This window comes from Sarcophilus harrisii, chromosome 3 (assembly GCF_902635505.1).
Source record: "Sarcophilus harrisii chromosome 3, mSarHar1.11, whole genome shotgun sequence".
In the NCBI taxonomy this organism is placed as follows: domain Eukaryota; kingdom Metazoa; phylum Chordata; class Mammalia; order Dasyuromorphia; family Dasyuridae; genus Sarcophilus; species Sarcophilus harrisii.
In genome coordinates this window covers 210,750,268-210,894,446 of record NC_045428.1, presented here as the reverse complement: position 1 = coordinate 210,894,446, position 144,179 = coordinate 210,750,268, and positions in this window count along the sequence as shown.

Here is a 144,179-nt window from a genome sequence, read left to right as displayed (position 1 = left end):
CTTAAGCTATGCCATTATTATCAGATTTTCCTTCTTCTGAAATATATACCATCACAGCCTTAGGGTGCCAGAAACCAAAATTAAAATATAGTTTTAGTGGGGTTTTTTTGTTTGTTTGTTTTCATAGCCCTTGGGCCAGGGTCTATGAACAGATATTTTTATATGCCCATAAAGTTCAGGATTGCAAAAAAGATCCTTCAAATGGGTTCTTTTTATGTGGACTTATTTCTTTTATCACTCATATGGGTACTCTGAAAAGACTCAGACTTTAAAATGTAAGGTTAATGAGGAACAAGAGAACTTTAAGACATTTAAAAAATATATTTTTGGTGAATTTAAGATTTTTTTTCTTTATGCCCACATTACTATACATTCATACATACATATATAGATGTATTTACATATGCATATATGTGTATATGTGTGTGTATATATCTATATCTATATCTATCTAATCTATATATTAATGTAAAAAGCTATCAATTCCAATCTTGCTTTAGAAACTTCATGACAATTAAATAACAAATGTTTACTTGCTAACAAGAATCTCTAATTCTTATCTAGAGGATCAATCTTTGGCCTTTCAAATAACTTTGTGATTACTCAGTTTTGATTGTTTTAGAAAGAGATAACTGAGAATATGTGAATGAGACTTGAAAAGCCTCTTCACCAGTTTGTCTGAAACAGGAAGAATAGTATGGCCTGTCAATGTAATATATGAATGGAATATTAAATATGAATTTAATATATGAACTTGGTTAGCTTCCTGAAATGATGAAGTATGGAAGGATTTAGTAAGCCCCTACAGTGTGCCAGGAACTGTGCTAAGCACTTGGCAAATATTAGCTCATTTGATAAAAGGGAAAACTGAAACTTTAATATTCAAAAAAGAGGGGAGATGGAAATATTTTCAACAGAGATTTCCTATAGGGAACCTCGAGGATTCTAAGATGGGTCAAATGACCATTTCATGGGGCTGCAGAATACATATCCCTTCCAGTTGTTCAATTTATGTAACTTATTAAAAAGAACAGGATTTTACCTCTACCTACCAAACACTTACATCCTATATGTCCATATAACTGGCAAGGTCTTTAGCCACCGAGCAGTTAAGAGATAATCATTGTCAGGAAACCAAAGAGGTAAAATTTTTCTCTCAAAATTGCTGTATAGAAAGTCCACAGAGAATACATATTTTAAAGCTATAGGAATGAAACTTTCTCTTCTGAAGATTTTAACAACTTCCAGATGCCAATCTGAAGATACCTGGTATGTAATAGGTATTCAATGAACACTTGGTAAATTTCTTTGCATTGAAAATCATCATCACCATTATTTTCAAGCAATGAGCAAAAAAATAGAATAAAAGGAGAAGCACAAGTTTGGCAGGGTAGGAGAATACTGGTATAAAAAATACATCAGTAACATTCAGTAGAGCTTCCTTAGGAGTCCTGAATCTTTTCAGGTTCAATATTATTGCCAAAGCAGATGCTTTTCCTGCTATCTCTCTGCAACCTTCATTAACTGCACATTTTCTGTGTAAGTTTGTAGAGAACTTGTAATATGCTTCAGAAGATTACATGTGAGCCCTAATTATTATCAGGTTTTGTAATGTTCTCTCTAAAATGTAATGTTCTCCAGCTACACTCAAAGAAAGAACACTGGGAAATGAATGTAAACTATTTGCATTTTTGTTTTTCTTCCCGGGTTATTTTTACCTTCTGAATCCAATTCTTCCTGTGTAACAAGAGAACTGTTTGGTTCTACACACATATATTGTATCTAGGATATACTTTGACATATTTAACATGTATAGGACTGCTTGCCATCTGGGGGAGGGGGTGGAGGGAGGGAGGGGAAAAGTTGGAACAGAAGTGACTGCAAGGGATAATGTTGTAAAAAATTACCCAGGCATGGGTTCTGTCAATAAAAAGTTATAATTATTTAAAAAATAAATAAATAAAATAAAATGTAATGTTCTTTTGGTTCAGTTTTCTTGGGGGCTCTGGGAGCAGCTTTCATTTCAGTTCAGGAATCACCAAAAGTGTAGTCAGGTGGTAAAGTCCAAATCCTTTATTATCTCTTTAAAAGTCTTGTGTCCTTTCTTGGGGCCTGGTTAGCTTTCTTAGAGGCCTATCTCTCTCCCTGGTTCCAAGAGCTTGAGCTCCTGCCCCCAGTCCTTTGTGTTTTCTGCCTCTGCCAGGTTTTTGAGGTCCTCCTGAATGAGTCTTGGTTTCTGTGGGGGAGGCAGGAGGACCACCACCATGGTCTCTGTCTTCCAGTTCTGATTCTGGCTGAGTTTATCCCAGCTTATATGCTCTCTTATCATAGGTGTGAATCTTGTGGAACTCTATTAAGTGCTAGGTATATGTACTGAACTAGAGAACTTATTAAGCACTACGCTAAACAATGATTGTGTTTGTCAAGTCCACTTAGTACCTTGTCTCGAGTTCTGGCCCATAACAAGGTTTCCATAGCAATATACAAAGTAAATATAATGTTTCAGTTTCTTTATTCAGTTCAGGCCAATAATTTATAATTCCTTCAAGACAAAATTTTAAATCAATGTGCAAATTTTTATTGAGTGCTTACTCTGTTCAAGACATAGTTAATTCTTTATAATTAAAATCTCAAAAAATGTTCTTAGATTAAAAAAACAAAAACAAACTATAAAGAACTAAGGTTACGCATATATTTCCTGTCTCTCCTGAAATCTAATTTTTCACTGGGGGATATGAAAGAATGGGAGTACTCTTCCATTTGAAAATGTTTACATAGATATATAGGTTTGTAGAGATATCAAGTGAAATCATTTTCTTTTTTTCTTTTTTAAATTTTATTTTTTATTATAGCTTTTTATATACAAAACATATGCAATTGATCATCTTGTAGTATTATTGTTGAAGTGTATAATGATCTAGTTCTGCTCATTTCATTTAGCATTAGTTCATGTATGTCTCTCAAGCCTCTCTGTATTCATCCTGCTGGTCATTTCTTATAGAAAAATAATATTCCATAACATTAATATACCACAATTTATTCAGCCATTCTCCAATTGGTGGACATCCATTCACTTTCCAGTTTCTAGCTACTACAAAAGGAGCTGCCACAAACACTTTTGCACATTTGGGTCCCTTTCCCTTTTTTAATATTTCTTTGGGATATAAGCCCAGTAGTAACACTGCTGGATCAAAGGGTATACACAGTTTGATAACTTTTTGAGTATAGTTCCAAATTGCCCTCCTGAATGGTGGATCCATTCACAACTCCATCAAAATGCATCAGTGTCCCAGTTTTCCCACTTCCCCTCCAAAATTCATCATTATCTTTTCCTATCATCTTAGCCAATCTGACAGATGTGTACTGGTATCTCAAGAGTTGTCTTAATTTTCATTGCTCTGATCAACAATGATTTGGAAAACCATTTCATATGACCAGAAATAGTTTTACTTTCTTCATCTGAAAATTGTCTGTTCATATCCTTTGACCATTTATCAATTGGAGAATGGCCTGATTTCTTATAAATTAGAGTCAATTCTGTATATATTTTAGAGATGAATTCTTTATCAGAAGCTTTAGCTATACAAATTTATTGCTTCCCTTCTAATCCTGTTCACATTAGTTTTATTTGTACAAAAGCTTTTTAACTTAATATAATCAAATTTTTCTGTTTTGTGATCAATAATGACCTCTAGTTAGTTTTTGGTCCTAAATTCTTTCCTCCTCCACAGGTCTAAGAAGTAAACAATCCTATGTTCTTCTAATTTATTTATAATCTCATTCTTTTTTTTTAATAGCCTTTTATTTACAGGATATATACATGGGTAACTTTACAGCATTAACAATTGCCAAACCTCTTGTTCCAATTTTTCACCTCTTACCCCCCCACCCCCTCCCCTAGATGGCAGGATGACCAGTAGATGTTAAATATATTAAAATATAACTTAGATACACAATAAGTATACATGACCAAAACATTATTTTGCTGTACAAAAAGAATCAGACTCTGAATTATTGTACAATTAGCTTGTGAAGGAAATCAAAAATGCAGGTGTGCATAAATATAGGGATTGGGAATTCAATGTAATGGTTTTTAGTCATCTCCCAGAGTTCTTTTTCTGGGCATAGCTAGTTCAGTTCATTACTGCTCCATTAGAAATGATTTGGTTGATCTCGTTGCTGAGGATGGCCTGATCCATCAGAACTGGTCATCATCTAGTATTGTTGTTGAAGTATATAATGATCTCCTGGTCCTGCTCATTTCACTCAGCATCAGTTCGTGTAAGTCTCTCCAGGCCTTTCTGAAATCATCCTGTTGGTCATTTCTTACAGAACAGTAATATTCCATAATATTCATATACCACAATTTATTCAGCCATTCTCCAACTGATGGACATCCATTCAGTTTCCAGTTTCTAGCCACTACAAAAAGGGCTGCCACAAACATTCGTGCACATACAGGTCCCTTTCCCTTCTTTATAATCTCTTTGGGATATAATCCCAGTAGTAACACTGCTGGATCAAAGGGTATGCACAGTTTGATAACTTTTTGAGCATAGTTCCAAACTACTCTCCAAAATGGTTGGATTCGTTCACAACTCCACCAACAATGCATCAATGTCCCAGTTTTCCCGCATCCCCTCCAACAATCATCATTATTTTTTCCTGTCATCTTAGCCAATCTGACAGGTGTGTAGTGGTATCTTAGAGTTGTCTTAATTTGCATTTCTCTGATTAATAATGACTTGGAGCATCTTTTCATATGACTAGAAATAGTTTCAATTTCTTCATCTGAGAATTGTCTGTTCATATCCTTTGACCATTTTTCAATTGGAGAATGGCTTGATTTTTTATAAATTAGAGTTAATTCTCTATATATTTTGGAAATGAGGCCTTTATCAGAACCTTTGACTGTAAAAATATTTTCCCAGTTTATTGCTTCCCTTCTAATCTTGTCTGCATTAGTTTTGTTTGTACAAAAACTTTTCAGTTTGGTATAATCGAAATTTTCTATTTTGTGATCAGTAATGATCTCTAGTTCTGCTTTGGTCATAAAGACCTTCCCCTTCCACAGGTCTGAGAGGTAAACTATCCTATGTTCCTCTAATTTATTAATAATTTCATTCTTTATGCCTAGGTCATGAACCCATTTTGACCTTATCTTGGTGTACGGCGTTAAGTATGGATCAATGCCTAGTTTCTGCCATATTAGTTTCCAATTTTCCCAGCAATTTTTATCAAACAGTAAGTTCTTATCCCAAAAGCTGGGATCTTTGGGTTTGTCAAAGACTAGGTTGCTATATTTGTTGACTGTTTTATCCCTTGAACCTAATCTATTCCACTGATCAACTAATCTATTCCTTAGCCAATACCAAATAGTTTTGGTAACTGCTGCTCTATAATATAATTTTAGATCTGGTACAGCTAAGCCACCATCATTTGATTTTTTTTTCATTAATTCCCTTGAAATTCTTGACCTTTTGTTTTTCCATATGAACTTTGTTGTTATTTTTTCTAGGTCATTAAAATAGTTTTTTGGGAGTCTGATTGGTATAGCGCTAAATAAATAGATTAGTTTAGGTAATATTGTCATCTTTATTATATTTGCTCGCCCTATCCAAGAGCATTTAATATTTTTCCAATTGGTTAGATCAGACTTAATTTGTGTGAAAAGTGGTCTGTAATTTTGCTCATAAAGTTTCTGATTTTCCCTTGGCAGATAGATTCCTAAATATTTTATATTATCAGTAGTTACTTTAAATGGAATTTCTCTTTGTAACTCTGACTGTTGGATTTTGTTAGTGATATATAAGAATCCTGATGAATTATGTGGGTTTATTTTATAACCAGCAACTTTGCTAAAGTTGTGGATTATTTCTAATAACTTTTTAGTAGAATCTCTGGGGTTCTCTAAGTGTACCATCATGTCATCAGCAAAGAGTGATAATTTGGTTTCCTCATTTAATCTCATTCTTTATGCCTAGATCATGAACCCATGTTGATCTTATCTTGGTGTATGGTGTTAAGTATGGGTCAATGCCTAGCTTCAGCCATATTAATTTCCAATTTTCCCAACAATTTTTGTCGAGTAATGAATTCTCATTCCAAAGGCTGGGGTCTTTGAGTTTGTATTGCTATAGTTATTGACTGTTTTGTCCTGTGAACCTATCCTATTCCAATGATCAACTAGTTTATTTCTTAGCCAATACCAAATGGTTTTGGTGACCGCTGCTTTATAATATAGTTTTAGATCAGGTACAGCTAGTCCACCTTCATTTGATTTTTTTTTTCATTAGTTCCCTTGAAATTCTTGAGCTTTTGTTCTTCCAGATGAATTTTGTTATTATTTTTTCTAGGTCATTAAAATAGATTCTTGGGAGTCTGATTGGTATAGCACTAAATAAATAGATTAGTTTGGATAGTATTGCCATCTTTATTATATTCCCTCAACCTATCCAGGAGCTTTTAATATTTTTCCAGTTGTTTAGATCTGAAATTTTTGTGTGGAAAGTGTTTGGTATTTTTGCTCATATAGTTCCTGAATTTCCTTTGGCAGATAGATTCCCAAATATTTTATACTTTTGACAGTTATTTTAAATGGATTCTCTTTGTATCTCTTGCCATTGGATTTTGTTAATGGTGTGTAAAAATGCTGATGATTTATGTGGATTTATTTTGTATCCTGCAACTTTGCTAAAATTGTGGATTATTTCTAATAGCTTTTTAGTAGAATCTCTCGGATTCTCTAAGTATACCATCATATTATCTGCAAAAAGTGATAATTTGGTTTCCTCATTACCTACTCTAATTCCTTTAATTTCTTTTTCATCTCTTATTGCTGAAGCTAGCATTTATAATACAATAATAAATAGTAATGGTGAAAGTGGTCAACCTTGTTTCACTGCTGATTTTACTAGGAATGGTTCCAGTTTATCACCATTACATATGATGCTTACTGATGGTCTTATAGATGCTATTGACTAGTTTAAGGAAAAGTCCATTTATTCCTATACTCTCAAGTGTTTTCTAATAGGAATGGGTGTTGGATTTTATCAAATTTTTTTTTGCATCTATTGAGATGTTCATATGGTTTTTGTTAATTTGATTATTGATATAGTCAATTATGCTAATAGTTTTCCTAACATTAAACCACCCTTCATTCCTAGTATATATCCTACTTGGTCATGGTGTATTACCCTAGAGATGATTTTCTATATTCTTTTTGCTAATATTTTATTTAAAATTTATTCATTGATGTTCATTAGGGAGATTGGTTTATATATATTTTCTTTCTCTGTTTTTGCCTACCTGGTTTAGGTAACAGTACCATATCTGTGTCATAAAAGGAACTTGGTAGGACTCCTTCATTCCCTATTTAAAAAAAATAGTTTATATAAGAATTGGAGTTAATTGTTCTTTAACTGTTTGGTAGAATTCACATGTAAATCTGTCTGGTCCTGGGGATTTTTTTTTTTAGGGAGTTGATTAATAGCTTGTTCTATTTCTTTTTTTCTACAATGGGACTATTTAATGAATTTACTTCTTCCTCTGATAATCTGGACAACCTATATTTTTGAAGGTATTCGTCCATTTTATTTAAGTATCAACTTAATTGGCATAAAGTTGGGCAAAGTAACTCCTAATTATTACTCTAATTTCTTCTTCATTAGTAGAACATTTTCACTTTTAATTCTTAATACTAACAATTTGATTTTCCTCTTTCCTTTTTCTAATTAAATTTACCAAGGGTTTATCTATTTTGTTGTTTTTTTCATAAAAACAACTCAGTTTTATTTATTAATTGTGAAATAATTTTCAGTTTAATTTTATGAACATTTTTATTGGGAGGGAGTGTGGAGTAGTACTGTGTCATCAAACTCAAATTAGACTCAGTCAAGTGTGTTGCACATGTAATGCAATGACCTACAGTGTTTGACACTTGTGATATAGTGTTTAGCAAGCAGAAATCCAAAGTAGAAAAAACAATATTCAGGTCCTGGTTTCAACATACACTAACTCTGAGACCTTAGGTAAATAATTAATTTCTCAGCACTCAAATATCCTTCTAAGACTATAAATTGTGGACAGCATGTTTAGCTACATTAGTAGAGGAAGGATCCCTATCTAGAAATTCCCAATATCAATGGAATCTCAGGTCAAATTCTTTTATTTTGATATAAGAAAGACAGAATCCTTAATTGTAAAGTTTTTCTTCTTTAAATATAATAATGGTTCTCTCTGAGAGCAGGTTTCTTGGGAGGTTTTCTGGAGGCAGCCTTAGTTTCAGTTACAAGTAAATAACCACCCAAATGCAGCCAGGTGCTAAAAGTTCAGATCTTTTATTGTCTCCAATATAGCCTGGTTAGTTGTCTTAGAGGCCCCTCTCTCTCCTTGGTTCTAAGAGCTCTTGCAGCTTTGTCCCTTGCTTCTGCCTCTGCTTTCTTCAGCCTCTAGCCAGAACCTCCTTGCCTGGGACTGGGCAGCTTTCTGGAGAGCCTTTCAGACCAGCATTGGTCTCAGTGGGGGAAGTGCAGGAGCCCAGCCACTACAGCTGTGTGAGATGAAGTGAATCTGGTTGCACCTCTGAGAGCAGGCTTCTCCTGAACTGACTTGACACTCCCCTCTCAATGTTTTCAGCTCAACTTTCTGAGAGAACCTCCGTCTGCTTCTTATATATGATCTCCTCTGAGAGAGTGGGATTATGGGTTTCTCCCAGAGTGCTCTCTGGCCCTAAGAGCTTCAAGGGAGGTGTGAATTCGGATATCTCATACTAAACCCTGAAATCTCCCAAACATGTGAACTCCAATGAGTATAGGTGTGAACACAAGCATTGTTTCTCAGTTCCGCTTAGTACCTTGTTTCAAGTTGAGTTAACACTAGGATTCCAACACTCAATGATTCAGTTTTCTTCATTGGTAAAATGTAAATTGGTAAAATTGATAAAATGTATATAAAAATATACTCACTGAGGTTTGAAACTTGGGAGGGACCTATGATATGATATTGCCCAAATCTATCATTAAAAAAAAAAAAATAGGAGTAACAGAGCCATGGATCTGAGAGTAGGATCAAAGTCTTTTAAGTCTTAGTCAAGAACTATTATCCTCTCCTATTGGAGGGAGTGGTGAAATCATGTTATAATAGCATGGAATTTTCTAACCCTTTAGATGCCGTACATCAGGACTTCTTAAAGTTATTTTTCTACTTGTGACCTCTTTCCACCTGAGAAATGTTTACATAACCCCAGGTATATAAATATATAAAATAGGTCTACAAATAAAACATTTGCTGATAACAAATCATAATTTCATGACCTACATTCAGTTATGAGATACCACATAGAATTGCAAACTACATTTAAAAAAGCTGAACTCTACAGCAAATTCAAATGCTGAAAATATAAAATCTGTACTTTACCTACATTCTAACCTTCTGATTTCTGCATTCCACTGAAACAGCTTCCTGCAAAGTTACTAATGATGTCTCAATTATTGAATCCAGTGCTCTTTTCTAAATCCTAATTCTTATTAATGTCTTTGTATGCCATTAATCACCTCAACTGCTAGATATTCTCTTCTCTCCAGATTTCTGGGACACCACTCTCACTGGGCTTTCCTCCTATCTACCTAACTCCTCCTTCTCAGTCTAGCAGATAATGCCTTTAAATCATAAGCTTATTACAGCATTCTGTCCTGGCTTCTCTTTTATTCTTCTTCTATACCATGTTTAATGATTTCATTGACTCCCATGAATTTAATTATAATCTCTATGCTTTTCGCTTCTCTGAATTCAAGTCTAGAAAAAAAAAAACATCTTCTATATGAAGCTTTTCACAATCTCTCTTAATGCTAATGGTTATTTTTCTTAATTATTTTCACTGTATATAGTTGATTTTTAAAAACATTTTTGTTTGATTATTCTTCCTCATTAGATTGTAGTTCTTTCAAGGCAGGAACAGTTTTAGTCTCTTTTTTGTACCTTCAGCACTTAGCATAATATCTGGTATATAGCAGATGCTTAATAATTGTTTATTGACTGATTAGAGGAAATTTGTATACTAAAAGTTCCCTATATGATAAAATTACAAATCTGAACCCTTGCTTTCCCTACCCAAGAAAGGTGTTAATAATCTTTTAGTGAAAATAACCAATCTCTTCTTTATACTTGTCATGTGTGTAATATATTCAATGTAAAATATTCTTTAAGCATTCAATGGAACCCAGCTAAAGCTAAGTAAAAACCTCAACAACAACAATTGAGAAATTTTCTCAATGCCATACTACTACTATATACTGTCTAATTATTCCTTCTACTGCATGATGTAGATTGACAGTAAAGTTTCTTTAACCACTAGAATGAAAATCATGTTCATATCATCAATTTAAAAGAAAATGTTGGCTTCTCACATTGCGTACTGCAGACTCTTTTACTTTCCCATAAAATTTGACAGCTTGATAAAACAACAATAAAGACAGTTCATTTTAATAAGCTAATAAACCAAACTTTACTCATGTCTTCCAAATGAAATACCATTCAGCAGAAAACAAATCTTAACATCCTTCTAGAAAAAAGGGGAAAAAAGAACTTGGGAAAGAATTCTTACACTCCTAATTTCCCTTTTGTTGATAGCTTTTACTTCCTCTGCTACTGTGTAATCTCTGGACATATTTACACTGACCACTCAGGATATACTTAATTTGTAACTCAGGATGAAACTTATTCCCCAGCTGCCTATACACACAAATCTAATTTGTTATAGCTTTTATTCCAGCTATTTCTGAATTTTAATAGAAAATTGACTTAAAGACATAGAGAATAACATTTTTTTGCCCTACAAATACAAATCTTGTTGAAAGTCACATAACTTTGTTTGCTAAATTAGTATTTATTCAGGATTAATAAAATAACATTCTCCTCTTGTAGCTTCTTGAAGCATCATAATACAATATCTAGATTAATCAGACATTGAAATTAAGTGATTTGAAATGTGATTGAAAAGTGAACTGAAGCTGGAGAGCTCAATGGATCAATTAAGAAAGGAAATATATTCTCTGTATTCATATTTTTTTTCTTGTATAATAAGGCAAGTGAAGTGCTACTGTATTTGTTTCTAGCTGAACTCATGCACTGTGACAACTAGATAGAAGAATTGTCAGAGTTCCAGGCCTGGAATCAGGAAGAATCATCTTCCCTGAATTCAAAGCTGGCCTCAGATACTCACTAGTAGAATGAACTGGAGCAAGCTTTTTAATTTGTTAGCCTCAGATTCCTCACCTGCAAATTTGAGTTGAAGAAGAAGAACTCTAGCATTTTTGCCAGGAAAACTCTAAATAGGGTCACAAAAGTAAGATACAATAGAAAAATGACTTAAGTGAACTATAATTTATGCACTATCTCAACTTTGACTCCTAGGATCCAATAAAGTCTCTGATGGTTTCCAGCTAAACCATGTATGATTCATCTCTGGAGAATCTCAGTACTCTGAGGATCAGGAAACAATCCAATTATTGATCAAGAAGAACCAAAGACTTAAGGGACCTTTAAAAAGGAAGTGTCTCTATATCAGCTATGCTTACCTTTGATTTCCTTTGAGGCAATTAGCTCTCTTTTGCAAATATTTTGCCCTAGTGAGAAAGTTGGCAGCTAGTCCCACAAGACAATTAGAGCAGGAGAACTTAAGTGGATAAGTTTGAGTTTGGGCCTCTGGTTTCATTTCATGGATCACTGAACATTAGTCTCAATATTGATATTTTCACACTTGGAAGCAATCTTGTGACTTCAAGAGGTCTGAAGATCCTGAGTTCATTTGCAGAAGTAAGAGGAAGCAGGGAGAATTCCTACTTAAGATAAGACACCACCAACAAGGGGAAAAAAAAGGTTAATCCCTGGCTTAGCTTAATAGAAGATGGGACCTGGAATAAATTGTTTGTATAATACAGAACAAACATAATTTATTTAAAAAAAATGTTTATTCACCAATCCCCAGAATTCTTTCCTGTCTTGATGTTTTTAGTAACAAACTCTTTTGGAAGAGTTATGGGTAGTTATTTTATTGTTATTTTTTTTTTTACTTTTCTATTAATGTGTATTTTGGAGTCTTATGAATATTAGTAATCACTTCTCGGGGTAAAAAACAAATGACTATTCCATAACTAATTCATATTATCTATTGTCTATTTACTTTACCCTCAAGGGAGTCAAATATAATATTTAAGTAATGTTTCTTCAAGACATCAAGATGGGAACATGAGATAAAGAGTATAGAACAAAAAGGTGCCTAATTCCCTTTTTGGAGATTAGATTTTACCCTAGACTGAATCCACATGATTATAACCCCTGAACTCACCCAGCCTTAGAAATTTTCTCAATGCCATACTACTACTATATACTACCAGCATTCCTTTAGTATAATTGACATGCTTATACATCTATCTTCTTTTTCCACATTTCCTCAGAAGAAAAAGTACTTCATTCTTTTCTAATTGGTTGGATTCCCAAAAAACTGAACCCAATCTGACCATAAATATTATTCTAGGGGATAGGAGTGACTAAATATTAATAAGGGTGCACTATTTCAGCTCCTTGACTAATAACAGCTAAAATTATTTGATTAATTACCAAAATAATTTTGAATCTCCTAATTAGAGTTGGTTTCATGTTTGGAAATATGAAAACAAATCATTTTAAATAGCTTGATCTCCATGTAAGAAGGAGTTATAGATATGGTGTCAGAGGATGTACACTAGTCAAGTGAAAAAAAAAAAAAGAATAGGTCATTCATATACACATAAATGTAAAGCCAGAACTTGCCCAGCTTGAGAATTAGCTTCCTTAATCCCATAACTTTACTCTATACTTACTAATGTTACTTAATATTTTCCTTTGAATCTGAGACATGCTTGCAGCTCCATGTTCTTTTTTCATCTTTCCTCATACCACAGTTTTTTTTTCATTGCATTCCAGATAGCATGAAAACTGATATTCTTGAAGGCACATAGCCAGTCCTGTTTATTTGTAAGAATACCTAAGAGAAGTAAGTTTTGTCCTCTAGGCAGTTGAAATTTTAATAATCAATCATTAGGTACCATCATTAAAAATTGAATTTTATGAATATATTCTAAATCTCTTAATCATTTTGGAAAATGTGAAAGAAAAATTAAGTCCCTTCCTTTAAGAAACTTAAATTTAAATTGAGAAGAGGAGCCAGGCAAATACCGAAAACTATTCAATTATATAAGGCAATTTATTAATAAGTATTAATTTATTTTTAAAAGACTGAATATTGTTGGATTTCATTGATCTAAAAAAAAAGGGAAAAAAACTTATGAGACTCTGAAGAACTTAACTCAGAAGAATAGAGAAGGAAGAACAGTTTTTTTTAAGATAAACAAAATGGACAAAGAAAGAGAGACAGATATGCACAGGATATTTTAATTGGATGGTGACAATATTGGTCAGAATAAAATTACAGCATTTATAAATCATTTTATGAACATTAAATCTCTATATCAATCTAGCTATTATTGATTAAATATATATAATTTCATTTTACATATTTATATATATATATATATATTATTACATAAAAGTAACTAAGGGACTTTGGAATAATTAAAAATTAAAATTGAAACAAATGATTTTTTTTTTGCACTTAAAATAATGTGATACTTAGGTAGTGTTTTAGATATATTAGCATGTTTGAATCTCATAACAATCCCATGAGGAAGGTATTTCAACTTCATTTTATCTATTTTGCAAATAATATAATAAATGAATTTTCCAAGCACATAAAAAAGCAAGCTTTGATATCTGAATTTGAACCCAGGTCATCCTGATTCCAGATGCTATTAATTCTCTGCTAAGCTAAACTTTCTCCCTATACTATAACATTAAAGAGAAACAAATTTATACGTCTGCTATTAGCAAGCCAAAAAGTTAGTTTTAAATGTAATATAAAACTAAATAACTTAATGCAACAGAAAAAAAAAATCCCAGATTTTCCAGGTAGAGACATTGTTGATAAATCCTGATGTTGTCAGTTGAGCTCATTGGCTCACTTAGATCACCATGTAACATATCTTGTGATTTTTTTATATCTGTATCTTTATTGTAAGTAAAGAAATAATTCTCTGTAGACATGTTGTAGATATCTTTGAATTATCAAAGAAGCTGAGATTTCAACTGCAAAAGTGAGAATTTTTAAGGAAGTGACTCTAAGTGAATTTAAAGGAGAAATCGTTTTCCTTCCAGTGCACCAAATGATGATTGTTGCTTCTCATTTTCACCAATATCAAAAGTCCCTAAATTTTTTCTACTCTCCTGCCCATAAATGTGTGATTACTGTTTTTTGGGGGGATTTTTGTCTTTTTTCCACTTTTAATTTCATCAGTTACAACTCTTGTCATTATAGTGATTTTGTATCTATGAATAGCACTAGGGTACTAATAAATTTATGTTATTGTTGAGATAAATATTAAATTTTCAAACAATTTCTTAGCTTGAACCCTTCTTTAATAAATAATACCTTTTCCATATCCTTCTTTGGGTTAAAGAATTAGTCTGAACTTCTTTAATTATAAGGACTCAGACAGCAGAACAGAAATGATATCTGCTTGGCATTAGTTTATTTTTCTTTCTTTGTCTGAGAATGAACCTAATATAGTATGGCATGTGTTTATATTGAAACTCATATGGAAATTTTCATAAAATATAACCTGGAAAACAAATCATTTAACATATAACATTTTTATAATGCTTTTTTGATTAAGATATCATCAAATTTTTTCATTTGATTTATTTTCCATTCTGACATGCTATTTCCCTATATTTTTAATTGTAGTTACATTTGTTTTTTCAAATTATAAAATCCTGATTTCTCTGTGTAATGAGACCTTATCAGTCCTTTATTCTAAATCATATCTGAAAAGAAATTCCCCAACATATCTTGTATTTTTTGTTCCATGTTACATTTGATAAAGTAAAAAAACAAAGTACCTATCACTACCCTTCCTCTCCTGACTCCCAGGTATCCCCTTCCTCTTTTGGAAAGCTGCACTTGTTATCAAGTTGTTCTTGACATCATCTGAATTTCTGTTTAAGTTTATCCATATCTCTTATTTTTATTCTCTGAGACCAAAAGATATGACTTTATTTCCTCTTCTACAAGATAGTCCTGCAAACACTTGAAATTATTTATAAACTTTTTTTTTGTAGAGAGAGAGTAACAATCTCATCAAGAAACAATATTAATCAATTTCTTTTATAGAATATGAGTTTTTTCCTAATTAATTGAGGACATGTTTAAGTTTACCCTTGTCAGTGATGATATTCTTTTCTTACTGAAAATACTCAAGAGGCTCTCATGTTAACTTATTAATGTGAAGTAATAATTTAATGGTTGCTTTCAAATTTCTTGGTTGTTTTGCTCTTCAAATTTGAAATCTATAATTCATAAAGATGTGTTTATTGAATCATTTGGATTGATTGTGTACAATTGCTCATATATGAAATTAAGTGAAGTTTATAAAAACACTACTTAAAAGAAAACTTGTAAATATCATAAAGTGTCAAGAATATAGTAATATAAAAACAAATATTCTTTGCTTCATTGAAAAGACAAAACAATCAATTGATTAAATACATTGGAATAAGAGTGATATATAAAGGTGCCTCTCTTAAATGTAAGAAGGGAAATTAAAACTTGTTATTGGCCAGAACTCTGAACTTGAAACAAGGAGCTAAGTCAGTGGAATTGATGAGACAATGGAAGTCTCATCAAGGGTCCCATGTTGGACATCAAAATGTAGTGTTCTCTGTTCTGGTTTTCTTGGGGTCTCTGAGAGCAGCCTTCGTTTCAGTTCAGTAATCACCAGAATAGTAGCCAGGGGTTAAAGTCCAAATCCTTTATTACCTCTTTGCCTGATGGTGGCCAGCTTTCTGGAGAGCCTTTCAGTCTGGCCTTGGTTTTGTGGTGGAAGTGCAGGAGGCCAGGCCAGTCACCAGGAAGATCGAAGATCGAATTGAATTTCTCCCCTTGGTTTTGAGAGCTTAAGCTCCTGCTTCCAGTTCTTTGTCTTCTCTGCCTCTCCCTCTCTGTCAACTTGGTTGAGGATCCATGCTTATATGCTCTACACTGAGTGTAAACTAATCATTATATCACTAGGAAACCATTATTTGTTGTAGGATTAAATCAATCATAGTGAACCATGCTAAAGTAGATATCCATTGTTTCATCACTTCCACTTAGTACCTTGTTTCAAGTTCTGGCTCATAACATCAAAGTTACATGGCTTTCATGCCGTTATAAAGACACTGACAATACTAGGAAAAGAATTATATTTTATATTGTTTCCTCATTGATGGTTCTCCCACTACACTATGAGTGTTTATTAGTGTTCTTTTTCTGAATATCTGCCAGTCTGTAATTCTAAATTCAAAAAATCTTTTTAGTTATAAATTATTTATTTTACAAAAAGATAATTGAAAGAGTATCAGTTGCTATGCAGCAGAATGAAGTTTGCTGTCCTATCCCCAAAACAAAAACCACTGCCTCAAATGTGTGAATGTCTTATTGTAATTAATTAATACAACTGCTCACAAACTTCCAGTAGTACAAGAGGAATGAGGACTCATCTAATAAAGCATTAGGCCCAAGAGATCTATTTCTGGGTACCATTCATATACAATTTACTTGGAAATACCTGACATTTTCTAATTTCATTAAATGGCATCATGTAAATGTCAAAGAGGAAAAGAATATTACTAAGCCTTGAGCAACCCCATATTAAAAATCATTTAGGCAGGAAGGATTTGTTAACAGACATTCATAGGGAAATAGCTTTTGTGAACAAAATTAACTCCAAACGTGACCCCATTACTGTGTTAGTGTAGAAGGCAAGGGCATGAATGAATGGTGTGCAGTGTGCCCAAACACAATCTAATTTTTTTAAAGTAACTTTGTATGTAGAATGCCAGTTTTAGTTTTAAAGAGTAGATTGTTTCATATAGGAAGCAATGAATTTCAAAATATGGAAGAAAAAAGGATCCACATGTGCAAAAATACTTGTAGCAGCCCTTTTTGTAGTGGTAAGGAACTGGAAATTGAGTGGATGCCCATCACTTGGAGAATGTGTGAAGAAGTTATGGTATATAAATGTAATGGAATATTATTGTTCTAAAAGAAACAATCAGCAGGATGAGTTCAGAGAAGCCTCGAGAGACTTATATGACATGTTAGTGAAATGAGCAGAACCGAGAGAACATTGTACACAGCAACAAGATTATACAATGATCAATTCTGATGGATGTGTCTTTTTTCAACAGCTAGGTGAGTCAGGTCAGTTCCAGTGATGTCATGGTAGAGAGAGTCATCTGCACCCAGAGAGGGGTTTGTGAGGACTGAATGTGGATCACAACGTAGTATTTTCACTTTTTTGTTGTTGTTTGCTTGCATTTGATTCTCTCTCCCATTTTTTACCCTTTTGATCTGATTTTTCTTGTGCAACATGACAATTATAGAAATATGTATAGAAGAATTGCACATGTTTAACATGTATTGGATTATTTGCTGTGAAGGGAAGGGGATTGGGAGAGGGAGAAAAAATTGGAACACAAGGTTTTGCAAGAGTGAATGTTGAAAACTATCTATGTATATGTTTTGAAAATAAAAAGTTTTATTTAAAATATGGATGATGTAGAGATGGATATAAGGGAATGAGACAGATTCTTTTTTCAGGCTTTTGGGGTTTTATTAGCCTATGATAAATTCTTCTGAAATTTGTAAAACTTGGAGTCAACGTAGTTGCATATGAAATGATCCAGAAACCAGCTTGAGATCTTGACAGGAATAATGAAATATCAACTCTAGATAAATTACCTTAGTGTCTTTTCTTTGCCTATTCATATACATAGGCAAATAAAGGTGACTGAGCACTTGGGAGGAGTGTGTGTGTGTGTGTGTGTGTGTGTGTACATATATACACACGAATCCATATATACACATACTCAGTCATTTGCTTTGTTAACTTCAGTTCTTTTAGAATTTTTTTAAACAAAAAATAATCTTTTTTATCAAGTATACAATAAATATGCTTCCTTTAAAATATTATATTCCATGTTTGCATAATGTAATGACACATATATATAATATATATCTGTATGTACAAGTATACATAAAAGCATAGAGATCCTAGATCATTTTGATTTTTGTTGAAAGGAATAAAACTAAGAGAGGATGCTAAGAAATTTCAAAGAATTACCACCATTAAACATACTTTTTTTTTTCAAGTTAAACTTGAATATACATTTTAAACTACACTACACACTCAGAAGACATAGGAAAAAGGAAAATGAACAAAGTTACACAATAGAGAATGCATTACCAAAAATCCTCTGATTAAAAGTAATACCTTTCCTTTGCATAAAAAAGCCCTGGTGACAGAATGCTTGAGAGGAAAATGCCTAAGATGCATGTGAACTGAATCAAATGCAACATATGAACTGGAATTCAAAGTATTTGCTTTATTGTGCATACTTTCACCAGAAGCCCAGGGGATAATTTTTTAAAGTTTACAGCACTTTGTCTTTTAATGAGGAGTCCCATTTTTTCCCCCAACAAGGTGGAATTGTTCTTGATTAAGGATGAGTGAGCCTAAAAAGGCTTGAACATAAATAAATAAAATGTTCGTCCAGAATCTTACAATGTATTCAAAAGTTATTTAAACTTCAAAGTAAGAGGGAGAGAAAAATGCCAATATCTGTCAACAAAGCTAGAAACTATTATCAATAGCTAAAATGTAGATAGAAAAATAATAATAAAGATGTTGAAGAAAAACTAAGAAAGGGAATAATGAAAGAAACAAATACACTAAGAAAGGGTAATAAGCAAGGTTAAGTAGAGATCCTGAGAAAAATAGGCAATTTGGTCTTTCTTCACAGCAGTCTTAAGAATTAATGATCATGCGCTCCATGACTAGATTATAAACCTTAAAGTATATTCTTATTCAAAATGAATGGGATAGTTGGAAGGAATAGACACAATGTTGTTTACAAGGATCATATGGAGAAATACAGAAATGATGAAATATGTTGGAGAACACTTGGTGAAAACCAATATTGATAAAAAATAGAAGGAATATTGCCAGTGACCAAAGCAAAATAAACATCTAAGTGGAACAATGGATAGGGTGATAGATCTGAGGTCACAAAGGTATGAAATCAAATATAGCCTTAAGCATTTACAAGCTTTGTGACCTTGGATACATTTAATCTCAGTCTCTCAGACAGATGCTCAGTGGACACAAACCTAAGAGGAACTTAACTAACTTCCTGGATGACAAAGTAGGATGCAAAAGGTCTTTGAAGATTAAAATTTTGAACCAATGTAATAATATGAAATATCCAAAGAGAAAAAATTTGCACTTTACATTTATGTTCAAAAAGTAACTCCTCAAATAAAAATATGGAAATCATGGCTAGAATGAAATCCCTTTAAAGCATTTATGTATTTTTAGTAGACTAAAAATTCAGCTCAATAAGCAGTGCAAAACATCAGCTAAAACAGTTTATGACTCCATTGAAATAAACTTGATTTCTAGGACTAGGCTATAGCCATATGTCATTCTGCCCCACATTTTGACTATTATAATCAGTTATAAGTGCCACATTTAAGGAAGGATATCGATAAATAAAAGAGAGCTCAGGAGAAGATAACTAGGTGGCAATATATATATAATATATACATATATATATACATATTTTATATATATATATATATATACAATGAAAATATGAAGTTAAAGGAACTATGGATATTTTAAAGGGCTTTGATTAAAAAAAAAAGCCCTGATAGAAATTGATAAAAAGCAATGAAAAATTCACTAACAGTTAGAGCTGAAATGGACTGCCTTGAAAGGCAGAAGAATCTTGCTTCCTGGAGTTCAAATCAATAAAGATTTTATCTTTAACTTTAAAAAGTTCATATCTTATCATGTATATGTATTTATTCCATAATTTATTTCCTTATATAATTGTTTTTAAGTGAATAAGATATGTGTATGCATGCATACAAATTTAATTATTTCATAAAGTGTGTGTTGCGGAAGGTGGAATCAGATAATATAGCAAGATTATGGATTAGGCTTAGAACTTGTTTTTCATTTACATTATAGAACATATTCTTCTTCTGTAGGTATCGACCTAGATCACCTCTCAAGTCCCTTTTAACTTTGAGGCTTTATGATCCAGTGAATTTACAAGTCCTGCATAAAGGAAATCTTCCTGAACAAGTCCCTTAAATATATTAGTTGTCTAGGAAGCAGGATGAAATTAACAATAAATTTAGATTAAATCACCAAATCACCAAAAACAAACAAACAAACATATAAAACAATAATTTTCTACATATAATTTTGATTTTGCCTTTTTTCAACTATCAATCCCCATATTCATATTCCTTTTTCAGAGATATAGTAAGATATCCGTTAAAATAACCAGACAGAAAAATTAAAATAATAGTATAAAACTTTAATTGGATTCAACTATATTCATATCTATAAAATGTCTCAGCATCTAATAGTGTCTCTAAGAAGAAAATTCATTTTATGAGATCTATACATACATAAAGATGGATGTCTCTAGATATAAACATATATTTATAGAACTTGTCCATAAATCTGTATATAAATATACAATATGTATATTTATATTATACATGTGAGTATACACATATGTATTATGCACACATATGCATATATACACATATATCACAAATACTTTTTTCTTCCATTTCAAATAATGGTTTGGTTTAGGCATAATGATCCTATATTTTATCTTTAACTTTAAAAAGTTCATATCTTATCAAGTATATGTATTTGTTCCATATTTTATTTCCTTATGTAATTGTTTTAAGTGTAAGAGATGTGTATGCATGAATATAAATTTAATTATTTCATAAAGTGTGTGTTGGGGAAGGTGGGGGCAGATAATATAGAAGGATTATGGATTAGGCTTAGAACAGACAGAAAATGGCCAGGATTTTCTTTGGAAAATTTCAAAATTCCTGTAATAACCTAAAGATTCCAATGAAAAAAATTCCATTTAAAAATCATTTGTAGCAATATTGTTGTGTGACAACAAAATGTAGAATATAACAATCTGAGAAAATTAAAATGAATATTACACAGAGCACAAAGGATAGTGACTATAAGCAGTTTGTTGTGATGGGGAGAGCCATCTGCATCCACAGAGAAGACTGTGGGAACTGTCACAACATAATATTTTTTTTCACGATTTTTATTGTTGTTTGCTTGATTTTTGCTTTCTTTCTCATGTTTCCTTTTTTATCTGATTTTTCTTGTGCAGCATGATAATTGTGGAAATATGTATAGAAGAATTGAATATGCTTACCATATATAGTATTACTTAATGTCTATAGGAGGGAGTGACGGAAGGGAGGGAGAAAAATTTGAAACACAAGGTTTTGCAAGGTGAAAGCTGAAAACTATCTTTGCATCTATTTTGAAAAGAAAAAGCTATTATTCATTTTTTAAAAAGTGTATAGGGACTGGTTTTGCCTTTTTAAAAATCCCTTTAAATGAGCACAGTGTCTGGCATATATATAGTGAACAGTAATATATTTTTGTGGACCTGACCTATCTTTCTATGATTCCTTTTTCATTCTTTAAATGTATGATAAGAAGCAAATAGGCACAAGAAGCCAAAGATAAAAGAGTATCCTTGTACCTTTTACATTTGAAATATCCCAATTCTAGTCTAAATAAAATATCTACACAGAGTGTAAAAATCAAATATCCATTAGGCAAAAATATTTGGAAACCTGAAAAATTCTCTGGAGTAAATACAACACTGTTTTAAAAATCTGTCTATAAATTATTTGATTCTACTTCAATACAATATAATCCAATATATATATATAGCAAATATTTAAGCACCTGTGTCCTATATGTAGTCTATGAGCAGCTCGGCCATAGAAAGCCTTCTTTTCCTGAGTTGAAATCTAGCCTCAGATACTTACTAACTGTACAGTAAGTGTAGACATTTACTACCTAGTAGTGTAGGTATTAGCTATATCTTGACTCCAAAGGTACCATAGAATTCTCAAAACATATATGAATCCATAAGCTTTGTGCCTAATTTTGTTCTTGCATACACAGTAATCAGTGTAATATAATGCAACTGTATAAATATAGTTAAGAATAAGACTTGAATTGTATTTTCAATTTATAGTGAAACATTTTCTTCTCCCCAATCTGATTTATTTTGAATGCTAGCCTAATTTTATTTGGGTTCATTCAAATTTGCATAACTCAAAAAATCACCCATAGCTTCCCAATGTGGTCTATCTTTTCCTCATCTGAAACCTGAAAGCATTTTATTAATATCTTTCTTCCAATTACACTTAAATCATAACTTATTGTATTTTTGAGCTCCAGCATTCTATGTTTCAAGTATGAATCCAATTAAATTGAAATAAAAGTGTAATATATTAAAATTGAAATATAATTGTTTAATTTTGAAAATGCTCAAAATACAGTGCTCTTAAATGTAATCAGTTTTTCTTAACATAGTATAGTCATAGAAGTTATCTACCTTGAAATAATCATAATATAAAGCCCAACTCTCACATATTCAGAAAAAAAGTTCTTTAAATTGTATCTTTTTACTTCAAATTATCACACATATCCTGATCAAATACATGGTAAAGTGATTTAACCAAGGCTAACACAACTAAGTGGCAGAGAATTTTCAACCTAGAATTTTTTAGCTCATCATTTCTCCTGCCACATCATATTGTCTTCCTAAGAATGAACACATTAATCTAGGGTCATTTATTCTATTTTACCAAAATTTTGATTTAATTATTGTGTAGAGCAATGCTGAAGAGAGAAAACTCACTTCATATTTATAACCAAGTATATATTTGTTCAAATTGGAATCAAAGATAATCTGTGTGTTTTATCTATAGACTAGATAGACAAAATGTTATTTTGAGAAAAAAATCCATAGCGTCACCAAAATTGCATAAAGGTCCATAGCCAAAATTAAAAGAAAAAAAAATTTAAAATCTCTATTCCATTTGCTCCTTTTTAAGATCATTTCTCTGTACTTTCATGTAGTATAATTTTAAAATATTGTTTTAGTAATTTAATTTAGTTTCCTAATATTTTACTAGACTCCTCATCTCCACATTCTCTACTAGGTATTACTTTTTTTTGTATTACAATTGTGGAAAAATAAAATATCTATAAATTTAAGCAAGTGTTGAAGTAAAACCACATGCTAGAATAGCCTAACCATCTGGCAAGCACTAACTTTCCATTATCCTATTATCTAAAGGCAGTTTTTGAATTAATCTTATTGATTGCTTCTTCTTCTGCCTTCTGGTGCACATTTCTGATCATTTCATGGATCGTTAATTTTTCCCAAGGTGTGCGGGTGAGATCTCTGGTAAAGAGAGAGAATTTCAAACCATCTGGATATTTGTCATTAGTTAAACATAATGTATAGTTACACACTATATTAGTGTATAACTGTCAGTAGTCACACATACACATCTGTGTGTGTGTGTGTGTGTGTGTGTGTGTGTAAATTAGAGCTATGATAAAAGCAATTATCGAAACCAATGTTTATATCTTAGCATTTGACATTATCTGGGAATTGAATATTTCCAATTTGATTGTATTTTTTAAGGAAATTAATTCTAAAAAAATGATATGATGGTTACAAAGAAAACAGAGAATCAATAATAAGGAATGGGATTAAGATTAAGAGAAATAGAGGCAGTTCGGTGGCACAGTGGATAGATCACCAGCCCTGAAGTCAGGAGGACCTGAGTTCAAATCTGGCCTCAGACACTTAACACTTCCTACCTGTGTGATCTTGGGCAAGTCACTTGACCCCAATTGCTTCAGTAAAAAAAAAAAAAAAAAAAAAAGATTAAGAGAAATAAATTATAAGAAATAAAACAGGTGAGGTAACAAGCTTATTGAAAAATAAGAATAGAAAATAAATATCTGAGTTAGATGGAAATTTCACATACATATGTAATAAAATATGTGTGATTGTATGTATGTGTGCATGTGTGTGTACATACAATTTCACTCTTTGCTCACCTTCTGTCTCAGATTCTGTGATAATACTTCCTCCTGCATCTCCTTCTACCTTAATGAACATTCCTTTTCCATCTTTTGCTAGTTCCTCTTCTTCCTCCTGTTCTAAAACTGTCAAAAATTTCCAGTATTCTATTTTTTATCCATTTCTCTCACTAGAAACACTTCTATCTACTACCATGATTTCAATTTAGATATTTGGCAAAATGAATTTCAGGTCTAAAAATCCAGCTTCAATCTTTCCCTTGTGAATTCCACAATTCCATCTTCACAAATCTATTTCCATCTGCAAATATATGTCTCAAACCCAATACATCCAAAAATGAACTCCTCATGCCCTGAGCTTCTTCTTGTATTTCCTGCTTTTTGTTTGATGAAATAGCATCTTCTTATTCACCTGGTTTTGAAGCCTAATCTTTGACCTTTATCTGCCATATGAATTCAGTTACAAGATTATCTAAATTCATCCTCCAAAATGTAGCATTTCTAGTTCTGCAGCTAGTGCCTATTTCAACTTCTCATTATCTCCCATCTAAACTGTTAAAATAGTTACCTGATATCTGTGATTAAACACATTTTCAATATATCCTTTGTAGAGCAGCCAAAATAATTTTCCTAAGACACAGATCTGATCACATGATTCTTAAACTTTAAATTTTTCGCTGACTCATAACATTATAGACAAATGTCATAACAATACTCATAAAACCTTCAACCCATTTTTCTACCTATACTTCATTAAACTCTTTTTCACATACCTGACAATGAAAGTGAATTAGAATGCTAGTGCTTCTTTTATCTTGTACCTTGGCATGTGATCCTGATCATATTTGACAATTCATCATTTTTACTTCTTGCATCTCCTTTAGCATATGAGTCCCTTGGAACAATGACTTCATTGTTTTCCATTCCAATTTCCAACCCAATATTTAGCTTAGTGCCATATTCACAGTAGATCTTTATATAAGAGGTTTGTTGAATTATGTAACAATGATTCAAATTGAATTAAAACATAGGATTATTAGATTTAGAGTTTAAAGAGAGATTGAAGGATATCTAGTCTGATTTCTTCATCTTTCATATAATACAAAGAGATCCAGAGAAGTTGTGACTTGTTTAAAGTTGCATATGAACTAAGTACCAAAGGAAAGCTTCAAGTACTTTGCATCTAAGTTCAGCAACCTTTTCAAGGACTGTAAATTCTTTATTCTCCTAGGTTCAGAGGAATCAAAGAATCTAAACTCCAGTCAAACACAGCTGTCAATAGAAATCTTCCCTGCAGCATCCCCAGTGATTGGTATTTAGGCAAAGATCTTCAAATAAAGGAAATCAATTTGCTCCAATTATTAAAAAAAAAAAAACCTGCTTTTAAGCAATGTTAATTATTCAGAAGTCTTTTTTTTTCCTTATAAAGAGCCTAAAGCCATTGCATCAAAACTTCCACCCATTGATCAGTTTTGTTAATTTTGTCAAGCAGAACAGTTTAAACTCTATTTATGTAGAAGGCCATTGTCATGTCTCCTATAATACTTTTCTTATCTTGATAAATATTGACCATTCTGACAATCATTCTTACATGGATTGGTTTCCAAACTTTCCCCAACCTTTTCTGAATCTGTCTTAATCCATCACATCCGAAAGTTAACCCAATGCAGATTTAGTCTGATCAATAAAAAGTGCTTCTAGTCTCTTCCCTCTCCTGTCCACCATCTATACTCTTGCCGACATAATTTTATGGATTTAGGAAGATATAATTTTATTACTACCATATCTAGTATCAGATAATTTTATCTAAGTATTTTTCATATATAGACATGAACAATGTATGCAGGACATGAGTTTTTGCCTCCGCAAGTCACCCCATCTGGAGTTAGCCAACAAATAGTCTGCTGTTCTCAAGAATACAACCTAAGACCATATGAGGCAATATAATCTTAGTATTTCAAGAACTGCAGCAATGCATAAATCTCTGAATATGCTCAGAATCTGATTCAAAATTGTTTTCTTATTTATTATTCATTACAGCTCCACCTTTTTAATATCTTCAATCTTTCATATTCTTCCATGGTGAACTCTAAAACTACTTTTTTATTGTTAATAAACTGTCATTCTTATATCTGTGTTCCAATCCCCTAAATGAATACCTTAGTGAATTTCCTTGTATTAAATATGTCATTGCCTCCAATATAAGCTTCTTGAAGTTAGAGATTGTTTTGTTTTGGCTTTTTATTCCCAGAATTTAAAATAGCAACACAATCCAATAAATAATTCAATGTTTATTGAATTTCATTGAATTGATGGAACTAGCTAGCTCTAAATTCTGATCCTCTTAATCTTTTTTAAAAGGCATGGGACTAGGGCACAAGCAGCAGTTATGTTTAGTGTGAAATGAAAAGTTGGCCTTTAGAGGAGTACCACTCCCAGAATTTTTCATTTTAGAACAGACAGGAGAAACATAGACAAGACATAGGATGAGCAGAGAACTTTAAAACATAAGTTGACTGGTTCAACAACAACTGAATGATAAGGATGCCCACCCCAGAAATGCCACATATCCTCAACCAATACACAAACTTACTAAACATCCCTAACACAGGGAGAGCTCTGTATTGAATTTATTAAGAAAAAAAAATTACTGGCTTCTTAAGCTTCATTTGAATTCTCTTTAATAGGTTACTGTTTTAAGTAATTATCCTGCCCCATTGTTATTAGTTTCAGTAAAGATTGTGCTACCCAGTCTGGAAAAACAGTTTTTTTTGTTGTTGTTTTTTTAAAGATAATTACAAGCATAGTTAGCACATTTTCTTGAACTGGCAGAAGTTGTGTTAAACATTTTAGACTTTATTTTAAAGAATTTTCTAAGAGTAAAAGCTATCTAAATCAGAATATAAAAAAAGAAAAAAATGCCCTCATAATTTTTTTTCTCTAATATGGAACTCCTCTTAAACTAATTGTTCCAATCTAGCTGATTTTCTCATTTTCATTCTATTAACTACACTTATACTTCTGCTTCCAATGCAACCAGAACTCTTATATATGATAGTCCAAGTTTTCCACTAATTTCTTTGTAATGTGTAAAGAATATAAGAAAGGTACCGCAATGTATTCAGTGGCAACCTGACAGAAAGCTATTGAGATGAGTCAAATAGGATGAATATAGATGGATGGAATTGAATCTACAGAAAATATTCCCAAAAATGAAAACACAAATCCACTTCAGTTTGGAAATAGTAAAGATTAATATATTCATGTTTTCCTAAGTAATTTAATTGGGTTTCTGTAATGGGCTGAAGTTTGAGTTGATGCACTGAGGTCTCAAGTAGGTGAGGCTAAATAGTAATTGGGCTATACTCTATTAATATACATGATTGGATAAAGAATGGTCCCTGCCCACTCTCCGGGCAAGTCCTGATGTGTTGTACAGGAAATGACGATTTTGGTGGGTGGAGGCAGAGAGAGGAACAGGAAAAGAAGCTGGGAGAGATTGGGCCTGGGTTCCTTTCTCCTAGCTGCTGGTCGTGTGGCTGCGAGTCTAGCTACCTTCTTGACTCAGCTGCACACATTGCTATCGCCGATTCTCTTCCACCTCTGATCCTTCTTCACTGAGAATAAAGACTGATGATTTTCCCCTAACCTGAACTCCCGACTCCTGCTGATTTAAAAATACACGGTCTTCACAGGTTTCTGTGAGTCTGGGTGTGATTATAAGGTGATGACCTTATTTATGGTCCTCAATTTCTTGGGATAGAATTTTTTTTTTGAAATGTAGTCTTATGGACTAATATGAAGTGATGCTGAGTGAAATAAACAGAACCAGGAGAACATTATACATAGTAAAAGCAAGATTTTGCAATGATCAATTGTGATGGACTTGGCTCTTTTCAGCAAAGCAGTGATTCAAGATGTATCCATAGACTTGGGATGCAAAGTAACTATGGAGACTTAATTGTATAGAAACATAGTATTTTCACCTTTTTGTTTTTTTTGCCTTTTTTTTTTTTTTCATGGTTTTTTCCCTTTTGGTCTGATTTTTGCTGCACAGTATGACAAATATAGAAATATGTTTAAAAGGATTGAACACATTTAACCTAAATCAGATTGCTTGCTGTCTTTGGGATGGGAGTGGTAAGGAAGAGAGAGACAAAAATTGAAAACACAGAATCTTACGAAAATGAATATTAAAAATTATTTTAGTTCTACGTGAAAAAATGAAATAGTATTGAGAAAGAATAAAACAAATATGGGGCAAAAAAGGGAAATACACTCTTGTGCTGGGTCACTGAATTATAATTATTCATTTAAATCTTAGAACTTTAAAAACATTTTACTGACAAATCAAACATGATTTTGAGATCATTATTACAGTAGGAAATAGAAGATATATAATAAATAAATAAAGCATCTAATATAAACCAGGCAATGTGCAAAATATTTGGAATACAAATGTTATAATGTGACAATGTTTTACTATTAAAACACTTATAATGCTGGAAAACAAAACATCCAAAAATAAATCATAGAAAAGTGTTTTCTTCTTGAGAGTCATAAGGCTGTTGAATAAAAATATAGTGAAATTGATTGTCAAGTCTCTATCTATCTTTCTCTCTCATATATAGACACATATATACACACATGTGCATGTGTGGTGTGTATATATGTATGTATGATGTACATGTATATGTATATTTTTAATCAGGGCAGTTCATACCAAGAGAAAGATTTCATCAAGTCTGATGTATATAGTACAAGAAGAAAAACAAAGAATACATGCTTGGAACATCAGGGATGATGTCTGAATGATACATAGTCCCACAGTATATATGTATTACCTATTAGTCCATGTAATCTTCCACTTTAAACATCAAAGAAACACCTTACAAGACAAATAAAATAAACAGTGAACATAGTTTAATCTATTTCTGGTGAATATAGTTTAATCTAGAAAAATTCTGCTGCCTAAATTTTAAGATTTGGATGTGCTATGGAGGAACAGTGTGAATAAGCCAGTCTAATGGTCCCTACATGTGTACAGGTTAAGGTCCTTTTTTGCTATTTAAAAAAATAAAGATACATATATATTTATAAAATAAATCACATACATATGTAATATATATGCATTTATACTTAAAATAAATATGTAATACAATATATAAACATACATTTATAAATTTTAACATGTAAACATATTTTTAAAAAGTCATATGTAATATATAAAGATATTTATATTATATATCATGAACATATTATATATATATATATATATATATAACCAATAAAAATTCATCTTTTCTATCTTTAAATCACCTTCACCATTGAAAGTTAAAGGATGAAAGAAAACTTATTTTAAAAAACAAGTATAATCTGACAAAACACATTTCTTTATTAGTCATGTCCAAAAAGAGACTGTGTTTATACATACATATATACATTTATTATACCTAATAGCCACATATCTGTATATGTACACTACATAAATGCACACACACACACATATATATAAATATATATGCACACAAATATATATATATATATATATATCCAGTCATTCTGTCATGTCTGATTCTTCTTGACCACAAGTACAATATAGTGTCCATGGGGTTTTCTTGACAATGATACTGAAGTGGTTTTCCATATCTTTTTCTACTGAAGTAAAACAATTTTTTTGAAAGATGAGGAAACTGAGGCAAAAAAGATTGAGTGAAATGCTTAGGGCCGCATAGTGAATAAGTGTTTGAGATTGGATTTGTATATAACCCTGCACCCAGCTGCCTCCTGTATGTATATATGTACATGTGTAAATCATTCTCCTGCTTTTGTTCACTTTCTTCTGATCAGTTCATACAGGTCTTCCCAGGTTTCTATGCCTCTTGCAGCCTACCATTATGGCTTTAGATGTTATATTAAACAATGATTCTTGTATATTTCTGGAGGGAAGACCTAGACTTCTTCTGATTCAGCTTTCTTGAGTTATTTACTTTTTAATGCATATTCCATATGGATTCCATAATCCATATACCTTATCTTGGTGTAGTATGTCTGCTTTATTTGTTTCTGTTGGTTTCAGAATGAGCTAAAAGTTGGAGTTGATTCCAAATTCTAATTGTGACATCTGAGCTATACTTGTTTCTCAATCTGATCCTTTCCCCATAAACTACTTAGATTTTACACATACTGCCTAATCTGGAATGCTGTCCCTAGACACTGGTCTTCTCAGTGTGCCCTGGATCTGTGAACAGGAACTGGGTATGGATAAAAAAATTGTCAGGTGCTGGTCTCACACTTCCTTAACCAGGTGAACAGCCTCTGCCTGAGTTTGAGTGCTCCTTCCTGGGCAGATTGTTTAAAAGGTCCACTGTACTCTATCTGTCCCTCTGGCAAAATGGAATAGAAAAATGACTGACTTTTTTGCCATAGATTTCCCCATCAGAATTTGTTCTGATGTATTTTCCATTTTGTTTGGAGTTTTTTGTTTTTCTTTTTGGAGGGGTGGGGCTAAGGAAGCTCACTGTACTTCTTGTTACTTCACCAGCTTCCCTGTTTGCTACTGACATAAAAAGAATTAAATATGTGAACTTATTAACATTTTTTTAAAATTTGCCCCAATATTTTGTTTTCATGGAAAACATGAGGTCACTAAACCATTTAATAATTTTCTGAAATTAATCTGCCTAGTTTTATCTTCTATTCAAATTTGTTCACTTACATGGTCTGGCCCAGATATACAAACTGATGGTCAAGATGTCCAATAAAATGCCTATTTAAATATGGAAAAAAAATGGATATTCTTCTTCTTCTACCTGCCTTTTTTGTGAATTCACAGACCAAATCCCCTTTAATGGGGATAGATCTCTTATAGGAAGTTCTGCAAAAGTCTAGAGCCTAATGCTGTCAATCCAATGCCATCTACAAATAAGGAAATTAAAAGGCACAGAAATATTTTTTCTTTTTTCCTTACTCTATGCCATTGTATCCCCTCTAATACAATGAAAAAAATACCTTGACTGAGCATGAATCTCTTATTTTTTTTGTATCTTTCCTGATGTTTATTATTACAGGGTCACTAAACTGAGTTTTTTCTTTTATAGTTTTTGGAGAAAAATTAAATGAATTTTATTTAACAATGGAAGACAACATGTTGGAAAAGCAAATTGGTACACAATTTGCACATGTATAGTATTTTATTTATTCCTAATTACATGTTAATATAATTTAAAGTCTTGTATTTTAAATAATCTCTTACAGTTACATAAAATATTTACATACTAGTTATTTGTGAGATGTCAAAATGACATCTGCATTTAGAAAAAGAACTAAGGAGACTGAATGTAAATCAACAAATGCAATGTTCACTTCTTTGCTTTGTTTTGTTTTTTCTTTTTTTTTTCTTTTTTTTTTATTTAATAGCCTTTTATTTACAGGATATATACATGGGTAACGTTACAGCATTAACAATTGCCAAACCTCTTGTTCCAATTTTTCACCTCTTACCCCCCCACCCCCTCCCCTAGATGGCAGGATGACCAGTAGATGTTAAATATATTAAAATATAAATTAGATACACCATAAGTATACATGACCAAAACGTTATTTTGCTGTACAAAAAGAATCAGACTCTGAAATATTGTACAATTAACTGTGAAGGAAATCAAAAATGCGGTGAGGCATAAATATAGGGATTGGGAATTCAATGCAATGGTTTTTAGTCATCTCCCAGAGTTCTTTTTCTGGGCATAGGTAGTTCAGTTCATTACTGCTCCATTAGAAATGATTTGGTTGATCTCGTTGCTGAGGATGGCCTGGTCCATCAGAACTGGTCATCATATAGTATTGTTATTGAAGTGTATAATGATCTCCTGGTCGTGCTCATTTCACTCAGCATCAGTTCGTGTAAGTCTCTCCAGGCCTTTCTGAAATTATCCTGTTGGTCATTTCTTTTTTTTTTTTTATTTAATAGCCTTTTATTTAGAGGATATATACATGGGTAACTTTACAGCATTAACAATTGCCAAACCTCTTTTTCCAATTTTTCACCTCTTACCCCCCACCCCTCCCCAACATGGCAGGATGACCAGTAGATGTTAAATATATTAAAATATAAATTAGATACACAATAAGTATACATGACCAAAATGTTATTTTGCTGTACAAAAAGAATCAGACTCTGAAATATTGTACAATTAAGCTTGTGAAGGAAATCAAAAATGTAGGTGGGCATAAATATAGGGATTGGGAATTCAATGTAATGGTTTTTAGTCATCTCCCAGGGTTCTTTTTCTGGACATAGCTGGTTCAGTTCATTACTACTCCATTGGAAATGATTTGGTTGATCTCGTTGCTCAGGATGGCCGGGTCCATCAGAACTGGTCTTCATATAGTATTGTTGTTAAAGTATATAATGATCTCCTGGTCCTGCTCATTTCACTCAGCATCAGTTCGTGTAAGTCTCTCCAGGCCTTTCTGAAATCATCCTGCTGATCATTTCTTACAGAACAGTAATATTCCATAATATTCATATACCACAATTTATTCAGCCATTCTCAACTAATGGACATCCATTCAGTTTCAGTTTTTAATCCAATACAAAAGGGCTGCACAAACATTTGTGCACATACAGGTCCTTTCCCTTCTTTATAATCTCTTTGGGATATAATCCCAGTAGTAACACTGCTGGATCAAAGGGTATGCACAGTTTGATAACTTTTTGAGCATAGTTCCAAACTACTCTCCAAAATGGTTGGATTCGTTCACAACTCCACCAACAATGCATCAATGTCCCAGTTTTCCACATCCTCAACAATCATCATTATTTTTCTATCATCTTAGCCACTCTGACAGGTGTGTAGTGGTATCTCAGAGTTGTCTTAATTTGCATTTCTCTAATTAAAAATGACTTGGAGCATCTTTCCATATGACTAGAAATAGGTTCAATTTCTTCATCTGAGAATTGTCTGTTCATATCCTTTGACCATTTTCAATTGGAGAATGAAGCGATTTTATAAATTAGAGTTAATTCTCTTTATATTTTGGAAATGAGGCCTTTATCAGAACCTTTGACTGTAAAATATTTTCCAGTTTATTTGCTTCCCTTCTAATCTTGTCTGCATTAGTTTTGTTTGTACAAAAACTTTTCAGTTCGGTATAATCGAAATTTTCTATTTTGTGATCAGTAATGACCTCTAGTTCTGCTTTGGTCATAAAGACCTTCCCCTTCCACAAGTCTGAGAGGTAAACTATCCTGTGTTCCTCTAATTTATTAATAATTTCATTCTTTATGCCTAGGTCATGAACCCATTTTGACCTTATCTTGGTGTCACGGCGTTAAGTATGGATCAATGCCTAGTTTCTGCCATATTAGTTTCAATTTTCCCAGCAATTTTATCAAACAGTGAAGTTCTTATCCCAAAAGCTGGGATCTTTGGGTTTATCAAAGACTAGGTTGCTATTTGTTGACTGTTTTATCCCTTGAACCTAATCTATTCCACTGATCAACTAATCTATTCCTTAGCCAATACCAAATAGTTTTGGTAACTGCTGCTCTATAATATAATTTTAGATCTGGTACAGCTAAGCCACCTTCATTTGATTTTTTTTCATTAATTCCCTTGAAATTCATGACCTTTTGTTTTTCCATATGAAATTTGTTGTTATTTTTCCTAGGTCATTAAAATAGTTTTTTGGGAGTCTGATTGGTATAGCGCTAAATAAATAGATTAGTTTAGGTAATATTGTCACTTTATTATATTTGCTCGCCCTATCCAAGAGCATTTAATATTTTTCCAATTGGTTAGATCAGACTTAATTTGTTTGAAAAGTGGTCTGTAATTTTGCTCATAAAGTTTCTGATTTTCCCTTGGCAGATAGATTCCTAAATAATTTATATTATCAGTAGTTACTTTAAATGGAATTTCTCTTTGTAACTCTGACTGTTGGACTGTTGGATTTTGTTAGTGATATATAAGAATGCTGATGACTTATGTGGGTTTATTTTATAACCAGCAGCTTTGCTAAAGTTGTGGATTAATTCTAATAACTTTTTAGCAGAATCTCTGGGGTTCTCTAAGTATACCATCATGTCATCGGCAAAGAGTGATAATTTGGTTTCCTCATTGCCTATTCTTATTCCTTTAATCTCTTTCTCAGCTCCTATTGCTATAGTTAGCGTTTCTAATACAATATTAAATAGTAACTTGTGATGTAGCAACCTTGTTTCCTCCAGATATTATGGGAATGGTTGCAGTTTGTCTCCATTACATATGATGCTTACTGATGGTTTTAAATAGATGCTGCTGATTATTTTAAGGAAAAGTCCATTAATTCCTACACTCTCAAGTGTTTTTAATAGGAATGGATTTTGGATTTTATCAAATGCTTTTTCTGCATCTATTGAGATGATCATATGGTTTTTGTTAATTTGGTTATTAACATGGCCAATTATATGGATAATTTTCCTAATATGGAACCACCCCTGCATTCCTGGTATAAATCCTACTTGATCATAGTGTATTATCCTGGAGATGATTTTCTGTAGTCTTTTGCTAATATCTTATTTAAGATTTTAGCATCGATATTCATTAGGGAGATTGGTCTATAATTTTCTTTCTCTGTTTTCAGCCTACCTGGTTTAGGTATCAGTACCATGTCTGTGTCATAGAAGGAATTTGGTGGGACTCCTTTATTCCCTATTTTATCAAATAATTTATATAGCATTGGGGCCAATTGTTCTTTAAATGTTTGGTAAAATTCACATGTAAATCCATCTGGTCCTGGGGATTTTTTCTTAGGGAGTTGTTTAATTGCCTGTTCTATTTCTTTTTCTGAAATGGGACTATTAAACAATTACTTCCTCCTCTTTAGTCTGGGAAGTCTATATTTTGGGTAGTCATCCATTTCACTTAGGTTATCAATTTATTGGCATAAAGTTGAGCAAAATAACTCCTTATTATTTCTCTAATTTCCTCTTCATTGGTGGAAAGTTCTCCTTTTCATTTTTAAGACTACTAATTTCATTTTCCTCCCTCCTTTTCTAATCAGATTTACCAAGGCTTATCTATTTTATTGGTTTTCATAGAACCAACTCTTAGTTTTATTAATTAGTTCAATGTTTTTACTTTCAATATTTTTAATTTCTCCTTTTAATTTTAAATTTCAATTTAAGTATTTGATTGGGGGTTTTTAATTTGGTCTTTTAGTTTTTTAGTTGCAAGCCAATTCATTAATCTTTTCTTTCTCTGTTTTATTCAAGTAAGCCTCTAGGATATAAATTCCTCTTATTACTGCTTGGCTGCATCCCACAAATTTTGGTATGACGTCTCATCATTGTCATTATCTTGAGTGAAATTATTAATTGTATCTCTAATTTGCTAGCTTCACCATCATTCTTTAAGATGAGATTGTTTAGTTTCAATTACTTTTGGTCTATTTCCCCTAACTTTTTGTTGAATGTAGTTTTTATTGCATCATGATCTGAAAAGAAAGCATTTACTATTTCTGCTTTCTTGCATTTAATTTTGAGGTCTTTATGTCCTAATATATGGTCAGTTTTTGAATAGCTTCCATGAACTGCTGAGAAGAAAGTATATTCCTTTCTATCTCCATTCAATTTTCTCAAAGATCCAACATACCTAATTTTCTAATATTCTATTTACTTCTTTAATTTCTTTCTTATTTGTTTTGTGGTTTGATTTGTCTAATTCTGAGAGTGCAAGGTTGAGATCTCCTACTATTACTGTTTTGTTTTCTATTTCTTCTTGCAATTCTTTTAACTTCTCCTTTAGGGTGTTGGATGCCATACCACTTGGTGCATATGTGTTTCATATTGATATTGCTTCATTGTTTATGCTACCCTTTAGCAGGATATAGTTTCCTTCCTTATCTCTTTTAATTAGATCAATTTTTACTTTTGCTTGATCTGAGATAAGGATGGCAACCCCTGCTTTTTTAACTTCACCTGAAGCATAATAGATTTTGCTCAGCCTTTTACCTTTACTCTATATGTATCCCCCTGCTTTAAATGTGTTTCTTGCAAACAACATATTGTAGGGTTCTGACTTTTGATCCTGTCTGCTATCTGCCTCCTCTTTATGGGGGAGTTCATCCCATTCATATTTACGGTTAGAATTACTAAATCTGTATTTCCTACCATCCTGATAACCCCAGATTGTGCTTTACTTATTCTTGCCTCCCCAACCCTCTTTCCCCTTTTAAACTTATGTCCCCTCTTGTATCCACGATGCTTACCCTCTTTATAATGCCTCCCTCCCCCTTTGAGTCTTTTCCCCTTCCTTCCCTTATTACTCTTTTCTTTCCTTTTCCTCTCCCCATTTTAATGAGGCAAGAGAATTTTCTCTAAAACAAATGTCAATTATTTTTCTTTGAGCCAACTCTGATGAGGTAAGATTCACACAATGTTCCTCCCCCTCTCTAAATTCCCTCAGATATGATAAGTTTCCTTTGCCTCTTTGTGGGATGTGGTTTCCCTCTTTTTATCCCTCCTTCCCAACTTATACTGCCTTCATCCCTTTTCCATATCTACTTCCCTTTTTTATGTTATATCAGTACAATCAAATTATACATGTATTCTTTTTTGTATATCTACAACAGAAATACAATTCTCAAGAGTTATTTTTACCTTTTCTGCATCTCTTGAGTTCTATGGTTTGGAATCACATTTTTGTTTAGTTCTGGTTTTTCTTCAGAAACAAATGGAATTCATTTGTTTCATTAAATGTCCATCTTCTTCCCTGAAGAAAAATGCTCAGCTTAGCTGGGTAGTTTATTCTTGGCGCATCCCAACTTCTTGTGCCTTTCGGAATATCATATTCAGGCCCTTCTTTCCTTTAATGTAGGGGCAGCCAGATCTTGGGTGATCCTTATTGTGGCACCTCGGTATTTAAATTGTTGTTTTTTTTGGCTGCTTGTAAAATTTTTTCCTTAAGCTGATAGTTCTGAAATTTGGGCACAATATTCCTTGGGGTTTTTATTTTAGGGTTTCTTTCAGAAGGTGTTCGATGAATTCTTTCAATGCCTATTTTACCTTCTGATTCTATTATATCTGGGCAGTTCTCTTTGATGATTTCTTGTAACATAGTATCTAGGCTCTTTTTTCATCATAGTTTTGGAAGGTCCAATAATCCTCAGATTATCTCTCCTAGAGCTATTTTCAAGTCTGTCGTTTTGCAAGTAGATAATTCATGGTTTTCAGTTTGTCATTTTTTTGTTTTTGCTTGACTGATTCTTGCTGCCTCAATGAATCATTAGTTTCTATTTGTTCAGTTCTGATTTTTAAAGAATTATTTTCTTCATTAGTTTTTTTTTTGCTTCTTTCTGTATATGTCCAATTGAGTTTTTAAATGTATTGTTTTGGTCTGTGGAATTTTTTTCCATTTCACTAATTTTTTTTAGTGAATTATTTTCTTTTCAATTCACAGATCCTACTTTCTTGTAAGTTCTTTATTTTTCCAATTCACAATTCTTACTTTCCTGAGATTTTTTTTACTTTTTCCAATTTGTATTTCAGGAAGTTGTTGCTCTCTTGTAAGGCTTCTCTTTCCTTTCCCCATTTATCTTCTAACTCTCTTTTGAGATTTTTAATGGTCTCTTCTATGAGAGCATCATGTAAAGGAGGACAGTCTGATGCATGTTTGCTGTTTGAGTTCTCTTCAGGTTTGCTGACCTGCTCTTTTTCTGCATACAAGCTGTCAATCGTTCTTTTCGTCTTTTTATTCATGTTTTAAATCCTTCAGGGTAGGTCTCCTAGGCAAGGGGGTTACCAGCTTCCTCTGCAGAGTAGGGAAAGATGTAAACCGATTTCTGGCTCCTAGGTATGGGAGTGCTCTGGGTGAGAGTTTTCCCTTCCCCCAACAGGAAGTGGATTCAGCATTGGCAGAGCTATCAAAGTGCCCTGTTGGGCTGAGTGGGTTAGAGATTGTCCTTGGCTAGAGACTAAGGGTTGAAAGTGTCACTGCCCCAGGCCAGAGCCTCTTGTGGGACTGTGAGTATTAGCAGCTGACCGCAGACAGCAGACTGCTGCAAACTCTGCCCAGCGTCTCTGCCTGATGCAAATCGGCCCTGGAAAAGCTCTATGGTCCCAAGCCGGGCTCCCCACTGTGCAGATTGGAGGCTAACCAGGGCTGTGTCCTCCTGCCGTGCAGGATCACAACTGCCCCAAGAAAATGCCCCGTACTGAGGGTTGGGGCTGCCCGCTTGTCCTGAGATCTATGCTTTCACTTTCGGTTTGAGGCTCTCCTCAGAACCTAATTCCTCTCCCAGTCTGCGCTGATCTCCCCCCGGCCCCAGAAGCAACCTTTTTTTGGTGAGACTGCAGATTTTCTTCGGCCGGTGAATTGTTCTACTTCTTATCTTTACGAATTGTAGCAGTCAAGACTATTTTTGAGGCTCGATATAATATTGATAAAGAGGGTAAGAGAAGAGCTTAGAAAGTCACGTGTGTCTTCTCTGCCAGCTTGGCTCCCCTCTGTTTTGTTTTTTCAAACCCTCTTGGTTTTTCCATTGTGCTCTGATTTTTCTCTTGCAGCCTGATTCATAAAGAAATGTGTATTAAAAGGTTTTTTTTTTTGTTTGTTTGTTTTTTTAAGGGCAGCTACTTGGTGCAGTGGATAGAGCAGCAGCTCTGATGTCAGGAGAAGCTGAGTTCAGATCTGGTCTCAGACACTTACCACTTCGTAGCTGTGTGACCTTGGGCAAGTCACTTAACCCCAATTGCTTCACCCAAAAAAATTTAAATTAAAAAAATGAATTGTGTGTAAAATAAATAATCTTTCCAACCTGAATTTTTTTTCATAATAAATGTTTTTATATCTTGCAACATATGAATGTTAATATTCAAACTGTTTTTAAATAGGCTACTTATGAAAAACTGAACATTGAATAATAGTTATTTAATTTGTTTGGTAACTATGTTTAAATTGTTTCAACACATAAAATGTAACTTTTCAATTTTCCATTATGTTTCTATGTTTTGTCTTCCCCCCCCCTATTTTCATTTGTATTTGTATTCTATTATTTTGTTTCTATTTATTTCTGGGTTTGATTATTTAGTTAAGGTCATTCCAGATTATCTCTATGCTTCTCATATTTCTTATTTAGAGACAGCTGGTTGTGCACTTGATAGAATTGCTAGACTGAGGGAAAAGCAAAAAGCAAATTCTGTTAATGACTTAGCTATTTTCAGCAATACAATGATCCAAGACAATCCCAAAGTACTTGTGATGAAAAGTGCTATCCATATCTAGAGAAAGAACTAATGGCATATGAATACAGACTGACACATACTGTTCTTCACTTTCTTTTTTTCTTTCACTTTTTTGTTTGAATTTCTTCCACAAAATGACTAACATAAAAATATTTTATATGATTACTCTTACATAACCTATATTAGATTTACCATCCAAGGAGGAAGAAAAAAAGGAGGAAAATATAGAATTGAAATTTAAAGTAAAAAAAAAAAAAACTTTTATAAGTAATTGGGGAGAAATAAAATATTATGAATAAAAAAAGGAAAATCTTGAGATCACATCTAGTCCCAAACAATAACTAGTCATGTAGGTCTAAGCAACTTATTATCTTCTTTTTACCTAATTTTTCTCAACTGCACTATGGAGATAGTATTAACACTGACCTCACATATTTGTTGTGAAGACAAAATGAGATAACATTTGTAATAAAAAAAAATAAAAAGAAATATTCTGCTCAGTGCCTGACAAATAGTTGGTGCTATATAAATGTTTGTTCCCCTCCTTTCCCCTTACTTTATTATGGTTCATTTATATCAGTGCATAATTTATTTGAACTGTCCCCACTGTTCAAGATTCCGTTTCAATCACACACACACCAAAAAAAATGTTGCTATGAACATCATTTTAGTGATAGTTGTCATTAATTTATTTCTTCAAATACTTTTAAAGTGTATTTTCAAGGGTAGAATTATTAGGAAGAAGATAAAATTTCAAAATAAAAAAAATCTAAGTTTCCATTATTAAAGATCCATTTTGTCTGACATAATACCTTATTAAATATGAAGGACTTCATCTCTTTTAATTCATGAAGTCTTAGCCTTAAATGGTCATAGACACACTAGGAGAAAATCCTATTTATGCCTCTAAAAATTTTATCTTTAAATAATGAAGACTGAATTAATGTATCATGGAATCATTTTATTTTTGGTTCTTTTTTTGTTTGTTTGTTTGTTTTCCTGCTCAGTCAATTGGGATAAACTGACTTGCCCAGAGTCACACAGCCAAGAGGTTTTGTGCCCGAGGTAAGATTTGAACTCAGGACCTCCTGACTTCAGGGCTGGCTCTCTATTTACTGAGCCACCTGGCTGCCCCTGTATCATGGAATCATATGTTAACAAGGTTACCCCTCCTCAGAACCATATAAGATTTATAAGATACCTAGCTGCAAAATTTGTGTGGGTGTTTCATTTCAAAACTGAAAATTCAAAGCAATTTTTCTTTTGTTAGTTGAGTATCATATTATTTTTAAGGAAACTTTGCTTATTAGAATTCATTAATATTCTACAAAGTAACAGAAACCACTTTGTGAGAATTAAGTGTATCTTACCCCACAAAGCAGAAATTATTATGTGTTGATCTGCTTATATCCATAATGAAAAAAAAAAATCAACAGCCTTCCAATTTGCACACTATCTGAGAAGTGAGGATTGGCAACTCCAAGTCTGATATAAACAATTTGATTTTGTACTCTGCCATGCACCTAATAGGCACTAAGGTTTAAGTGAACATGCAAAAATCAACTTTTAGGGTGAATAAAAAAAAGGTTTATGATAATTTAAGACAAGTTTTATTAAATTGTATCTTTCAAACAAAACTATTTATTGGTTTAAAATGGACAGTGAAAAGGATATCTGACATTCATATAATTATTTCAATTTTCTTCTTTGCTTTGAAAATATCAATACAAGAAAAACAAAGAGGAAAGAATGGAAAATTAAAAACGTAATATATCATTGTCAGAATCAAAGGGAAGAGAGATATTACAAAACTACAGACTTTGAGAGAAAGAAATAAAATCATTATTAAATATTTATTTTATTTCAAACACATTTGAGCTGAATTTTCCAACCATCTAATCTACTTTTTTTTCTTTTACTTTTTTTTTTTTGGCATTTTGTTTGATATAAAATGTTCTTTGAGTATCTAGGGACAATCACAAAATGACATAAAAGGAAATGAAAATGATTGTCTTAAGAAATAAGAAAAAAAAAAGAACTAAACAATCCCAGAGCATTTAATTTTGTCTGCTGGTAAAGCCCCCTCTATTCCAAGGCTCTTTCTTAGAGTGTGAATTTTTGATGGGCTAAAAAACAGACATAAAAAATGACAATGAGCTAAAGATAGCCAAGTCAACAATATCGTTATGTAAAATAGCCTGTTGAAGAGTTAAGCCAGTATCTCATGCCCAAAAGTTAATGCTAAGGGGGGGAAAGTATTCCTAATAGAAGGATAACATATAATGTTTATTAATTTTTTTTCTGTTTGTGGTTTTTCTAATTATCATGGTCGTAGACATAGTAATAGTAACAAAAAAAATTATAGTCAAAATTAGAGGAAAGGACACTTGGAGAGTAATTAAACATCAATTTGAACCTTTTATAAATCTGTTAAATTTAAGAATTTAAACATGTTCAGTGTTTTCTTTTGAAATCTTAATGTTACTTGCTTATCTTCTATATCTAATAGAAAAGAAAAATAGTCTTTTCCCAAGAGCATTTTTAAATTTTTATTTTCAGGGATTTCTAAAAAGAAAAACTAAATGGTTTTATATGATAAGTTTCTCTTGTCTTAAGTTGTCTTAAGTATCTAGATACTGAGGAAAACATTAAAATACTTTATATTGTCTACTTTTTAACTTTGTATATATAAATAAATATGCATGTATTTATGTATGTAAGTAGGTAGGTAAATAATCTCATGGACAAACAGGTGGTATATACTTATGCATAAAACTGACAAATAAGGTTATACCATAACAACAGTATTAAATATTTATTGTACTTAATTAAATTGTTTCTGTTATCGATACAGATGACTTAAGAACAATGCTGAAAGTGACTAGGTAAAAAATTCTTACAGTAGATGACCTTGCTTTCTAATTGTTAAACCTGAAAAGAACAAAGAATAAAAGAAAAGAATATATATGTATATATTCTATGTGTGTGAGTGTGTGTGTGTGTGTGTGTGTGTGTGAAACAATTGGGGTTTTGACTAGCCCAAGGTCACATATCTAGGAAGAGGTAAATTTCTGAGGTCAAATTTGAACTCGGGATAGTGCTCTATCCATTGTACCATCTAGCTACCCCAAAAAGATATGGTCTTGATATTTAAAATGTGTGGTGTGTGTCCTGATTTATTAGATTATATGTGAGTTGGGGCGGAGCCAAGATGGCGGAGAAGACACACGGGACTTTCTAAGCTCTTCTCTTACCCTCTTTATCAATATTATATCGAGCCTCAAAAATAGTCTTGACTGCTACAATTCGTAAAGATAAGAAGTAGAACAACTCACCAGCCGAAGAAAATCTGCAGTCTCGTCAAAAAAGGTTGGTTCCGGGGCCAGGGGGAAGTCGGCACAGACGGGGAGAGAAATTAGGTTCTGAGGAGGGTCTCAAACCGAAAGTGAAAGCACAGATCTCAGCACAAGCTTACAGCCCCAACCCACAGTACAGGCTTTTCCTTGGGGCAGTTGTGATCCTGCACAGCAGGAGGACACAGCCCGGGTTAGCCTCTAATCTGGAATGGGGCTTGGCTTGGAGCCATAGAGCTTTTCCAGGGCCGATTTGCATTGGGCAGAGACACTGGGGCAGAGTCGGGGCTGCGGTCTGCGGTCCTGCAGTCCGCAGTCTGGGTCAGCTGCCACTCAGTCCCCAAGAGGCTCCGCCTGGGGCAGTGACACTTCACCCTTAGTCTCTAGCCCAGGACAACCTCAACCCACTCCAGCCCTACCAAGAAGTTTGACAGCCTCGCAAGTGCAATCCACTTCCTGTTGGGGAAGGAAAACTCTCACTCAGAGCACTCCCATACCTCGGAGCCGGAAATCCGTTTACATCTCCCCTGCTCTGCAGAGGAAGCTGGTAACCCTTGCCTAGGGACCACCCTAAATGCTTTTAAAACATGAATAAAAAGATGAAAAGAACGATCGACAGCTTCTATGCAGAAAAAGAGCAGGTCAGAAAACCTGAAGAGACCTCCAAACAGCAAAAATGCATCAGACTGTCCTCCTACATGATGCTCTCATAGAAGAGACCATTAAAAGTCTCAAAAGAGAGTTAGAAAAAATGGGAAAGGAAAGAGAAGCCTTACAAGAGAGCAAAACTTCCTGAAATACAATTGGAAAAGAAAAAATCTCAGGAAAGAAGAATTTGAATTGGAAAAAATAAAAGAATTCACTAGAAAGTAGGATTTGTGGAATTGGAAAAGACAAAAGAACTCGCAAGAAAGTAGGATCCTTGAATTGGAAAAGACAAAGAACACGAAGAAAGTAGGATCTGTGAATTAGAAAAGAAAATAATTCACTAAAAAAAAAATAGTAAATGGAAAAAATTCCACAGACCAAAACAATACATTCAAAACTCAATTGGACAATACAGAAAGAAGTAAAAAGCTAATGAAGAAAATAATTCTTTAAAAATTAGAACTGAACAAATAGGAACTAATGATTCATTGAGACAGCAAAACTGAATCAAAAACAAAATGACAAACTGGAAAAACCATGAATTATCTACTTGCAAAACAACAGACTTGGAAAATAGCTCTAGGGAGAAATAATCTGAGGATTATTGACTTCCAAAAACTATGATGAAAAAAAGAGCCTAGATACTATTTTACAAGAAATCATCAAAGAGAACTGCCCAGATGTAATAGAATCAGAAGGTAAAATAGGCATTGAAAGAATTCATCGAACACCTTCTGAAAGAAACCCTAAAGTAAAAACCCCAAGGAATATTGTGGCAAAATTTCAGAAGTATCAGCTTAAGGAAAAAATTTTACAAGCAACCAAAAAAAAACAATTTAAATACCAAGGTGCCACAATAAGGATCACCCAAGATCTGGCTGCCTCTACATTAAAGGAAAGAAGGGCCTGGAATATGATATTCCGAAAGGCCCAAGAACTTGAGATGCAGCCAAGAATAAACTACCCAGCTAAGTTGAGCATTTTCCTCCAGGGAAGAAGATGGACATTTAATGAAACAAATGAATTCCATTTGTTTCTGAAGAAAAAACCAGAACTAAACAAAAATTTGATCTCCAAGAATAGAACTCAAGAGATGCAGAAAGGTAAAATAACTCTTGAGAATTGTATTTCTGTTGTGGATATACAAAAGAATACATGTATAATTTGATTGTACTGATATAACATAAAAAGGGAAGAGATATGGAAGGGATGATGGCAGAATAAGGTGGGAAGGAGGGATAAAAAGAGGAAACCACATCCTACACAGAGGCTAAGGAAACTTATCATATCTGAGGGAATTTAGAAAGGGGAGGAACATTGTGTGAATCTTACTCCATCAGAGTTGGCTCAAAGAAAAATAATTGACATTTGTTTTAGAGAAATTCTCCTCGCCTCATTAAAAAGGGGGAGGAAAGGGAAAAGAAAAGAGTAATAAGGGAAGGAAGGGGGAAAGACCAAAGGGGAGGGAGGTATTATAAAGAGGGAAGCATCGTGATACAAGAGGTACATAAGTTTAAAGGGGAAAGAGGGATTGGGGAGGCAGAATGTAAAGCAACTGGGGTTATTAGGATGGCAGGAAACAGATTTATAATTTCAAATATGAATGGGATGAACTCCAAAAGAGGGAGGCAGATAGAGACTGGATCAAAGTCAGAACCCTACAATATGTTTTACAAGAAAACATTTAAAGCAGGGGATACATAGAGTAAAGGTGCTGAGAAACTATTATGCTTCAGGTGAAAAAAAGTAGGGGAAGCCATCCTATCTCAGATCAACAAAAGTCAAAATTGGATCTAATTAAAAGAGATAAGGAAGGAAACTACATCCTGCTAAAAGGGTAGCATAAACAACGAAGCAATATCAATATTAAACATATATGCACCAAGTGGTATGGCACCCAACTTCCTAAAGGAGAAGAGAGAGTTGCAAGAAGAAATAGACAACAAAACTCTAATAGTAGGAGATCTCAACCTTGCACTCCTAGAATTAGACAAATCAAACCACAAAACAAATAAGAAAGAAATTAAAGAAGTAAATAGAATATTAGAAAAATTAGGTATGTTGGATCTTTGGAGAAAATTGAATGGAGATAGAAGGGAATATACTTTCTTCCTCAGCAGTTCATGGAACCTATTCAAAAATTGACCATATATTAGGACATAAAGACTAAATTAAATGCAAGAAAGCAGAAATAGAAATGCTTTCTTTCAGATCATGATGCAATAAAACTACATTCAACAAAAAGTTAGGGAAATAGACCAAAAGTAATTGGAAACTAAACAATCTCATCTTAAAGAATGATTAGTGAAGCAGCAAATTAGAGATACAATTAATAATTTCACTCAAGATAATGACAATGATGAGACATCATACCAAAATTTGTGGGATGTAGCCAAAGCGGTAATAAGAGGGAATTTTATATCCTTAGAGGCTTACTTGAATAAAACAGAGAAAGAAAAGATTCATGAATTGGGCTTGCAACTAAAAAAACTAAAAAAAGACCAAATTAAAAACCCCAATCAAATACTAAATTGGAAATTCTAAAATTAAAAAGAGAATTTAAAAATATTGAAAGTAAAAACTATTGAACTAATTAATAAAACTAAGAGTTTTATATGAAAAAAGCCAATAAATAGATAAGACTTTGGTAAATCCTGATTAGAAAAGGAGGGAGGAAAATGAAATTAGTAGTCTTAAAAATGAAAAGGAGAACTTTCCACCAATGAAGAGGAAGAGAAAATAATAAGGAGTTATTTTGCTCAACTTTATGCCAAAAATTTGATAATCTAAGTGAAATGGATGACTGCCTCCAAAATACAGACTTCCAGACTAAAGAGGAGGAAGTAAAATTGTTGAATAGTCCCATTTCAGAAAAGAAATAGAACAGGCAATTAAACAACTCCCAAGAAAAATCCCAGGACCAGATGGATTTAATGTGAATTTTACCAAACATTTAAAGAACAATTGGCCCCAATGCTATATAAATTATTTGATAAAATAGGGAATGAAGGAGTGCTACCAAATTTCTTCTATGACACAGACATGGTACTGATACGTAAACCAGGTAGGCTGAAAACAGAGAAAGAAAATTATAGACCAATCTCCCTAATGAATATTGATGCTAAAATCTTAAATAAGATATTAGGAAAAAGATTACAGAAAATCATCTCAAAGATAATACACTATGATCAAGTAGGATTTATACCAGGAATGCAGGGCTGGTTCAATATTAGGAAAACTATCAATATAATTGGCCATGTTAATAACCAAATTAACAAAAACTATATGATCATCTCAATAGATACAGAAAAAGCATTTGATAAAATCCAACATCCATTCCTATTAAAAACACTTGAGAGTATGGAATAAATGGACTTTTCCTTAAAATAATCAGCAGCATCTATTTAAAACCATCAGTAAGCATCATATGTAATGGAGACAAACTGCTACCATTCCCAATAAGATCTGGAGTGAAACAAGGTTGCCCACTATCACCGTTCCTATTTAATATTGTATTAGAAACGCTAACTATAGGAATAAGAGCTTAGAAAGAGATTAAAGGAATAAGAATAGGCAATGATGAAGCCAAATTATCACTCTTTGCCGATGACATGATGGTATACTTAGAAGAACCCCAGAGATTCTCAAAAGTTATTAGAATAATCCACAACTTTAGAAAGTTGCTGGTTATAATATAAACCCACATAAGTCATCACATTCTTATATATCACTAACAAAATCCAACAGTCAGAGTTACAAGAAAATTCCATTGAAAGTAACTACTGATAATATAAAATATTTAGGAATCTATCAAGGAAAATCAGAAACTTTATGAGCAAAATTACAGACCACTTTTCACACAAATTAGTCTGTCTAACCAATTGGAAAAATATTAAATGCTCTTGGATAGGCGAGCAAATATAATAAAGATGACAATATTACCTAAACTAATCTATTTATTTAGTGCTATACCAATCAGACTCCCAAAAACTATTTTAATGACCTAGAAAAATAACAACAAAATTCATATGGAAAAACAAAAGGTCAAAATTTCCAGGAAATTAATGAAAAAAATCAAATGATGGTGGCTTAGCTGTACCAGATCTAAAATTATATTATAGAGCAGCAGTTACCAAAACTATTTGGTATTGGCTAAGGAATAGATTAGTTGATCAGTGGAATAGATTAGGTTCAAGGGATAAAACAGTCAAAAATATAGCAACCTAGTCTTTGACAAACCCAAAGATCCCAGCTTTGGGATAAGAACTTACTGTTTGATAAAATATCTGGGAAAATTGGAAACTAATATGGCAGAAACTAGGCATTGATCCATACTAACGCCGTACACTAAGATAAGGTCAAAATGGGTTCATGACCTAGGCATAAAGAATGAAATTATTAATAAATTGGGGATCATAGGATAGTTTACCTCTCAGTCCTGTGGAAGGGAAGGTCTTTATGATCAAAGCAGAACTAGAGATCATTACTGATCACAAAATAGAAAAATTTCGATTATACCAAACTGAAAAGTTTTGTACAAAAAAACTAATGCAGACAAGATTAGAAGGGAAACAATAAACTGGGAAATATTTTTTAATCAAAGGTTCTGATAAAGGCCTCATTTCCAAAATATATAGAAATTAACTCTAATTTATAAAAATCAAGCCATTCTCCAATTGAAAAATGGTCAAGGATATGAACAGACAATTCTCAGGATGAAGAAATTGAAACTATTTCTAGTCATATGAAAAGATGCTCCAAGTCATTATTAATCAGAGAAATGCAAATTAAGACAACTCTAAGATACCACTACACCCTGTCAGATTGGCTAAGATGACAGGAAAAAATAATGATTATTTTTGGAGGGGATGTGGGAAAACTGGGACATTGATGCATTGTTGGTGGAGTTGCGAACGAATCCAACCATTTTGGAGAGTAGTTTGGAACTATGCTCAAAAGTTATCAAACTGTGCATACCCTTGATCCAGCAGTGTTACTACTGGGATTATATCCCAAAGAGATTATAAAGAAGGAAAGGGACCTGTATGTGCACGAATGTTTGTGGCAGCCCTTTTGTAGTGGCTAAAACTGGAAACTGAATGGATGTCCATCAGTTGGAGAATGGTTGAATAAATTGTGGTATATGAAAATTATGGAATATTACTGTTCTGTAAGAAATGACCAACAGGATAATTTTAGAAAGGCCTGGAGAGACTTACACGAACTGATGCTGAGTGAAATGAGCAGGACCAGGAGATCATAATATACTTCAACAACAATACTATATGATTACCAGTTCTGATGGATCAGGCCATCCTCAGCAACGAGATCAACCAAATCATTTCTAATGGATCAGTAATGAACTGAACTAGCTATGCTCAGAAAAAGAACTCTGGGAGATGACTAAAAACCATTACATTGAATTCCCAATCCCTATATTTATGCACACATGCATTTTTGATTTCCTTCACAAGCTAATTTTACATTTCAGAGTCTGATTCTTTTTCTACAGCAAAATAACGTTTTGGTCATGTATACTTATGGTGTATCTAATTTATATTTTAATATATTTAACATCTACTGGTCATCCTGCCATCTAGGGGAGGGGATGGGGGGGTAAGAGGTAAAAAATTGGAACAAGAGGTTTGGCAATTGTTAATGCTGTAAAGTTACCCACGTATATATCCTGTAAATAAAAGGCTATTAAATAAAAAAACAAAACAAAACAAAACAAAACAAAAAAAAAAAAAGATTATATGTGAGTTGGAAATAACATTAGCTTTTCAAAGGCTATGACAGAACAATCAATGTTAATATTATTAAATTCTGCCTACTAACTCTCAAATACCTCACATACTCATAGGGACTATTTCTACTTCTTGATAAATATTCTGCCCAAATATAAATGATCTCCTTCAAAGAAGATGATACCCTGTTTGGCAGTTGTTATTTTTGGCCATGATAAGCCCTTATACCAAGATGTCTGTAGAAAATTCAAAGCTACACAGACCTCTTTCACGTTTCAATGATAATGATAAATCCTGGAAAAGAGGGTAAAAAGTCCTACTGATCACATAGCTCACAGACTACTTATAAATATTGATTTCGTTGTTTCACATGCTACTTATGTCCAAGGATGAGCCCAAAATATTGTATGAGAAGAAATAAATCATATTTATAATGATATTCTGTCTATATATCATTCAAGAATCTATTAAGTTGCAACTGGTCCTCTTTGGAGTGGTGAGTAAAGAAGTTGAAACCATTCTGTGATCAAAAGCAACATGAAATATTTAATGGAATTTTAGCCTTCTCACATTCTCACACTAATGAGAATAAGCAAATAAACTGCCATGAAGATAATTAAGAACACATGACAACTTCTGTTACGGAAGATGAAAAAGTCATATCAGTTGAAAGTCAGAAGAAATCCTGATACTACTTGACATTAGTGCAATGGTGAGAGGTAGGTGAGAAATTGGGGAACGAAATGAAAAGAAAACAAGAAAATTATATTTTTAAAAAAGTTAGTCAACAATTTTTAAAAAGGCACAGAAATACTAAATAAAATAACACTTTTAAAAAGAGAATTGGTCAAATGGCAAAAGAAGCACACAACTTTATTCAAGAGATTTACATTAAAAAATTGGCAATTTTAAAAAAAAAATGCACAAAAATATACTGAAGAAAATAACTCCTTAAAAAATAAGTTGGCTAAATAGAAAAAGATGTACAAAAGCTCAGTGAAGAAAATAACTCCTTAAAATGAGAATCAGGCAAATTGAAGCTAATGACTCCATGAGACACCAAGAAACTATTAAAAAAAAAAAAGAGAGAGTGAATAAAAAAAATTAAGACAAAAGTGAAGTATCTCATTGGAGAACCAATTTGGAAAACATATTGCGGAAAGATAAATTATGAATCATTTGAATACCTGAAAGTTATCATCAAAGAAGAAGCCAAATGAGATAAATAAAATTTTTGAAAAATTAGATATGAAAGACCTCTGGAAAAAACTGCATAGTAGTAGAAAGAAAGAAATCTTTTTCTCAATGGTATATGGCACTTATATAAAAAGTGAACATGTGTGTGTTATAAAAACCTCATATCAAAACACAGAAAAACAGAAATATTAAATCCTTTTCCTTTTTCCAAAAATAATAAAATATTTAATTTTAAAAAGTATGAAAATGTACGTTAAGAATCAATTAGAATGAATGGGATGGAATAATAATGTTCTACAAGATATGATTAGCAGACTGATTTCAGAAGAGCCTGGAAAATGTTACATGAACTGATGCTGAGTGGTTAGCAGAACCAAAAGAACATTGGACACAGTAACAAGACTATGTGATGATCAACTGTAATTGACTTGTCTCTTCTCAACAATGCAGTGATTTAAGGCAATTCCAATAAATTTGGGGTGGAAAATATTATCAGTATCCAGAGAGCGAACTATGGAGACTGAAGGTGGATCAAAGCATAGTATCTCCATTTTTCTTTTGTTTGTTTTCTTCCTCATGCTTTTCCCTTTTTGGTCTTATTTTTCTTGCACAATATAACAAATATTCAAATATATCTAAAAGCATTGCACATATTTAACCTATGTCAGATTCCTTGTTGTCTTGAGGAAGGGGGAAATAAAGAAGAGAGGGAAAAATTTTTGTAAAACTAAGTTTTACAAAAAACAAAAACAAACAAAAAACAACAACAAAGCTTTACAAAAAAACCAATATTGAAAACTATCTTTACATGTATTTGAAAAAATAAAATACTCTTGAAAAAATAATTGGAAACTAAATAATCTAATCCTAAAGAATGAATAGATCAAAGATCAATAGGTCACAGAAACAATAATAAAATGACAACTATAACAAAATTTGTGGGATTAAGCTAAAGGAATACTTGGAGGAAATTCTGTTTCTCTAGATTCCTACATCAATAAAACAGAGAAAGGCTGGATGAATTAAATGGGCTTGCAACTAAGAAATAAAGAAACTTGAAAAAGACCAAATTAAAAACCCCTAATTAAATACCAGATTGGGAATCCTTAAAAATCAAAGGTGAAATTAATAAAATTGAAAGTAAGAAAAGTACTAGAAAATGATTGTTTTCAGAAACCAATTAAATAGATAAAACTTATTAATTTATTTAAAAAAAGAAAAGAATACAAAATTACTGTTATCAAAAGTAAAAAAAAAAATCTACCAAAAATGAAGAGTAAATTGAAACAATTATTTGTAACATTTTACACATAGGCCAATAAATCTGACAGTCTAAGTAAAAATGAGGAATATGTATAAAATGTAAATTTCCTGATTAAGAGTTATAGAAATAGAATACTTAAACAAACCTAACCTTGAAAAAGAAAAAAAAATCTATAATCTCCTTAATAAAAAAATAACTTAATACCAGAGTAGAATCATAAATAAATTCGCGTGAACATTAAAAGAACACTAATTTCAATATTGTATAAACTACATTATATATAGTAACAGCAATACTGTGTGATCGACTATGAGTGACAGTTATTCTCAACCATACAGTGAGCCGAGAAAATTCTGAAAGACTTATGATGAAAAATGCTATCTACCTCTAGAGAAGGAACTGATATACTCGTAATGAAAATCAAGGCATACTTTTTAAGTTTTTTTTTTTTAATTCTTGTTTTTTTTTGCCTGTATTTATTTATTTATTTAGTTAACAAGGCCAATATTGCAGTTTTATATGGCTATCCAAGGATAATACATATCAAACTGCTATTAAAAACTTAGAAAGGGAAAGAAAATAGTCTTTTTTTTTCAAATGTTAATAATGTATTTTCATTAAGAAAAAAGTGATTTGAGAAAAAATAAGATTAAAGTTAAATGCAAAAAAAAAAAAGAACAAATTAATGAGATGTTGCCTATGTTTAGCACAAAGCAATGATGAAAAATAATAAAACTGACTATATCTTATTTAAAAATGGTTACTGGTTAGAAGTGATGCATATTCAAATCATGTATTAATACAAAAATCAAAATTGTTTTTTAAAGGTAGACCTGAGAAGACTTGTTAGGTCAAGGACAATGGATTTTGCCAGAATCAATGAAGTATAGCAGTGGGCTATGAAAGTCAAATTTTGCATGATAATCAATTCATTGTACCCTATAAGAGCCCAAGAAAAAATAGATCTTAGAAAAATTGGGATCATGAAAGGAAAAAGGAAGATTATGGCAAGAAAAAGAATAGCATTCTGATGTGATTAGACTTGGGAATATATCCAAATAGAGAACTCTAGAATCATCCATTTTATTTTAACACCCAGATTAGGCAATAATTGGTTCAGGTAACAGCTGAGTTAGAAGCAATTAAACCTAGCAAAAAGGCTGCAGACATGAGAATCCTTTGATGGTTTTGGTCAGATCTTGAATGTCAAAAACTTCTAGGGTTGCAAACCACTATTTTCTATTTTCTATAATATCTTTATCTTTCCCTTTGAAACATCATTATTAACTTCCTTCTCAAAATAAATCTTCTCCCATCTCTTTAAAATCACTAATCCATAATAGTTGTTTTTAATATGTGACTCTTTTCCTATCCAGGAGGACTATGTTAGAGATGGACTATTTAGCTAGACTACATGGTGTATTTTCCACCAAGACATTTGATAATGACTAGGATGGTAAGTCCCTTGATTCAGTAATATATATGGAATCTTTAAGTAAGTATGATTTAGTTGGCTATTAAAAATAAATAAAAAGTAATTAAAGAATAGTGGTTTCTAATAAATATCACTTTTATAAAGGAAGTGGTTTTAGATATCTTCTTTGTTGAAGCACAAGGAATGAAGATTTGGGTGGAAAATTAGAAGGAACTTTAAAATATTAGTGCTAAACATGAGATTGAGGTAAAACATCTCCATGCTTCACTGAATAGTACAACTGATAGAGTAGGGATCCATAATTAGTTCAATTTTTTTTCTTTCTCCCAAAATAAAATTTTATTTCTAATTAATAAAATATATTTAGACTATGTCCTCTCTACTACATCTTGACAGTCATATATATATATATATATATATATATATATATATATATATATAAGCTTTTTTTCTTGAAAATTTTCCAAAGTATTTGTATATCAAACTACATTTTGAAGACATACTTTTCACCATGTTTCTTATTTTGTCAATTTCTTATACTCAAAGTGAATATGTCAACATCATTAATGTCATATTTATAATTGGTATATAGTTGAGGAGACAGATAATTAACAATGTCAAAATTCAGAATATAAAAAATCTCATCAGTCTAAAAGAAAAACTAAATCTAATAAAGTAAAATTAATATAGCCAAATGTAAATCTATTTAAAAAAAAACCTTTAAAACACAGAACTGGGAAAATATTACTAGATTGTATTTATGTGAAAAAAGGTATGATGGTTTTAGTTAACTCTCTTGTTGTTAGTTAATAGTATGACAAAACTACCAAACACAATTTAGTTACATATATGATACACCTAGTTACATGTAATGATAGATCTTAATAGTGTAATAACTATTAACAGCTTTCCGTCAATGAAGGGGGAATTAAAGCAATAGGGAGGAACTCTTTTGACCAACTATATGCTAATAAATCTGATAATCTAAGTGAAATGGATGAATATGTACAAAAATATACTGGAACAATTGCAGAGGGTTGGAACTCTGAAAAGGTATACCTGAATCAAAGACAACAGAGTACTTAAGGCTAAGTACCTACTACTCAATGTGAGATAATAGTTCTATAAACATATACTTAGATGATATGGTGATATTATGGCTCTCCTCAAGATTGACACCTGCTGAATATGTTGTGGTGAGGTAATCATAGGGAAGAATAAGAGGGCTGAGGGGCAGAGTCAGAGTCTCTCTGACACAGCTACTCAGCAGGGAACACTTCAGGCTCCAGACTCCAGAGTCCAGGATTCATCTTTGATGAGCCAATTGGCAGCTTGCCTGCCTCCTTCACTTCTCCTCCTAAAGACCAAGGACTTAAAATGATCCTGACTCTGATTGATACTGAGGCCCTCCAGAACGCTAACTGGGACATCAGAGAAGGAAATACATTTCTAAAATAGTCCTATTGTAGAAAAAAGAAATTGAATAAGCTATTAATGAACTCCCTAAGAAAAAATCTCCAGGGCTAGATGGATTTACAAGTAAATTCTACCAAACATTTAAAGAACAATTAATTATGCAAAGTATTTGGAAAAGTAGGGAAAGAAGGCATCCTACCAAATTCCTTTTATGTCAGAGATATAGCAATGATACCTAAACCGGTAGGGTCAAACAGAGAAAGAAAATTATAGACCAGTTTCACTAATAAAGATTGATGGAAAACTCTTCAATAAATTATTAGCAAGCAATTTATCAGCGGGATAATACACTATGACCAAATAGGATTTATGACAAGAATTGAAGGCTGGTTCAATATTAGGAAAACTAGTAGCATAATTGACTATATTGATAACAAAACTAAGAAAAAACATAAGATTATCTCAATAGATACAGAAAAAAATATGACAAAATCCAAGACCCATTTCAGTTAAAAATACTAGAGAGCTAAAGATGCTCCAAGTCATTATTAATCAGAGAAATGCAAATTAAGACAACTCTGAGATACCACTACACACCTGTCAGACTGACTAGAATGACAGGAAAAGATAATGTGGAATGTTGGAAGGGATGTGGGAAAACAGGGACACTGATACATTGTTGGTGGAATTGTGAATACATCCAACCATTCTGGAGAGCAATTTGGAACTATGCTCAAAAAGTTATCAAACTGTTGCATACCCTTTGATCCAGCAGTGTTACTACTGGACTTATATCCCAAAGAGATCATAAAAAAGGGAAAGGAACCTGTATGTGCACAAATGTTTGTGGCAGCCCTCTTTGTAATGGCCAGAAACTGGAATATTTGGGAATCTAAAACAAAGTCATGAACTATCTGAATACAATTACAAAAACTTTCCACACAAATAAAGTTCAATGTAAACAATCGGAAGAATATCAATGTGCAGGCCAAGTTCATATAATAAAAGTCATATTTCTATCTTAATCTATTTATTCAGTGCCATATTAATCAAACTCCCAAGAAATTATTTTACAGAGTTAAAAAATAATAACAAAGTTTATTTGATAGAACTAAAGGTCAAGAATTTCTAGGGAATTGATGAAAAAAATGCAAATGAAAGTGGCCTAGCTATACCACACCAAAAACTATATTATAGGGCAGTGGTCATCAAAATCATTTGGAAATGGGCAAAAATAGATCAACTGATCAGTGGAATAACTTAAGTTCACAATACAAAATAATCAATGATGATAGTAACCTAGGGTTTGATAAAGCCAAAGACCCCAGCTTCTGGGGAAAAAAAATAAAAATTTTTTTAAAAAATCTCAGTCCTTGACAAAAATTACTTGAAATATTGGAAATTAGTGTGGAGGAAGTAGGCATTGACACACACCTAACACCGTATACCAAGATTAGGTCAAAGTGAGTTCATGATTGAGATATAAAGAATTATACTATAAGCAAATTAGAAAAACGGATAGTCTACGCCTCAGATCTGTGAAGAAGGAAGGAATTTGTGGCCCAAAAAGAACTAGAGTACATAATGGAATGCAAAATGAATAATTTTAATTAAATTAAGTTAAAAAGTTTCTATACAAACAAAACCAATGCAGACAAGATTAGAAGGAAAGCAGTAAACTGGGATCAGTATCCAAGAGTTCTGACAAAGGACTTATTTCTAAAATATATAGAGAATTTCCCCAAATTTATAAGAAAACAAGCCATTTTCCAATTGATAAAGAGTCAAAGGATATGAACAGACTATTTTCAGATAAAGAAATTAAAGCCATTTCTAATTATATAAAAAGGTGCTTTCAATCTAACCAAAGTGCCTCTTGGAATTTGGAAAACAGGATTAAATAGAATGATTTCTGCATAAACTTTGTAGTAAATGAGGGGAACAGGATAATAGAATTGATAGGTGGTGAGAAAAATAAATTTTGTAATTGAAAATGTCAAATGCTTGTAAAACCCAAGGTAGACACTACACACCTGTCATATTGGCTAAGATGACAGGAAAAAATAATGATGATTGTTGGAGGGGATGCGGGAAAACTGGGACACTGATACATTGTTGGTGAAGTTGTGAACGAATCCAACCATTCTGGAGAGCAATTTGGAACTATGCTCAAAAAGTTATCAAACTGTGCATACCCTTTGATCCAGCAGTGTTACTACTGGGATTATATACCAAAGAGATCATAAAGAAGGGAAAGGGACCTGTATGTGCACGAATGTTTGTGGCAGCCCTCTTTGTAGTGGCTAGAAACTGGAAACTGAGTGGATGCCCATCAGTTGGAGAATGGCTGAATAAATTGTGGTATATGAATATTATGGAATATTATTGTTCTGTAAGAAATGACCAACAGGATGATTTCAGAAAGGCCTGGAGAGACTTACACGAACTGATGCTGAGTGAAATGAGCAGGACCAGGAGATCATTATATACTTCAACAACAATACTATATGATGACCAGTTCTGATGGACCTGGCCATCCTCAGCAATGAGATCAACCAAATCATTTCCAATGGAGCAGTAATGAACTGAACCAGCTACGCCCAGAGAAAGAACTCTGGGAGATGACTAAAAACCATTACATTGAATTCCCAATCCCTATATTTTTGCCCACCTGCATTTTTTATTTCCTTCACAAGCTAATTATACAATATTTCAGAGTCTGATTCTTTTTGTATAGCAAAATAACAGTTTGGTCATGTATACTTATTGGGTATCTAATTTATATTTTAATATGTTTAACATCTACTGGTCATCCTGCCATCTGGGGGAGGGGGTGGGGGGGGTAAGAGGTGAAAAATTGTAATAAGAGGTTTGGCAATTGTTAATGCTGTAAAGTTACCCACACATATAACCTGTAAATAAAAGGCTATTAAATAAAAAATAAAAAAAAATAAGGTAGATGCAAAGGTTGAAAGACAGAGCTGTTACTTCTGTAAACAAATATTTCACAAATAGTAGAGAGGAAAAAGTAGGCTTCAAACCATAAACAAGTCAAGTAAAGAGCAAGATAAACAAAGGACTTGATACAGAATAAGCAAGCTGATTCAAGTCAACAAATTAAATAGCAGGATCTCAAGCTAAAAGAAAAATCCATTATACTCATTCTAAGTACTTCAGAGGATTTAAACATAGTTGTAAGTGCAGAAGGCTTTAAACTTTAACTTGCCCCAATTTCCCTTCAAATGGGACATTTCTGCAACATGGCTGTATTTACTGACTAATATAAAACATAACATAAAACAAAGGATAATGATGAGAGTAGGGAGACCCCTTCATTTCATACCCTGTAAGAAATGTTTATATGAATTAAAATAGGTTAAGTTACTTTTTAAAAGTGGGAAAAATAGTATGGTGATTTTTCAAATCTATAATACACTATACTATATTATACTGTATATATTATTATGTGTAAGTGGGAATGGGCAATAGGTTGGTAATCAGCATTCAGAAAAATTCCATATTATGTTCTTTTAGGTTTGACATACATTATTAACATTTCCAGCATCACTTATTTAATTCAGACAAATCAACAAAATAGCAAATCAAGCTCTATTTTGAAGCATTTGCCAATTTTCAAAATGTAAATGTTCTAACTTAAAATTTAACAATTGGCTTTCAGAACTAGTTAGAACCATGCTAACACATCCTTTTAACATATATTCAATTACTTGCTGTCTAGGGGAGGGAATACGGGAAGAGACAGAGAAAAATAGTTTGTAACACAAGGTTTTGCAAGAGTGAATGTTGAAAACCATCTATGTATGTGTTTGAAAGTAAAAAACTTTATAAAAAACAAATTTGTATGTCAGGGAGAATATAGACTGATGAACAACAAAGAAATCTTGTGGCAGAACAGGGGTCTTGCTGGGATAACTTGAGAATACCCATAGAAAGACCCTAAGAGTGGAATTAACCAGTGTGAAGTGCAAACGCCTTCAAGCCAGCTCCACAGAAGTAGCAAAAGGGGACCCATGGGGCTAGATGGGTTTGGCTGGAGCCTCAACATGAACTACAGAAACTTTCAGCTGCTGGACAGCATGGGGAGTTGGGGGTCTGAGTCCAAGAAGACTAAGGGAGTCTCTGCCCATTAGGAACGCCAGGCCCAACTAGGCTACTGAGAGGTCTTGGGAGAGAAGCAAACAACTTGGGTGAGTGCAGAGGCAGTGGGGCAGGGATACTACTGGTTGTGGGCATTTGCAGGTTGGTAGAGTTTTTGGTTTGGGTTCCAGGCCTGAAGGGACAGCTAAAGTGAAGCTAGAGCTCAATACTAGGAACCCCAATATCAGGCTTAGAGGTATTTTCACTAATATATCTTATTTTTAAAAAATAGAAGAACCCAACGATAGAACTTACTGAGGAAATAGGGAAGACCAGGGTTAATATTCTGAGGACACTGAAGTAAAAAACAAACAAACACAAACAAACAAAATCATTTCTTCCCCACAAAGTAATGTTAAATGGTTACTTGCCCAGTAAGAATTTATAGAACACTAAAAAAAAGACTTTAAAATCAAGTGGGAGAGATTGGATAAAAAGTAAAAATGAAAAGCATCCAAAAGAAAACAAGATTATGAAGAAAACTAAGGTAAAAAGAGATCAAGAGATTGTTCAAGATCATACAGATAGTGAACTCAGGGTTGTTGTTTTTTTTTTTTAACTTCAAATCTTATTCTCTTTTCACTGTCCAAAACTACTTTGAAAACAAGGTTAAGAAGTTAGTACTCTCAGGTGGATAAAGAGCAGAATTAAAATGAAAATTCTATATTTTCTAGAGTTTTTAATACTTTACTACTGTATACTCCCTCCATACTATCTTACACTATACTTTTTTTTTCAAATTTATCTAACTTGCAGTTGTATTACTAAAGTTTAGTAAAATGCTTCTTTATTTTTCCAGATATTAGCTCTGGTTGAAATAATCCCCATAAGGCAATCTATTTAATCTTTTTAAACAGTTACATGATTAATAGCAATTGGCATAGATATTGATGAGGTTAAGGTTTTGGTATGTCATTTCTTGGTAAAAATGCTTCAATTTATAAATGTGTTGAGGTTGCAGCATATAGTTTACCATTAGGCATTATGAAAAACTATTTGTATACATCCTTGCTTGGTGTCTGGTGCCTAATCTTGGAATGATATGACATTCCTACAGTGTCATTTATTGTCATTCTTGAGGTGCTCAGCACAATGATGCATCCTTCTATACAAAAGCATTGGGTTGCATGCAAATAACTTATTAAATGTGTGTGTAGCTTTATCCAGGGACTATTCTAATTTTTTTTGGTATGTACTAGCACTGTAGTGGAGTAAGATCAAAAAATAATTTCCCTCAAGCACTCATTATTTTTTCTCTTTTTAATGTATATTTTTATCATTCATATTTTAAAAAGCAATAAATCTTTAGAAAAACATTCACACGGTTCCCATCTTTCTAGTACAACATATCATATGAATACATGGAATCTGGTTTCAGAAGTTTTTACATTGGAAAGAATAATTGATGGTATTGGTAGAACCAGATTCTGGAACACTGTTTACCACATCTATACCTATTGTCATATACATAAATATTAAAGCTAAAAACTTAATATGCACTGTGATAAAAAAAAAACTGACTAATAAAATGCTTCAAGATTACCTTAAAATATTTTCCCAATTTTCTCTCAACATGGTATATTCAATATTTTAGCAAAAGTTTGCTAATGTCTACATGTACAAAGCATAGATAACCTGAGGTGCTGGGGATACAAATACACAAATAAATACATAAACAAACATTGCCCACAATGCCACATTCAAATTAGGGAAATTCACAATTCTAAGCAAGTTGAGAACAAACCCATATGACCCCATGAAGAAAAAATAATGAAGGTTTTTTGTTTGCTTGCTTTTAAGTTCTTGGCCAATCCTGAAATTGTGTAGTTTGCAATGAATTGCAGCAGAAATATGATCTACAGAGAAAATGTTGTTTACTGACTGTGGCTTTAATAGAATTAAATGTTATCATTAATGTACTCTCTGCAATAATTTCACACAGTCAATAACTTAAAGAAAAATAATTTAAAGTGATATATCTTACTAGGATTGGAAAATAGTGTTTTCTGATCATTTCTTGTTGTAACTATACTGGGATACTTTGCTGGTAAGATCCATGGACTCTTTGACAAGGATATTCCTCTAATGATAGTTATCACAATCCATCAACCTCTTTGCATCCCTTGTGAATTTTCCCCCTAGATCTTTCTATAAATAAGTCTGAAATTTCTAGATGTCTTTCTTCATAGTTCTTGATTTCTCATGGATGCCAAAGAAAAACATGAGTAAACTCACTTATTATCCCATTCTCATTACCTTTTCTAGCACATTTTTAATGCTTCATTGATGATATACCACTTTCTATTTATGTTCTCTCTGCCTCCTTCCCTCCTTTTTTCCCTCCCTCCCTCCCTCCCTCCTCTCCCTCTCCCCAAAGTCCAAGGTCACACATCTGGTATGTGTAAACTGTCTGAGAACAGATTTGAACTCGGGTCCTTCTGACTCTCTCTACAGCAGCATTTAGCTACCTCTCCCAACAGACTCTTTATTAACCTTTGAGTGACCAAAAATTTAATTCTAAATCTATAATGATCAAGGAAAAATCATTGTCACCACCAAAGTTCATACCACTATCAGAAATGAGTGTGGTTTAATAATTGGAAATGACATTCAAGTAGATATTTTTTGCCATTTTCTTAGCCATGATACTTTCAAGTCCACACATTTTTTCCATCTTACTTGCAGCTGAAACCTTCCATATGCATTGTCTCATCCATTAGAATGTAAGCTTCCTGAAAGCAGGAAATGTCTTGCTATTTTATTTGTGTCCCCACATCTTAGCACAAGATTTTGTACATAGTGATGGTTAAATGAATATTTTTCATCCATTATTGTATGCTTAACAGGTAAATAGTGCTATCAGAAAAAACTGCTATTATTTTTCTAGATGAATCTGTAACTTATATACTTTTGTATAGTTTACTATAGTTTCCTAAAATAAAAATTAAATATGCTTATTTTAGGTAAGAGAAGGCTGTAAAATCTAATAAGACTCTAAGCTCCTAGTATAAAGCCTATGTTTTCTCTTTAATCCCATAGTCTTCACTTTAGTGAATCCTATAATCCTAATATAATCCTAAATATAGTTGAGTTTCTTATTTACAATATCCCAGAGTCACTCTTCCTTTAGACCATATTACAATAAAAATAGAATTCCAAAGCTGTACAGAACCTTAACTATTTTCTACTATTGCTCTCTGCTTCAATTAACATATAAGAAAATTAAAGGTGAGAGAAGTTAACATGACTGAGTTCATATTGTTCCTAAGGAGCAGAGTTGGGATTCTTACTTAAGATTCTTACCTCTTACTTACTTAAGTAAGTACTTAAGATACTGCCTCTTATTCTGGAGTTCTATTCATAAAATATTGCTGTTTAAGTAATAAAATCATTTTAATAATGAATGGATAAACTATAATCTATGAATTAAGCAAATAAATAAAATCACCATACTAAGTGTTAGGGATACAAATAGAAAAATGAGACATTCAGTCATTCAATCAAAGAACAAACATTTGTGAAGAGCTTGCAGTTGTCCCTGCTATCAGCCAGCTCACATATTAATAAGGATAGATAATACTGTAATGGTTTTGATGATTATGATGATTAAAGTAGCGAATGATTAGACTATTACTTCTATAGTCACCATAGATAGATATGTGAATTTTTTCTTGGGATTAAGTATTAAAAATTTATAAATTTGCAAATTCCTCCAAAAGTTATTATCATTTTAACTACTTAGGGTTGTTTTTATGCCAATATAAATCTACTTAATTCAACAAATATTTTTTAATCAATCATCAATATGTGGACTGAGAATTAAGTGCTAAATTTTTATACAAAATGAAAACCATCAGTGTCCCTATAGAGAGGTTGGGTAAGGTAGGTTGAGTGGAAATAAAAAATGAACAAAAGATAAGATATAAGGTAATATATGATAAATTACATAAAAAGAGTTGAAATCAATGCCATTAGAGAGTCAAAAGTGGAAGAATCCTTTGAACTAGAGAGATGTGGACAGAGTTCATAGAAAAAAAAAACCAAGATGAGCTAGTCAATGAATGAAAAACAATTGAAAGGTAGAAATATGGGGAAAATTATTTCAAGGTACAGGGAATATAAACAAATAGGAAAGTAATTATCAATACTGCACGTAGGTTAGAAGACAAAATTTGTATAAAAACAATAAGTAATAAAACTAGAAAGACAGGATATAATAAGATTATAGAGGACCTTGAGTGATGGGTAAGGAATTTGCTCATCATTCATTAAGTAGTGAAGATTCATAGAATATTTATAAAAGGGAAATAATTTATCTTGTGCATTAGGAAGATTAACTTGGAAGTGGTGTGATGTGATGGCGTTATTGAAAAAGCTAGAGATTGGTGAAAGCTTCATTTAGATTTAAGTACTTCCCTGTGTCCTAGATTCCTACTTGTTTTAAATGAGTCAGTGTGATCTCTTTGTCTTTCCAATTTCAGTAGTGAATTGTTTCCCTATATTTTGTTTTGCTATAAGGAAAATGTCTTGACTTTTTTTTCAGTTGTAATAATTATCAATTGCAGCTCTTTGTAAGACTTTCAGGTAAGCTGATTCACAAGGAGAACCAGAGATTTTCTATGTTCCTTGAAATTTCTCAAACCTCTGTGAATCTTCAAACAATATTAAAATAATACCTCAAAACAAATTCTGGAGCAGCAGAACTATCAAAGAGATGTAGTAAAACATTTTTTCTGCCCAAAGCAACTTGGAAGGTTGGCAGAAAGGGTCTATCTCATTGGAGGGGGCAGAGCCAAGATGGCAGAGAAGACACACGTGACTTTCTAAGCTCTTCTCTCTCTTACCTTCTTTATCAATATTATATTGAGCCTCAAAAATAGTCTTGACTGCTACAATTCATAAAGATTAGAAGTATAACAACTCACCAACCGAAGAAAATTTGCAGTCTCGCCAAAAAAGGTTTGTCCTCGGGACTGGGGAGGAGGGGGAGGATATCAGCACAAGCAGGGAGAGAACTAAGGCTCCAAGCAGAGCCCCAAACAGGAAATGAGAGCATAGATTGCAGCACAAGCTCCCAGCCCCAATCCCCAGTACAGGGCTTTTCCTTGGGACAGTTGCGAACCTGCATGGCAGGAGGGCACAGCCCAGGTTAGCCTCTAATCTGTACAGTGCAGGGATCGGCTTGGGGCAATAGAGCTTTCGCAGGGTGATTTGCATCTAGGCAGAGACTTCCTCCAGTAGAGCCAGGCAATCTGCTGGTCAGCTGCTAATACCCACAACCCCATAAGGGGATCTGGCCTGGGGCAGTGACACTTTTACCAATTAATCTATAGCCTTAGGGCAGTCACTAAACCACACAGCTCAACTGGGCACTTCAATAGCTCAGCCAGTGTTAAATCTACTTCCGGTTGGGGGAAGGGGAAACTCTCACTCAGAGCACTCCCATACCTGAGAGCCGAAAGCCGGTCTACATCTCTCCCTGCTCTGCAGAGAAAGCTGGTAACCCCCTTGCCTAGAAGGCATACCCTAAAGGCTTTAAAAATGAATTAAAAAATGAAAAGAATGATCAACAGCTTCTATACAGAAAAAGAACAGGTCTGCAAACTGAAGAGACTAATAGCAAACAGGCACCAGACAATACCCCAAAGGGGAATGTTACCTGTCCCCTTTCACATAATGCTCTCATAGAAGAGATCATTAAAAGTTTCAAAAGAGAGTTAGAAGAAAAATGGGGAAAGGAAACAGAAGCTTTACAAGAGAGCAACAACTTCCTGAAATATGAATTGGAAAAGATAAAAATTTCCCAGGAAGTACAGGGAAACAAAATTTGTGAATTGGAAAAAATAAAGAATTCACTAGAAAGTAGGATTTGTGAATTGGAAAAGATAAAGAACTTGCAAGAAAGTAGGATCTGTGAATTGGAAAAAAGAAAATAATTCACTAAAAAAAATAGTGAAATGGAAAAAAATTCAATAGAGCAAAACAATTCATTTAAAAACTCAACATATACAGACATATACAGAAAGTGAACAAATAGAAACTAATGATTCATTGAGACAGCAAGAATCAGTCAAGCAAAACCAAAAAAAAAAAAAATGACAAACTGGAAAAAACCATGAATTAACTACCTGCAAAAACGACAGACTTGGAAAATAGATCTAGGAGAGATAATCTGAGGATTACTGGACTTCCTGAAAATTATGATGAAAAAAAGAGCCTAGATACTATTTTACAAGAAATCATCAAAGAGAACTGCCCAGATGTAATAGAATCAGAAGGTAAAATAGGCATTGAAAGAATTCATCGAACACCTTCTGAAAAAGACCCTAAAATAAAAACCCCAAGGAATATTGTGGCCAAATTTCAGAACTATCAGATCAAGGAAAAAAATTTACAAGCAGCCAGAAAAAAACAATTTAAATACCGAGGAGCCACAATAAGGATCACCCAAGATCTGGCTGCCTTCACATTAAAGGATCGAAGGCCTGGAATCTGATATTCCAAAAGGCAAAAGAACTTGGAATGCAGCCAAGAATAAACTACCCAGCTAAGCTGAGCATTTTCTTCCATGGAAAAATATAGACAATTAATGAAACAAATGAATTCCATTTGTTTCTAAGGAAAAAACCAGAACTAAACAAAAAAATTCATCTCTAACCATAGGACTCAAGAGATGCAGAAAAGGTAAAAAGAACTCTTCAGAATTGTATTTCTGATGTGGATATACAAAAAGAATACAAAAAGAATATAATTTGATTTTACTGATATAACATAAAAAAGGGAAGTAGATATGGAAAAGGGATGATGGCAGAAAAGGTGGGAAGGGGGGATAAAAAGAGGGAAACCACATCTCACGAAGAGGCAAAGGAAACATATCTGAGGGAATTTAGAGAGGGGAAGGAACATTGTATGAATATTACTCTCAACAGAGTTGGCTCAAAGAGAAAATAATTGACATACTTGTTTTAGAGAAAATTCTCTCTCACCTCATTAAAAAGGGGCAGAGGAAAAGGGAAAAGAAAAAGAGTAATAAAGGAAGAGTACCAGAAAGGGGAAAAGATTTAAAGAGGGGGAGGGAGGGATTCTAAAGAGGGTGAGCGTTGTGATACACGTGGGGTACATAAGTTTAAAAAGGGGAAAGAGGGTTGGGGGGCAAGAAAAAGTAAAGCATAATCTGGGGATATTAGGACGGCAGGAAATACAGAATTACTCATTTTAACTGTAAATGTGAATGGGATGAACTCTCCCATAAAGAAGAGGCAGATAGCAGACTGGATTAAAAGTCAGAACCCTACAATATGTTGTTTACAAGAAACACATTTAAAGCAGGGAGATACATACAGAGTAAAGGTAAAAGGCTGAAGCAAAATCTATTACGCTTCAGGTGAAGTCAAAAAACCTGGGGTAGCCATCCTTATCCTAGATCAAGGAAAAGCAAAAATTGATCTAATTAAAAGAGATAAGGAAGGAAACTACATCTTGCTAAAGGGTAGCATAGACAACAAAGCAATATCAATAATAAGCATATATGCACAAAGTGGTATGGCACTCAACTTCCTAAAGGGGAAGTTAAGAGAGTTGCAAGAAGAAATAGACAGCAAAACTGTAATAGTGGGAGATCTCAACCTTGCACTCTCAGAATTAGACAAATCAAACCACAAAACAGATAGGAAAGAAATTAAAGAGGTAAATAGAATATTAGAAACATTAGGTATGTTAGATCTTTGGAGAAAATTGAATGGAGACAGAAAGGAATATACTTTCTTCTCAGCAGTTCATGGAACCTATTCAAAAACTGACCATATATTAGGAATTAAAGACCTCAAAATTAAATTCAAGAAGGCAGAAATAGTAAATGCTTTCTTTTCAGATCATGATGCAATAAAAACTACATTCAACAAAAAGTTAGGGGTAAATATACCAAAAATAATTGGAAACTAAACAATCTCATCTTAAGGAATGATTAGATGAAACAGCAAATTATAGATACAATTAATAATTTCACTCAAGATAATGACAACGATGAGACATCATATCAAAATTTGTGGGATGCAGCCAAAGCAGTAATAAGAGGAAATTTTATATCCTTAGAGGCTTACTTGAATAAAACAGAGAAAAAAAGATCAATGAATTGGGCTTGCAACTAAAAAAACTAAAAAAAGACCAAATTAAAAACCCCCAATCAAATACTAAATTGGAAATTCTAAAATTAAAAGGAGAAATTAATAATATTGAAAGTAAAAAAAAAAACTATTGAACTAATTAATAAAACTAAGAGTTGGTTCTATGAAAAAGCCAATAAAATAGATAAGTCTTTGGTAAATCTGATTGGAAAAAGGAGGGATGAAAATAAAATTAGTAGTCTTAAAAATGAAAAGGGAGAACTTTCCACCAATGAAGAGGAAATTAGAGAAATAATGAGTTATTTTGCTCAACTTTATGCCAATAAATTTGGTAACCTAAGTAAAATGGATGACTTCCTCCAAAAATATAGACTTCCCAGATTGACAGAGGAGGAAGTAAATTGCTTGAATAGTCCCATTTCAGAAAAAGAAATAGAAGAGGCTATTAATCAACTCCCTAAGAAAAAATCCCCAGGACCAGATGGACTTACATGTGAATTCTACCAAACATTTAAAAAACAATTGGCCCCAAAGCTATATAAATTATTTGACAAAATAGGGAATGAAGGAGTCCTACCAAATTCCTTTTATGACACAGACATGGTACTGATACCTAAACCAAGTAGGTTGAAAACAGAGATTTTACCTGAGATTAGTTGATGAATAGCTGAGAAAAATATAGATTTTTCTGATAACATATAAAAGTGAAATTATAAAAAATTACAATAAAAATAAATATATATGTTTGTAGATTTATATAATCTGATAAGAATTTGGCATCTCCCTCATGTTTATGGAAATTGAATTCTCAGTCTTCACAATAATATTCCATGTCTTTTGATAGATATTGTTTCAGAATGAAACTATGTGCTCATCTAAAAGACATTTGAAGTACTTTAACCATCTGTATTTGTTTGCCAGGAATAATTTCTCACAATTCATTCCTAAAACGGATTTCCATAGTAACATAATGGGATTTTAAAAATGCATTGATCCTTTCAGTAACAAGTTCCCAGGTTTGTTGGTGGCAGTCATTCTCTGAGTAAGGTGAAGGAGAATTCATGGCTTATACAAAGTATCTCAAGGATAAAGATATTGAATTTTTTTATCAAATGTGTTTTGAAATATATTTTCTGACAACTTCTATACAAATTTACTTATAAAATTTGTTGACATAAAGTTAATCCTTGCTTTTATACAATTCTGTGATTTTAAAACAGTAGATATCTTTAAATAGGAAGGCAGTAGCACAAAACCTGTTGCACTCATCTCTATAAAAGCAATACTTTTTCCCAACTATGCATTTAATATTTAGATAGAACTAGATAAATTCAACCTCTGTCTAATTTTGAAGTTGGTAGTCTATTTCTGACTTTTTTCTTTCTAATTCCACTTTTACACAATCTCTATCAGGAAAAGTTATGTTATTCTCAGTTATCTATCAACTAATCCCAGGTAAAAAATAAGTTAATAGACATTATTAGAAGTATATTGTATTGATTCTTTTTGTTTATTTTTTCCAGACTTTATTGTTAGATTTTGGCTTCTATCCCAGGTTAGATCTCAACTTTCCTAGGTAGTCTCCTACCTCCAATTTCCACCCCACCTTCTTCTTACAAATCCATGCTCCTTCCCATCTTTCTTTTCTCACACAATTGATATTCATGCCAGAAAAAAATTTATTAACTAGTTGTGGTAGAAAGAGCAATGGGTTTGGGGAAATAGTACTTGAGTTAGAATTCTAGGTCTCCTCTAACTATGTAACTTTGGCCAATTCAGTTAACTTCCCTTCGCCTGAGTTGCATTAATATATAGTTAGGGAAGTAATCCAGTTTATCTCTAATATTCTTTCTCTAAGGACCTTATCAGTTATATCTATTATCCTTATTTGAAAATTATTAAATTGCTACCTTTTTACATTCATGGTTGAAAAATTCTAGAGTATTCAACCATTTCTAACATATACATATGTTAAAGCAATATGCTATTAAAAATCTTTCAAATAAGTATTACAATTCTACATCCTATGACACATTCTCCCATTTTACTGTTCCCATTACCTCTCTCTGCATTTGTGCCTCCAAAGAACAAAGCAATCTTTGACAAGCAGATCAGATTAAACACAGAAGTATAAAAATGATTAATATTAATTTATTATCTAAAGTGAACATGGTTTTTAAAAAGTATGAGCAGTATATGTAGAGAGGATACATGGAGGCAAAAAAGGAGACTCTTAAAGGAGTCAACTTTTCAGCCTTGTAAGACTCTTTAAATTCATATTGATAATTTGTAGAGCACATAGTAATGAATAATACAAAATGAGAAACAAAAGATTGCTTTCCACTATTAAGAGTCTGTTTCAAAAGCCTTGGCAAAACTATCTCAGTTTCTACATTTTCTTCTTTTCTTTTCAGCTTAGTGCCCATATTTACTCTTTCTAAGCAAATTTATTTATAGCCCTTTCAACCAGTCATTCATCTCACACCACTCTATCCAGGTTTACTTGACTTAGTGGATAGAGTTTGAAATCAGAGAAGACTGAATTCAATTCTTGACTCTGTCATTTATTCACTATGTTACTACTCATGAATAATTTAATCTCTTGGAGCCTCCATTTCCCCTTCTGTCAAATGAAAATAATAATATACAAAATACCTATATATTTTATTGTTTGGCAAATGTTTTGTTAGCCTTAAAGATAAAATCTGTCTCAGTGCCAGTGTCTAATCTACCGTTATTCAGTTGGTCTATTTTTGTGACCCAATATGGGGCTTCCTTAGCAAAGATATTGAAGTGGCTTACCATTTCCTACTCTAGCTCATTTTACAGATGAGGAATTGAGTCAAATAACATTAACTTATTTGCCCAGGGCTATGCCTTAGTTTTAAGAAAACGAGTCTTCGTTATGACAGGCCCAGAATTGTATCCATTGAGCCACTTAGGTATCCAAGAAGTGTTCTGGTAAATATTTAACTCTGAAAAAAAGATAAAGAGTACTAGATGCATTTATTAACATTTTTTACCACTTTCTAAAATCGAAGCAATCAGCTAAACAATAACTCAAGCCCTAATTTGTAGCATTTGCTAATTTCTGAGGTATAAATGTTCACACAGAAATTTTAACAATAAACTCTCAGATATGGTTTAGCTAGCTTGAATACCCCTCTCCCTAATCTTCCCCTGACACATTTAGTGTAGTTCTTTGTGTGTGTGTGAGGGAATTGGGGTTAAGTAACTTATCCCGGGTCATACAACTATCAAGTACTAAGTTTTCTTGGATTTGCATTCAGGACCTCCTGACTTCAGACCAGTGATCTATTTTCTGTGCCATCAAGCTACCCACTTAGTATAATTCTTTAAATGTCCAGTTTGACATTCCTGACCAAACTAAAAAGCTGATGATTTTGACTTATGTTATATGGAGATATAGTAATTTTTATTCTTCTTCCCCTCGACAATTACATCTTCTTATTCTATTACATGAACTATAAAAAAACAAAAATAAATATATAGTTGTTTGGTGAATACTGCCTTAACTTTGACAATGCTATTAAATGAGCAAATAATATTAGAGCCTGATCCATTGTCCCCTCTTCCCACACCCCTAAGCCCTGTATACTTCTCTACATTTCAAAATAATGGTATGGATCTTACACAGTTATGATAAAAGGTTGAAACTTCTGGTCTCTTAAATGCTTCCTGTATTTTTTCTTTTGATATGGTATTTACCTCTCCATACTAATTCTTTCATCCAGTTCCCGGCTTGTCCCATAATCCTTTCACCTCACCTTAGCACTGAAAAAGCTTGATCTCTTGAATCCTGGGTGAGGATTTATAAACCAGTTCCATTTTCAAGGAAGGGATTGCCTTTGCAAGGATTGGTTTTCTGTCCAGTGATTTCTGGCCTTTAGCTATAAATTTCACAAGATACACATGGTGTAGCCCCAACCAGCAAGTTGATCTATATCTAACATAATATGACTCTTTTAAATCCATGACTGCAGATTTCAATGTCAGACTACTAGCTCCAACTTCAAAGAGAGCTGCAGCTTCTTATGCTATGGAGCTAAGAAATTTAGGAGGCTGGCATTTGTAGAGGGCTGAAACTATTGAATTCAATGCACTGAGGTCAGGACAGCCTGGCGCTTGAGGTTAACTACTGATTGGACAATACTCTATGGGCATATGCTTGGAAAATGGTCCTTCCCACTATCTGTACTGGCTCAATGATTGGTGTATAGAGGATTGTAGAAGGGACGAGGGGGTGGAGTAAAGCTAGCCAGGGACACACTCTCGGGGTAGAGGAGGAAGAAGGCGCTGGCAGAGATTCTCTTCCATCCCCTTCACTACTACCCCTAAAGATCAAGATTAAAGACGGAGTTTTGCTTATCCTGACTCTGGCTGATTCTGGGGGGTCCTGGGTGCTAGCTTGGACATTGCGGGCATAGAATTTATTGCATTGTAAGTACATTTGCTGATGTGTTCAGAAGCCAAATCCTGTCTTAGGCGTTAGTCAGAGTCAGATGGATAGGTCCCAAATAAGTACTTGAAATCTTGCTGAATATCTAAGGCTTTCCAGGATTTTGACTCCACTACAAGTTTTTTTGTTTGTTTGTTTGTTTGTTTGTTTTTTAAAGATCTTTAACTCATTGCATTTCTGGACAACATGGCCTTTGTTTTGTTCCACTAGTGAAGAAAGCAGTTCACTTGTGTACTTGTTATCATAGAATCATAAAATCAGCTAAATAAAAATGGTCCTTTTCCATGAAGAGAGGTCAAGTAGTTGAGGAGTTTAAAGAGGCTTTAGATACTTCTTCAAGTTTGATTGAACCATCTGCAAACATTCTGCCTCCAAGTGATTCAAATGATTGTCCTAGAATTAGGTCCTTGCCTTGAAATATCCTTGACTTGTTGGATAAATTTTTGAAGTGCTTTGCCATACCTATCTGTAATAAAATTGATGACTTAGCCTACGAGGTGCCCCTACCAATTACTCACACTTATCCAATAATTTTTGTTCTTGCAGTTCCATCAGTAGTTATAAACAGACCTTACCAGAAGTGAATCAGATTCTCCTCTCACTTTCAATGGCAGCTACACCAAATTTCAACCTGAATTTTCTCTTCTTTCAGGGGAATATTGAAATGGAAGGGGTTGAAATTGAGTGACTCATTTTCTTCCCTTTTAGGACTTCTACCATGTGCTGTTCTGTGAAGACTGAGTTAGCATCCTGGATATCTTAGAATCTGGCTGATGCCAGAGTCAGGATAAGCAAAAGTCCTTGGTCTTTATTCTAGGTCTTTAGCGGTAGAAGTGGACAGGATAGATGCAGGATCTCCACGACCTTCCTTCTCTTCTTCTACTGCCAAAGTGACTCTAGCTTGTCTTACTCCACTCCCTAATCCTTCCCACAATTCTCTGTATACACCAAAAGACTGAATCAGCACAGAATAGTGGGAAGGGCCATTTTCCAAGCATATGCTAATAGAGTATTGTTCAATTGGTAATTTGCCTTAAGTGCTCAGTTGTCTGACCTCAATGCATCAACTCAGAGTTCCAGTCCTCTATACTGTTCCCTCTGTTCCTCAAAGAAAATTTCTTCCCAATTGTTTTCTGTCTCTAGAAATCTAATTAGGGAATCACATTTATCTCACATATGTGTACTGCACAAGGCCTTCAGTCCTAAAAATAAAAATTTCTCTAAGCCTTCTAAAGGTACTTCTGTCCAACAGACAGACAAAATATACCTTTCATGTTCTAAAACTCAATTGGTGGTACTATACTTCCTACTATCAAGATAAGTGGATTACCCAATGTCCAATGTGAAATTTTGTAATAAGTCTCTCTTATGTGAACTATAGCTTGTACCATTGTTTTTATTTTGCTTCATTTTTTGTTTTTTGTTTTTTCTTTTGTTTCATGTTCTCATTCGCTTCCCAAACTGAGTGATTATCTTCAGAAGTTAGAGACTCTCTGGGATGAAGGTTGAAGAAGGGTGCTTTAAAATGGGTCCACAGACCTGTAAGAGCTCAGTGGCTAGATTTCAGCCTCTCTGTGACCTGGGATCATGAAAATTTACATCTTTGTTTTCACTAATTTCTAAGCAAAATTTATCAATTCTTTCAATTGTGAATTAAAAATAATTATTTTGAAATAGGCTTAATTAAATATTGACAAAATAGTTAAATAATCAACTTACAAACAAGAAATTGGCATACAAATAAGATGATGATAGTTTATGGATGTTCTTATTTAAATAAAACAAAAAAGACCTATCTTTCCTCTTATAATTTCAAAACCAATAGACTCTTCCAGAAACTAGAGTAAGTGAAAGTAAGGACCTTCCTTATCACTCAAATGGTAAATCCAGATAAATGGTTTATTGCTGAATAGCATTATTTTTTAATCTATAAATACTCCATATTCAATCAGTTCTTTTCTGACAGGCTTATCCCAACCCTGCACTGCACGTTTCAAATCTTCACTCAAGACTACTGATTAACTCAAGCACACCAGAATTATTAAGCTCTCCTGGCTTGTACTCTTGTGTGTGAGTAACCACAAGGACTGTTTTTCATCCTGAAACTATAGCCAGAAGTCTTGCTCCTGCTAGTATTCCTCCTTATCATTTTATTTCAACCTGGGACCGTGTATGGGCAATGAAACAGAATCCTGCTTCCATGACCAGCAAAGGGTTCCCTGAAATCTTCTTTTAACCAGATGCCTGACTCTCTTATCCTCTATGGACTAACAGAAGCCACTACTGCTTCTAATTCAGTCACTCCCATGGCTTTGGCTTTACTGCTGCTGATTCAGTTGCCTTGAAGATCTTAGTTTTCCCCTAGTGATTTGCTCTAGTGTATTCTGAACTGTCCTGGGCTTCATTCTCGTTTCAGCGAGGTAGACATTTTCTGTAGACTTTCTAAATAGTCTTAGGCTGGAAAATTGTTTCACTCCATCATTTTGTTTATTCTGACACTCCAAAATTCCTTCTGACAAAAGCTTACCCTTGCCATTACACTTCCTACATTTCCCCTCAGATAGCACCACAAAGTGCCTATATTTAATGTGCCTTCTATATAATTTTAAATATGGGTTCACTTACACCCCATGAGAAGATATACACTTCCTATCTGAGATAGATGCCTGAGTCCTGTACATACACACACACACACACACAGAGACATATATAAACATCCACAAGTAAAGTCTTAATTAGCCCAATTCATGTCATTATTGTTTGAAGAATTCCAGACTTTAAAGGATTTTTATATAATTAGATGATTATGTGATTATGTAAGGCAGATGGACCTAAAAACAAAAAGGTCTGAGTTCAAATCTTCCTTCAGACATTTTCTAACTACATGACCCAAGATGTCATTTTTTTTTCTCAGTTTTCTTATTTATAAAGACAACTAGTACTTTTTAATAAGGTTGTTGTGAATAAAATACTCTGTAAAGTTATTTGCAAACATTAGAGTGATATATGTGTATGTATGTGTGTATACAGAAATGTGTGCACACATATATGCATATATGTACATATGTATACATATAAATGTTTTTCTTGTAAGTTTTGTTTGCCCAATTCTGTGATCACCAAGAATACAATTGATCAGAATTCTACAAGATTCATATCTGAAGTGCTTGTTGCCCTCTTACTCTATAGTAATGAGATCTGTGCTCCAAGCATTCTGTCAGCATCAGCAGACCTGATTACCTCAGTGAGTAAGTGGGTCATTTCTTAATAATAGCATGTGGCAAAGTAGATAAAAGTTGTTTTACAGCCAGAAAGGCATTCATTGTAAACCCACTGAGAAACGGACTTTACTCTGATCTTTATTGAAAATTAGCCTAACTTCTTAAAATAATTAAGATATATTCAACTAGCATTTTATAATAGAAAGTAAATGATTTAATTGGAACCAAGTGAGTAGAGAAAAATATAAGTATGATATATTTTACATATGTATATACCACATATATATATATAATGTGACATGTAACACATGTTTATATTACATATATATAGATGTATATATATACATTTTTTAAAACATTCAATTCAACTTGTAGGACTTTGCAATGTACCACCTATCTCTCCTCCTCTTGTCCCAATTGACAAATGGAAAAAAAAATTTCACTTTGTTGCTGTGAAACATTAAAATATTTGCTCCAAGCTAAATGAAAAATTCTAGAAATGTTCAAAGTTTCCAGTGAAAATGTCCAATTCATTCACTGTTCAGTTAATTTGTCTTCTGTCTTATATACTTCCTAATTTCTTAGGATCTTCTATAATTATTACTATTCCAAAAACTTAATTTCAATATAGTTTTCATTTCAATCTGTTATATAATATAGTTGTTTTCTACAACCTTTTCTTATAAAATCAAAAATAGTTCATTATGAATGTATTTATTAAGTATCTACCATATGAATTGGGAACCAAGAAAAAAATTCATATATCCCCTCAAGGATCTTCTATTCTACTTACTAGAGATAACCTCTTAGCAATCTATAAATTTCTAAAATATGTTTATAATTCTAAATTTTGGTCAATTTTACCATGCTAGGAAATGCCATAGATTGACAGTATAATGCCACACTTTTATAACCCAACACACTTTTATAACAAGAATATTGTTTGTTTGTTTCTTGTGAGTTTAGATTCTGTGGTATTATTCATTTTTATATCTCCTGTGCTGAACACAGTACCTGATACATAAGATACATAAGAGATGCTTAATATGCATTTACCCAGTGGATTAATGAATAGGGAAATAAAACTTGCTAATGTAAGAATATCATAGAATAAGTTATTGTAGAAGATCAAAATAAAGTATTAATTTTTACAAAAAATAACTGGTATGGAGGAAATAATATAAAAATTACTACTTTCACATATTCTTTACTAGGACCTACCATAGATCCAAAGATAATGGTACTATATCTTTAAGAAGTAAAAGATTTTTGTGGAAATGACTTTTAATGCATTCTTCCTCTCCTCATGGTACTTGCTATCGTAATTTGTCCTTTGTTTTTGAAAAGGCTCGAGGCCATCACTAGTGTGATGTCTTGACCTATGTGTGAATTGAATTTAAGTGAGACACAGCTGTGCAAAGTCATCTCTTTGCGCCAGCCATAGGAATCCAGGGATAATACAAGGGTCATAACAAATGGAAATGGCCCAAAATATAGTGGGTGACCTTGGCCTTTTTAAATGGAGGTCTTTCTCAAGGATCAGCTTGTCTGAGGAAATGCCTTTAACTGAATGTGTTAGGTAAGAATTAAAAGATGTCCTACTTTGCAAAAGAATCAATCTGATAGGAGAAAATCCTTAGACTTTTTGACCAGAACAGAGCAATTTCTATTTGCACTCACTGTAAGCCATCAAAACCCAAACAATGAGCAAAAGATGAGTGGGTTTGACTCAGGGGCACTCTCTACATTCACTTTGCACTGTTTGACAACTCACATTACTTGAATGAAATGAGAGGAAACAACCGTCTTCTATCTGAGAAGGATAACTACCAGATTTTACCATCTGCCTTGCCTCTATGCCCTGCAGTCCATAGTCCTTTTCATTTTATCTATTAATGTAACCTAAGGATACCTGCTCCTTGTTAAACAGCCAGTACCAAATCCTTAGGGATTCTAGGCCTTTCCATCTGGCTTTTAGGTATGGTTTCTTTTATATATCATCTTTTATGTGTTATCTCCTTGGGAACAGGAATTGTCACACTTTTTATTTGTATCCCAAGCTCTTATAAGAGTTCTTATCATGTAATTCTTAATGTGTTTTTACTCATTCAATCATGTTCAAAGTAAAATAATTAATGAAGCATTTATTTATTTGGTGAAAAAACCATCAATTTCCTTCCACAAATGTCTACCATTAGCACTGTATAAATTCAGCTACTAAGGAGCAATGAAAAAGTTCCCTCTATCTAATGCAACCTTTTTATGTCCAGATAGTATTTCTCATCCTTCATAAATAATTAAGATGTTGTTGAAAAAGGGATTGTAAGAATATGATAGCAAAAAGGAAAATAAAATAGCTTTAGGGTCAGAGTACATGAACTCAAATCCCATCCTTAAGACTCACCATCTAAATAGTGAGGAGAAAATCACCTAGTCATCCTATGCCTCAATGTCCTTATCTGTAAGATAAGAGATATCTATAAAATAGAAGACTAGATCACTTATTATTGTCTTCCACTACTAAATCTATGATTGAAAATGTTATGTTTTATAAGCAAATTCAGTAAGGATTGTTATTAGTACAAGATTTTTGCAAGGGTGAATGTGGAAAATTATCTATTATTGATTTTGAAAAATAAGAAAAGCTATTATTATTTCAAAAAAAGATTGTTGTCATTATTTATATATTTTAACATATTTACCATGTATTGGATTACCTGCCATCTAGGAGAGGAGGTTTGGAACAGAAGGTTTTGCAAGGGTCAATGTTGAAAAATTACCCATGCATATGTTTTGTAAAGGAAAAGCTATAATAAAATTTAAAAAAATAGTTGTTGTTTTTTGTCCTTCATTCTTAAAGAGGACCATGACATCAGGAAGGTGATATGATGACATGCAAATGAATTGGATTTAAATAAAAAAAAAAAAAACATATGCAAAGTCATCAGTCTCACTTCCTGCTCCAGATTTATCTAGGTCCAGTGGCAAGAGATAGATCAGAATGACAAAAGATGTCCCCAGATGAAAAAGTAAAAAAATATAAACATTTGTTGAGTAGCCAGTACACTATAAGCCTTAAGTATCTAAATTTACATATTTAATATAATAAAAATTAGATATCATTTCACAAAAATTATTTAAAATTACTTTTAAAGTACAAGTTAGCTATTTATAGTTTCCCCCACATACCTTGTCAATATAATTGCTGTAGAGGAAAGCAAATAAATCATTTAATCTCTTTAGAAAACATATTCCAGGAAGCTGGTTTGGATCTGATTCAAATTTCAAAATCAGAGCCTAAAACTAATTAATTAATTTCTTTTCCTAATCCTTCCCTTGTTTGTAGTTTGATGGAAGCCTCAATACATCTGTGAAAAACATATTTTTTTCCAAAGAAGTTAGAAAGCAAAGCAATGAAAGAGAACAAAATAGAAAACAAAAATTCAATTAATCAATTCTACAATTATTTATTAAGTACCTTCCACTTGCCTATCATCACTATTCAATTCTGTATGGTGAAGAATTATCTTCATCAAATTTAAATATCAATAGCCAAAAATCCATTAGAAATGACAACCAAAAAAAAAAAAAAAAGCTAACTTCAAAGTGAAGAGTGGAACCAAGATGACAGAATGAAGTCAGGAAGCTGTTGGAGTTCTCCCAGTTTCCCTTAAAAACCATATGAAACTAAGCCTCTGAACAGAGAACACATGGAATGAAACCACTCTCCAGCTCAACATAGGTTGGAAAAACTTCAAGAAAGGCCAGTCTCACTGGGGTGAAAAAGGTAATCAGCCCAGCTCAAAATGAATATGAGAAAGTCAGTGAAGGTTCTTAATCACATCAAATCAACAACTTAAGCCCAAGGAGGCCTTTTGGAAGTGTTCATAAAAGATTTTAAAAAGCAAATAAGAGAGGTAAAAGAAAAAAAAGAGAAGTATGCAAAAAAGAGCAGACAGTTGGAAAAAGAAGGCAATTCCTTAAAAAGTACAATTGGAAAAATGTAAAAAAAAAAAAAAAAAATCCACTCAAGAAAACACCACCTTGAAAAGTAGAATTAACTAAATGCTAAAAAAGATATAAAAGCTAACTAAAGAAAATCACATATTAAAAACTAGAATGGGACAAATGGAAGCTAATGACTCTATGAGACATCAAGAAGCAGCCAACCAAACCAAAAAAAAAAAAAAAAATGGAAAATATCTCTTTGGGAAAAGAGCTGAACTGGAAAACTGATCTAGAAAAGACAATTAAAATTATTAGTCTACCTGAAAGACATGATCAAAAAAAGAGCCTGGATAGCCTTCTTTTAAGATATCATGAAGGAAAACTTCCTTAAAACAGAGGGGAAAATAGAATTGAAAAATTCATCCTTCACTTCCAGAAAGAGATACCACAAGAAAAACTCCAATGAACATTGTACCAAAACTTTAGAATTCAAAGCTCAAGGGAACAATACAGCAAAGTGCCAAACAAAAGCAATTAAAGTAGCAAGGAACAATGGTCAGGATTACACAAAATCAGACAGTTTCTACAATAAAGGAACAGAGGGCCTACAATACCATATTCTGGAAGGCCAAGGACCTGAGGTTACAACCAAGAATTAACTACAAGCAAGCCTGAGCATCATATTCCAGGGGAGAAAATTGACCTTCAGTTAAGTAACAGACTTTCAAACATTTCTATTGAAAAAAAAAAAAAAACTAAACAGAAAATTTAATCAATCACAGGACTCAAGAAAAACATAGACAAGTAAAAAGGGGGAAATATATATTATTTAAAGTTTAAATTGTTTTTATTTCTTGATAGGAAAATAACATTTGTAACTCTTGAAAAATGTGTGTTATTGGGGGAGTTAGAGGAGACATACATGGATGAAAGGTGTGATTATGAAGAGCTTGGGATATAATGATATAAAAGAAAAAATCTATTAACGAGTAGAAAAAAGTCTGTACTGGGAACAGAAAAAGGGAAGGTAAAATGGGACAAAATAGATCACATGAAGAGGCAAAAAAGACCTATTAAAATAGAGGGGAATAAGTATTATCTGCAGTTTGATCTCATCAGTTTTGGCTCAAAGAGAAAATAATTTAATCACTCATTGGATATAGAAATTTATCTAACCCTATAAAGAAGTAGGAGGAGAAAGAGGAAAGAAAAGGGAGAAAATGGATGGAAGGGAAGGCCAAAACACTAGGAGAAAGGGCTAAGAGAAAGAGAGAAATTTGACATGAGAAGACTGGTAATGTGTGGGATGGATTAAAAATAGAACACTACTAAGAAGAGACAGGGTAGAAAGAGAGAAAAAAAGTATATACAGGAGAGAAAATAGGAGCGAGGGAAAATCAGAGCTGGTAATCATAACTGTGAGTGTAGATGTAATGAATTCTCTCATAAAGCAGAAATGAATAGCAGAGTGGATTAAAAAACAGAATTCTATAACATGTTGTTTATAAGAAACATATTTGACACAGAGAGACACTTACAGAATATGTAAAGGTAAAAACGCTGGGACAGAATTTATTAAACTTCATCTGAAGCATTCTGATCTCAGATAAAGCAAAACTAAAACTAGATATAATTAAGAGATAAGGAAGCAAACTATATCTTGCTGAAGGGTACAACAACAACAAAAATGAAGTAGCAATAATACTAAATTTATATGCAGTAAATTATAGAGCACCCAGATTCCTGGAGAAGATATTAAACCAGTTACAAGAAATAGACAGCAAAACTATATTAATGGGCAACTTCAACCTTCCTCTCTGTGAATCATATATACATATATATATATATATATATATATATATATATATATATATATTACCACAACATAAGTAAGAAAGAAAATGGGGAGGTTAATAAAATCCTAGAAGCATAGATATAATAGACCTCTGGAGAAAAATGAATAGTGACAGAAAAGAATACATCATTTTCTCGGCAGTACATGGAACCTACACAAAAATTGACCAGGTATTATAAGGCATAAAAACCTTACATTCAAATGCAAAAGGCAGAAATAGTAAATGCTTTCCTTTCAGATCACATTGCAATAAAAATTATGTTCAATAAATGACCATGGAAAAATAGATTAAAAACACTAATTGGAAATTAAATAATCTAATTCTAAAAAATGAGTCAAACAACAAATCATAGAAACAATCCTTAATTTCATCCAAGAGGATGAAAATAATGAGACAACATACCAAAATCTATGGAATGCAGGCAAAGCAATTCTTAGATGAATTTTTATATCTCTAAATATTTACATGAATAAAATGGAGAAAGAGTCAACTCTGAGATAGCAGTACACACCTCTCAGATTAGGTAAGATTACAGGAAAAGATAATGGTGAATATTGGAGGGCATGTGTGGGAAAACTGAGGCACTAACACATCGTTGGTTCTTTAAGATCTCTTTGGGATATAAGTCCAGTAGTAAAACTGCTGGATCAAAATGTATGCAAAGTTTGATAATTTTTTGAGCATTGTTCCAAATTATTTTACTATCTAAAAAAGTTAGTCCATTTGGTCTCATACTAATTAAATCACAAAAGTATTATTCTACAGAGCTCTGCTACTCAAAATGATTTAGTATTGCTTGAAAATGGAGAATGACAGAGGTAGAATTCATTAAAGTCCCTATTTCCATTATACAATGCTCTATTCACTTAAGCTTGTCTTTTTGTTAATACTATATGCTAGCAAAATACCTCAAAATGAAATTAAAATATGTCTGGCTGCATAGTCTGAATCTGGTAAGTAGTTATGACCTCTGAGGCTAAACAGGACAAGTATATTCTATCTTTCATGTAGAAGGTCATACAGGAGCAACTAAATGGTATAGTCAACAAACCTCTGAGCCTTGAGTTATAAAGATATGAATTCAAATCTGTTTTCACATATTTATTAGCTTTAGAATCCTGGGAAAGTGATTTATCATCTATTGGCTTCAGTTTCCTCATGTACAAAATTGCAATAATGATTTCAACTATCCCCTATCATTGTTGTGAGGTTTAAAAGAGATAATTATTATAAATATCATAGCAAAATATCTGACATAGTATAAATGTAATTATCATAATTATAAATTATGCTGAATATTCAAAGACAGCATTTTCCCCCTCCTTGATTTTTCTTCTCTCAACTAATTATACAGCATCCTGTCAATCAGTCTTTGGTCATAAAAACTACTAGAGTTGAGGGACGACCAAGATATAAACTTAGAAAACTACAATGTGAAAACAGCTACAAGCAAAGTATCAAGGAAAAATGTAAATTGGACTAAAGACCAGCAAGAATCTCTGAAACAGTTAAAGCCATAAGAGTAATAAAGGGGGGAAAACATATATACAAAAATAAATATATATATAGTTATATAATTACATATACACATATTTAATTATATAAAATATGTATATACACAATAAATATATAAACTATATAATTTTATAAAACAAACTGAATCAAATCTATAAAAGTAAAAGCCATTCCCTAATTGATAAATGTCAAAAGAATACAAAGAAAAAAATTTTCAGAAGAAGAAATCAAAACTACTTATAGTCATAAGAAAATACTATTTTCCAGAAATTTTATTAAAGAAAATTAAATGAATACTACTCTGAAAATAAACCTTACACATATCAGGAATTATAAATACTAGAGGAGATGAGGGAGATTAGGTATATCAATGAACTGTTGGTGGAAGAGTGACAGGAGAACAATCTGTAACTAAGACCAAAAGGATCTAATCTGTACAAATACATCAATACTACTACTAGATCTGTGTCATTAAAAAAACCAAAAATAAAATAGAAGAAAGGAATTAATATGTACAAAAATACCAAAGAAAGAAAAATACCGATAAGTAGAAAAATACTTATAGCAGCAGACTCAAGAAAACTGTGCATAACTATAATATAAATACAAATTTCAAAGACTTAAGGTTCCTGATCAAGATAATGACCAAATATAATTTCAGAAAAGGAATAATGAAGCTAGCATATTTGTGTATTACAGTGGATAAGAAGCTTGACCTTGAGTCAGGAGGATGTGATTTCAAATCTGGCATCAGATATTTAATAACTGTGTTACCTTAGGCAAGTCAATTACCCCTGTTTGCCTCAGTTCCTTATCTATGTAACAAACTAGAGAATTAAATGACAAATTCACTTGTATCTTTGACAAAAAGTCATATAAGATCACAAAGAGTCAGATTCAACTGAACAGCAACATGACTGCATATTTTATACTTTTTTGTTTATTTAAAAATTTTGTCTTTTAAATGACAGGCTGGAAAGGAGAGAAATTAATGAATGTTAATTGAATAAAAAAGGAACAAAAGAAAAGAAACAGAACGAATACAGGAAGAGTAGTAAAGAAAGTGGGGAAAAAAAGTATTAGCTGAGAGAAGGGAAAGAGAAGAGACAGAAAAGAAAAGAAAGAAAAGGGAAGAAAGGGGATTAGAGAAGTAAAAGGAAAAAGGAGAAAAAATGGGAAAGGACAGAGTTCAGAAATTTTCCTAAGGGTGGAAGCTTGAGTAATCCCCACACACCATAGAGGCTATGATAATTAGATGAACTTGGAAAGTTTAATGGACTAAGTAATTGTTGAAGCAATGAAAATAAGTAGGCAGGAAGAGAAAGACCCCACAGTAGCACACTACAGGAAAGATTGACCTATGCTAGACCAAAAGATTCACTCACTGGGGGAAGAAAGAGAGGATTAACAAGGTATCCATCGAACTACTTGATCAGTTAGCTTCCAATGAATTTACCCTAACTTTGTCATAGATTGGAAAGTTAATTCCTGCCCTAGCTACTGATAACTAGGACTATTTGGTTGTGAGAGATTGTAATTTATCTAGCAAAAATGCCATGACTATTAAAATCCAAATATCATATTGGAATTTGATATATTGACATTAAATTAAATGTATTCTTTAGGTTTTTCCAATATTTTCATTTATTTTTTTTTATTTAATAGTCTTTTATTTACAGGATATATGCATGGGTAACTTTACAGCATTAACAATTGCCAAACCTCTTGTTCCAATTTTTTACCTTTTACCCCCCCACCCCCTCCCCTAGATGGCAGGATGACCAGTAGATGTTAAATATATTAAAATATAAATTAGATACACAATAAGTATACATGACCAAAACGTTATTTTGCTGTACAAAAAGAATCAGACTCTGAAATATTGTACAATTAGCTTGTGAAGGAAATCAAAAATGCAGGTGTGCATAAATATAGGGATTGGGAATTCAATGTAATGGTTTTTAGTCATCTCCCAGAGTTCTTTTTCTGGGCATTGCTGGTTCAGTTCATTACTGCTCCATTGGAAATGATTTGGTTGATCTCGTTGCTGAGGATGGGCTGGTCCATCAGAACTGGTCATCATATAGTATTGTTGTTGAAGTGAATCAGCTTAATAAATATGAGATTTTATCTGGTGGTGATTTGGGAAAGTACACATTGGTTTCCTTTTAATAAATGATTAGTTTTAGGAGCTTGGTAAAACCAGGTCAGCCTTAACAACTGTGCTTAAGATGGCTTCATCTGAATTTTTCCCAAAATACACAGAGCTTAGTTTGTGATAAAGTATAGCAAGTCAAGCTGATAAACTAAGACTGCATAGGAAGAAGCTTTGCATACCCTAATTTATTGGCAAATGTTTAAATCAAACAGATTCTCTGCGGAGGTCCATGAAAATTATAACTATTATGTTCTGCGGTCAAAGAAAATTTTTAAAAATCTGTAACCAAAGCCTTTTAAAGCTTAATCCCTGCTCAGTGTTGATGTGTTACTCTAATAAATTACACCTGTGATCTCTCTTTACTTTAAGAGTGGAAATGAATAATCATTACATTTGTCAAAAATAAAAGCCTCTTCCCTTTTTTTCAAAAGAAAATTTTTTTTGGAATTGTTCTTTATAATGAGGAATTCATGTTTGTATACATCAGTTATCAGTTGATTAGTTAATGATCATCCATATATTGTCACGAACCATCCTCCTCTATTTGTTTTTAATTTAATAGCATTTTATTTACAGGATATATACATGGGTAACTTTACAGCATTAACAATTGCCAAACCTCTTGTTCCAATTTTTCACCTCTTACCCCCCCCCCCCCCCCCCTAGATGGCAGGATGACCAGTAGATGTTAAATATATTAAAATATAAATTAGATACACAATAAGTATACATGACCAAAACGTTATTTTGCTGTACAAAAAGAATCAGACTCTGAAATATTGTACAATTAGCTTGTGAAGGAAATCAAAAATGCAGGTGTGCATAAATATAGGGATTGGGAATTCAATGTAATGGTTTTTAGTCATCTCCCAGAGTTCTTTTTCTGGGCATAGCTAGTTCAGTTCATTACTGCTCCATTAGAAATGATTTGGTTGATCTCGTTGCTGAGGATGGCCTGATCCATCAGAACTGGTCATCATCTAGTATTGTTGTTGAAGTATATAATGATCTCCTGGTCCTGCTCATTTCACTCAGCATCAGTTCGTGTAAGTCTCTCCAGGCCTTTCTGAAATCATCCTGTTGGTCATTTCTTACAGAACAGTAATATTCCATAATTTTCATATACCACAATTTATTCAGCCATTCTCCAACTGATGGACATCCATTCAGTTTCCAGTTTCTAGCCACTACAAAAAGGGCTGCCACAAACATTCGTGCACATACAGGTCCCTTTCCCTTCTTTATAATCTCTTTGGGATATAATCCCAGTAGTAACACTGCTGGATCAAAGGGTATGCACAGTTTGATAACTTTTTGAGCATAGTTCCAAACTACTCTCCAAAATGGTTGGATTCGTTCACAACTCCACCAACAATGCATCAATGTCCCAGTTTTCCCGCATCCCCTCCAACAATCATCATTATTTTTTCCTGTCATCTTAGCCAATCTGACAGGTGTGTAGTGGTATCTTAGAGTTGTCTTAATTTGCATTTCTCTGATTAATAATGACTTGGAGCATCTTTTCATATGACTAGAAATAGTTTCAATTTCTTCATCTGAGAATTGTCTGTTCATATCCTTTGACCATTTTTCAATTGGAGAATGGCTTGATTTTTTATAAATTAGAGTTAATTCTCTATATATTTTGGAAATGAGGCCTTTATCAGAACCTTTGACTGTAAAAATATTTTCCCAGTTTATTGCTTCCCTTCTAATCTTGTCTGCATTAGTTTTGTTTGTACAAAAACTTTTCAGTTTGGTATAATCGAAATTTTCTATTTTGTGATCAGTAATGATCTCTAGTTCTGCTTTGGTCATAAAGACCTTCCCCTTCCACAGGTCTGAGAGGTAAACTATCCTATGTTCCTCTAATTTATTAATAATTTCATTCTTTATGCCTAGGTCATGAACCCATTTTGACCTTATCTTGGTGTACGGCGTTAAGTATGGATCAATGCCTAGTTTCTGCCATATTAGTTTCCAATTTTCCCAGCAATTTTTATCAAACAGTAAGTTCTTATCCCAAAAGCTGGGATCTTTGGGTTTGTCAAAGACTAGGTTGCTATATTTGTTGACTGTTTTATCCCTTGAACCTAATCTATTCCACTGATCAACTAATCTATTCCTTAGCCAATACCAAATAGTTTTGGTAACTGCTGCTCTATAATATAATTTTAGATCTGGTACAGCTAAGCCACCATCATTTGATTTTTTTTTCATTAATTCCCTTGAAATTCTTGACCTTTTGTTTTTCCATATGAACTTTGTTGTTATTTTTTCTAGGTCATTAAAATAGTTTTTTGGGAGTCTGATTGGTATAGCGCTAAATAAATAGATTAGTTTAGGTAATATTGTCATCTTTATTATATTTGCTCGCCCTATCCAAGAGCATTTAATATTTTTCCAATTGGTTAGATCAGACTTAATTTGTGTGAAAAGTGGTCTGTAATTTTGCTCATAAAGTTTCTGATTTTCCCTTGGCAGATAGATTAATAAATATTTTATATTATCAGTAGTTACTTTAAATGGAATTTCCCTTTGTAACTCTGACTGTTGGATTTTGTTAGTGACATATAAGAATGCTGATGAATTATGTGGGTTTATTTTATAACCAGCAACTTTGCTAAAGTTGTGGATTATTTCTAATAACTTTTTAGCAGAATCTCTGGGGTTCTCTAAGTATACCATCATGTCATCGGCAAAGAGTGATAATTTGGCTTCCTCATTGCCTATTCTTATTCCTTTAATCTCTTTCTCAGCTCTTATTGCTATAGCTAGCGTTTCTAATACAATATTAAATAGTAATGGTGATAGTGGGCAACCTTGTTTCACTCCAGATCTTATTGGGAATGGTTGCAGTTTGTCTCCATTACATATGATGCTTACTGATGGTTTTAAATAGATGCTGCTGATTATTTTAAGGAAAAGTCCATTTATTCCTATACTCTCAAGTGTTTTTAATAGGAATGGATGTTGGATTTTATCAAATGCTTTTTCTGCATCTATTGAGATGATCATATGGTTTTTGTTAATTTGGTTATTAACATGGCCAATTATATTGATAGTTTTCCTAATATTGAACCAGCCCTGCATTCCTGGTATAAATCCTACTTGATCATAGTGTATTATCTTGGAGATGATTTTCTGTAGTCTTTTTGCTAATATCTTATTTAAGATTTTAGCATCAATATTCATTAGGGAGATTGGTCTATAATTTTCTTTCTCTGTTTTCAGCCTACCTGGTTTAGGTATCAGTACCATGTCTGTGTCATAGAAGGAATTTGGTAGGACTCCTTCATTCCCTATTTTATCAAATAATTTATATAGCATTGGGGCCAATTGTTCTTTAAATGTTTGGTAAAATTCACATGTAAATCCATCTGGTCCTGGGGATTTTTTCTTAGGGAGTTGTTTAATTGCCTGTTCTATTTCTTTTTCTGAAATGGGACTATTCAAGCAATTTACTTCCTCCTCTGTTAGTCTGGGAAGTCTATATTTTTGGAGGTAGTCATCCATTTCACTTAGGTTATCAAATTTATTGGCATAAAGTTGAGCAAAATAACTCCTTATTATTTCTCTAATTTCCTCTTCATTGGTGGAAAGTTCTCCCTTTTCATTTTTAAGACTACTAATTTCATTTTCCTCCCTCCTTTTTCTAATCAGATTTACCAAAGGCTTATCTATTTTATTGGCTTTTTCATAGAACCAACTCTTAGTTTTATTAATTAGTTCAATAGTTTTTTTACTTTCAATATTTTTAATTTCTCCTTTTAATTTTAGAATTTCCAATTTAGTATTTGATTGGGGGTTTTTAATTTGGTCTTTTTTTAGTTTTTTTAGTTGCAAGCCCAATTCATTAATCTTTTCTTTCTCTGTTTTATTCAAGTAAGCCTCTAAGGATATAAAATTCCCTCTTATTACCGCTTTGGCTGCATCCCACAAATTTTGGTATGATGTCTCATCATTGTCATTATCTTGAGTGAAATTATTAATTGTATCTATAATTTGCTGCTTCACCCAATCATTCTTTAAGATGAGATTGTTTAGTTTCCAATTACTTTTTGGTCTATTTCCCCCTAACTTTTTGTTGAATGTAGTTTTTATTGCATCATGATCTGAAAAGAAAGCATTTACTATTTCTGCTTTCTTGCATTTAATTTTGAGGTCTTTATGTCCTAATATATGGTCAATTTTTGAATAGGTTCCATGAACTGCTGAGAAGAAAGTATATTCCCTTCTATCTCCATTCAATTTTCTCCAAAGATCCAACATACCTAATTTTTCTAATATTCTATTTACTTCTTTAATTTCTTTCTTATTTGTTTTGTGGTTTGATTTGTCTAATTCTGAGAGTGCAAGGTTGAGATCTCCTACTATTACAGTTTTGTTGTCTATTTCTTCTTGCAACTCTCTTAACTTCTCCTTTAGGAAGTTGAGTGCCATACCACTTGGTGCATATATGTTTAATATTGATATTGCTTCGTTGTTTATGCTACCCTTTAGCAGGATGTAGTTTCCTTCCTTATCTCTTTTAATTAGATCAATTTTTACTTTTGCTTGATCTGAGATAAGGATGGCTACCCCTGCTTTTTTGACTTCACCTGAAGCATAATAGATTTTGCTCCAGCCTTTTACCTTTACTCTATATGTATCCCCCTGCTTTAAATGTGTTTCTTGTAAACAACATATTGTAGGGTTCTGACTTTTGATCCAGTCTGCTATCTGCCTCCTCTTTATGGGGGAGTTCATCCCATTCACATTTACGATTAGAATTACTAAATCTGTATTTCCTACCATCCTAATAACCCCAGATTGTGCTTTACTTATTCTTGTCTCCTCCAACCCTCTTTCCCCCTTTTAAACTTTTGTACCGCTCTTGTATCATGATGCTTACCCTATTTATAATCCCTCCCTTCCCCCCTTTGAGTCTTTTCCCCTTCCTTCCCTTATTACTCTTTTTCTTTTCCCTTTTCCTCTCCCCTGTTTTTAATGAGGTGAGAGAGAATTTTCTCTAAAACACATGTCAATTATTTTTTCTTTGAGCCAACTCTGATGAGAGTGAGATTCACACAATGTTCCTCCCCCTCTCTAAATTCCCTCAGATATGATAAGTTTCCTTTGCCTCTTTGTGGGATGTGGTTTCCCTCTTTTTATCCCTCCTTCCCACTTTATTCTGCCATCATCCCTTTTCCATATCTACTTCTCTTTTTTATGTTATATCAGTACAATCAAATTATACATGTATTCTTTGTGTATATCCACAACAGAAATACAATTCTCAAGAGTTATTTTTACCTTTTCTGCATCTCTTGCGTTCTATGGTTGGACATCAAATTTTTTGTTTAGTTCTGGTTTTTTCTTCAGAAACAAATGGAATTCATTTGTTTCATTAAATGTCCAGCTAAGGCTGGGTAGTTTATTCTTGGCTGCATCCCAAGTTCTTGTGCCTTTCGGAATATTATATTCCAGGCCCTTCTTTCCTTTAATGTAGAGGTAGCCAGATCTTGGGTGATCCTTATTGTGGCACCTCGGTATTTAAATGGTTTGTTTTTTGCTGCTTGTAAAATTTTTTCCTTAATCTGATACTTCTGAAATTTGGCCACAATATTCCTTGGGGTTTTTATTTTAGGATTTCTTTCAGAAGGTGTTCGATGAATTCTTTCCATGCCTATTTTACCTTCTGATTCTATTACATCTGGGCAGTTCTCTTTGATGATTTCTTGTAAAATAGTATCTAGGCTCTTTTTTTCATCATAGTTTTCAGAAAGTCCAATAATCCTTAGATTATCTCTCCTAGATCTATTTTCCAAGTCTGTCGTTTTTGCAAGTAGATAATTCATGGTTTTTTCCAGTTTGTCATTTTTTTTTTGTTTTTGCTTGTCTGATTCTTGCTGTCTCAATGAATCATTAGTTTCTATTTGTTCAGTTCTAATTTTTAAAGAATTATTTTTTTCATTAGCTTTTTTTACTTCTTTCTGTATATCTCCAATTGAGGTTTTAAATGTATTGTTTTGGTCTGTGGAAATTTTTTCCATTTCACTAATTTTTTTTTAGTGAATTATTTTCTTTTTCCAATTCACAGATCCTACTTTCTTGCATGTTCTTTGTCTTTTCCAATTCACAAATCCTACTTTCTAGTGAATTCTTTATTTTTTCCAATTCACAATTCTTACTTTCCTGAGATTTTTTTACTTTTTCCAATTCGTATTTCAGGAAATTGTTGCTCTCTTGTAAGGCTTCTCTTTCCTTTCCCCATTTATCTTCTAACTCTCTTTTGAGACGTTTAATGTTCTCTTCCATGAGAGCATCATGTAAAGGAGGACAGTGTGATGCATTTTTGCTCTTTGAGGTCTCTTCAGGTTTGCTGACCTGCTCTTTTTCTGCATAGAAGCTGTCGATCGTTCTGTTTATCTTTTTATTCATGTTTTAAAGCCTTTAGGGTAGGTCTCCTAGGCAAGGGGGTTACCAGCTTCCTCTGCAGAGCAGGGAAAGATGTAAACCGATTTCCGGCTCCGAGGTATGGGAGTGCTCTGAGAGTTTTCCCTTCCCCCAACAGGAAGTGGATTCAGCACTGGCCAAGCTATCAAAGTGCCCATTTGGGCTGTGTGGGTTAGCGATTGCCCTCGGCTAGAGACCAAGGGGTGAAAGTGTCACTGCCCCAGACCAGACCCTCTTGTGGGACTGTGAGTATTAGCAGCTGACAGCAGACCGCAGACTGCCGCAAACTCTGCCCAGTGTCTCTGCCTGATGCAAATCGGCCCTGGAAAAGCTCTATGGCCCCAAGCCAAGCTCCCCACTGGGCAGATTGGAGGCTAACCTGGGCTGCGTCCTCCTGCCGTGCAGGATCACAACTGCCCCAAGGAAAAGCCCTGTAATGCGAGTTGGGGCTGCACGCTTGTGCTGAGATCTGTGCTCTCACCTTCGGTTTGAGGTTCTCCTCAGAACCTAATTTCTCTCCCCGTCTGCCCTGGCCCCGTAACCAACATTTTTTTGGCGAGACTGCAGATTTTCTTCGGCCGGTGAGTTGTTCTACTTCTTATCTTTACGAATTGTAGCAGTCAAGACTATTTTTGAGGCTCGATATAATATTGATAAAGAGGGTAAGAGAAGAGCTTAGAAAGTTGTGTGTGTCTTCTCCGCCATCTTTGGCTCCGCCCCCCCTCCTCTACTTTCATATTGAAACTTTTAATATAGGCTCTATGATCTCTCACAAGCTTGTGAGATTTCCCTCAGTGGATTTAAATTTTTTTCTCTTCTCACAAAGCAAGTTCGAGGTGGTCATGATAAAGAGCCTGAAACTGTTAAATTAGCCTTCTCTTCTACTTCTTTTTATTACTATTAAATATCTGCCTGTTGTACAATCTGGAGCAAAATTTAAAGTTTAGTAGGGGTTTCACTATGACTCAAAGGAAAATCTGGAAAAGTATTTTCTTGGGCTCTCTGCCAAGGGAAGGGGGGAAAAAGGATGAGGTTTTTAAAAAGCTAATAGCAGACTTGCATATAAATATTTCCCTAACTGGAAATGATGGTGCTTTAGAGCTGCATGCTATTCCTATGAGTGTCGTGTCATGTCATTTAATGTAACTATATCTAATTGTCATTAAACCTGTAGAGTTCACATTTAGTAAATCTGCTGATCTGTATTTTTGTTTCTATATATTTTGTTTTTCCTATATTGTCTTCATCAAAAACCTATTTATATTGCCATCAAAAGATATTCAAATATATGAACAAAAATTAATGACTAGAAAATAAACCATAAAAATTAAATTATGCAATAATCAACAAAAAAATTTCAACATTTTAAATTTATTTAAAACAAAGCAAAGTAAGAAAAATGAAATATAAAAAGACAGAAAAGGGAAATTAAAAAAACCATACACATTGTCATATATCCATCAGAACATCAGGGAATATTCAAAATATCTAATAATAAATTTCATACAAACAAATTACATTTCCATGTAACAAACAATTTGTCTTTCTTGGATCTCTTGAATTTAATTGAAATGGTTCTTATAAATTAAAGTTTCTATTAAATTCAGCTTTGTTTAAAACAAAATCCTGAAAATCTGCAAGCTCATGTTCTATTTTTTTCTATTAAATGTTATCATCAGTTTTGTGAACAAAACAAACAAACAAACAAAAAACAGGCATGCTGGTTCCTTCTCTCCCAGGGACTTGTCCCCGCAATACAACTGGGTCTTATATTTCTATTCAGCAAAGGTGTCCTTGGTCTTCTGGGATTCAGATCCCCTACTTCCTAAACTGTCCAGGAAGTAAATGTTCCTGTGATTAGGATCAAGGTTACTTCCAAACCATAAGTTCCAAGGCTCCTTGCTTGCTATTTCTGTGGAGGTAACCTGAAGGTATTTATACTTCATAATGGTTAAACCTAGGTCTTGGAGTTTTTTTTCAGAACTTCTTGGGTTGTTCCAAGAGTATCCTTGTACTTCCTCAAATCTTATTTGTTTTCCCCTATATATGTTTGCCCTAAAGTGCAATTCTGTTTCTGGAGAGCTTGGAGTTTTCTGACCTACTCCACAATTTTTCAGAGTCCTCTCCCATATTGGTTTTTTTCATACAAAATTTTTTTTTTCAACTGGAAACAATAAAAGTCATAAATATCAAGGAAATTAATGAAAAATAATGCAAAGGAAGATGGCCTAGCTTTACCAGATAATCACCAAAATCATTTGTTACTTGATGAGAAATAGTATGGTGGATCAATTCAATAAATTAAGTATACCAAATACAATAGTAAATGACGAAAGTACATAGTCTTTGATAAACCTTACAACTCCAGATTCTAGGATAAGAACTATCTACTTAACACACACACACACACACACACACACACACACACACAAACTACTCTTGGTAAAACAATATGGCAGAAATGAGACATAGACCAACATCTCATACCATATACCCAGATAAAATAAAAATGTGTATATGATTTAGACAAATAGTAATGTCATAAGCAAATTAAGAAAGCAATTAATAGTTTACCTTTCAGATCTATGCAAAAGGGTAGAATTTATTATTAAATAGGAAATAGCGAAAATTATGAAATACACGCATAATTTTTCAACTTTGATCCCTGCAAAACCTTGTGTTCCAATTTCCTCTCTTTCCCTTCACCCCCTCCTCTAGATGGCAAATAATCCAATATATGTTAAACATGGCAAAATATATTTAAATCAAATATAGGCATACATTTTCTGCACAAGAAAAATCAAATCAAAAAGGAAGAAAAATGAGAAAGAAAATAAAATTCAAGCAAACAACAAAAGAAGTAAAAATGCTATCTTGTGATCCACACTCAATTCCCACAGTTCTCTCTCTGGGTATAAATGGCTTTCATCATCACCAGATTATAGGAACTAAACTGAATAATCTCATTGTTGAGAAGAGTCACATCCATCAGAATTGATCATCATATAATCTTGCTGTTGCCATGTAAAATGATCTGCTGGTTCTGCTCATTTCACTTAGCATCAGTTCCTGTAAGTCGCTCCAGGACTCTCTGAAGTCATCCTGCTGATTGTTTCTTATAGAACAATAATATTCCATAGCTTATTCAGCCACTCTCCAACTAATGGGCATTCACTCAGTTTCCAGTTCTTGACACTACAAAAAAGCTGCCACAAACATTTTGCCCTCTTTTGTTCCTTTAAGATCTCTTTGGGATATAAGCCCAATAGAAACACTGCTGGATCAAAAGGTATTCACTGTTTGATAGAAGGCCTCCTATCTAAAATATATAGAGAACTGAGTCAGATTTATAAGAATACAAGTCATTCACTGATACATTGTTGGTGGAATTGTGAACACATCCAGACATTCTGGAGAGCAATTTGGAACTATGCTCTGTTGGTGACCAGACCATAGTCATGGAAAATTACCAGACTGCAGAACTTGCATCAAGCAATAGATGGCGGCCAAATGGCCAGGAAAGCGGAACGACCCCCACACCTCAGAACATATATCTATGGTATTGTGTCAGCCACAGAGATGTCTCGGGGTGAAACGACCCTGGAAACTCAGATAAGAACAATAACCACAGGATGTCCTTCCTTCTCCTCCCAGAACATCTGTTCCCTCCTGTAGCCCCCTCCCATACCTTTTCTCCCACACAACGCATATAGCTTCACTCTCCCCTGCCAACTTTTGTCCTTACGTATCACACCTAGCTCCACCCTATATAACCTGAGCTGTTTCCAGCAATAAATGAGACTTGCTTCAACCGTATGCTGTCTCCCTCCTCCTTCCCGCCCGTTTCTCTTTCAGGATGGGTCCCACTCGGTTCCCCACAAATAACTGAGTCCCGGTGGACAGGACAATGCTCAAAAAGTTATCAAACTGTGCATACCCTTTGATCCAGCAGTGTTTCTACTGGGCTTATACCCCAAAGAGATACTAAAGAAGGGAAAGGGACCTGTAGGTGCCAAAATGTTTGTGGCAGCCCTGTTTGTAATGGCTAGAAGCTGGAAAATGAATGGATGCCCATCAATTGGAGAATGGTTGAGTAAATTGTGGTATATGAATGTTATGGAATATTATTGTTCTGTAAGAAATGACCAGCAGGATGAATACAGAGAGGCTTGGAGAGACTTACATGAACTGATGCTAAGTGAAATGAGCAGAATCAGGAGATCATTATATACATCAACAACGATACTGTATGAGGATGTATTCTGATGGAAGTGGATTTCTTTGACAAAGAGATCTAACTCATTTTCAATTGATCAAGGATGGACAGAAGCATCTACACCCAAAGAAAGAACACTGGGAAATGAATGTAAACTGCTTGCATTTTTGTCTTTCTTCCCAGGTTATTTTTACCTTCTGAATCCAATTCTTACTGTGCAACAAGTAAACTGTTCAGTTCTGCACACATATATTGTATCTAGGATATACTGTGACATTAACATGTATAGGATTGCTTGCCATCTGGGGGAGAGGGGGAAGGGAGGGAGGGGAGAAGTTGGAACAGAAGTGAGTGCAAGGGATAATGTTGTAAAAAAAAAAAAAAAAAAAAAAAAAAAACTACCCAGGCATGGGCTCTGTCAATAAAAAGTTAAAAAAAATACAAGTCATTGCCCAATTAATAAAGTAAAAGGATACGAAAAAGCAGTTTCTTATGAAGAAATTAAGGCTATCTATAGTTATATAAAAATGGTCCAGATCTTTATTGATTAGGAAAAAATACAAATTAAAACAACTCTGAAATAGTATCTCACACCTCTCAGACTGATTAACATAACAGAAAAGAAAAATGATAAATATTGAAGATGATGTGGGATAATTATAACATTAATGTACTATTGGTAGAATTGGTAGAATTCTATAGAACAATTTGGAATTGTGCCAAAAGGGCAATAAAACTGCTTACCTTTTAATCTAGTAATAGCACTACTAGGTTTGTAATCAAGAGAGATCATAAAAATCCACATGTTCAAAAATACCTGTAGCAGATTTTTTTGGAGAGACAAAGAATTGACCATTGAGGGAATGCCGATCAATTTTGAAATGACTGAATTAGCTGTGGTATATGAAAGTAGGGGAATACTATTCTTCTGTAAGAAAAGATGAATAGACCGATTTCAGAAAAATCTAGAAAGAGTTACTTGAACTGATGCTGGGTGAAGTGAGCAGAATTAAGAGAATATTATTCATAATAGCCACATTGTATGATAATCAACTATGACAGACTTAGCTCTTCTCAGCAATGCAATAATCCAAGATAAGAAAAGAACCTTTGGGGCAGCTAGGTAGCAAAGTGGATAGAACACCAGCCAGGAGGACATGAGTTCAAATCTGATCTCAGACATTTAACACATCCTACTTGTGTGACCCTGGGCAAGTAACAACCCCAATTGCCTCAGGGGGAAAAAAAGGAAGAAAAAAACATTCATGGAAAGGTGAAACAGTAAATATTAGAAGGAATATAGGAAAGCAGCCACACTGATGCATTGTAGATATGTGAACTTACCCAAGCAATCTAAAAAGATATTTGATATTATGTCCTTTGATTCAATAATATCATTACTCTTCTATATACCACCAAAAAATCAAAGAATGAGCAAAATGATCCGTATGTACAAAAATATTGATAGTGTTTGTGTTTGTGTTTTGTTTTTTATGATGGCAAAGAATTGAAACTGAAGGAGTGCCCATCAGTTGGGGAATGGAAAACAAATGAGGGTATATGAATGTAATGAAATATATTATGTAGGTTTTACATATTATGGAGATATTATTATGGAGGTATATTATGGAGGTATAAAAAATGATCAAAAAGATGGTTTTGTAGAAAACTGGAAACACTGGCGTGAACTGATACAAAGTAAAATTAGCAGAGCCAAGAGAATAATTTATTTAATAATTTAGATATTTAAAGACAAGCAACTTTGAAATAATTAAGAATGCTGACCAACTACAATCTCAGAGGGCTTAAGAGGAAACAACTACTGACAGATGATAGACCCAGTGAACTTAGAATTCAGATACACACACATGCATACACATACACTATATATATATATATATATATATATATATATATATATATATACACATATATATATGTATATGTTTACACAAATATATTATATAACAAATTATCATTGACAATTTAAAAATATATATGTACATATACTTAATATAGTAATACCTACTATATTTTAAAATTTATATTTATTTTCATATTTTCAATATATTTATTATGAAATAAATTTGTCTTTTTATTATGTGTTTAACATGGCATATTTATAAATACCTACAGACATACACACACACATATATATATATATATATTTACATATGTATATAAAACATAGTGAGTATTGAAATTCGTTTGATTGATAATACATGCTTGTAACAAAACCTTTGTTATTCTTGTTTTGTTGGGGACAGGATCCCTGGTTGCAGGGGAAGTTTCTGTCCAGAAAATAACATTGAATTTAAAAAGGAAAATCTGCAAAGAAGGCTCTGGTCTACAATAAAAATTCAAAAATACAATAGAAAAAGTTTTTCATACTCTTTTTGGAAAGAAAAAGGACTGTGAAAATTTAAATCTTTAATGTATTACAACCACTGAGAATGATAAAAGTCAGGATAGGGTACAATTTTATATTATTTTGATAGAATTGCATGTAATGATGAATTATCTTCACCTTTTTCTCCTTTTTTATCCCTAGAAGTTAATACTATGTCCTGTAAATAATAGATATTTAATTCATGCTTATTTACTTCATTTACTATTTGTTCATACAGTAATGAATCTTTATCAAATTTTTTAAACATCTAAAATGATATCTGAACAAATATTAATAAATTTATTTTCAGCATGATCCCCTTATCTCAGCACCCAAATAATCTTTTGGAGACTCATTAGTTGAAAATTCTATAATTCAAATTTCATATTCTCCAACTGATATTTTTACATCATATGGACACGGCTCAAAATCCTGTAATAACTCTTGAACATCTAATGATGTTATGAATTGGCACTGAAATCTCTGTCTCTTTAGATTTATTTGAATTGCACATAAATTGGATTTAAGAGAGTCAGAATTGCTGGAAGTTGTTGGACTCACTCTCTCTTCAAGAACAACCAGATTCCATCTGATAGACAAAAGTCAAGATAATTTGTGATAGTTCTTGAAACAGCAGATGACCTTCGTATTTTCAATGTCTGACTAAACTCTAAGTACTTGACAGCACCTGCTTCAGTTGCCTTCATGGCCATTACAACAAATTGTTTTCATCCACACATCCTAGAAGAGGAAGTTGCTTATGATTGGGAAAATACCCCCAAAGCATTGACAGCTCTAAGATCCTCAACCTGGTTAAACCCATCTATTGAAATGATTTCCTGAAATGTGGCTACTGCATGTACCATATTTTTGTGGAACTACAGTTGGGTGAATCAAGTCAACAACAATGATAGAAAGCAATACTGAAAATGACTTGCCAGCCTTCATACCTGAAATACTAGTCTTTCATGAACACCTCAAACCCCTTGGCATATAGTATTTTTTTTTAAATCAATACTTGTTGACTGATTAGTTGTTGACTTATCTGGCATAGACAATGGAGTAAGGGCAATATATCTAAGCAAATTATTAATTAATGAATTATCAGCATGACCCTTCTTATCTGAACATCCAAAGAACCTGTTGGTTTTTTGATTGGTTGAAAATAAATGAATTCCTAGCCATACTTTTAAACACTAATAAAATACGTATCCTATCAGTCAAAAATTATCTTTCTTCATGTGAAATCACATGATTTGTTTTCACAGCTCTTATTTTCTCATGTTACAATAACATTATGCACTATAATTCTCTATGTTTGTTTATCAAGAACAGGTATTACATAGTGTCTGTCTTCCTCAGACATAGTGAACAAATTGCACATATTTAATATTAGTACAAATGAAATTAATATAATAGAACTGAATTGAGGTAAAAGAGAGAATACATATTTGTTAAACAGTTACTATGTGTCAGGCACTGTACTAAGCACTTGTAAATGTCTCACTTATTTCTGTGAAAGTCTTGTGAATTATTCCCATTTTATACTTGAGGAAATTAAGGCAGACAGAAATTAAGTGGTTTATCCTGGGTCATGCAGATAGGTCTGAAACTGCTTTCAATTTAAATTCTTCTTGCCATCAAGCCAAAATGAACAAATTTCTAAACATCTTTTTATTAATAACATGTATAAATAATACAAATTTATTTGCTTTTGTTGTCAGTGGCATTTTGTGAAATATTATTAGAAAATTCTACTGAATCTTAAAACAAAAACAACTAAGCATGAATATTTTTATAAAATTATATTTGCTTAAATTTTTAATTTTTTGCATAATATGCCCGAATCAATTTGTCAGATTTACTCAACTATTTACTTTGGCATTATGCTCACAAATCTTGACCATAAGTTTCATTTCATTGATTTTCTCCTTGAACTTTTTAAATGTTATTTAAAAATCTACAGAACATTTACTTCAGATTTGATAGTGTGTTGTGAAAATATAGTGTAACAAGCCATTTTTATATTTTTAGAGAAAATATTTACAATAAGGATATAGTTACAGCCTGTCTCAATAATGTTAGAACCCTGGAGCATTCTAGGCATCCAAGCCATAATCTTTTTTTTAGGATAGAGATCCAGAAATCGATTGGCATAAAAGCCGGGCTCCAGAAAGCAAAACATAAAGAAAGAAAAAAAAACAAACTTATGATTGATAAGTTTTCAGATCAGAGAATCAGAAGAGTAAAGAGAAGGTAACATTTATTAATAAGCTAGCCAAAGGGTAAACACTATATAAATATTATCTCATTTAATCCTCACAATAACTCTAGGAGGTAGATCCTGTTGTTATTCTCATAGCTGAGCAAAGAAAGACAGACAGAAGTTGTGATTTGCCCAGGGCCATACAACTTGTAAGTATTTCAATTCAGATTTTAATTCAGGTCTTCTTGTCTGGAGGCCTAGTATTCTGTCCACTGCATTACCCATTCTATATTGCAAGTGGTTTGAAAGTTACTGATTTTCATCCAAAAATGAGATAATTTTAGTTAGTATGACCATACCTGATTTTGTTATGTTTTTATTGTAGCTTGATGACCTCTATGCCTACACACTCAATAGAAAAAGGACTGGACTTGGACTGGCAATAATTCATAACTTGTCTCTGCTATTGTATGCGCTAGATTTGTTTCTTCATCTGCAAAAATTGAAAACTTTGCACTACTGACTAAGAGGCTCCATTTAATCTTCAAAGAGTCTGTAATATACATAAATGAACGTTTTCATTCATTTTATTCAGTAATCTAACTGATAAACATTTGGTTGAAAGACTTGAACTGAGCAATCAGCAGAAATATTATTATGAGTACTTACTATGCATATATGTGATACATAAGAAATTATAGATTGCTACAGTCTAACATGTCATCAATTTTAGTGATATTTTTCTTTTTAAGATTTCAGAGTTGGGATAAATGGAATTCCTTTACCTTGAGCCTTTAAAAAGAAAATCAGCTCAAAAAAGATGAGTCTCTCAAAAATAAAATTTTCAGTAATACAGTTCACAATTGATTCTAGTGAAAATAAAAAAAGAGGGACGTAGCTAAAGAAATAAAATTTTCAAAGGACAAAGTCAAGAAAGATATCAAAACTGGATAACTTAATACAAAAGTGAATCAAGATCCTAAATAATAATGTCAGTAAGGCTAAAGGCCAATATGAGCTAAAGCTTTCAAAATATAAATGTCAAAATAGAGATCTAAAAATGTTATTAGAGGAAAAGAAAGATCAAAGAAGGACTAGAACCCCTGATTACCTGAGATAGATTTATGAATTAGATGACAGAGATAAAATGTAAAATAATAAACATTTTTCCACCTTTATTTTTTATAAGTCCATTTTCTTTGTAAGGAAAATTATTTTCAAAGTGAGAAAACACACACACACACACACACACACACACACAAAAAATTCTCTTAAAGAATTTAAACCCAAGAAAAATTAAGAAGTATACAGAATTACTTTTAATGGGTTCAAATTTAAGTTAGTTCACCCAGATGTATCATTTGCTACAATGTCCAAAGAAACTATAAGTGTGATTCTTGAATTGCTTTTAGTTATCTGAGAACTTATGTCAAATGCAGAGGAGTCACAGGACTCAAAAAAGACAAATGTCCCCATTTTCAATAAAGCTATAATATGGATACTATGAATTATGGAAGAGAAATTTTAACTTCAATTTCTGGGGAAATTCTAGGACATATTGAAAAAATAGGAAGTGAGCATTTATAATGTGATTATTAAGGTTCAGTATAGGGTCATTAAGAACAAGTAGTTCTAGATGAACTTGATAAAGTTATTAGACTTGTACATTAGAAAAAAATGGACATAGCATATATGGATTTCAGCAAGATATTAGACAAAACCTATTGTGATTTTCTTTTGTTTGTTCTCTATCATGAGCTTTTGTCAACAACTGCAACAAGACTCTCTAAGACCTTATTTCTGTACATAGGTACCCCTAGGATGGTAAGCAGAGTCAGACTTTTTAGAAGCTGGAGAGAGAGAGAAAGAGGAAGAGAGTCAGCTGACTTGCAAGTATTATTGGGTTTGATTTTGTTACCTGCATTCTTTTCCTGTATTTGACAATTATATCCTTTACAAACTAATTAAACCTTTCATTCCTCCTGTTTGTTTCATGTCTATCATTATGATATATAGATAAAATGAAGAGGCATGCATTTGATGAAAGTGGGTTCTGAATTTGGTACTTAACTGAACCCACTTTCAGTTAAGGAAATTTAATAAATTGAGGTTAATCTAGAGAGAGAACTCAAATATGGTGCCAAGATAATTTCTTTTTTTTTTTTTAATAGCCTTTTATTTACAGGTTATATGTATGGATAACTTTACAGCATTAACAATTGCCAAACCTCTTGTTCCAATTTTTCACCTCTTACCCCCCACCCACTCCCCCAGATGGCAGGATGACCAGTAGATGTTAAATATATTAAAATATAAATTAGATATACAATAAGTATACATGACCAAACCGTTATTTTGCTGTACAAAAAGAATCAGACTCTGAAATATTGTACAATTAGCTTGTGAAGGAAATCAAAAATGCAGGTGGGCATAAATATAGGGATTGGGAATTCAATGTAATGGTTTTTAGTCATCTCCCAGAGTTCTTTCTCTGGGTGTAACTGGTTCAGTTCATTACTGCTCCATTGGAAATGATTTGGTTGATCTCATTGCTGAGGATGGCCGGGTCCATCAGAACTGGTCATCATGTAGTATTGTTGTTGAAGTATATAATGATCTCCTGGTCCTGCTCATTTCACTCAGCATCAGTTCATGTAAGTCTCTCCAGGCCTTTCTGAAATCATCCTGTTGGTCATTTCTTACAGAACAATAATATTCCATAATATCCATACACCACAATTTATTCAGCCATTCTCCAACTGATGGGCATCCACTCAGTTTCCAGTTTCTAGCCATTACAAAGAGGGCTGCCACAAACATTTATGCACATACAGATCCCTTTCCCTTCTTTATGATCTCTTTGGGATATAAGCCCAGTAGTAACACTGCTGGATCAAAGGGTATGCACAGTTTGATAACTTTTTGAGCATAGTTCCAAACTACTCTCCAGAATGGTTGGATTCTTTCACAACTCCACCAACAATGCATCAATGTCCCAGTTTTCCCGCATCCCCTCCAACAATCACCAGATAATTTCTTGATAATAATCTGTTCATCAATTTTACTCTCAATTTGGATGGAGGAATAGATTGTGGGGAATATTCTTAAAGATAACAAAAATGTTTGGTGATAGAAGTATCTTGAAAGACTAGAAAAATATGAAAATTGAATACAAAAATATAAAACTCTAGAAATCCACTTTAAAAGTGCAAGAAAGATCAATTGAAAAAATGGCTGAATAAATTGTGGTATATGAATATTATGGAATATTATTGTTCGGTAAGAAAGGACCCACAGGATGATTTCAGAAAGGCCTGGAGAGACTTACACGAACTAATGCTGAGTGAAATGAGCAGGACTAGGAGATCATTATACATTTCAACAGCAGTACTATATGATAATCAATTCTGATGGACAGGGCTGTCTATAGCAATGAGATGAACTAAATTAGTTCCAATAGAGCAGTAATGAATTGAACCAGCTACACCCAGTGAAAGAACTCTGGGAGATGACTATAGAATTCCCAATACCTCTATTTTTGTCTGCCTGCATTTTTGATTTCCTTCACAGGCTAATAGTATACTCTTTCAAAGTCCAATTAGTTTTGTATAGCAAAATAACTGTTTGGATATGTATACGTTTATTGTATTTAATTTATACTTTAACATATTTAACATGTATAGGTCAAACTGCCATCTGGGGGAGGGGGGAGAGGAAGGAGGGGAAAAATTGAAACAAAAGATTTTGTCAATGCTGTAAATTACTCATGCATATAACTTGTAAATAAAAAGCTATATAAAAAAGTTTCAAGAAAAAGGAAGATATGACAAGAAAGTAATTCATGGGAAATATCTTTGAGTGGCTTGTCAAAAGAATAATAAGATATTAGGCTGATTTGAGAGAAGTCCTGTCTCCAGAGCTATAAAACTTTTATAAACTGCTCCAACAGCTATGGAAATAACTAGAGTTTAGGTTAGAATGCTTCAGAAGTAAAATTCACAAGATAGTGGAGAGTGTGTTCAGAGGAGGATATACAAGGTAGTGAAGGGGCAGGAAACATGATTAAAATATATGAGGATTATTTCAAGAAAATGAAAAAAAATTAGCCTACAGAAGAGTGGAAATCAAGGGAGTATTGGGAAAGTGTCAGAAAAGAGTTCTTTCACATATTTGAAAAATTGCAATGTGAAAAAAAATTAAATTATTTTCTTGACAAAAAGGCTAAAACTAGTAGCAATGAAGAAGATTTAGAGAGCCAGATTTAAGATCAATGTAAGGGAACTATTTATAAATTAGATAAACTACATTGGGCATGGAGTTTAGTGAATTTCTTAACACTAGATTCTTTAATCAGGATTTGGATGTTATACATTGAATTCTGAATTTGGAAGGGATTTGACTTCTGGGATTCTTTCCAATTCTCCAATTTCATGATTAATTGGGGTCAAGGACTACCTGCCAATAGTCTCATGGATACTGTTTTTGTAGAATACCCTTCCAGGAAAGATACAGCAGATTTTACAAGTGAAATGACCTTGTAGATTCTTTTTATAGTTAGTTTCCTGTAACAAAATAAAATATATATATTTAGGCTATCTAGAGATTTTCGGGTACTATTAAATTCACTTAAGTATAAAATGTGAATGCAAAAGGTTATTTCATGAAAAGTTGAAAATAAGTAGAATTGTATAATTTTATTGCTGGAAGGGACCTTAGAGATCATGCCAATGATTTCATTTATTCAAATTTATTTACTTTGCAAAACTAAACTGAGCTCTCATCTCAGATTCAACTGAAGTTCAGTTTAAAATTCTATTAAGGCTTGAAAATACATTCATTCTTTAATATAAGTGTAAAAAGGTATGGCATTCGACTAATTTAAAATATAATTAAATGGCACTTTATGCATTACAAAGACAATAAAAAAAACAGGCTCTATGAAATTTTCTAAATTATTTCCATTGTACAACACTTGGAATAAAAGAAAATAAAGCAACATTCTTTTAAGTAATAAATCAGTCTTGAATTCAAGCATCCAGATGATTAATCTCAATGAACATATCATTAGAAAAATCTCTGAAATAATCTAAAAAAGCTCTGCATGCATCTAATCCCTACTTTAAAAACAATTCCCTCTCTGCATTAAAATAATTTTCTTAATTATCAATTGCCTCCTTTGCACTAAAATACTTACAGCAGCACTTTTTGAGGTAGCAAAGAGCTGAAAACAAATTAGATCCCCATAAATTAGAACTATTATTATGTTGGATATTGCCACATAAGAAATTATGAATATGATGAATATAATGTAGCATAACAAGATTTAAATGAACGGATGTGAAGGAAATAAGGATGTATATGGAAAGAGCAAAACAACTGAAAGTGAATTCTGCAAAATTCTAATGACTTTGTTCCTTCTCTTTCTTTTCAGAGATGGAGAAATATAAATATGGAATAATACACATAATTTCAGACATATCTGGGATATTAGTTTGATTAGTTTTTCCACATCCCCTATAAGATCCAACACTTTCCTTTTTGTCTTATTAGCCACTCTGATAGGTGTAATGTGGTATCTGAAATTCTACAAATTTTTTTTTAACACAAATGAGGAAACTGAGACAATGGTTTAAGTGATTTGCCCAGGGTCATGCAGGTAGTGTGTCTGATGCTGAATTTGACTTCTGGTCTTCCTGACTCCAAGTGTAGGACTGTTTCCAATAAGCCATCTAGTTGTTCTGTCACTTGGATAGTAAATGCTTTTATTGTAACCATTACCTTTTGTCTTTCAATTGAAAAAGTTGTTGCAAAGAATAATGGGAAGTTATATATTTGGAGCTGCAGAATTTGGATTCAAATACTGTCACTCAAGACCTTAGATAAATCCTTTTAATCATTCCTGTTTTCCCTGCATATAACTTGTCTGTATATATTTGTTTGTTGTTGTTTCCCCCATTATATTGTAAGATCCCTGAGGGCAGGACAGTTTGCTTCTTTTTTTTTTTCTGTAGGTATTTGTTTTTTTCTTTGTTGTTTGGCTGACTTATTTGACTATGATTTCTAAGGAAGAATCTTTCAGTTTAAATCTAAAATCCATCTACCTTACCTTTGTTTTTGTTCACTCTGTTTACTGATGTTGCTATTGATGAGATATCAAGTGTCTCCTCTGAAAGAATTCTGGTTCAGTTTCCAACCCAAGCAAAGGCATTTTAATTGGAATTGTACATTCAGCAAGCAGGCCAAGCTCTCTGAAAAAGTCAGCAGCCCATTAAAACTAAACAAAGGTTTTTATAGTGTAAATGGTGCTTATTACATCACAAGATATGAAAATTTTGAGTTTATAGGAAAAGTTTGTTCACATGAGAAATCTTAAAGCCTTATTGGGAATGCCCATGTGGTTACCTAGAATTCATACAGAAAAGCCCTGGGGGAGAGGGAGTATTAGTATATAGTATTAATATTATATCTAGCATATATTAATCCTAGACAGGAAAAAAAAGTTCACAGGAATCATGAAGGGGGGGAGGGGAAAGATATATTGAGATTTGTGGTCCAATGATCTGTTTTGCATCTTGTGGGTGCTACTTTCTTCTTGGTTGGTTTCTATGTTATGTTTTGTAGTAATTGTCATGTGGTAACCTGGTAATACATTACAGAATATGCTGACTTACTCATTGTTCTAGAGAGACCCATAGATTTCTGTAGGGTTTGAGGCCTTGGGCAGGTGTGTGATGGGGGGGCTGGGGAAAACAATTAGAATTTCATCATTATTAGTATACATTTTCCAGAATTTAAATGTGTAAAACTTGGCAAATTTCCCTATTTCTGTTTTTTTTTTTTCCCATAGTCAGAGAATATAATCAATACACTCTGTCTTCCTAGAGTGTCAATGAAGAATGAGGGAATATTTTTAAATGTTCTTGAAGAAGTGAATTATGAGGAAGCTATATATATAATGGTCCTTTAACTCATAAGGATCATAGAGGTAAGACTGGAAGAAACCTTAGAGCTCTTCTAATTCAAATTAATAATTTACAGAAGAAGAAACTGTGATCCTGAGAAGTTAAATCACTTTTCTAAAACCATGCAAGAAACAAATGATAGAGGTCACATTTGAACCCAGGTCCTTTGTCTTCAAACCTCAAAGAATTCCCATTACATCATACTTCTTGCTACAGTTGCCTCACTCCCTCCAAAACATAAATCATACCTCACCTTCCATGTGAAATTTTCCATATTTTTCAACTAGCTGTGTCCTACAATATAAATTTCTTAGTATCTATTTATTTAATTATTTGTTTCATATTTGTTATTCATATATCTATAAGGGTAGCTTATTGGCTTATACTCAGAATATAAGTTTGAAAGCAAAAATTATTACATTTTTTGTATTCTTTGTAAGATTTCATACTTATGTATTCCACCTCACTAGTTCACTGACACATAGCAGGTGCTTAACAAATTGTCTAAGTATTAAATGAGTTCAATACATTAATTTAGTTTTTACAATGTTTATCATTCCATAATTAATGCTCTATAAATAAAAAAAGATAAAAAAGAAAAAAATCCTAACTTCAAGAAGTTTACAATATAAAAGGAAATGAAATACACATAGATAAAATCAGATAAAAAGAAAAATATAAGACAAAACAATTGAAAACTTGCTCTATGAATAAAATTAAGAATTGTCCCCCTCCCCCCACCCCCCACCCCCAAGGATAGTTAGGCAAGGCTTCTGTAGGAAGAGTTCTACCAGCAAGGATCATGGTAAATAGGAAGTATTGACTATTTTTAACATTACTCTAGAAAGCAAAAATTAAACTATCAACCATACCCCTTGGAGATTAATTATGGCTTAATGTAAAAATAATTTTTTACTTATAGATGTCTGAGAATGAAATGAGATATCACATAATTAAATAAGCCCTTTTACCCTAAAGATATTCAAAGTCAAAATTATGAGGCATGTAAACAGAGAGTTTATTTCTTTGAGTTGAAGTTTGGGCTGGTTGACATATGAGGTATCTTACATCTCTAAGATTCTAGAATTCTACCCATTAATGCAAAAAAAAAGTATCAAATCTGCTTGAAAGATATAAATGATATTATGGCATGGTCATTTCTTAGACATTCTTCCAGTTAATGCTAGGAATTATGGGTGATACAACTCTTAAATATTTGATACTACATTTGTGTATTTATAAAAACTTGTTTGTTAAATTCATGAATATTATATAAATAGAAATATTATACAAAAAGAAAATGAACCAAAGGGAAACAATTGGATTGGGAGTCAGAAAATTTAGGTAAAAATATTGGCCCTGAAATTCCCTATTATATTTGAGAATCTCTTTGCTTTCTGTGATTCAATTTCCATATTTTAAAATAGATGAAGGGGGAGACAGTCCTCAAGGTATCTTCCAAGCTCTTTAGCCAGTGTTGTATTGAAATAGAAAAGTTTTGTAATCTCTTACAGATTACTTGGAAGTTAGAGAAATATCAGTTGTCTGCCACTAAGCACATTTATGGTTCTGAGACTCTAGTAGGTTAATTTTTCTTCCTAAGGAATTTGCTGTAATTTATATTGGGTTTCATTGGCTTCTTCCAGGAAAAAAAGCTGGAGGCAATCATCTACAGAGCAATCACCTGTATGCCTTCCTTCAAACACAGGTATTCATAAGGATAGCTCATTTTTATACCTATTCAGTGATTTAACAGTACATAGAAGTGTTTGGGGATATATTAAGCTAAATACAAATATCATTAAGAACAGAGAAGTAGGTTTGGTTAAGAACGGTAAGTTTTCAACTTGGACTAAGGGAATTCAATTGACTAAAAGGAAGAACTAGAATAAAAAAGAAATTACTAAAAGTAGAATTGATTAAACTATGTAATTTGTCCCTGAGGAACACAGAAGGGACCACTTTGCTTCAGTGGCTATTAAAAATTTCAGAAGTGTTCATTGATAAAGGAAAGATATTAATAATGGGAAATACATTTCACTGAGATAGTATGACAGTTATGTAAAAGTAACAGTCACAAACTTTAGATAGCGCATGTGAGATGTTCAGTGGGCTATCCACCAGATATGGGGACAAGAGTATAACTTGAAACATACATTTATATTTGGTATTAGTCAAACAACCTGTGTTATATTCAAGGCTAGTCTTAAAAGTTCATTGGCTATGGTAATATATAACAAGTCTTGGGTTTGGAGTCAGAAAAAAAACTAAGTTACTGTCTGAATGTATGAGTGCAGGCTTTTCAGTGTGAACAACTTCTGGGACAGAAATTGCCTCCACTCAAGCAAATTGAGTATGTCGTAGAGACAGATAACACACAGATCAATTTGACTTCAAATCTAAGTTCCTCTTCTACTTATGTCATTTCAGTGTAAACCTTATACAAATATCACAACATATGAAATATTAAATAGTATATTTTCCTATTCGTCTCTCTTCCAGAATATAATAGACAGTGTGGAGTGCTTAGAATCAGGAAGAGCTAAATTCAGATTCCACCAATGACAGTTATTACCTGTATCAAATTAAACAAATCACTTAATCTTCCTGACTCTCAGTAGGAATGACAATAACTACATTCCTTACCTCATTGGATTGTCATGAGATTCATATGAGATCATGTATTTAAGCATATTCTCTGATTATATTCTATCTTAATAATTTTCAGAGATGCTGTGAAAATCTCCTTTGCCTCTTGAAATAGTACTTGACCTACTGAGTATAATAGTCTGCTGTGTGAAAATGTATTTTATTCTTGGTAAAAATAAAAATATCTTTGATAACAATATTAATAATAATAATTTATCATACTTTTATATTTTGCAAAATTTTCCAATAATAACAATCTTCTGAGATGAGTATTAATAATCTTCACTTTTCAGATGTGAAAATTGAAGGTTAGAAAGATTAAATGAATTGCTCAGAGACAAACAGGCAATATATTTCAAGGAAACTAAGAAAATATCCTTCTAACTCATTGGTTAATTCATCTTCACTTATAATACATGTTAAATTTCAACTATCAATGGCTCACAGTTCAAGTTTGCATTGATTTAAATATTGTTTATTTTAAAACAAATGTGAGAATTAAGGTAGTTGAACTTCACTTTGTGATTGAGGAAAATGAGATGCAGAGAGATTAAAAAGCATGTCTAGAGATAAGGCTTATAAGGGTTAAGAAAGAAATTCAGACCCAAGTGTTCTAAATATTTTCATCAGGTACTCTTACCTTGACTTCCTCTTCAATTAACTGCATTAATCCTGTGGATCATAGATTTAGGTCTTGCTGATACTTTGTTAGGCTAACTAATCCAACTTCATGCATACCCTCTGATTTATATTTTAGGAATCTAAGGCAAAACAAAACTGAGTAAAATTTTTAAGCTTGTGCAGGTAACAAGTGACAAATCTGGGATATGAACTCAGATCTAAATCATGGCTACTTTCCTTACACCACAATGAAATCCTTTTGTGATAGTAAGAGAAAAAATGGAAAGTTATGAAGATATTGGCCCCTTAAGGAATGTTGAGAAGTAGGGACTATCAAAAGAGGCTCACAAAAAATTATGTCTTAGGATAACAAGAAATATCACCTAATTTTCCCTTCTGTGAAGAATGATATTTGCTCAGGCTCATTCCTTCTACTAACAACATAATAACAACTAGTAAAATGACATCAAATGAATATAACTGAACTTTTATAGCAGAAGATACACATTTAATTGGTTTTCCTTATTTAGAATGTTTTAGGGCTTCATTTTGGCCAGAATTTCAGTCCAAAGCTATAGAGTAGAATAAAGTTTACTGGCCCAAGCAAAATCAAAGATATTATCAATGACATTTTACTTATAATGAGCTAAACAGGCTCTCACTAGCAAATCAGGCTAAATAGTCACCAGACAAATGACAAAAAATATTCTTATTGAATATTGTAATAATACTATCTTCTAATAGGTGAATATTATTTGAGAAGAAACTTTTGAATATGCAATTCATAACTTCTATGATTTTAGCAGTATGAGTTTTTCTTCTACTGGCATAAAAGGAAACCAATTGACTATTCCATATATGTTAAATTCTTATCCATGTATTTCAATAAACCTTCATCTACCCATACAACAGAAGACTTTTGTTTCCTGATTTTTTAATATTGCATAAGCACCAGTACAGCACTTGAACTACAATATGACAAAGTCACCTCTTTTTATAGTCATATGTGTCTGTTTTATGAATATCAGGTTATATCTACCTGTGCAATTTGGGGCTTTGGGAATAATATAAATTAACTCTGATCACAAATGATAAAATATGTACTTTGTGGTGCATCACCTTATTTTTATCTACTTAAAATAATATAATCATAGAGATCTCCAGTGATCAAGTTGTCCCTCTGTAACGTCTCTATCCCAGCTTCTTCCCCTCATGCTTAGGACTCAATTTCTCAGTTTTGACATTGTCTTTATGACATCTCTCAAATATGTCATATTCTTTTCTCTTTCATCAGTATAGAGGAGAGCTTACTCATGCTGACTGGTGAGTCTTTTCATTAATAGCTTATAAGTGGATCTTCATGTCTCAAATCTTTCCTCATTCTATCTATCCATCTTCCCTTCTAATAATACTAAAGTCATTTTCCTAAATTAGAGGTGTGATAATATCACTATCTTATCAATATCAATGGTTTCCTATTGCCTTCAAAATCAAATGTAAAATCATGTTTAGTATTCGAAATCCTTCATAAAGTAGCTCTTCCAACTTGTCATGCCTTCTTACATCTTTGACACTACCCTCCCGTTCCACAATTCTCTACATTTTTCAACAACATGCATTTTCTTTGGTACTCCCCTATACTTGGAACTCCACCAAGTAATTTCTTTAGTGTCCTTTTAAGTTCCAGCTAAAATCCAGTTTTTTAATGGAAGCCTTCTTAATTGCAATAACTCCCCTCTGTTAAATATATATATATATATATATATATATATATACATACATACACATGTGTTTATATGTAAACATATATGTGTATGCATATACACATATGCATGCATGCACACATATTGCCTCTCCATTAGATTGTGAGTTCCTTGACAACAAATATGTCTTTTGCCTCTTTTTATATCCTCAGGGCTTTTAGTACAGTACTTAAGATATAATAGGCACTTAATAAATCTTAATAAATGCTTTTTGATTTTATGGATTTATTGACATTACCAAAAAAGGGCTTACAGATAAATAGTGGCATAAAAAATGTCATGTTTGAGCAGAATAAGAGATAAATCTGTCATATAATAAACTTGGGGATTATAAAATAAGTCCTCCAGGAGCTATTTTTGCATCCATGAAATTATAAAGGAATGAAAGGGAAGTCTGATTGCCCAATAAAGAGTTGGGCAGATTCTCTTTGAGATACTAATGTAATCCAAGGAAAAGAATCACACAAGTTGAAAACATATCAATAGGTTGAAAAATGCAACAGTAAAGTGTCCATAGCAATTGTACAGTGGGTCTATCAAAATGTTCAAATAGAAGATAAGAATCAAGTTGTACTGGGAAGTTTTTGTCTCATTCTGAGAAAGAAGAAAGGAAACTTAATAAAGCAAGCTTTGCACTAAGCCTGGTTGTCTACATTCCTTTGAATAATTTCATAAATTTCCTATTTCATTCATCATTTCCTTGTAGCTTCTAATTCTCATTCTGATAATTAGTTTTCTCTTACTGATCTTTTTTTTTTTTCTTTTCTACTCTATCTTTGGTCTAGTCATTATTCTTTTTGCCCCTTTCTATTCTATTTCCTTCTTGGATTTGTTTCTAATTTTCTCAAATCCATAACTCTGTTTTAGTTACAATCTCATGCTGGAATTTCTTTTCATTTCCTGAGACTTCCTTGTTCTAAAATATCCATGTACTTTGGTAAGCTTTTCACTCTGAAACATCACTTCTCCATGCTTATCCCTTTTCTCATTGGTGAGTTCTTCCTTGGCTTTCATTTTTGGAAAACTCCCAGGCAGGCCAGAGTTCATCAAAACTATCCCTTCTCTTATCCTTAGCCTTCCAAAAACATATATATAAGAAAAAGCAGATTGATAGATCTTCAAGAAAATGAGTGAGTGAAAATACCCTCCTAGGAAAGACACAGAAATAGGATATGAACAATTATTTTTTGTTTATAAAGTACTTAAATTACTTTAAAAAAGAAATATTTTAGGAGATCTAGTTAAAAATCCAGAAAAAGGACTCCTTGATCAGATAATTCAATTACTATTTGCAATTCTTAAATATATGTAACATATTTTAGCTTCCAATAGTTTAGTGAATAGGTTTTAAATAGCTATGGTAATTTTCATAGTCTTGAAATTAACTTACTGTTTTATCTTTCTCTGTGGTCTATTATATATATGAACAATGAAAGGTCCTTTTTTCTACTTTAGAAAAATTAATGCTCATTTATGAGTCCTATGGGAATCTCAGAGTTGGAAGTTACTTCAGAGATCATCTATTCCAATTCCCTTATCTAAATAGGAATACTCTTGATAGCATCACTTGTAAGTGACCACATGATCTCTTCCTGATTGTTTGCAAATATAAGAAACTCAGACATACCCAGGTAGCTATTCCACTTTTGAACACTTTTGCACAAATGTTTAGGAAATTTGTTCATCTCATAATTATCACCATCTAGAAGTGGCAAACTCTATTCCAGATGATGATCCTTGAATACAGTTATCATAACTGTGTCCTTCAATATAGCCCAGTTAGCTCAGAGGCCTATCTCTCTGCTTGGTTCCAAGAGATCTTGCAGCTCTGTCCTTGGCTTCTGCCTCTACTTTCTTCAGCCTCCAGCCAGCACCAGGGTGGAAGATGCAATGAATCTCTTGCCTCGAAGATAGGGCTTGTGGGCTTCCTCCCAGAGTGCTCCTCTCTGACCCCAGTCAATGTTTCCAAGAAAAACTCTCTCCAGCTCTAAGAGCTTCCTGTATATATATGATCTCCCAAAGGTTAATTCCTCCTTCTGGAGAGAGAGGGATTCTGGGTTATCTCCCAGCATGCTCTCTGGCCCTAAGGGAGGTGTGAATTCAGATATCTCTTTCTAAACCCTGAATTCTCCCAAACGTGTGAACTCCATTGAGTACTTAGATACTTATGAGCTCTCTAAAGGTGTGAACACAAGCATTTTTTCCATCAGTTGTACTTAGTACCTTGTTTCAAGTTCTGGCCCAAAATATCTCCTTCTAAGATCAAATCAATCATATTGAACCATGCTAAATTAGATAATTATTGTCTCTATCAACTCTAATGGCTTAACACTTTGTAAAGATTCCAACAATAACTACTTTTAATATTCTCTAATTGAAACTAAACATTTCCAGTTTATGAACAGACAATTATCAGAAAAAGATATCAAAGCTTTAATGATATGGGAAAAAATGCTCTTAATCACTGTTGATTAGGTAAATGTTGCTAAAACAACTTTGTGGTACCTCATATCTATCACATTGACTACTATGACCAAAAAAGGAAAACAACAAATGTTTGAAGATATTGGAAAAATTGGGACACTAATGCATTAATGGTGGAGTTGTGAACTGATTCAATTATTCTATAGAGCAATTTGGAACTATATGGCCAAAAAGCTATAAAACTGTGCATACCCTTTGATACAGCAAAATCTCAAAGTAATTAAAAGATGTTTTATTGTTAATAAAGTCAAAAAAATCTATGTGTAAAAAAAATCTATAACAACTCTTTTTTTCATAGCAAAATATTGGGAATTGAGATGCCTATCAACTCGGGAATGACTGAACACATTGTAGTTATGATTGTGATGTTATGCTATGAGAAATGACCAGCAGGAAGCTTAAAGAAAAAAAAAAAGACTAGAAAGACATAGATAGACCAGTGAGACATGAAGTAAGCAGAACAAAGTAAACATTCTATATGGAAACAAAGAAATTGTAATAATGATTAACTGAATGGTTAACCATTCTCAGCAGTAAAATGAGCCTAGACATTTCTAGACATTATGAAAATGCTAACCATCTCCATAAACAAACAAACAAACAAACAAAAAATCTGATGGAGTTTCTTTCACAACATAACTACTATGGCCCTATGTTTTAGATGACTATACATCTATATATCTGTACCCTACATCAAATTGCTTGCCTTCTCAGTGGCAGGAGTGGGAGAAGGGAAGAAGGTAAGGAAAGAATGTAAAACTCAAAATTGAAAAAAAAAAGATAAAAAATGTCAAATATCAAATGTCACACAAACAAGAAATGACTGAATAAGAATTTGAACCCAAATCTTCCTCCATGTTCATTGCTATATTCAGTGTGAAACCTTGATTCCTCCTTTTATGATCTGATCAAGACAGTTTAGAGTGGAATTGATACCTTTGTTGATATTTTTGCTAATGCAAATGCTTCACCATAGAGTTTATAATTTGCCTACAATAGAAAACATATTTGTCATAATCTAGATATATCCAATTCTCTTTCATTTTGCTTTGTTTTTCAAATAATTCCTCAACTTTTCATGACTCATAAAATGCAATATTAAGCTACCTAAAGTAATTCCCTGATTAACACAAATATGGATAGATTCTGCCATTACCAATATGATCAATATAAAATTAAAATTGGTGGCATATAATCCATATTTCAAAAAAAATTATTAGTATTCTGATGTTCTACAATCTTTTTTAAAAAAATTTTTTGCAAGTTCATATTTGCATTTTGCAAGGTTACCAATGTATATTCTGATCTAGGGTTTTGCAATGCTGAGCTTGGATTCTGCATTTTATTATTTTATTCTCCTGATAATCCTTGAGGCAGAATTAGATTCATCCAAAGCACAAAGGGGTATTGTTATTTTATTTTAACAGTCATATATGAATAAGGAAAATTTGGCAAATACAAAATTCTCTATGTATGTGTAAGTTATGAATATAAAGTCATAATGCAATCTACTTAACACCCTTTGGGACTCCTCAATGCAGTGTGTGTTGACTTTAATAATGATTGATGTCTTACATACCTTGATCGTTGTTTATATAAGATTGTATAATTCTCTCTCTGTAATCACACTGGAGCAATAAATCATTCTTATCTGGAGGTGAAATATTCTGATTCAGGCTATTGGTAAATCTATATCCTATTTTATTATTAAACTAATAAATTTAGGTGATTAATCAATAATGCCAATAAGGACATGGTTACTAGTTCACTCTCTTTATGAACCAACTGCCTTTACACAGAGAGAAATTCTGTTCTACAAGAATACACTGCATTTCTATATTTTCCTTTATGAATTTATTACTAAGATATTTGGAACATATTAAATATAATATTGATATTGATTTGTTTTCTCTGCTTTTATCATAAAGTAATTTCCTGTTTTAATTTTTGTTATGAATTTTTGCTTTTGCTCTAACAACATGATTGCAACTCCCAATGCTATTTTTAAATCCTCTGATGTATTTTTCCAATTCCTCATTTTTTCATTTATTTGTATTAGTTTTTAAATATATTTCTTATAAGTAATAGAATACAGAATTTTGTTTTCTTGTGCAATCTGTCACTCTCATCCATTTTTGTCAAACTGTTTAATCACACTTATTAGAATTGGATTTATTATTTTCTCAATTTAATTTTTTTATCTAATTTAATTTTTTTTTCAAAATTAGGAATTACTTAAATTTTCTTCCTTCATAGAGTACTTTGCCTCACCAATTTTGATTAATCTACTTTAAAATACCTTATTCCTCAGACTCATTTCTTCTTACCCTCAAGCCCAACCTTTTCATATTTATTAACTCCTCCCTTAATTTTGGAGTTTCACTAAAATATGAATGAACTTTTCTTTTATAGTATTATCTATCTACTTAATACTTATCCTCATTTTCCCCTATTATTAAAGTTCTTCCTCCTTTCATCTACTTTAATTTTTTTTTGTTTGCTAGGTTTATTCTTTATATTCTTCATAGAAGAAACCCATTTTGAGTTCTTTTTCTTAACAATTTACATATTATTTCATTGTCAATCCTGCCCCTTAATTTTTTTCTGTTATGCTTTATTCTTAGAACTAGCAATTCCTACAAGAAGCAAAGAGGATAAAAATATTGGTCCATAGTAAGAATTTTTCTATGTCCCTGATTGTGCAGTTCATTATTGTCCATTGTCCTTCCTATTATTCCTTTTCCTTTTTGACATAAAATCTTGTCCCTTAGTACATGTGCTCCCAATTTTGGAGTGTTCATTCTCCATAAGAGCTCTGATTCTGCTTCTCTTGAGTCTTTATGCTTTCAATAAAGAAATAACACTATTGTAAAAGTAGTTGTCTCTCTAAACAATAAGTAAATATGGATTATACCTATTTAAGCTGCCCATCTCCTGATTCAGAATCTCTTTCTTTTTGTTTGGAATATTCTTCAGTAGCTTTGCTACCACTGAATCCAGTTTCTTTCTTTTCCCATGTTTTAATCCTTCTTTGTCACCTCTTTGTTCTATAGAACCTCTTCTATCTGAGAGACTACAAGAATTATTTTTCTCTTTGTTGTTTACTTTTAACTTGATTAAAACATATCATGTATTCTTTTTCATCTTCCTCCTCTTTCTATTTTCCTTCTTATTCCATGGATTAGACTTAATTTTATTTTTAAAGCTTTTTATTTTCAAAACATATCAGATACTTTTGAACATTCACCTTGTAAAACCTTGTGTTCCAAATTTTTTGCTCCCTCTCTTCTCCCCTACCTCCTCCCCTAGATGGCAATCCAATATATGTTAAAAGTGCAATTTTTATACATATTTCCACAATTATACTGCAGAGTCTTGAGTCTGAAGTTTTCTCTTGTGTCTGTGTCTGAGATTCCCAGTTCTCAGTCCTCTCAGCCCTTAAATATCTCAGTACAATTCAATCACTACATCACTACAGCAACTGAGCATGTGCCAACTGTAGAACATTAGATCACCATATCACACTAAGTATATGCCAACTAATGTGATTACATCATTACATCACATTAAGTATATCTTTAACTAGAGAACCATTATCCCATCAATCACACTGAGTAGGTGCTTCACTATAAGCACCCTGCTGTCCTTGATTCAAGTATACCTTTCCAGGGTTCTAACCCTCTACAACTCCTGCTTTCTTTTGTTTTAGAACATAGGTGTTCACACTCTTCCTGACTTTTCAAGAAAGGAGGTAAAAACAACAAAGGGTAATAGGGAGTCAAACCAGATATTGTTAGCAGGTTTCCTCTGGGCTGAAAGGTTTTATTTGAAACAGGATACATAAATTCATCACCATTATTACACAAGCACATAGTGATGTGTCACAGGCTAATAATGATGTAACAAACAACATGAGGGATTATATATGTCCATAAGTCCTAAAAGCAGGGTATATAAATAACAATCACACATACATCTTCAGCAGCCAAGAGATAGTCCAAAACCAATCTATTGTCCATTACTTCATGTGTTAGGGAATCCAATGTTTCCTGTGGGTTTTGAAGTCCTGCATCAGTCTCATTAACAATTTTTGATGAGTCATTTGCCATACACATAGGGTTAACTGCCAGGCTATTTCAGTGGCACACATTGTCAGAGATGGAACCACTAGATGTTTCTCGGGTCTTCTCCTTCCTTTCAAGGGTCTTTTCCATCTCTCTCCAATGGACAAGGCGAATATGGCTCGTTGGCACCCATTTGATTCCTTCTTCATCTGTAGAGATACAACCAAACCTCTCCACCAAGCAGTTAAACTATCTGGTCTCTTCCATTCACCACTTTCTGGATCTCTCCACCTCACCTGGCAATTATCTAAAGATAATGGAGTTACTCACACTGGACACTGTCCTTCCAACGGGTTATAAAGCTTGTCTGCCAGAGCCAGTGCATCTTTATCAAAAATAAATAATAATACTATAAAGAGCTAAATTTAAAAGTTCTCTAGGGTTACATGTGGCTCCCCCTTTCTTTTGTTTTTTTTGGAGGAGAGTCTCTTAAATGTATCCTCTCTACCATTGTCTGCCTTTGAGAATTAAAAGGTATGCCAGTGGTGTATAAAATCTGATACTGTGCACTAAAATGTGCAAAATGTTTAGAAGTATATGCATGTCCATTATCTGTTTTTATTGCTTGTGGCACACCCATAATTGCAAAAGCTTATAAAAGAAATTCAGTGACCACTTGGGCTTTCTCTCTTGCTGCTGACATTGCAAAATAAAATCCTGAAAAGGTGTCTACTACAATGTTATGGGCCAGAACTCTGAAGCAAGGATTTTAAGTCAGTGAGGTGTTAAGTCAATGAAATTGATAAATATAATGGTTATCTAGTTTAGCATGGTGCTTAATAGTTCTCTAGCTCAGTACGTGTAGTACTTAATATAGTTCTACAAGATTCACACTTATGATCATGGAATATAACATCCAATAAGACACTCTGGGATGGTTTCCCAGCATACATTAATTTGTGCATTGCTATAAAAGGTGTATATCTCGTCAGGTCTTATCCCAGATAATTGTACTACTAGCTTAATGACCTTTAATAAGAGTCTAGCCACAAGCGCTGGGTAAGGAGTAAGGCTTTGTGCTGGCTGTACTGGAAGGTTCACTCACTTTATCACACTGTCTCTTTGATGAAGAACTGCTTTGGGTGCCTCTTTTGTAGAAAAAAACTGATATTTACAAGGGTTTTTGAGTAAATTTTTCAACCACATTGGATAAAGCCAGTTCAACTTCTCTCAAAGCCTCTTGAACTTCTTTTGTAAGCTGCCATGATGAGTTTAAACCAGTGTCTCCCTTTAAAATGTCATATAATGGTTGTATTTGATAGGCAGTGAAGCCTAACACTGGACACATCCATTGGATATCTCTTATCAATTTCTGAAAGTTATTTTCTGTTCTTAAAGAAAGCTTTTGTACTGTAACCACCATAGGATATATTTCATATCCTAAATATTGAAAATGAGTGTGCCTTTGAATTTTTTCTGTAGCTATATGCAATTTGTAGTTCCTTAGTGTTTCTATGGTCTTTTGTAGATATGCTTCTAACATTTGCTCCTCTCAAGTACACCCCTAAGATATCATCCATGTAATGTAATGACATTACTTTTGGAAATGGTTTTCTTACTGGAGTAAGAGCAGCAGCAACATACATTTGACACCTAGTAGGGCTATTTTTCATTCCCTGTGGCAAAACTATCCATTCATATCTTTTATAAGGCTCAGCTAAATTAATGCTGTGCACTGAAAAGGCAAATCTTTTGATATCCTCCTTACCTAGAGGGAAAGAATAGTAATAATCCTTAATGTCTGTAACCCAAAGAGGCCATTTCCTAGGCAACTGAGTAGTAGATGCAAGTCCAGGCTGAAAAGTTCCCATAGTTTCCATCTGTTCATTTACTTTTTCTTAAATTAGTCAACATTCTCCATTTTCCAGGTTTCTTTTTTACAACAAATACAGGGGAATTCCAAGGACTTAGAGAAGATTATAAGTGTCCTTGGTCAAGTTGCTCCTCTACAACATCTAATAAGGCCTGAATTTTTTCACTTTGTAAAGGCCACTGTTCTAGCCACATTGTTATATCAGTTTTCCATTGAATGGGAACAGGTAAGAGTACTGGCAGTCCTTCAACAGCATCCCTGCCTAGAAAGCCAAAGTACTCAATTGTAACCCTAACTGTTATAAGATGTCTCTTCCCCATAGATTGATGGGAGATTTTTTTCTACTACAAAATGAGTAAAAACTCCTGTTTCACCTTCAAATATCCATTTCAAAGGAGTAGAACTAATTTCAACTGCTATTGATCTTTCTATGCCAGACATATAGGTGTCTTCCTTAATCTTTGGCCAATGACTAGGCCAATTTTCACCTCTAATGTCTGTACCTGTGTCTACCAACTCTTCTAATGATGTGTCATTTACATAGATAGTGAGCATAGGTCCGTCAGCTGTAATGGCTGCTGTACAGGACAAAATTCCTGTATTTTGTTGTTGGGAGTCAAAATCTGGGTAATATCACCAGACTGCCTATCAGGAGTGTGTGTCAGTAAACCTGATGCTACTACTTCTCCGGGATGATAAGGCACACATTGTCTACCTCTATTAGTGACTGGAATATTAGCTACACATTCCCCAGTTTCCCAAATCAGTATATGAATAGACACTGTTTTGTAATCACTCTCAGGAGGTGAAATGGTCAAGCTGACTGCGTGTAGAGGCAAGGGATATGTAAACCAGATAGGGACAGTTTTCACCTCCCCAAAGGATATCTCAGTAATCCCAGCTTCATACAACTCTATTCTCTGTTGGAACACATGGGAGCCTCCTGACAGTGGCTGCTGGAGATGCAACCTAGATTTTCAGAATGGATCACCTCATGTGAAAGGATGATACAAGGAGATTGAGAGGCAATTGCTGTTCTCTGACCTCTCTGACTGAGAGGCTGTTGCGTTGCCTGACCTCTCTCCTCTTCCCTCTGTCTCCAATTTATTCTTTCCCAGTCTACAACCCCTGTGTCAGCAAAGGCTGCCCTGCAAATCCTTCAGTTGCTACAATCCACAGCTGTGGAGGCTCTTGGAGAATTGACCTGCCCCTTAACAATTCTCCCCAATTGTAATTCCTTTCTCCTTTCAGGTTGCTTCTCAGCTGATTGATCATCTTGGAGTACTGAACTTCTAAAAACTCTCTGGGTGTAACATTGGCTGCCATCATGCCCTAAGTATTTTTTCCCTAGGGCCCTGGAGCTGAGCCCAACTCCCTAAGTCAATCTACATTCTGATGCCCAATGGAAGCCTTTGTTGGATTTTGGACACGGGGTTTGGGCTTTTGTTCTCCCACCCTGTTTTCTCACTCTATTTTTAACCCGACATTGAGCTTTCAAATGCCCTACTTTATTTCATTGAAAGCATTAATGAGTCTGTCTGGAAGTCCCTTGCCAAAAGGGACCCTATCTTCCTATGTTCAGATCTTGAAAAGTTTGTATCATAGCACTGGATATAAGAGGTATTTATGCCCACTGTGGCACAGTGTCTTATGATCTCCTATAAAGGAGCAACCTTCTGTAGTACTAGTATAATTCTTCTACAAACCTCATTAGCATTTTCCTTAGCAAGTTGTCTTATCATAATTTCTGTTGCTACATTTTCACCAATATTTCATATGATAGCTGTCTGAAGATGTACTATGAAATCAGTAAAAGATTCATTTGGACCTTGTGCTATTTTTGGGAAGGCATCCCCTCTGTCTTTTCGTCCTGGGAGAGTGCCCCATGCTTTGATAGCAGCAAAAGCAACTTGCTCATATGCCATCAAAGGATAATTAATCTGTGCTCAATGTCTGCATACTGACCTTTACCTTCTAGTTATTTAAAGGTGATTTGTATATTGACTCCAGTTTGCTTATTTTATTGGGCTTGTATCCTGCATAGTTCACTATATATATCTGAAAGCCACCACAAGTTTTGTCCAGATTCTAAACATGTCCTTGCTATAGATTTCCAATCATTAAGGGTTAAAATTTCAAAAGCCAAATTCTCTAATAACATCTTAACATAAGACGATGTAGACCCATAAAGAGTGCAAGCCTTTTTCAGATCTTTGATAATTTCCAGATTAAAAGGAGTGTATCTTCTTCTTTCTTGACCTGAAGAGTCAAACTCTTCAATCACAGAATATGCTTCTATTCTCAATCAGATTTATCCTGTCCTTCCTCTTTAGCTTTAACTAGTGTCTTTTATAATCATGTCATAGGGGGTGGACAAAACTCCTGCATTGGTGGTTCTGATGGTGGTGCTGCCCTTCCTACTCCTCCTCCTCCCTCCACCCATGAAGGCAAATTGAGGGAGGATGGTCAGGAGATGTGGAATGCCCCAAGGGTGCCTGCTCAGATGTAACTGAACTGTGAAAGTGAGAAGTACCACATTCCTTAAATTCATCAAAGCTGTACTTAACTCCTTTCTTGTCCAATTCTCCATGCTTTTCAGCTGCTTTATCAATACCACCCCCTTCTGCTCTTTCTCCTCACTCTTCCTTGTCTGGCTGTCAACCTTAAAACTTTTTTCTTTTTTTAGAATTTGTGGGATTCTTTAAAGCCAATTGTATTATATTGTACATAAGGAATATTTCCTCAGCAATTGAATCAGGACCCCTACCTTTGTAATATTCAATTAGCTGCTCTCCCACTATTTCCCACATATCTGGCTCTAATTTTTCTTCCTTAGAGAGCCAATGAGACATGCACTCTAATATATTTAAAAGCCCAGTGATCTGCCTCTGAGTTACCAACAAACCTTGCTTCTCTTACTATGCATTCTACACTTTTTGGCGGGTGAGGCTCTTTTCTTAGTATTTGCCCTATTTCAGCTGAAAAACGAAAGTGACTAGTTTAGGCCTTGCCAAAGTTTCCTGCTTGTCTATTTTTATGTTCACACTGTTTCTGGGTCACAGGGACTTCTCGACTGAGGTTACAATTACATCAGTTGAACTGTTGAGTGTAGGCCCTTTCATTCAGAGCCTCAAAATGTAGTGTGTTTCTTTCAGTGCCCCATGTTGAGGGCTCCAAAATGTAATGTCTGGGCTAGCTTCCTGGAGATCTCTGGACAGGTCTTTGTCTTTAGGTGGAGAAGTGATGAAGGCAGGATTGCTACCACAAGGCTGGTCAAAGATGGAGTTCAGAGTCTGGAGTCTGGAGTCTTTTCTTGTGTCTGTGTTCAAGACTCGCAGTTCCCAGTCCTTTCAGCCTTTAAATACCTCAGTATGATTATATCACTACAATTGAGCATGTGCCAACTGTAGAACCATATCACCATATCACACTATGCCAACTAGGATGATTACATCATTACATCACATTAAGTATATGTTTAACTAAAAGACCATTATCTCATCAATCACACTGAGTAGGTGCTTTACTATAAGCATCTTGCTGTTCTTGATTCAAGTATACCTTTCTATAGTTCAGGCCCTCTACAATAGTGAATTGGATAAAATTCAAGAAATTACATAGCACTTTATATAAGTTGAAGCATCTTGCCAAAGAAAGGCCAATTTTTTTTTTTAAGCAAAAACATAATTATCAAAAATCAACATTCTTCTGCTAAAATGCTATCCCAGAGGCTGATGGAAAGTTATTTTCATTATAAATTCATTATAAATAAATTGACACATATTACCAATGAAAAAACTTTTCAGAATTCTTAGATATGTTTTCATAAAAATGTTGAAATTAAAAGCAGATAAATTTGCTATTTGATGAGGTAATAAGATACCTAGTATGTTCCATGTTTAGTTACTTAATTTTAGGCTAATTAGAAAAAATTCTCTCCCCTTCATGTGAAATGGATAACATTCCATTTCTTATCACCTCATCTTAACTCCACCCAATCCCATTCCCCATATCCCATGGAGAATTTACAAGAAGGTTCACATAATGAGATTTGAATGAATTTGTGCTACTAAAGACAATTTTTCAATGAACTGATTTTGATACCATTGATATGGATTAATGTTGAGGGATTTTATGAAAGAAAAGAAGACTACTTAATGAAATCATGGCTTTTACTAGCGTTGATCTCCTTAACCAAAGGAGATGCCTTAAACCTTAAACCAATCTGATTCTCATTGACCACCAATAAATTCTAGGCCAAACCTTATTTGTTCATTGTTTGGGTTCTTATTAATTTAGATTGAATGTAAATAGCAGTCATTTCTGCTTTGATCAAAAACCCTGAGGGTTTTATATATTTCTTTGACATAGATAAAAAAAGATTTCTTACCTCAATTGCTAACTAGCCTTAATCACTGAACATGTGCAGCCTTAGACAAACTGAGACTGAGACTAGGTGAAGATCTCAGTTTAAAAAGGCCAAAGTCTTCCATTTCATTCAGTCATCCAGTCATTTTGTTCTACATTTTGCCAACTGCCCTCAGATGATTCTGGAGGGGAAAGTAGGTCAGGTGGCCTTGCACAGTCCTCCCTCATTTAAATCCAATTCACTTACCTAGTTTGTGTGTGTGTGTGTGTGTGTGTGTGTGTATGTATACATATATTCCCAAAGGAAAGGAGAATTATTTTTCCAGATCTAACTATAAGAAAGGAAAGTAGGACTCCAAATGATCATGATTGCTTACTTGACTAATTGTGATTTATCAAAATGATATCTACTGCAGTGATGCACACATTGTACCTAGTGTTATTTTTGTTCATTCTTTGCTACAAATTTTCTATGATGAATGTGGAGGGGGAAGTAGAATATGGAAATAAGATATATATCATAATAATATCATATAAGATTTCATATTCTCAACACAGTGGGGGTAGACATTCTTTTGGGAATCGCAATGTTACCTATTTACCACTCAATCTATAGATCAATTATCACTTCATCTCAAAATTGTACAATATTCAAAAAAAATGTAAAAAATAGAGATAATCTTATTCAACAACATTCTGCTCAGTTATATTAGTTGAAGCACAAAAAGGAAGATTTATGGATAATAAGAAAATTTAATACTATCTTAAAATGATGCAGAGTTCAACTTGAAGCAGGATCTCTGAAAGATGATAATGTTCTTCAAATGTTCCTGTTGTAGATAATGTTGTACTACTTGCATCAAGATTCAAAATATTGCAGAATGTCCTTGGAAAGAGCCTTAATTACTCAAAAGAGGTTGTTCTACTCATATGCACAAGCAAAAAGAAGGAAAATCAAGTAGATGGAGAATGCTTATTGTCCAGATTATGATATTTAGTTAGATTAACCAACTTTGGGGTGAATCAAAGATAAAATTTAAATAGGAGGAGGAGATTGGTTTAATTCCTTTGAGAAATTCATAATCTCAAAATTCTAGAAACTCCTAATCTCACAATCTCAAAATACTAAATCATAATCTCCTAATTCTAGAAACTAAGTCCCACGTTATTGTTATCAATATTTTACTGTTGTTAACAAAAAGTCTTTGAATTATGAATATTACTAAATAATTAAAAATTAATATCCTTCAAGGGACAGTTGAGGGGCATATTACTGATTTGTGCAAGTTACAAAATATAACAGTTGTAGAATTACAAAGAAGACCTATGATCAAATGTACCATAATAAAATCTATAATCAAAAAAGAGAGTATCCTGGTCACTTGCTGAGAGGGAGGGATAACTAGCAAACAAGTTGTGTGATTCACTGGTAATAAATTGAAGAAGGAGAAAGAGGAGGAAAAGAAGAAGAAGAAAGAGAAGGAAAAAAGGAGGAGAAGAAACAATTATTTACCAGAAATTTTGCTAAGTGGTTTACAAATATTTTCCTTGGTTTTGAGAACAACCCTGAGAAACTGAGATGTCTAAAACCATTCAACTAGTGACTGAGGCTGGATTTGAACTCAGGACTTCCTGACTCCAAACCCAGTTCTCTATTTTTTGTACCACATAGCAACCTTTAAATAATGTTCTCAAAATGTCAGGAGAGACTAGAGGACATATTAAGTTGATTTATGTGGTGAGTTATACAAAATAAATAGATATGATGGGTAGGCTTAAATGAGTTTTAACTTTTATCAATGAAACAATGTTATTTCACTGCTATTATTATGTTATTATGTCCTATCTATAAGCTTGTCCTCTTTTTTCCCCTCACATCCACTTTCTCTTTCTTTCTCAAAGAAACTTTATCCAATAATACTTATGGTTCTTAGAAAGAAGATTTCAATCCTTCTTTGTCTTGTTGTTCTATTCACCACTCTTTTGACTTTGCAATCCACAACATTCTTCACTGGTCACCACTTCCCTATTGATGTAATCTATTTTATTAAAATATATTTTACTAGAATATAATATGCTCCTTGAAGAGAGAAAATTGTCATGTTTGTATTTGTTTGCCCAGTATTTGCTTGACAAATAGTGGATACTTTTAATATGTCTTTTTCACTTAGTAAAGCAAAGATTAAATGAGTATTTATAAAGGATGTAACAGAAAATATTTTATTGAAGGGCAAATTTTAAAAAAGTACTCTGAATTCACTTCAGTATAAGATTCTAGAATTCCATGATGCTGAAAAGAATACAGATGCCTTCTTTTCCAGCAAACATTTTAGAATCTTGCTAATTGAAGAGGCATGATAGCAAAGGCCAATGATAACTAACTCATTTTACATTAGCTCATTAGTATCAATGATAAGTATCATTAGGGACAATGATACTAACTCATATGTAGAACATTACCATTATTTATCTAGTTAGTGTACCTTCCAGTTTCATCTTTAAATACTATTGGGATGATCTCGTTTAATTAGGTTATATGTCAGACTTTAGGAATATAGTTTTTTCTTTCCCTTTCTTGTTTTATAGTGTGTTATCATATTCTCATACTCCTCTTAAAGGTTTTACAAATTTGTTTCTTACTTAAATTAGAGCTGGCATCTCTCCTTGGCAAGGAGAATGGTATTATTGATTGAAAAAATCTCTAATTTACTCTTTGGGCATCTTTGTTTTTGTGATTGTATCAGATTAGTTTCTAAAGGAATTGGTCATAGTATTTTTCCTTGTTACTTTTCTTTCCCTTTTGCTTAATTATTGAGTTTATTTTTTTTAGTTTTTTTTAACTGTCTATAATCTGTTTGATTAGTTCATTGGAAGCTATAATAATTATATGCCATATATTTTCTCCATTTGCATAAATTCTGTCAATTTGCTACAGATTTTGATCTTTACTGTAAAATGTCAATATTCTGACTGTATATAGGTAGTTTAAAATGAGTCCCATACTGATTACCAGTTTTACTTATTAATATAGTCAATTTCAATTTTTGTGTGTGTGTTATCAATGTCTACCATTTGCAGTGATTTCTGACTTTCCTAAATAAAATTAATCATTATAACTAGACATGAGATTTCTATATATTCTATAAAACTTTTTTACATAGGTGTTTGTGTATTTATATCACATATATACATATGTGTGCACATATATAGATATAGATATTTATAGATATCTATATCTATATATATTATATATTTGACACTATTTATAGAAGTGTGTAAAGAATTGTACTCTGAGACAGAGAACAACATAACATAAAAAGATAGAATATGACACAAAGAACACAAGGATTACACTTTAGAAATGTATATGGGTTGGTCATTTATGGTATTATATTGTGTAATGGTTTGTTTATATTTGACAGTAGCTGAAGGAATAATATATTGTCTAAATTTCACTTCTTGGTAGTAGGAAGCTATTTGATGAGAAATAGTATTTTATGTTGGTTTTAGAAGTAAAAGTTGTAGGGCAGCATAGATGCTTCAGTAGATAGAATGCTGGCCTTGAAGTCAGGAGGACCTAAATTCAAATCTGGCCTCAGATACTTAATACATCCTAGCTGTGTGACTCTGGGCAAGTCACTTAACCCCAATTGCCTCAGCAAAGAAGAAGTTATAGATGAGTAAAATATTCCTTCAAGGTTTTTTTTTATTTATTTTATTTTGTTTTTCCTATCACTTTTATCTAATATCAGTGGTTATTGCAAGCAGTTACTCCTCTTTCTGGGATATGGGCACACAAAGAGAAACACACACACACACACACACACACACAGACACACACACACATACACACACTCTCTCTCACACACCACTTGTTTAAAATAAATTGTTGATATATAATAAGAAACAAAATAAAGTGATATCAATTTATTCAGCAAGCATTTGTTGAGTATCATATGTAAAAAATACTGAAATGAAAACTGATTTCTATTCTAATGAAATTTATCTTTTTCTAAAGGTAGATAAGGAACTGATATTCTATTGGTCATAAGCAAGCAAACAAAAAAGTAAATATAAGAATATCTGAATTAAGAAAAAAGTAATATATAGGTTTTCCAATAAATACTCCAGCATATAGAACAATAAAGTTTAAATTAGAAAGTCTGACTTTGTCAACTTGGCAAAAATTTTTGCCTCCTATTAGTCAATGTTACCATCTGTCATATAAGCCTCAGGTCCAGGCCAATTTGTAATAGCAAATAGAAATCTAAAATCCTTTTCAGTTCCCAGAATTGGGCAATGGAAAAGGAACTCAGTGTCCATCTGATTCGACCCATACTTTGAAAAAATTTTTTGTCAATCTAGACTCAACAAATTTTCATCCTACCTTTGCTTGAAAGATCTTCAGTGAGAAGGACCTAATTACCTTCTATGATTCTTTTAAGTACATTCCCAGTTTGAATCCAATGACCTTGTTTTCTATGATCCTTTAGCAGCAAAATATATTATCCTTTTTACATAAATGCTAAACAAATGTTTGGAGGGCTGATTTATATGCAACTATCAGAGACAATTTATGGAATGTGCGTGTTATAGCCTTCTATTATAAAGGCAAACTAATCTTTATTTTCCCTTTGTGTATTCTAAAAGGTTTTGCTTTTTTTTTTTAAATGTTATGCACTTTACAGTAGGCCAATACTTCAAATTACTTATGACAAAAAAAGTTTGGATCTTGGGTGTGTTTTTTTTCTCCTCAATAGTATTTTATTTTTCAAATTACATGTAAAGATAATTTTCAATATTCACTCCTGCAAGATTTAGAGTTCTAACTTTTTTCTCCTTCCCTCTGCCCTTCCCAAAACTGCAAGCAATCTGATGTAGGTTATACATATACAATAATTTTAAACAAATTTCCATATTAGTCATGTTATAAAAGAAAAATCAGAACAAATGAAAAAAAAAAAAACACAAGGAAAAAAGCGAACAACAAAAAGTGAAAATTGTATGTTTCAATTCACATCCAATTTCCATAGTTCTCTCTCTGGATACAGATGGTATTTTCCATTCCAAAATATCTTGGAATTGTCTTGAAATATTGCATTGTTTGAGAAGCACCAATTCTACCAGAGTTGATCATTACATAATCTTGTTACTATGTATAGTCACTCCACTCAGCATCAGTTCATGTAAATCTTTCCAGGCTTTTCCAAAATCAGCCTGCTCATCATTTCTTACTGAATAATAATATTCCATTACATTCATTTACCATAAACTATTCAGTCATTTTCCATTTGATGGGCATTGATTCAATTTCGATTTCCTTGCCACTACAAAAAGGATTGATATAAATATTTTTGTACATGTAGGTTCTTTGCCCTCTTTCATGAATCTTTGGGACACAGACCCAGTAAGGATACTGTCTGGATCAAAGAGTATGTACATTTTGATAGCCCTTTGGGCATAGTTTCATATTGCTCTGCAGGATGGTTGGATCATTTCACAAATGCATCAACAATGCATTAATATCCCAGTTTTCCCACATCCCCTCCAACATTTATCGTTTTTTTTTCCAGTCACCTTAGCCAGTCTGAGAGGTATGAAGTAATGCATCAGAGTTGTCTTTAATTTGTATTTCTTTAATCAATAGTGGTTTAGAGCATTTTTTCATATGACTAGAAATGACTTTAATTTATTTATCTGAAAATTGTCTATTCATATCCTTTGACCATTTGTCAATTGAGGAATGACTTGTATTTTTATAAATTTGAGTCACTTCGCTATATTTGAGGAATGAGGTCTTTATCAGAAACACTGGCTATAAAAATTGTTTCTAGCTTTCTGTTTCCTTTCAAATTTTGACTGCATCGGTTTAGTTTGTGTAAAACCTTTTTAATGTAATGTAATTAAAAGTATCCATTTTACATTTCATAATGCTTTCTAGTTCCTGTTTGGTCATAAATTCTTCCATTTTCTAATGATCTGACAGGTAAACTATCTCGTGTTCTCCTAATTTGCTTATACATTACCCTTTGTGACTATGTCATATACTTATTTTGACCTTATATCGGTATAGGATGTAAAATGCTGATCTACATCTAGTTTTCACCATTTTCCTGTGTTCCTAGAAATTTTTCTCAAATAATGAGTTCTTATCCCAGAAATTTGAGTCTTTGGGTTTATCAAATAGTTGATTGCCAAAATCACCAATTATTATATCTTGTATACCTAATCTATTATTTTAAGGAATTCCTCTTTTTATATATTACTGCTGGATATTAGCGAATATAGAAATGTTGATTCATGTTGGTTTATTTTATATTCTGAAGCTTTGCTAAAAGTATTGTTTCAAGTAGTTTTTCAGTTGATTCTCTAGGGTTCTCTAAATAAACCATTATATCATCTACAAAATGGAATAGTTTTGTTTTCTCATTATTCTCATTTCTCATTTTCTTATTCCTTCAATTTCTTTTTTTTCTCTTATTGATAATGCTAACATTTCTAGTACAGTATTGGAAAAGGATGATAATGGGCATCTGGGTTTTACTCCTGAGCTTATTGAAAATACTTCTTTCTATATGCTCCAAATCATTATTAATCAGAGAAATGCAAATTAAGACAACTCTGAGATACCACTACACACCTGTCAGATTGGCTAGAATGACAGGGAAAGATAACGCGGAATATTGGAGGGGATGTGGGAAAACAGGGACACTGATACATTGTTGGTAGAATTGTGAACACATCCAACCATTCTGGAGAGCAATTTGGAACTATGCTCAAAAAGTTATCAAACTGTGCATACCCTTTGATCCAGCATTATTTCTACTGGACTTATACCCCAAAGAGATACTAAAGAAGGGAAAGGGAGCTGTATGTGCCAAAATGTTTGTGGCAGCCCTGTTTGTAGTGGCTAGAAGCTGGAAAATGAATGAATACCCATCAATTGGAGAATGGTTGAATAAATTGTGGTATATGAATGTTATGAAATATTATTGTTCTACAAGAAATGACCAGCAGAGAGGATTGGAGAGACTTACATGAACTGATGCTAAGTGCAATGAGAAGAACCAGGAGATCATTATATACCTCAATAACGATACTGTATGAGGATGTATTCTAATGGAAGTGAATTTCTTCAACAAAGATATCTAACTCAGTTTCAATTGATCAAGGATGAACAGAAGCAGCTACACCCAAAGAAAGAAGACTGGGAAATAAATGAATGTAAACTGCTTGCATTTTTTTTTTCTTCCCGGTTATTTATACCTTCTGAATCCAATTCTCCCTGTGCAACAAGAGAACTGTTCAGTTCTACACACATATATTGTATCTAGGATATACTGTAACCTATTTAACATGTATAGTACTGCTTGCCATCTGGGGGAGGGGGTGGAGGGAGGAATGGGAAAAATTGGAACAGAAGTGAGTGTAAGGGATAATGTAAAAAATTACCCTGGCATGGATTCTGTCAATAAAAAGTTATTAAAAAAGAAAGAAAGAAAATACTTCTTTCTTATTTCCATTACATATAATGCTTGCTAATGATTTTAAATAAATACTACTTATCATTTTAAGTAAAACTACATTTATTTTTATGCTTTCTAGTATTTTTATTAGCAATGGATGCTGTATTTTATCAAATGCTTTTTCTACATATTGAGATAATAATCTCAAAAGTATGATCAGATTCCATTTTCCCATATGGAAAGTCATAATCAATATGAATTACTAAAATTTATAATAATGAATGAATTCTATAACCATAAACTTATAATTGCATTGCAGTTCTTTAAACTGTGAATTGTCATTGGTATAGAGAAAAAATCTGAAGAGTAGAATTTAAAAGCATATTGAGTATTATGTTTGTGTTCATCATTTTTATATGCTAAAGGAAACCCTGACAGAATTCAGGTATACAATATTACTTTTTATTTATTTTCATTTCATGTTTGAAAATATATATATCAAGGAAATACTTTTGAAAATTATTTTCTTCTCTTTAGATTGAATTTTCTCTTCCACAGCACTTTGAAGTTGCTTTATAAATTAATTAAAATGTATAATTTATAACTTACAAATTAATAAGCTAAAAAATCCTTTAAAATGTAAGATTAGTCTAACCTCTTCATTTTATTTATAAGTCCACTTAAGGCCTCATAGACTTCCCAGAATGATTATCATTCAAATTAGGATTTGTAAGTTTTTATTAAATATATGACCACATCCTTATAAATCAGAGCCTTCATATATTTATAAAAATTTTATAAGTGTTGCTACTCTTTCAAGTGCCTCATCACAAGAGACCTTTCCTGATTTCTCTAGCTTCAAATACTTCTCTCAAAATTACCTTGTTTTTACATTGCATATATTTTGCAACATTGATTTTATATACCTACATGTCATTTTCTATGATAGATTGAAAGAAATGTTTCATTTTTTGTCTTTATGACCTGTACTAGAATAATACCTACCATATTGCTTAATAGATAATCTGTTAGTAGATATTTGTTAATTATTTATTATTGCCTTCACGGGATTAGATCATAGATTCAGCATTGGAAAGGACCTTAGATAGTATATAATTCAAATGTGTAATTTTATAGTTGGAGGAACTTAGTTTGAGAGTTTAAGTAACTTCTCTAATTTCTTACAGATAGCAAAATTTAGATAGAAGTAGCAGTGAGAAAGAACTTAGCTTCTCTGATGTCAAATCCAATGATCTTTCAGACATACTATGTTATTGTCTTACATTGAGATGAAATTAATGGAAGGAAGCTTAGAAGTTATATAAATCATGGCAGAGCCAAGATGACAGAATGAAAATAAGGACCCTGCTGAGCTCTCTCTCAAACCCTCCAAATACTTATAAAATTTTTAGAGCATCAGAACCCACAAAAAGACAGTGGAATAATTTTCCTGCTGAACATGTCTTGTCAAGTTAGCAAGAGTTATCTGTCACACCAGGGTAGATCTAGAGCACAATTACAGCACAAACCAGGCCAGCACCAGGAGAAGACCATGCAGTCTCTGAAAGTGCAGTAGTCGCTCCAATCTTCAGGCCTTTCAGCCCACAGACACCAAAGGCAACTTGCCAGGAATGTTTGGCACACTAGCATTTATTGGTCTACTGAAAACCATAATCAAAAAGAAAAAGAAAAGAAAAGATCCTGAACATCATGTTTCAAGAAATTATCAAGGAAAACTGTCCTGATATTCTAGAAATGGAGGGTAAAATAGAAATTGAAAGAATCCATCAATCACCTCCTAAAAGAAATCCCAAAATGAAAATTCTCAGGAAGGAAGCTTATTCTCATCAGAATTAGCTCAAAGAGGAAAAGGCATATACACTCAATATGGGTTTAGAAATCGTCTTATCTTGGATAAAAGTAGGAGATGCATAGAAATGAGAAGGAGGGAATGTGATAGAAGAGCAGGAAAGGAGCTGAGAAGAGGAAAAACACTTTTGAGGAGGGATAGGGGGAAAGGAACAAGAAAATATAATAAATAAGTGGGGAAATACAGTTAGTATTTGTAATGTTCTCTGGTTCAGTTTTCTTGGGGTCTCTGGGGTCTTTGGGAGCAGCCTTCGTTTCAGTTCAGTAATCACCAGAAGAGTAGCCAGGGGTTAAAATGCAAATCCTTTATTATCTCTTTGCCTGATTCCAGGGAGCTTTTTGGAGAGCCTTTCAGTCTGGCCTTGGTCTTAGTGGGGGAAGTGCAGAAGGCCAGGCCAGCCACCAGGAAGATGGAAGATCGAATTGAATTTCTCCCCTTGGTTCTGAGAGCTGAAGCTCCTGTCTTTTGTCTTCTCTGCCTCTGCCTCTGAAGACTTTGAGTCCCAGTTTATATGCTCTATACTGAGTATAAACCAATCATTACATCACTAGGAAACCATTATTTGTTATAATATTAAATCAATCATACTGAACCATGCTAGATAACCATTGTCTCCTCAGTTCCACTTAGATATCCAAGTTCCACCTTGTTTCAAGTTCTGACCCATAACAAGTATTAGTAATTATGATACGATTTTTAAACATTTCTCTGATGAAAATATCATTTTTTTCAAAAGTCCAATTTATTTTTTAAAAAGTAATAACCATTCTCCAATTGATAAATGGTCAAAAATATAAATTATATCCAAACAGATATAAACTCATGTATATCTTTTGACCTAACACCACCACTTATGTAAGATTCCCAAAAGGGATTATTTTAAAAAGGAAAAGAACCAAATGTATAAAATGTTTATAGCAGATCTATTCTCAGGACAAAGAATGGGAAATTGAGGGAATAGTCATCAATTGAGAAATGACTGAATAAACTGCAGTATAAGATTATGATGGAATATTATCATTCTATAAGAAATGATGAATAAGATGCTAATAAACCTGGAAATTTCTCTGTGAGCTCAAGCAAAGTCAAATATACTGTGTATATAGTAATAGCAAAGTTGTGGAATGATCAACTATGAATGACTTTGCTATTCTCACCAATACTGCTCTTATGTACTTATAATGAAAAACATTATATCCAGAGAACTGATTGTGTTTGAATACAGACAGAAGCATACTTTTTGTTTCTTGAGGAGGGGGAATCTATGTTTTCTTTTATAACATAACTTTTATGGAAATGTTTTGCATAACTTCACATGTACCTTCTCAAAAGGAAGATATGGGGAGGAAGGGAGAAAATCTGGAACTCAAGGTTTTTAAAACAAATGTAGGAAATTCTTTTACATATAACTGGGGAAAAGAAAAACATTAAACAAATATACAAAATAAAATTCAGAGACTCACAAAGAAAATAAAAAGTTATATAAATTACTCTCCACATTTATAAATAAGCTGAGCCCTAAAAATGTGGAGTAACCCTTATGAAATGAAAACCAAAGGGCATTTTCTTTTATCTCCCCATTTCTTAATTTCCGTATTTTTTAAGAAACTTAAGCATTCTTCCAGGAACATAGGTATGCAAATATTCCTTCATTCTTCTTTCTTGCTCATTCCATAGGTATCTTAATCTCTACATATACAAAATAGAAATTATTAATCTTCACCAAACCTCACTCTTAAAAAAAAAAAAAAGGTTCACAGTGACTGCCAGAAGCAACACTATCTTCCCAATCCTCCTCAGTCATCCAAGCTTGCAATTTATATATATATATATATATATATATATATATATATATATACGTGTGTATGTATCATGTTTGATTCCTACTCTCATTTCTATATATACCTTATATATGAGTAGTTTTCAAATATTGTCTATACATAATTAGTTTTCAAATATTTCTACATTCATAAAATATTTACCATGTTATCTTCTCTCTAGGTACATGCTTATCATACCAATTTAGGCCTTCACCATTTTTTGCATAAACTATTGCAAAAATCATCTATCTTTCAACAACTATTTTCCTGGTCCAACTTATTTTCTACTAGATACTAAAGTAATTTTCCTGAAGTATAGTTCTAAACATGATACTTTTTTCTATCATGCTCTCAGTAAGTTTCACTGACTCCTTCCTTCTTCAAGGATGAAATAGAAAAGTTCTTTTATTTATTTATTTATTTATTTATCTATTTATTTATGTTTACTCATTTATTTATCTGTTTATTTATTTTTGTTATTTATTATTATATTTATTTAAAATTCTTTAAAATTTATTAAAAAATTAAAATTAAAATTTAAAATTATTAAAAATAAAAACCCAAATGTTTTTTATACCTTATTCCCTTTTGATAGTCAATGATTCATTCATATTAGTTTACACATGATATTTTAATCCCTTTTTCTGTGTCTTAGAAATGACTATCCACAATGTCTTATCTCTCAGAATCCCTAAGTTCCTAATGTAGGAAGCTTCTGTAGGACCACCTTTTCTTTTTCTTAGATAATTCCCTACTTATATTACTTTTAATATACCTCTTATGTGGTTTATATTCCATTCTATTTAGAATGTGAACTTATCAATGGCAGACTATTTTGTCTTTTTATCTCATAGCTTTAATACAGTACTTGGTATCTTAGTACTTAAGAACAATATGTTGATTGTCTGGCAATTTTTTGATTCAGCCTTTTAGATTTCAGTTCAAACTATTTGAACTATTTGTTTTTCATTATATAGAAAATTCTATCCCTCTCTCCATGCCTTTATACATAGATCATCATTATACCTGGAATGTGTTCCTTAATCATAGAATTTCTTTCTTCAAGCTCTGATTCTAGAGAACGTACCCTTTCCGCAACTGATGGCTCTATTTCCCAAGAGTATCTATTTATATTTATTATATATTTTCTTATCTATGCTTATGTTGTTGTTTTTAAACTTCATTTTATTTGTCCCTGAATCACAAGCTCAATGAAGGCAGGAACTGTTTGATTTTGTGTTTAGATTACCTGTCTCTTAGTGAGTATTTAATTAGTAAGCTTGTTGTCATAGAGGAGTGATTTATTAGATCTCATTCTGGAAAGTTAGGTTGTAACCAGTTTTATATTAGAAGAGTTCTCATCTTATGCTCAAGACAATAAAGTGACACTGAAGCTTGTTAAGCAGGGAACGGAAATAACTAGATCTTTTTTTTTTTTTTTTGAGATGGAAGGAAACAAAAAAAAGGGAAAAAATATTAAAAACTTACTATGTGCTGGCATAATGAAATTTACTTTGTAAACATTGCCTCATCTGATCGTCATTCAAAACAACTCTATGAATTAGGTGTTTATCATTTCATATATTTTATCATTTTGGAAACTGAGGTAGACAGAGATTAAATTAACTATCCAGATTAAGTTAATAAGTGTCTGAAGCCTGATTTGAATTTATCTTTTTGACTCTTTGTGCAATATTCCCTCCTCTGCCAGATATTTAACTTTCTACTACATGAAAGATTCTTAACTTTTTGTTTTGTTTTTTCTTTTTTTTATTCTTTTGATTATGCATCCCTTTGGCAGACTTACAGCCTAAGCCTAGTGATCCATTCTCAGAATTTTTATGCATAAAATAAAATATACAGCATTGCAAAGGAAATGAATTGCTTTGAAATATGGTTACAAAAACCATGTTTAAAAAAGTGATAATGATAACACTTAAATTTTGTATTTTGAGAGATAATCAAATTGAAGCGTTAAAGGCATTATTTATTTTGAGAGCCTAGGGGAAGGGGAAGATGAAGGAACCCTCAAAAGTAATAGGGAAATTAGTGGGGAAAAGAGAATTTTAGTAAAAATGAGTTCTCTTTTAGACATATTGAATTTAAGATATCTATAAAACAACCAGTTTAAGATGTCAATAGAAAGTTGGAATGAAAAGCTGAAGATGAAAGGCTAAAGGCCATGGGGTTAATAAACAGAGATTTGTGTTAAAGTTCTACCCTTAACACATGTTGGCTATGTGACCCTGTGGAAATCAGTGAACTTCTTGGTGCTCTAGGCAACTTTATAAGATGATGTATAATTTACAGAGAAGATGCCCACCTATGGTTGGTAAAGTGAACTTCTGATAACAGTGAAATTACTGGCCTTGTCATTATCCATAGATGGAATATTTTGTTAGTCAGTGTGATTTTAAATTACCTTTATTAAAAATTGTGATGTGTTGGTAATAAGAATGCTTTTGGGATATAATTAGGAAAGGATGTTCAAAGTCAATACTACATTCAAAATAAACATTGTCAAATATCTGTAACCAAATTTCACAGGAAAAGTAATCAGATGTAAATATGATATAGAAACACAGGTGTACAACATTTTTTTAAAAGAGAGTGAGAAACATAAATATAGTTTACTTTAACTATCATAGTCAGCTTCAAATTTGTTCTGCTCTGAAATTAACCACTATTGCAACTACTCTACAAAGGCTTTTCATTTATGTCTTCTAAATCATGGGAAATTACAGAAAGGAAATCTTAAACAAATGAAATTAATTAAGTATAACTAGGTTTACTCTTATAATTTTTTGTATATAATAAAATAAAAGCATTATAAAAGAAGTGAATTGAATTAAATATCATTATCAAATGAGATGTAACAATGATAAGACTGAAGTACTGATTGGATTTGAAGAGAAATTTAGAAATTAAAAATGTTGCTTATGTTAAGGATCTATAGGATTAGTATAATGATCTTTCCCTCAATAGTAGAAGGAAAATTGGAAAAAGAGAGCATACAGGAAGATGACTCAGAAGTCTCGATAGATTTTTTTGTGCCAATTTATTATGTGCCTTTTTTTTATTATGCCTTTTGTTCTTTTATAAATCTACTTCTCTTCCATTATTAAAGTAAAACAAGTAGGCTGCTTTGTGACTCAGTAGACATAAATGTCTCATGAGATAAAAATGTAAAGGCTTTGTAGAGTGGTTGTTATAGTTACCAATACAATATAATTTTTAATTAATATAAGATCATACTGATTAATAAAGTTTTCTATTTATGGAATCTAGTTCCATCTAGTGCTCTAAGAAACATTCTAAGATGATATATAATATGCAGAGAAAATACCAACCTATGACTGACAAAGTGAATTCCCTATAATGTGAAATATCTTATAACATGAAACCAGTGAAATTACTAATCTTGTCACTATCCTTAGATGAAATACTTTGTTAAGGAGAATGGTTTTATATTGTATTAATTAAAGATTGTGATATGCTGGTAATGAGAATTCCTCTGGAAAATAATTGGGAAAGTATGTTCAAATTCAATTCTCCTTGTAAAAGAAAGATTGTCAAATGAACACTTTGGAATTTGGCTTCTCATCTCATCATTCAAGCAAAAAATATTCTCTCTGAAACTACAGGTGATCTCTTAATTGCTCATTTTAATGCCTTTTCCATAATCCTTATACCACATTTGACATCATTCAACATCTCTTGAATAATCTTTCCTCTTTGTTGTTGCTTTGTTTTGTTTTGTTTTTCTTTTTAGGACCCTGCTCATTTTCTTTATTATATCTATATAAGAACTCACTTTCAGTTTCCTTGGCTATATTATGATTAAAATCACATAAGTGACATAGTGGATATAGTGCTGGAACTGGAGTCAGAAAGGTTCACTCTTCTAAGTTCAGATCTAGCCTCAGATATTTAACTAGCTGTGTAATTCTAGGCAAGTTTTGTTTCTATTTCCTCATCTGTAAAATGAGAAAACATCAAATGGGATCATGAAGAATCAGACACAATTGAAAACAACTGAACAACATCTTCCAGGGTTGTCATGAAAATCAGCTGACATAATAATTATAATATAAAGTATTAAATAAATCTTAACTATTATTATTTCTAATGACAATCCATGTCACTCAACTAAATGTGGTTATACCTTAAGGCTCTGTTCTGGGACCATTTCACTTTTCTTTTTATGCCATCTCACTTGGTAACTCCATCAGTTCCCATAGGTTCAATTATCATTTTTATGCAGGTGACAGCATTAAGTATCTGGTCCTAATCACTTTCTTAAACTAAAATCTCACATCAACAATTGCCTGTTTAACATTTCAAACTAGATATACTACAGTCATCTCAAACACAATATGCCCAAAACAGAATTCATTATCTTTCCCCCCAAACCCAGCTCTTTTCTGAACCTCCTTATTATTGTTCAGTACATTATCATTCTCCCAGGGTTTTCAATTACCCAGGATTATAACATCAGTGTCATCCTCTATTGTTCACTTTTATTTGCATAAAATATGTCATAAAGCTGCCAAATCATGCCATTTCTATCCTCACAACTGTCACACACATTCCTCATTGCTCACATATCCATCACCTTAGTTCAGAATCTAATCCCCTCTCACCTAAACTATTAAAATAGCTTCATATTTAGTACCCATGACTCAAGGACCTTTCTTTTTTTAATCCATCCACCATTCAGCAGTCAAACACATTTTATTAAAGTGTGATCTGATAATGTCATCCTCCTACTCAAGAAATTCCAATAACTACCTAGTTAACTCTAGAAAATGTTAACCTCTTCTGTATGGCATGTAAAACTCTTCACAATTTGTGGTTATATGTGTGTATGTAAGTATGAATATATGTATGCATGCATAGATATATGTATATCACCATGATTTTAGCTATTAACCAATATAATTTGCTATTTTTTCCATAGGTGACACTCCATGGTCCATTTCTTTCTCTATGCCTTTATATTAGTTGTTCCCTAGCCTGGAATGCACTCTTTCTTCATTGGTGCTATCTGGAATACCGAATTCCCACTAAAACACAAATAAAGTCCCACTTTCTACATGAAATCTTTCATGATTCATATATATAAATACTAATACACATATACATATAGACAAACATAGAAATATATAATACATATATGTATGTCTTAAGGTTGTGGAAATACAAACATATATATGAATGAGGATATGTATATAATATACTTATATGCAAACATCCTTTGACCCCAACAACTACTTTTGAAAGTGTAACATATAGCTGAATATACCTTGGATCTAGAATATATCTTGGATCAAGACTATAGATGGCAAGTGTGCTGGACACAAAATGGAACAGAAATAAGGATGCAGATTGGTAGGTCATTGGATGGTGATATTAATAATCAAATATTTCTTCCTAAATACAGATCTTTATAATAATAAATATTTTTGTGGCTTTAAGGTATAAAATATTGTATCCATAAAATTAAAGTGTGAGTAACACAAAGAACAAAGAGTAGGGTAGGTCAATTAAGAAATTACAGGGGAAAAATACAACCTAAGATATGAATGACTAGGAAAAATTCCAAATAGTCAAAAGCAAAGGGAACAGACTATTTTTTTTTCCATTGGCATGCTCCAAAGCCAAACAATCTATTAGAAGACTCATACACTCATCCCCAGGACATTGGATAAATGGATATTCTGCAGAGGAATTAGGGGTCAATAGGAACAGGAGTTACATAGGATAATAAAGTGTATATTGGTTTCAGTCTCTATCATTTCAAGAATAACATATATTTAAAAGTACTGAAATCATTAAATATTTTTGTATGAACATAAATATAAATCTGTTATAATCTTATATGCTTATTTAACTTTATGAGCTTAGGATATCCTCTCACTTAAATTCCTAAAGCAAGAACATTTGAATAACAAGTACAGCCCTGAAAATCATATTTTTTAAAATAAGTACCATTGTGGAAGGAACATTAAAAGCAAAATTTAGGCTCTTGTGATATTTGTTATTTTAATTAATATCCCAGAACATTCATTAGAAGAAGAGGAGTTCAAATTGTATGTTCATATTTTATTTTGAATGTTTATGTCTTTTAAAAACTACATACTATATCAAATGTTATAGGAAGATAAAAGTAAGGCACACAAATTTAATTGGATTTTTTTTCTTACTTTCTTAGCCTAAATATATTTCATGAATCTCATTTTAGACATATTTGTTATATAACTAGTGTAACACTGATCAGATAATAAATATTCAAAACATCACCAGATTGGTAATGAGAGGGATGGTTTCAAATTCCAAAAGCTCACTTACCTTCTCTGAGCCTCTATTTCTGAATTTGTGAAATAAGACAGTTAAACACAATAACCTCAAGGTCCCTTCTATCTCTAAATCATGTGATTCTTATTATTAAAAAGGCAAATTATGGGTTTTGCAAATATGTAATGGTGGCACAATAGAAAGATGTGTTACATGCCTGAAACTAAAAATTTCATTTTCTGACATGTGACTATAAAATATTATGTAATGAAAACATAGTTATTCAATCAGTTTTCCAAGATTATTTTAAGATTTAGTATCAATTAAATTATTGGTGAAACTTCAAAGGAGTTATGATTGTCAAAAACAACCAAAACTATGATACAAAAGAAATTTTATTTTAAAATCATATGTAAGCATATAAATATATCATGCCATAAAAAAGCTAAACACAGTATAATTAGAAAAATAACCACTCTTTAGGATGAAACACTATTTGTGATTTTTTTTCAGGAATCTATTAAAAAAAATGGATCTGTGGACAGAATATGCTTAGTTTGAGGAATAGAAAAAGTAAACTGGTTTGGCTGGAATATATAATATACAATATGTAAAGGATAGCATTCTGATAGAATATTGGAAAAATTGAGTGGAACTACAATTTGAACTCCTTTAAATCTCACAATAGGAGATTTCTCCCCAAAGAATCAAAAGGGAATCACTATATGTTCTTGAGGAGAGTAGGATGGTCAGAACTTTGCTTAGTAAAAACAAAAACAAACAACAACAACCAAAAACAAAAACAGCAAACAGTTGTATTTCCCTTATTGCAATCATGAACATTCTTAAAAATAAAAAAAAGACAATACTGATAATTAATTTTTCACAAGCATATAGGTCCTTACAACTCATTATCAAAAAACTGAATCCTAAGGGACTTTGTGATATTTCAAAGCTAACCCACAGAATGCGATTAATGTAAATGTTGTTCACTCTATATCTGTTAGTGCAGAACCAGAAAGGAATGCAAAATTCAATGTGGTTTTCTGCAGACCTTTACTTGTCTTACTTATGGGAGCTAGGTAAAAAAAGAACCCCCCCCCTACAAATGAAATAAAGTAATAATTCACAGAAAAACATTTTCACTATTTATGTTTCTTTCTTTGGTGGAAAAGTTATGGAAATTTCTATGTGATTAATGAAAATAGAAAACTACCTTTTAAATAAGTCTCTTATTATGTGCCTCAATTCAACTACTATAGTTGAAGCGTATAAGAATCATGCTATAGTTATTGGGTTATGTGCCTCTTATTAACCAGTGTCATTCAGACTTTCAAACAGTTCTACTACATGCAGGTGTGCACACACACACATACACACACACACATCTGTGTTATGAAGAAATTTGTGAGCCATGGAAACAATTTTTTCAGTTTGTCTCCATATTTGTAACAAAGGTTTCGATCACTTTAAATGTTTCTACTATTTATGAATATAGTATTTTGATCATTCTTGTTGTAGAAGGCTAGTACCTTTGTTAATGACCTTTAAAAAATGTCTCTAATGTAATCATTAACATTTCCCAGCTTTGGAAAACTAGAAAAAAAGGGGGTGAAAGTTTTTGCAAAACTTTGCAAATGCAAAAGTTTTTGTGCTACCTATGGCTAAATTCTGTTGAATTTGTTTCCTGAAAAATGCTTGCTTGCCTGTAAATGGCCATATAAAATTATTTTAAATCACTAATGATAAAAGGAATTTAAATTAAAATAAATCAATTAATTCCTATAATAATTTATTACTCTAATTTTGACATTCAATTAAATAAGTCATAGACCTTGTTAATCAGGTACTATGAATGAACAATGAGTTAGGCCCAGAATTGAATAAGAGGAAGAAAGACTAGATTAGATTGCTTTCTGGAAATTATGCAATTATTTAATGACCATAAGTGTCTCCTAGAAATAAAAGCCATTAACAAAAATTGTGCTACTGATACTATAGAACTGGCTATGGAATTCACACACACATAGACAAAAATTAAAATTATTTGTCTCCCAAAAAGAAAAGTATATGACAGGCAGCAAAATTTTACCAGCAAAGAAAGTAAAGGATGCCATCAGGGAGAATTATGACAAGAAAAGGAGGTACCTGAATAATAAAGCAAGAGCAAAATATAACTAGGGGACACCTTGAGTGCTTCTTCCATATACATGAAACGTCAAGAAATTTAGGGGGAAAAAAAGCCCAAACCATATTGGCTGGGAACTCACTGACGAATTTATCTTAAAGACATAGACAGAAATCCCACAAAATGAGGTGTAAATAAGGTATAATTTGTAGCTTTCAAGAATATATTGACAAATCATGGACTTATCAGAGGATCAAAGTAATTTAATTATGAAAATTTGATCATATGAACCACTATTAGTCTTTTCAAAGTTATGAATTAAATCAATAGAAGCCTTTTTGAGAAAGTCATTAATCATTAACAATGACATTTTTTCCCCTTCTTTTCTGTCCTTGGTGAATACAAATGGAGTGCTACTGAATGGTCACAAAAGTTTTGTTTTTTTCATTTAATTACTTTATTTTAAACAGATAGAAAATAAGAAAAGAAAAAAAAAAGCATTGTCATGTGCATAATAGAACATAAGGGATAATTTCAAATGTAAAGCAATAAATTTTCACGTAAAGAAAGACTTTATAATAAATACTACAAATTGTGTTCAGAACTAGTCATCTTTGCTTCCTAATAGATTTTCTTTTATTCTCTGCTGTACATTTTAAAATTTATTTTTCCTCTTCCTACCTCCCCAATCTCAAGAAGCCTATATG